This window comes from Alosa alosa, chromosome 7 (genome assembly GCF_017589495.1).
Source record: "Alosa alosa isolate M-15738 ecotype Scorff River chromosome 7, AALO_Geno_1.1, whole genome shotgun sequence".
Lineage (NCBI taxonomy): Eukaryota > Metazoa > Chordata > Actinopteri > Clupeiformes > Clupeidae > Alosa > Alosa alosa.
The window spans coordinates 34,512,198-34,653,728 of NC_063195.1; the positions used below are offsets into that span (position 1 = coordinate 34,512,198).

The window sequence follows — 141,531 nt, forward strand, 5'->3', positions numbered from 1 at the left end:
ATCAAAGATATCTGTGGCCAAAACCTTCTCTGGATTTGTCTGAATCGATGTAACTGTCTGTAAGTATGCTAGCAATAGACATGGTAAGTACTTTACTTTGCTGGGGAAGTTCTGTTTGCCCAAATGTTTTGTTGACAAAATATATTTTTTTATAGCCAAGGATTGAAGTCATTGGTTGTGCCATTGCTTTGAAAATAATATTGATTATTGTAACTCTTTAGGTTGGCCCTATCTTATGTTATGTAAGAAATGTGGCTTCTAGATGATCTTTGCTGTAGGTTGACCATGGGGTCCTTTTTTGTCTCCAAATGCTTGAATAATGAGCATATCATAAATGCTATTTTTTTACAAAAGTAAAACATGTTTTGCAATGTGTTTTTTTCTTGCCACATAAAGGCTATGTCATCACTGAAGGCTCGTGGTCCTCGACAGCATTCGAAAGAAGACAAAATATACCAAGTTGATAAAAACAATCAAAACTTTTTTTTCACATATACTATTGCTAGCAAACCAGTTTGATCATTTTGATTGCATGAAATTATGTCCATGATCACAATCTTGCTGCTGATGAAGTTGATATTATAGGCTAGGGCAGGTTTGGAGACTGTCCATTATTGTTGCCCACCCTACATAGTCAAATGTTATTACATTTACTGAGAATGTCAGGCTCCTGCCTGGAAGAATCATAAGAGCTGGCCTGGACCTCCTGTGTGCCACCCTGGTGGCCATTTTGTTTGTTGTCCTGTGTTTATGTTGTTCTGTGTTTATGTTGTCCTGTGTTTGTTTGTTTGCTTTTTGCTGTTCTCCATGTGCTCTGTGTTTACCTGTCTGCCGTCATGTGACTGTCTCCACCCCTTTCCCTTTCCTTCCTTTGTCTCTTGTCTGTTCGTCTCTCTTGTCTCATCACAAGTATTGTCAGTTTATAGTTTATAGAGTCAATAAATTGTCTTTGTCCATACTTCTGTCTGAAAGAGTCTTGCGCTTGGGTCCTGCCCTGCCTACCCTGACAGAGAATGCCTACACTGCCCCTCCTACTTCAAGTCAGTCCCCCCACTGGGCATACACACACAGCACACACATACCCTTTCTCTTTCACACACATATCAAAGTGAAACAGATGAAGGAGAATAGTGCTGAGGTGAAAATAGCCTGATGTCACTTCCTGGCCCGCTCTGTCCCTCCCGTCACCTCTGATAAGGCCAGTCTCACCTCAGGAGCAGATACAGGAAATGGAATGTAAACAAAATCACAGGTCATCAGCAGCACTCAGCAGTCTGCAGGAGCCCCCCGCTGACCCAGTTCAGCACTGACCGAAGGAGGTTAACAAGAAACACATCCAGTCAGTGGGCATTCTGCTGACATTAAATTGCCTCCGTAGCTTTCTTTCGCCCATCTGTCCCCTGTTAAAGCACAGAGCGATGTCTGGGGCATTGGACCAGAGGAAAATTAGGGGGCGTTTGTTGCGGCCTTAAGCTATCAATTCTGGGACAAAACATTGACTAAAAAAGTGTGCCAGACATTATCGTCCAATTTTAATTCATTTTGAAATGTATCTTTTTCCTAAAGGGCCATAAAATAAGGACTTGATCAGATTTAAGCCTTCAAAGAGGTGGTCATGGTCCGTCTCTTAACATTAACCATTCAGAGTTTACTACCATTCAGAAGACCACTTTTTTATGAACATAAACAATGACAGCTATGCAGCCGAGGTCTGGTAGGCACACTTCACGTCGATTCAATATTGACTTGTCCAAACCAGCAGCCCTAGTCACTAGTGCCCAGACAAACAAACCATCCCTCCTGCTCTCATAATGAGAACTCTGGTTGACTTTGATTTTGTTTACTGTCCTTGCAAGATGGCGTGAACAGCCATGCCAACACTGTTATTTTCCAGTCATTCTCGGCAGTCCAAGGTTTGATTGGCTGTTTCCAAATACTTCACAGATGACCGGCTCTTACAAGTTATTCATATGTGTGGATACAAATTGTCTGCCAACAAGGAGGCTGGGGAGAAAGAATAATGTGTGCTTGGTCAGGAAAAGGGCATTTCTGCTGTCTGGATTTAGGCCAGCTTCCAGTTTAACTGAAATAGAGAGAGAGAATAAATGAGTGAGAGAGAGAGAGAAAGAAACAAGAGAGAGCAAAAGAGAGAGAAACAAGCTATAAAAGAGGCATTTATAGAACATTAATAAAATACAAACTCAGCACAGATAACAATAATAAGGTTTAGATTTGGTCTGACAGACCTGAGCTCAATGCATGGCTCTGCCTATGGAGGGAGTCGGTGGACGTCCAGTCGTCCACCCAGGAGCAGTGCTGCTGACATGTGTGAGAGCAGCACTGGCACACTTTAGAGTGACAAATGAACCTCCTCCCAGTGGGCTAGCAAAGCGTCCGCGGCAGCCAGGAAGGCAGGCCTACTGCGGGGAGTCAGATTTGTGAATGGAGGCTTCTGGTGAAGTCAGCAGCGGTTTAATTAATGTGCAGTAGTGCACACACACACACACACAGTCTCTCTCTCACACACAAACACACACACACACAGTCTCTCTTACACACACACACACACACACACACACACACACACACTGTCAAAGCTTGATAAAGTCCGTACGGCACCTCTTCTCCGTGAGCTGACTCTCACTCAGGAGAAATGACAGCAGGGCTACCAGCCGTGTGCGCCACACAAGCCATTAACAATTAATGGCAGGGATGCATTAAACGGGACCAATCCCAGATGTGCTGATGGTGAGTTTTTTGCACTCGATTTCTATGCTGCTCACGCATTCAGGCCTCCTTCAGCCTTGTTTCCTCTCTGCTCCGTAACCTAGACAACGACGCCTCATTGCTCAGACCGTGATGTAATGATTTCCATTCCCATAGCAAGGTCTGAAGACAAACGGAGCACTGTATATTTCAGCACACCCTGCTGTATGTGCAGCAATATGGTGATGTTTGCATTACAACTGTGCTGATTGGTTGCTGCCTGAAAAAAAAAATCAAACTTTGTGAGCATGACTGGCTGATCCGAATAAAGTCATTGATAGAAGCTAAAAGCTAGTGCTACTGCTAACAGCCATAACCTAGGCATTTTCATTCAGAAAGATTGTGTTCTATGTTGCTAACTCTTGGCTGTGAGTTATCAGGACGTTAAAGCATAGCATCTAGTGCTGTCAAAAATCCTTGTCGGCTGCTGAGTTATACCCTCATATTGAGAACTAAAAAGTCTGGAAAGTTGTGGACACTGCTTGGGCAATGTAGCAAGCTGGCACTGACACTCACATAATAAGAGTTCACGGCATGGGCATCTCAAGCTTTATTGTTTATGTATCATATAACAAATGAGGTGAATTCAGCTCAAGTGAAGTTAACTGGGACGTCTGGGCACCCTACTATAAATAGAAGCAATAGCAAAGTCGTTTGCCATAGATAGAAGTTCGCTTTCTGTAAATGTCGATAACTAGCTAACGCTTGTGCTAACTGTTAGCGCTAGCTCTAGATGTGCACATAGCACAGACCTCTCAAGTCTCACGCATTGAGCGTGAGACACACGCATTTCAATGACTTCACACGATCACACGCCACACATTGCATTTCTCACTCCGAGAAATTATTAACTTGCCCGCACAGACATTTCTAAGGGCTATATTTTACAAACGTGTCACAACGTTGCTGTCTGTGCACTGTTCAGTTACTAACCTATGGGCCAATCAGAAAATAGGATTTCTCAACCAATCAGGAAATAGTTTTGTTTTGATGTGGGTCCGCAACGTGGAGACTGCTGGTCCGCGGAGTCGTGGAGTGAAGTTAGGCGCGGTGCTTCGTCTGATAATTTGCTGCGCAGTTGATCAAGAAACCGCGGACCGACAAAAAAAGATAACAAACGTTTCTGCTATCGATGTCATTAAACATGGAGCCATAGAATAAAGTGGTAGTATGAGCGTTCATTCAATGCAGGCGTCTGCACGAGAGAAACTGAAACTAATCGATAACGTTGGTATCAAAGCTCCGCTTCAACCTGTTGAATGCTATTTAATTGTTTAACGACACTTAATAGAACAATGTTGATTTTTGGAACTTCCATAGAAACAGAGCAGAGACCGTATAGCACTGAGCATTGTATAGTCAAATTTGAATATAACGTGGTCAAAAGCTATTGTAGCCTTCTTTCTATATCTGTTAAAGATCAACAGATCAGTGATTTACGCCTATCTGCTCGCCAAAAAAGCTGGTATTGTGTTTCCTGAATCCTTACAATCATGCATTCAAATTAAACTTCATTAAAAAACATGTATTTTTTTTCTCCATTTCCTACCAATGTATGATGGTTGCATGAGGGAAACATCCCAAAACAATAGCACCCATATAATTGTTGCTGTTTTGAGAAGTATTTCTTATGCTAGCATCATGTAACCATGCAAAAGCAATGAAACTAATTATATCTTACATTAGTAAAGCAGTCCTCTGATGTGCATGTCACAAAACATTTAAGTGAAAGTGCATGTATAACAATATGGGCATAATAATGATTGTGATAATGATAATGACAATTTGATTTGGAGGGAGTGGGGGGGTTACGTGCGTGTAGATCGCCCTATGACCCCAAAGTCTGCCATGACTGGGCCTCAGGTCAAAGAAGTTTGAGAAAGGCTGGTCTACATAACCTGCATCAGATTGAGGTTTGCAGTGATGCCTGAAGGCACGGGTTGAGGACCCAGTCAGTTACGCCACAATATGCACATTTGTTTAAATTCATACCCACGTAATCACCATGACCAAAATTGTACTTTTTTTTTTTTTTTTACTTTGAATCTTGAAAAAAAAAAATATTGACCTACCTACCGACCCATTTTTTTTATTTTTTTGGCTGTTACTGCAAACAAGAATATTTTTAAGGATGGCCTCATGACTGAAAATGGCTGACATTGAACCATAGTGCTTTAAATGGGAGCCCCCAGTATCAGTCATCAAGGCATCAAAATCTGCCACTCATAAACACACACACACACACATGGATAGAACCACCACTGTTCAAGAGACCATTTTGGGGCTAAATGTGCTTTTTCTCATTTGGTTGTTTTCTGTTTGTTTAGAGCAGAATGAGCCACTGCTGTTCAAAGGGTCCATTTGGGTGAAATTATTATTATAATTTATGTTATTATTATTTATTATTATTTACTATAGGGTTCTAGAATAAATAAAATAGTGTGTTTGAAATAATGGAATTTGTGCTCTCTCATGAAGCTGGGTCGATGGGACATGGGGAGGGTGGGTCTGTTGATGATCGGGGGGAGGGGGCGTGGCGCCACGAGTAGTTCAAGCAGACTACTCTGCTTACTACTTCGATCAGGGGGAGGGGGCGTGGCAATGTACCAATGCCACGCCACGCCCCCAGAAACAAAGTCTCACTCCTTGCAAACTTCAAAACTTGAGAGCCCTGCAGCAAACAGACCCATCAAATGACAGAACGCTTTCACTGATATCTTCCCAAAAGTATGAATTTAGAATGAAATCCTTGTTGTTGTATGTTTCGTGAGTTATGATACAAGTCTGAGCTATGTCCTTAGTCCAGTGTGGTTCACAGATAGCAAGCCAGTACAGTCTGACTCAGAGCTGGATCACTTCGTGTTATTTCAGGCAGCAATCAGTGGTTAGGTCCCGCCTTGATGGGTGACTGACGTATTTATTTATTTCATGGCACATTGCATGACCGTGCATATGGAATGTAAATGTAAATGTCAATGTATATATGTTTTTTACATTTAATCTTTTATTTATTTATTTCACATTGTATTTATTTATTAAACTTTTTATTTATTTATTTAATCTTTTATTTATTTATTTATTTCAACTTTTATTTATTTATTTCATATTTCATTTATTGATTTCATATTTAATTTATTTATTTAATTTTGTCACAAAAAACATTCCATACATTGAGGGTAAAATGATGAATATATAAATAAATCAACAACCAAATCAGAACAGATCAAATGCAAAATGATTTGATATCAGACCATTATATAGGTTGGAATCACATGATGCCATTACTGGCATTTCAGCATAATATATTTGCCGAAACTAATAATTAAACAGAGCTGACACAGGATGCTAAGCAACAAAACGGACGTGACTTTTGGTTTCATACCAGCAATGGGCCTCTGCCAGGCTCAGGCTCCTCTCAGCCAAAAGTGAGCAAATCTCCATGAGGTCTGCTCCTCAGGGCAGTCAAACAAATCACCCCCCGTTCTGCAACACAGAGCCAGCCTTGCGTACATGAATGCTGAATCACTCCCAAAATTAGCCACAATTGCATGGACGAGGGGAAAGTGACATGAACGAAGCCAAAAATGAAGCCGCAGCCATTATCTATACCTTATAAAGCCTGCAGCGCTTCAGTGTATGGAGATTCTGCACAGAGTACAGGGTTGGTATCAGCACCGGGTGAGCTCCTGCAAAGATGTTCTTTCACCTTCTTCAACAGTCATCTTACCCTGGCAGCGCAAAGGCTCTTTTGTAATACATGAGTAAAAGTCTCTAAAATTCTGAGTCACGGAATTCTAGCAATCAGATTGACAATCTTGTGTTCCGCTTAAAAACGCCACTTGTATGTGTTTACTTCCAAAGAAGGCCAGATGTCAAGTGAAGAGCCCACTGATTGCTATCACCTGACAAGTTTACCTGAGGAAGACCTGCGTCAACAGACCTGTTTCAAAGCTGTGACATACCAAGCTTCATTACCTAAGAATGTATGAACCATGGTCTAGTGTACCCAAACAAACTAAAAATAAACCCCATGATTCAAACAGCATAGTATACAGGCAGAATAGACTATAGTGACTACTACTACTATAACATTCTTAGTTTACCATCATCAACCATAGTGACTTGCATAACACAACACTCTTAGTTTACCATCATCAACCATAGTGACTTGCATAACACAACACTCTTAGTTTACCATTATCAACCATAGTGACTACATGCATAACACAATACTCTTAGTTTACCATCATCAACCATAGTGACTACTTGCATAACACAATACTCTTAGTTTACCATCATCAACCATAGTGACTTGAATAACACAATACTCTTAGCTTACCATCAGTGACTACTTGAATAACACAATACTCTTAGCTGTTGTGGTGTGTCTCTCCAACCCCCCTCATTCCTACCGTGTGTGCTAGCTAGTTAACAGTCATTCAGTGACCACCTGAGTCTCATTAATGCAGGGCTCGAGTAGAAGTATGTGATGAAGAGCTGGAAGAAGAGGAAAATCCCCAGCTGGCGTAAACAGTGGAGCTGCACACGCTGCACACTCAGGAGTCTCACACAGCATGCAGAGCAAAGAGTAGAGCAAGACTGAGGCAGCGGAGCAGCAAGCGCAGGTGAGGAACTGGGGACTCTGGAACAACTATAAGGGCTTGCCAATGAATACATTCCATCATGTTAAAGCTACAGAACTCGGCCCATTCCAGTACATCATTTCTAACTGTGCACCGTTGTGCAAAGACTGGGAATGAGAGCAGCACTTTCAATTCTAAAGCTTTTTTCTAAGTTGTAAAACAGACAGAAAAACACTAGTGTCTGAATATTCCCTTATTCACCTGGTTTTAGTTTCTAACTATGAATAACACTGACCCCACAAATCCAACTGCAGGAGTGAAAGAAGTAAGAGGTGTCATTGACCTCCAAAAGTGTGAATGTCCAGTGTTCAATCACATCATATTCCTGGCTTTAGATGACTGACCATGCATTGGACTCTATAGGTGATTCTATGGCAATAAAAAAACAGAAGGGACATGTTTTTTGGTTACACTTGTCATGAACGTGTCATAAACAAGTCATAAATGTTTATGACATAATGCTTCTGTAATTAAGTGTCATTCGGTTTTTGTCATAACAAGTTAGGGTTAGGTTTAGGGTTAGGGTTAGGGTTAAAGGTTAGGATTAGGGTTAGGGTTAATGTGTCATGTGTTCATGACAGTGTCATGTCACTCATGTCATACTGCCAAGTAAAGTGTTACCCTTTTTTTTTTATCTTTCTGATAGTGTGAAGTTAGCATGACACACTTGATTGTGAAAGGTCCGGTCTGTGAATCCCATTTAAGGGTGATAGCAACCTATTCTCAAGGCAGGAGCAATGATCCTGTATTTGTCATTAGCATTCAGACTTCGGTTATGTTCAATCTCTAAATGCAATAACTCATTGGTCATTATTCAGTCAGTGGTTAGCTGACCTCGGCCGTACCTCCGAGAGATCTTCATTATGTATTTAGTGTTTTGGAAGCCCACTGGGGCCAGTGGCATATCTGGCAAAGGTTAGATCCTGGTGATTTTATGACACACACAAATCACCTATCATTAGTGGTTATGCTGAAAAATGCTGGTTGAGTGATGGTATAAAAAAGAAAATCATATTTCTTTGATACATATCAAGGGCTAAAGTAAAGCCTTTCCTATTTGCTCTTAATGGGATGAATCTGAGCAGGGATGTTGTGGCTTAGTGGCTAGTTGGAGAACATTTCTGATGGAACCAGAAGAGATCAGGACTGGCATACCCTTCCTAACTCTGCCCTCTTAACACTAGCAAGACCCCACTAGACTTCATCTCCACACCTTTTAGCACCAACGTCAAACGAGTCACTGAGCCAGAGAAGCACTTTTACTGCCCAGAAGGTGCCCTGTGGTTCGGGACGGGCATCAGTAAGTTAGGCCTAAACATGGCACCGAATCCCTATCAGACATCTGTTTCGTTCCCCTGACTCACAACAAATTCTTCCCTCTCCTGGAGTCTTGGCATAACAAATTGCTTACGATTCGAGGTAGGTGGCCGTGCCTGCCACATTCATTAAGTACTGAGCAAATCTATGTGGAATAAACAGAAGATACGATTGTTAGTGATAGTGAGGTAGGTATAAACAATAGGTGCTGAATAAAACAGTGCACTTTCCACCATGGACCAGTGGTGCCTTACGTAATGGTGACGTTCAATGCCACTTGAACACCTCAATAGCTGAAGAGGGTGTTGGAGAATTGGATAGCTTATACCAGGAGGACAGCACTGGACATAGCGTTCTTTATGTATTCGGTGACCTTTGGATCAGAGGGCAGGTATTGCATAATGACCATAAGGTCAAACAGGGGTGATATTTTGACATCAACAAAGGAGAGGACCGCAAAATAGTGTGGCCCTCAGTGAGTGTGTGTGCAAAACACAGTCAGCGTGTGGGAAGGACACAAAGTCTAGAATTGACAAACCAAAAATGGATATTGTATGGAGGAGGAGGAGCCTGGTGCACACCAGACCAATTTTCATCTCAGCTGACGTTGTTCAATTCCGATTTCCAAGGACCATAACCAGTAGTGAAATTAAACTTAATTGGGTACATTTAACTCTTTCCAAATCCTTTTGAAAGGACAGCAAACACATCTTTTCTGTAAACAAAGGTTTTAAATGCATATGTTCAAAGTACACACAAGTACACATCACACACTGACGCCATCATTGATATTCAACAGCATTGCTAACTGTACTCCTCTGTCATCAAAGCCCGCCCCATGCCGGATAATCCATCGTCATTGGTTGTCGTTATTTTTTGGTGATTTGGAAATGGGCTTGAGTAGGAAGATGTGCTTACAGATTGGTCTGAATTGGGCCTGAATAGGAGGATGTGCTCAGGATTGGTCTGAATTGGGCCTGAATAGGAGGATGTGCTCAGTCAGGATTGGTCTGAATTGGGCTTGAGTAGGAAGATGTGCTCACAGATTGGTCTGAATTGGGCCTGAATAGGAGGATGTGCTCAGTCAGGATTGGTCTGAATTGGGCCTGAATAGGAGGATGTGCTCAGTCAGGATTGGTCTGAATTGGGCCTGAATAGGAAGATATGCTCACAGATTGGTCTGAATTGGGCTTGAATAGGAAGATGTGCTCACAGATTGGTCTGGGTTCCCCCAGGCTAGACAAGGAGTGGAACATCTGTGTGAATTTCACATCATAAGAAGAAGTTTCATCCTTATAGCTCCCACTGGCGTCGTCTGGGAGGCGGTCCCTGCAACACACTGATCTTCTCCCGCTCGGTGACATCTATGGCGGACGGGTGGGACAGGCCTCTCCAGCTGTATCCTGTACTCATTCGCACTGTGTCTCCACGCCAACACTCAAGGGATTGGATTTGTTTACCGTCAGCCATTCCTGTGAAAGAGTGTAATGGAAACCATTTCAACACTCGGTTCTGTGCGTGCAACAGACAAACGAAAAGAAAAAAAACATATTTCTGGATTTGCGCAATACCAAAATTGTTTCAGGAGACCTTTTGAATAGAAAGCATAAAAAGGGTTAAATATGCTAGAGTGAAGCCTAAAGTGCAACCTAGTCATTTGTTTTATCTGAGCCTGCAAAAAAAATCTCTGAATAGGCCCTTATGGTTTATCAAAAGAAACAAGGCTTTGATGGTTATCAGTTTCAAGACTGTGGGATCTGAATGAAGTCAAATTACTGCGAGTGAAAATTAGATTTCACTTGAGTCCCCAACCCCAGCCAACGGTGCTTTTAATGTAATCCACAGAGCTGCTTAGTCAGTCACTCTTAATTGAATGAAAACAGTATCTCATTCAGAGCCAGGGACTAAAGAGAGAGCGAGAGTTTGACAGCCACAGATCTGATTTTTCCATTAGTACAACTCTGGTCTCCCCTTGTTGTGGGTGTTTGAGTGAGAGGCTAGAGGGAAAGGAAGGTGTTATAGGTGCAAGCTTTATTGGCTGTATGGGCGGAGAAAGTTCTGGAAACATTGTCCGTCTGACCCCTGAGTCAAAGATCTGCTTTAATGGAAGTCTGCCGGCGTGGGTCTGATGGTGCGGCGCTCAGCTAGCTACAGTATGGATCACACAGCTGGGGAGCTTGAGCAGATGCAGGATAATGTCTTGGCAGACGGAGGTGCCAAAGCCAGCGGTCTCCGGCCCCTTTGAAGTGAGCTCTCTTCTGGTGTGGCTTTGAACTCACTCTGAGGCACTGCTCCCCAAGTCCAAGAAAGTGAAATATCTTTGCGTGGAGCCCAAAATCACCCACCCACCTGTCTCTGAGAAAAAAGTCAAGGGTGTAAAATGATCACATTGAGATATGTTGTCTAATTTAATCTGCTTTGTTTAAAAGTAGAGTACCGGTAGCCTATATGCATGCACCACAATAGTAGTAGTAGTTTAGTTCAAATAATATAATAATAGTTGACTGCAGATGTCTTTATAAAAAGAAGTAATTTCACAAAGTGGATTTCATTTAAAAAACAGCACATCTCATGTTCAGATCAGGACTGCAGTTACCATAAGTCCATCTGTAAATGAATCAGACTTCCAGAGTAGTACATGTGGAACAAATGGATAGACCACTCCATATATTAATAATTAATCTACCACACATCTGGAAATTGTAACCTAATAGATCATTGTCAGTGTTCCATGTTATTAGCCCATAGTGGCTAGATTCCTTGCTCGTTCTTTTCCCTGGCAATGGCTCAAGTTGTGGACGAGACCCAAATCATATTGCCCTATGAATGCTGCTGGAGGACTGGACGTCCAGCAGACGTGAATATGAGTCTAGTGAGACAGGAGAGGGAAGACGGAGGACTGGACATCCAACAGACGATATCTATCTATATGAGTCTAGTGAGGCAGGAGAGGGACGATGGGGTTCCAAAGGGCAGATACACAACAGAACAGAGAGTTCGCTTTTTGACCAGTTCACCTGCTATTCCTTTATTCCCCTCTCCCTCTGGTCCTGTACGCATGAGGAGATCATCTTGGCAAAATGTTTGTTTATATGTCCTCTCAAGAAGGCGGCAACAAATAAACCTGTCCTAATCGTCTGCTGAGAGCCACTGGCGGCCATCCACACTCTCCCGCAGTAAATAGAGCTGGCCGCACTAGTGCAGCTCAGGCGATGAGTGCTGTGGGCAGATAACAGAGGCTTCAGACTCAGCCTCGGCAGGTCCGTCCTCACTTGCCTCAGCGCGAGCATAATGCTGAGAGGGACAATGGAGAGGAGACAGGTGAGACTTCTTCGGTCAGGACACTAATGCTGACCGGGGTCTATTTAAATCGTTGGAAATCATTAGGCCCTATTTCCTAAATTAAACACATAGCCTACAATTTGTAGTATACTTGGCCTAGAAACCTGATTTACATTTACATTTGGCTGCTTCAGTATTTCAGGAGTGAACAATCTTTATGAGATAATACGTTGTTGGGTTAACAGTCTATCTTAAAATGGCCACAAATGCTCTGTTTTTGACGGACATTAGAAAGAAAGTCGGAAAAGCGGAGTTAATAAGTTGACAGGAATGTGTGGGGGGAACGAGTGCAAGTATCTGTGCATGAGTCAGAGGTGATGTGAGCGCCAGAACTCCAGTAGGTCCCTTTCCTTACAAAAAAAGGGATAGGAGAGAAGGAGGAAAGAGAGAGAGAGAGAGAGAGAGAGGCGGAGTGAGTGGGAGGTAGAGGCTCGGCAGAATGTTTGCAAAGTGTAAACAACATAAACAATCCCAATAAAAATCCATAAATGCCTTGGCCCTGAGTGATAATGTCACAGTTGGTTATATTTTTAGCTCTCTGTTTGGAGCTGGCCAAAGGGTCTGCCTTGTATCTCACGCAGCTGAAGTATCAAAAGGTGCATATATTTGTGTGTGTGTGACACAGTTTACAGTCACTAAACACAAGAGTTATTTTTGTCATCATGCTTTCTCCCCCCCTCTAGCTTCCTCAAAGAGATATCATAGCCCATCTCTGCTGTTGAGTGATTAGAGGAAACCACTCTTACACACGAGGCTCCTGCCTGTCCCTGGTTTCAGTGTCTCCCTCCCATCTGGATCCCACCAGGCCCTTCCTGGAATATGGATATATGTAAACTTCTCAGCTGACTCACAATCATCTGTTTAATGCAAAAAAAATGGCTACCTCTGGTTTGCTTCAGGACCTTACTGACCCAACATAATGTTTTAAACCTTCTTTTGATCGTGCATCATTACTTACCTCTATTGGCAGTTCTACATTGTCCAAAGAAACTATGGACCTTGTCATGAATGTGACGCAAGCTGAGGCCATGGTTTGCAATCTGGTCTCGTTCAGTATAGACCACAACCCTGGTTTATTAATAACTATAAGGGACCATAACCCTGGTTTATTAATAAATAATTGTGATGTGAGTCAGACATGGGCAAATGAAGACATCCATCATGTTCAACAGACACTAGAGAGCGGCGCTCACTGAAGCCACTCTCACAGCAACACTCAATGAAGACCCGGGCTGCTGGAGCGCCTTAGCCGTCCTGCTGCCTCACCTCAGGTCAATGCAAAGTGCCTGAGGTGGGTCGCATTTTTAAATGACCTGGACCACTTAATGTCGGACCTGTGCTGGTCATCAAATTAACCTGGTTCAAAAATAGCCCACTGGTCAGTCAGCGCGGTATGGTGTTGGGAGCGGAGCACCCAAACAGGAACGGATCAGATTTTTAATATCATGCCCAGGAGCCTTTTATTATCATTAGGCAGCACCGATTTTCTTTTTTTTTATTATTATTTAATGTTGTTAGGAATTCTAATGGCGATTTAGAAAAAAATAAAGCAGATACATTTCAGTCAAGCACTTTTGCAGACATTAGTCAATTTCCCCTCACCGGGCTGCCACAATCCATCTTTTCGCTGCGCGTGGTGAATATAAGCTCAGTCAGGATGGGACGGGACGGGACAGCCCCTAATAATGACAGGAGCCGGTGGGGGGATGCAGATACTCCGAGAGAGAGGATGTGCATGCGCTTGTCTCTGTGTCCAGCTCCTGTACTGGCCTGAGGGAGTCTGGCAGCATTCACAATCAGATGGATGAGAATATAGGAAATCTACCTAGTTTAACAGTTTTTCGCAATGGCTGAAACTCATTTCTTGAAAGCAACAACTCACATCGCCCCAATATAGTTTGAACTGCTCACATTGTGTTTTATCAACAGTCTAAATTAAAAACACTTCAGATCAATCATTACTACATCAAAAAATGGGAAAACATGGTGCTCAGGGTATGTATTTCATTTGAGATAAAAGCATTTCTTGGAAGCATATATTGGAAGAATATTCAAAACGATTTAGACATTGCATACTGTAAAGCACTGCATGCATGACTGTCATTCCACAACAAGATTATCACAATTGCTCACATTTCATGTGAAATTCTTGCTATTGCTCTTCCTTTTTCTCCTGCTCTTCCTTCTCTTACACACACTCCTCCTCCTCTCAGATTTGTTTCCATCCATCATCACCCAACTCTCCCTGTGCTGCCTATTCTTACGTCACCTGGTAGAACCAAGGGGTTAGTTAGGCAATGGAAGCAAAAAAGGGGAGATTCTCCTCTCCTGTCTCCTGCACTTCATCACACAACCAAAGCTTTTATCCAAAATAGTTACATTTATTTACAAAACAGGAAACATAAACATAATCCTCAGGAGGGGGGAAAACACTGTACACTCTGAACAGGCTTATATTGGTGTCATGCCATCATTTGCAAGTGTGAACAGTTTTGAGTTATTGTGTATATACACAATGATTTATGTGCTGATTGTGTTTAACTTCTGCTACCTGTGGCAACTGTTACGTGTCAATAGTCCCTCACAGTGCAAAGTGTGTTTTAATGAGTAAGATTGTGTTAAGAGTTTTGCTAAAAAAGAGAGTAAATGAGATCTGCAAACGGATCCTACCCAGATGGAAATTGTTAATACTTTTGCCAAGAGTGATGAACTTAAGAAATTGGTTCAGACCACTGAACATTTGTTCAGAAAGAATGGGATTTACTCTTTTAGCAAATCAGAACTGTCAAATATTTTATACATAATTTAACTTGAAAATGCATGCATACTCAGGGAAAATATTGTAATCAGCAACCATGATGGCACACACTGAAAGATACATCTCACAAAAAACAAATAATCCTGGTTTTAATATGTATGATAGATCATAGTGGATTACTTTGAAAAGAAAATTAGGCCTCTCTATAAGCTTACCATGTTTTTTGGAAAAAGAAAACAGAATTATTTCTGGGATAGATTTATTGAACATGGCAAGTGCAAGCAATGCTCTAACAAAAGAGCATGTTCTACAGTTTAGCAACTTCACATGTCTGCTTGCTTGTTCTGGCAGGGCCAGAGGGCCAGCAGGATGGTACTTTTACATCATTAACATAGTGCTTCAATATGGCCTCATAACATGATGAGGACATTTCTGTACATGTTCAGAGTAATAGCAGAGTAAACGTTGTATTGAAGGTGTAATGGGTGACTGTAAGTTGTATTGAAGGTGTAATGGGTGACTGTATTTGCCTGCATGTGAAAACAATTGCAGTTTAGACATGGATAGTCTTTTATAGCAACATCAAAAGGACATAAAATAGAAATATATCACTTTATCACTGGCATGTAGGGATGTAACAATAAGTTAGTTGGTATTCTTTGCATGACTGATTTTTTTTTAGTATATTTATATTATTTTGAGTATATTTTTGGGGGCGTTTTCTTTGGCTTCATTCGGATAATATAAGACAAGAAGCAAGTGGAAGAGAGAGATGGGAGTGGGATTGGGAAATACATGTGTGTCAGAGTCAGCCCTGGGTGCCCAAGGGCATTTGGACGCATAGGCCTACATGTCATGATGCTGAGCTTGCACCACAAATCCCACTATAGATTTGACAACATTTAGTCATTTGTAAATCATTGTGTTTAAAACTTTTGAAGCTTAAGCAGATCATATTCCTTTGACAGCTGTCTGAACCTTTATGTTCTGTATATGACTACACTTTCCTCACAGCCACACTCGGCCAGAGAAGCTAATGTGCATGAGCATTAGCCTGGGGACAAGTCTGTGTTGGATCAATATTTGCTTACGGAACATCCACTGCAAGGGCCTGTAAGTGGATTAGACAATAGGGGACATTAGGCGGAATTGAATGTCAGAAGTTTTTCTCCTCCTGAGTCTGTGCTTTTGATTAGCTAATGACCTTGCCATCACCTCAAGTGTTCTCTCCCACTCTCTTTTGTAATCCTATCCTCCTATCTCTCTCTCTCTCACACACACAGACACAGACAAAGACACAGACACACACACACACACACACACACACACACACACACACACACACACACACACACACACACTCATTCTCAATAACTCTACGGGTGGCTGCTAAAACAAACACTCGACAGGCGCTTTATTCTGATCAGAGTCGATGAGGCCAATCTCAGTCTGTTTACCGCATCATTAACAACTTCAATTTCTCCTCAGTGCCATTTCAACATGCTCAGACAGCTGCCGAAAGAACATCTGCCACAGCATGTGGGGAACGAATGGTCAAATTGCATAACGTTTTACTACTCCTGCGAAGGACATCAGCTGTAGCAATATTAATACGTCCGTGTGTGACACTTATTCAGACTGTCAGAAGCTATCAGCGCACAATCGACCCTGTGCACAAGAGACGTTTTTCAGAGGGCACAGTCTTTCATCTGCTGAGGCTTATTCGGCCAAATGGTCCGCAGGCGGACACAAAGACGGGATTAGATTTCAATGCAGCTGCACATATAACTGTAGCATCCAATTACTGGACAAAGGTTGCAGAATATATGAGATGGGGCTCTAGAATTAATGACCTGGCATCTCTCATGTTGGGCTCTGGAATTCATTAGATTTTCACCATCAAAATGCAGGTTTGAATTCATAGTCAAAGCGTATTTTAATCGTTAATCCGCAGACAGACCACATTGTTTGGCATCATGGATTCTGTTCACTAGCCAGTTGGTTCATGAACATTTATTTATTTACAGGCTGTATACAAAAATGCATATTTAAACAAGTAAAAACCCCATCACATAATTTACAAATGTATATTTTCTTATTTAAAAATTGTGCGAATAAAAACTGTTCTTAATGTTCTTCTTCATAGGTCTGAACTGTAATTATAGCAAAAAAACAACACAGCCATCTGAAACATAGAGGTGCTTTAAAAATGAGAAACTTTCACCAACCACAAACATAATTAAACCCTCCTGTCCCTTAGGACCTCTAACCCTGTCACTCAGTAGGCTATACACTGCTATGTTTTTAAATCATGAGTCATTCTAGTCTACTCCAACAAAAACCTCTTATTATCATCTAGGTGTGTCTTTCACCAAAGACGTAAAGCAGTCAAAGACTATATGCCTCCATTTAAACATGCCAACATGTCACGGTGATTGAATCCAGATTAAAGTGCCACAAGGTGTTCCCTCTGCAGCGCAAGTTATCCGACCCCAGATGATGACAAGATGATTACACAGCCTCTGGTGACGGAGTGCGCCGCGTTGTGTGAAGGGACAGGAAGTGATCACCTTTGCGTTTGATTAACCCCCTCGAGGACAACGCTCTCCAGCGCTCTCGTGTCCTGGCATCCAGCGGTCCGCTCCGAGGCCCCTCGCATGCCATCCACCGATGCCGGACTCCACCGGGCCACACGCGCTCAGCCGGCTGGCTCACCGTCTGCTTCCTGACTCAGTGACATGGACCATATGCTGAGTCAAACAGGATTAACAAGAGAGAGAGAGGAAGGGAGAGAGAGGGGGGGGAGGAGAGAAAGAGAGAGAGGGGGGGGGAAGAGGGGAATAGAGAGAGAAAGAGAGAGATAAAGAGAGAGGGGGGGGAATAGAGAGAGAGAGAGAGAGAGAGAGAGGGAGCAAATGAAGCACATTAAACACAGGACTGTGGAAAACATCTCTCTGAAGGAGGCTTTGTGACATGCTTGGAACACTGTTGGTATTTTGAGCCTGTCTAGCATGAATTTGTGAGAGGCGCATGTTTGGATAAGCCTCACACCCAGACACTCGATAGCAGAACAGAAAAAAAACCCATGAGTAATACAGAGAACTATCTCCCTCTGTGATTCTGGAACACCATGGATGCACTCATCAATCAACCGAGAAAGACTCAATTTCAAACAAACTCAAGCGCAGAGCACAATCACACTGAGACTAGATGAGGACGAGGCTGTGAGCAGCACTGAACTGGAGCTTCAGAAGCTGAACGTAGGCTACTGCCATACGGATCCATTTACAAAACATGTTAATGCTGCTATCAATAAAAACAAATATGAGAGGCATGTGATATGATTCCCTAGTTACTGCGCTAAGTATATTTCTACCCTTTTGACCCGTGCACTAGGGGTATATCTTTGACAGTATCTAGAGGTCATAAAGAAAGTTGGTGCTCATGTTACCTGCCACATAGGCACTTAAGCGCGACACCAGCAGGACCTTCCGGATCATCTGACGGTGCGCACTAAAAGTGACCGTCGATCTCTCTGCGGGCCAGGCAGGCAGGCAGGCAGCGCTGCCGAGGGTACTTCACCGACCCCCTGCAGGCACAGCAAGCCTGGAGAAGCCTGCCCTGGCCCCCGCCCAGACCCCGATCTGAGTGGGGTGAGTTCACTCTGCATCTGGTACAATTACACTGTCACAAGTTACGAAAGTATCGCCAAAATCTTCCCCAGTCTGTCAATAATTCATCCTGATGTGTTTATGGGCGACTTACATAACTTGGGGGAAAAAATAAAAACTTTAATCCAAAAAATTGATAAAAGACAATTGACAATGGGCCGTCAAGCGGGGGAAAAACGCTCAGTGGGATGGTAGGAAAAATACTGACCCCTCGTCTGCCAGAAGTCCACATCCTGGAGGAATCGCTCCTCTAACTGTGCTGATTGCAAGGCCACAAGACGTGTGAGAAAAGTCTCCCCGCTGCCAAGTTTGGGAATACATAAATCTCCTACTGCAGATTAAAGGCTAAAGGCAGAAATATGGCGGCGGATGGGCCCAGTGGGGAGAGGGGTAATGGATCCTTCGAAAGTGATCTCGCCCGCCCGCCTGCCTCCTCCTCTGACCGCAGCGGACCGCTCAGGCTCACAGAAGGTCCAACATTTTTCTCCACCGTCCTGAAGTCTACAACAATAAGAACATGGCTCCTCAACACCCTCAGCATCAGCCTCGAGGGCCACACTACTAGAACGCTGCTGACGGAATGCCAAATGCCCTCAGAGGTGTTAGGTCACGTATCATGAGACTCCAACAGGTCATGTAAACTTCTTAGCAACAAAAGTATTCATGTTGAAGCTTATGACAGCCAAGATGAATAACACGCAGCATCCGGGATTTATCAAGAAAGGCAATGCTCTTAAGACAAATGGGGACTACATATTTTCACAACTGTTCCTATTAAATCTCATGACGTTCCTTCACCGTCACTCATAAATCAACATGCTACTGATTAGGCCTACTGGAAGAAACTTCACATCCCTGGCAGAAAGGTGAGATTAATTGCTGTTTTCCCCCGTATCTCACGGCACAATCTTCTCAGTTACAGTTACCTGCCAGATAGAGTAATTCTTCCGATGTGCTTTACCATAAATACACCAGTTCCTGTAAATGTTTGTCAGATTAACACATATTGCCCAGTGGATTGTACTTGCAGCTCAGAGAGAGGGAGGCAGTGGACCGGACCGGACCGGACCCTCCATTTATTTTTAAATCCCTGCTGTCCCATTAACTGCGACCTGAAGTCTGAGGTGCCACACAGTAAATCAGCCCAAAGCAGTCTGGGCCGGCCGCTGGACTGCAGCACTCTCCCACCCACATGCTCAGAGCAAACACATTCACTAAGCACATGCCTCCCACACACACACAACAAAGTGCTTTACAAATGATTTATTGGAGTCACAATAAGGACTTACAATAAGACCATACACTTTTTCGAATAACCTTAAAAAACAACTAAAGAACTTCTGACCACAAACTACTTTGATAGGTTGTCAGTCCTCTGAATGGCTAGATGGGGGGAATATTTCTGGTCTTATTAACTACAGATGAAGTAAATATGTAGTATGAAGTAAATTAAAAATCTAATCTAAACACATTTCAAAGCATTCAGATTAGTCAGGACATTTTCTGTTCCGACAATAAAAACTGAGTTTGAATAAAGCAGTTCAACCAAATGATTACTTCACAACCATAAACTGATCTATTGAGTCAAAGAGCCATCAGGAGTAACGACATTGACAAATGTCCCGTAAATCACACCTTAATATCGTTCTTTACTGCTGAACTGACCCGTCCATTCAGGTCAGTTCCAGGAGTGCATTATGATCGGCCAACAAAACTAATCCCTTGGCTGCAACGAGAAAATTGTTGCGTTCTCGAAATCACAGAGGGCCGTTTTATTCCAGGAATATGTGAGGAGCGCAAGAGGCCCTGGCTATCGGCACGGGAGCCGTGGAAGTCTCTGAGAAACGCTCCACACCGGAGGGAGAGACGGCACAGCACTGCACGGCAAGCCTACAGCACCCTCTCTATAGCCTACTTTTGGGATTATATGCCACTATCCAGATCTACAACAAATTAGGACTTGGCTGTGGATTATGTCTATTTAGGAAAGATGTATCTGTACACTTTATGTTGATAGACAATACTTTATTATTATTGCTGACCATTTGGAGTAGGCCTAGTAAAAAGTAGGCCTGCTTTTTCAATATTCGGATGATATAGGCTATGTTGTTTATCAACATATTTGTGAAACAACACTAGGAAAGACTCAGAAATATGGCTATGTGTGGAATTCAAGCCTTCACTGGTATTTGACAGTGAGGTGAACTTAAGAATTAGCCACCATTTAATTGCAGTTAATTAAGGCAATTAAAATCAGTTATTTCCCAGCAATTAAATCACTGGAAGCTGAAGGAGGGCTTTTTCTTTTTCCGTTAGGCAATTTTCTCTTCGTTATAAATTTTCTCTCTTATCCAAAACAGTTTACCCTGATCATCTGAAGGCAGGACATGCCTATAGCCTACATCACACTGAACAGGCATGTTTAAAGGATTCCGCTGCTTAATTAAAAGCAAAGCTCTCCACTAATGAAACCGGTAGTGTGTGTTTGTAGTGTGTGTGTGTGTATGTGTGTTTGGAGGGGTACTGTGTATTTACGAGCAAGGCAAGATTGATGGCTGCAGAGTGAGTGCTGGGAAGTACACTCAGCCTTGGCCTCTGTGGATGAGCAGTGCAGTCAGTCTGTAAGCCTCTCCGCCTCGGTGACCGCTGGCTCTCTCTCAGCACCATGTCTCTCTCAAACCCCTCTTAGACTGACCAGTCCATCAGCACTAGGGATTTCAATAAAAATGTGAAATGTGTTACTTGATGCGCAAACAGCGAGACATAACATTTTCCCTTTCAATTTTTTTTAAAGGGCGTGCCTTTTAAAATCTCCCGAAACAAAGGGTCTTAGCACGTTAATTTCACAAAGCTGTTGGCGACGGATTCAAGCCATGTTATGAGAAGTCTGCATTTTATTTTGTCTTGAGTACTGGACGTGGGCCTTCTAGCAGACTATGATGGAATTACATTTATGATCATTTGGGAAAAATCCAGATTTCAATCTTGCAGCCCAAATGGCAACAACATGGGCAAACCACTAATTACACAGACAATGCTAGGCTAAAATGATGTTTCACTGAATAGAACTCTGCAGGCTTTTCGCTTCGACATGGCCAGTGTGTGTGGGAATGACAATAATAATACATGTAGATTCAGAGCAGCAACAATGGCGTCTCACAGGACTACTCTCAATGGAAGATAGATGCTCTTTCAAAACCGCACTGTGCAACATGACTCAGAAATGCTGAAGCTTTTGGGACTTGACTAATACTTCGTCATGAGCTGTAGAAAACACCGCAGTGGTCCAGCGGTCTGCGTTTGTGCAACTTTTCTCCCTCCATGTGGGCGCTCTACTGTACTGCTACAAAACCAGCGAAACATGTGTGGACAACTTTAGAGCACCGCACACCCAAACTCAGACACACACACACTGGACACCATTTACAGAGGTTCAAACAAACCTCTTACATTTAATGAAGGGTGATTTTACAGTTTCCAGTAGTGCTTTTGGGACTAAGTCTCTGTTGGCAAAATCATTCACTGATCAACGTTCAACTAGATTCTATAATCAATAATCCAGTGCAAAAATCACAGGGACGCTTCCCGTTTATTAAAAGGGGAGAGAATAAAGAAGCCTGCTCTGCAAATGTTGATGTGAGATGGCAGAGTTCGACAGACCCACACAAACACACACCTGAGAGAGTGGTAGTAGTAGGAAGGTCCTGATCAGAGCTCTCCTTATTGTAAAACGGTCACTGTGAAGTCTCAGAGGTCACTTATGTTTACCTCCTACTCTCAGAACTGCTGGTGCTTTGCCTGACTTTGATATGTACTCAACCCAAGGCACACTGTAGGATACAGCAATGGCTGGCAGTTTAGCACAAGAGAGTCGCCCTAACTCTTGATACTGCTGCTCAAAGACCTGGAAATATCATTACAGAACTCGTCAATGAAACTTAAGCCCTAAGCATAATGTGGCAGCCATGTGCTGGGGTATCAGAGGTAGGTGTTCTTATAAGCAGTGCAGTGTGTTCCAAACACTACCGGCTTCACTCAACAGCTGCCGCAGTGCATGCTGGGCCGTCAGACCGGCTGCGGCGTGAGGTGGATGGGGGGTGCAGGCGTGGCCGGGGGGAGGGGGCTGGTGGGGGCCGTGGCGGAGCCGTCCTTTTTGAGGTTGAGGATGTGCTCCTGGAGGTGGCGCACCCAGTCCTCCTGCACCGACAGCGGCCCGCGGAACTCCTTGTCACAGAACCTGCAGGAACCACAAACATAGACCGGTCACCCGTGGAGGACGACGTCACAAGGCCAACGCCAAATAGCCCAACTGCGTACATGCTGATTAATGTGCAGTAGGCATTGTGAACACCTGCATGCAAGCTCTCCCCCGACTAATCCCTCATGAGGGGAACGTGAGGAAATATTCACTAATATGCAGCACGAGTAGCGCTACTTTAATTGCATTTTCAAACATGAGTACATGAGTCCAACTTTAATGAGCACACAATAGGACAGCAACAAGCGAATCGGAGCATGACTTGTAAACGTCATTAAAAGGCAAACAGGACGCCTGAGAGAGGAGGCTGTTGAGTGGGCTGAGGAGCCAGGCCTACCTGCACTTGAGAGAGTACACCTTCCCGACCTGTCTGACCAGGGGAGTGTCCGGTGGTCTCGGCACCAGTGAGGGGACGTTTCCGGAACGCGAGGGTTTGGGATGCTTGTTCTCTCGGACTCTGTTGTCTGCATGGGACTGATGCTTTGGAGGGCGTCTGCATGTGGTGTGTTGTTCTGTGTGGAGTTACAAGCAGTGGCATGTCAATATTAACATGTAGGCCTTACTGGACAAACATGAACAAGCAAACACTACAGAACGTCCAATCTACTCTTCCATGTTGATACACATCATTACAAAAAATAATTGTGTGTTATCATTACTGCGGCTACTCAGAATAACCCAGAAGTAAATACTAAAGCAGCTACCATGACAACGCTACCCAAACCAACAGCATCATGTCCCTTATGCTCCATGTCGTGTCTCTGGGATGTTCACATATGTCTAGATCAGGGGTCGGCAACCTTTTTTGCCTGGAGAGCCACTTTTAACAAATTAAAAAAAATTTAGTCTCAGAAGAGCCACATAAAGACAGTTACAAGAAAAAGTGTGGATATTTGACATCATGGACGGATTATGAACTTTCGGGCCCCTGGGCCCAGATGTATTAAGGGCCCCCCACTAATTTTCGGGTATGTGGGGAGGGGGGGTTTGGGGGTCCTCCCCCAGAACATTTTTAAGTTGTTTGGTGTGATTTTGTGTATTCTGGTGCATTTTGGGGATGGCCAATACTAAATTCAATCAGATTCATAGCCTACATCCTGATTTGTTGATATTGAGGCAATGATTCCATGCAAAAGCTTGGGCTTCAGGGTCCCCTGATCCCTTGGGCCTGGGCCCAGTAGGCCCGTGCAGTAATCCATCCCTGTTTAACGTACAGTTACTTTCATTCTACAGAGGATTTTTTAATACATTTTCTACTAGTTTTAAAAGTAATGTGCGAGTAACTTGAAATGTAAAGTGGAATGACAGAAGTATAGGCCTTAGGTTTCCCATGTAGGCTAAATACCACCCCCTATTTCCCCAGTGTCCTTTGGGATGCAAAGTAACATCATAGTTCACAACACAACACTCAAATTTCATTGACATGTCATTGGCGAAATTCAACATTAGGCCTACCAGATTAGATTTGGTGATGGCCTCGGAGTCTTGCTGGCTCATATTCTGTGAGGTGAAGTTTCATGCAAGAATTGAGGCTGTCATCATTTAAGGGCAACTCCACGCAAAACTGTCATATATCCAGAACGCCAACTAAATACCATGGCATTGTGTTGACATTATGGATGACAGTTTTGCGCGGAATAGCCACATCTGTGGGGACATCTTGGACAACTTTAGAGGACCGCACACCCAAACACAGACACACAAACACTGGACACCATTTACAGAGGTTCAAACAAACCTTTCAAATTTAATGAAGGGTGATTTTACAGTTTCCAGTAGTGCTTTTGGGACTAAGACACAGAAGTTCCAAACTGCTAAAACAAATGAGCTGTAGATGACCATGACCAAACTCCAGCAAGTAAAAACATTTATATCAGTGTATATCGGAAACTCATACATTTCAACACTTAGATAAAGAATTTATAAAACCTTTTCAAATGCAAATTACAAAACAATCAATCACGAAGTGTAGAAACTGTGAAGAGAGGCCACATTAAAACGGAGACACCTGAGCTCATAATGACCTGGTCAAAGTCTCTGTTGGCAAAATCATTCACTGATCAACGTTCAACTAGATTCTATAATCAATAATCCAGTGCAAAAATCACAGGGACGCTTCCCGTTTATTAAAAGGGGAGAGAATAAAGAAGCCTGCTCTGCAAATGTTGATGTGAGATGGCAGAGTTCGACAGGCCCACACAAACACACACCTGAGAGAGTGGTAGTAGTAGGAAGGTCCTGATCAGAGCTCTCCTTATTGTAAAACGGTCACTGTGAAGTCTCAGAGGTCACTTATGTTTACCTCCTACTCTCAGAACTGCTGGTGCTTTGCCTGACTTTGATATGTACTCAACCCAAGGCACACTGTAGGATACAGCAATGGCTGGCAGTTTAGCACAAGAGAGTCGCCCTAACTCTTGATACTGCTGCTCAAAGACCTGGAAATATCATTACAGAACTCATCAATGAAACTTAAGCCCTAAGCATAATGTGGCAGCCATGTGCTGGGGTATCAGAGGTAGGTGTTCTTATAAGCAGTGCAGTGTGTTTCAAACACTACTGGCTTCCATCACGTCACAAAAAGGAGTTTGTGTGAATAAAATCATCCAATGTTTTTCAAGTGGATCAGTGTTCTTTTTGCATATGAGCGCAGCCAGGCTTCCCACGGCTGCCGCAGTGCATGCTGGGCCGTCAGACCGGCTGCGGCGTGAGGTGGATGGGGGGTGCAGGCGTGGCCGGGGGGAGGGGGCTGGTGGGGGCCGTGGCGGAGCCGTCCTTTTTGAGGTTGAGGATGTGCTCCTGGAGGTGGCGCACCCAGTCCTCCTGCACCGACAGCGGCCCACGGAACTCCTTGTCACAGAACCTGCAGGAACCACAAACATAGACCGGTCACCCGTGGAGGACGACGTCACAAGGCCAACGCCAAATAGCCAAACTGCGTACATGCTGATTAATGTGCAGTAGGCATTGTGAACACCTCCATGCAAGCTCTCCCCCGACTAATCCCTCGTGAGGGGAACGTGAGGAAATATTCACTAATATGCAGCACGAGTAGCTTTAATTGCATTTTCAAACATGAATACATGAGTCCAACTTTAATGAGCACACAATAGGACAGCAACAAGCGAATCGGAGCATGACTCGTAAACATCATTAAAAGGCAAACAGGACGCCTGAGAGAGGAGGCTGTTGAGTGGGCTGAGGAGCCAGGCCTACCTGCACTTGAGAGAGTACACCTTCCCGACCTGTCTGACCAGGGGAGTGTCCGGTGGTCTCGGCACCAGTGAGGGGACGTTTCCGGAACGCGAGGGTTTGGGAGGCTTGTTCTCTCGGACTCTGTTGTCTGCATGGGACTGATGCTTTGGAGGGCGTCTGCATGTGGTGTGTTGTTCTGTGTGGAGTTACAAGCAGTGGCATGTCAATAGTAACATGTAGGCCTTACTGGACAAACATGAACAAGCAAACACTACAGAACATCCAATCTACTCTTCCATGTCGATACACATCATTACAAACTAGACTGCATTTCCGGCGGGAACTGCGAAAGTGTGCTTGCCCTGGTCCGGTCAGCAACGTGAGCAGACAGTGGCATACGCTATGCTGAACCTGGCTTGATCCAGGCATTGTAACAGTGCCTTTCAATGTTGGAGCAGTGACAATATCTCAAAAGCTCTAGGAGAGGGCTATTCAACTATTGGCTTGCGGGTTGAATGCGATTTGTTGGATTTTACCTTTGGCCTGCCTTCGAATTTAGCTTCTATGACTGAGATCAAATCAATAAAATAAAATGACAGCAGTGATCGAAATGACAGCAGTGAAATGATGCGTATTGCGCCTCTCAAACTGGGCTATCAGGTAACCTACAGTACAACAGAAATTATGAAATATGACCAAGGCATTAAAAAGCTGCTTGTTTGTCAGGATACTTTTTCACTGATTTATTTTAAAAAAAATATGAGCTATGAGTGTGAATGTTATATATTCCATCCCACAAATTATGTTTTACTGGTTTATTTCACAAATAATCTATATAGATTTGCTCTATAAAGACCTTATGTCTGTTTGGGATTGTTTTGTGAGCCTGGGGTTGTTTTGAGAGCCTATTGATGTAGCCTCTCTCAGAATAAAGGAATACTTCATATTACTCTAAACCACCGTCTGTAAATCAACTGTATACTACTGTCTACATTGCACTATATTTCTTGACCTGTCTCTGTATGTTTCATAACCTTTCTATACTTTGCCTCACATTGCAACACAGCTCAGATCTTTGGTTGCTATGAAGGCCAGTCGTTCTAAATGGATGGTTGCTATGGCCAAAGGCCAGTTCTATCTCTGCCGTTGTCAAGCGGGCATATCGTAGAATTCTGATTAACCTTATCTTAAAACATCTCTATTTTACTTAGCCCACTTCCATACAGTGGGTCCCATTAAGAAGTGGCCACTTCATTCACGCTTACCGTGATACACACAGCAGCATTAAATTAATCTGTCACCATAGGCCTATGCCTACGTTTGCAAAGAAAACATTTTAATTTGATTCACATGAAACGTTACATTTCATGTACATGTTGACAATGAGTAGGCTAGTTTTGGTTGTTGGTGGTGTTATTGCATCCCTTAGTTATGCCTACAATGCAAGTTCCCTCGCGATTGGAAGCTCCTGTAGACAATAGTAGGCGCATTTCAAAACATCGCGTTAGGAGTCCTTGCCACTTCTTTTAAGCTGTCACAGGCGTGGAGGTGCTACTTTTTAGGGCTAAAGTGCTTCCGTGAATTACTGTTGGTAAAAAAAAAAAGCAGTCCTAAAGTTACACGTGGAGGATTTACGAGTGCAAGTATCTCATATCAAATGACCATGGCATTACACTAAACAACATAAATCCCAATTAGCAACATAGCACTACATCTCCTCCTCCCTATAGCTAGCCACACAAGAAATTAGTGATACTAAATCTCTGCTTAGCAAGCTTCTCCGCTTAGCATTCTAATAACAGAAGGGGCACATTTATGTTGACCACTACAACATGACTCATTATGTCTGTAGCGTTAACTGTATAAAACACTTACTTTCATAAAGGACGATACCATCCAGCACATGGAAACCGATATTTTAGGTTCTTGGCCACAAACTCAAAGCGTGTCTCTCTGAAGCCCTGTTCTAGAATCTTTGCTCTGAAGGCTGTGTTGCTAAGGCAACATCAAATTAACGAAATGATAGTCTTTCAGTATTAAATGTATGCGTGTGATTCGAATGGATGTGTGTGGTTTGCAATTAGAATAAACAAGAAATAACATTTCCAATAATTTCCCATAATAAATTACATAATATTTGCACCTTCCGTGCTTGTGAATCTCACAACCGTATTTCAAGTAGGCTACACTAGTGAAATGTAATACAACGTTGCCACCTAGCGTTCAGATAGTTCTAGGCTATTTAACATTAGCATTGACATTGCTTGTTTATTCTTTCGTCAACTCCATGCTTTTAGGAAAACAATCTTTTTATCATAGTACCCTCTTCAATGAGCGATTACCAGCTCGCTTTTTGTAACAGAGATAGCTGTTTATTATCCCTAGGTTTACAGAAACACCTATTCATTATTACGTAGCCTATGGAGTGCTGCCGACCACTGTTCATTACGGCCCAGAATGCCTTGCATGTCTTTACAACAAAACAACACAGTAAAACCTAAATGCCCGTGAAACATATGCATTTGCATACTTGTAACATTTTTAATAATACTCTCCCATCATGATATGTAACAATAATGAAAATTTTAATTTGAATACCGTCAATGTGAAAACAACTCTATTATGTAAGCTATATATAGCTACTGTTCTCCTTGCTAGTTCAGTTCGTAAGTTCATTCTATCCCATAGCAGAGCAAGGATTTCATGATTGGGCAAGGTTGCCTGGAGACATTGTGTCTGCTCTGAGACATTGTGCATACATGGAAGGCATTATGATAGATGGTGAAAAGGTGAATGGTGAGAGTCACCAAATACTTGTGGGTGGCTAGCCAGATGATGGAAACTTTTGAATGCTTCTTTTTTTTTTTTTTTTTTTTTTTTTTGCCTATGCACCCTCACACTGGAGTCCCCAGTTCATATACAAAATTTGGTATCGATATGTGACAGTGTTCCTGAGATATGGGCGACTTCCTGTTTGAGCCATGGCCCGATTTCGTTTGGCTGTGACGGGACAAACGCCGAAAAATCAAAAATCCTTCCGCTAACATTTGTGAGGCTTGGTCCAAGGATAATGTCACGTCAAGTTTCGTGGCGTTCGGACCAAATTGTGACCTGTGAAAATTTAGTTTTAGCTTTCTGTTCAATCCAATATGGCGGACGAGCGCACGCCCACCTGGCGTCATCTTGACCAACTTACACGGTACTGACCGGACGTTTTAAAGTTGGAACGGTGTCTCTGTCTCAAAGGGCCTACAAGCTGGGGGCTGACAAAAATTAGGGAGGCGGGAAAAATAATAATAATAAAACTTAAGAAGAACAATAAGTGTGCTGCTTTGCAAGCACACTTAAAAATAATTGCGTGTTATCATTACTGCGGCTACTCAGAATAACCCAGAATTAAATACTAAAGCAGCTACCATGACAACGCTACCCAAACCAACAGCATCATGTCCCTTATATGTGTGGTGAAAACCTGTGCACCATGGCACTGACGCCTGTGGATAGGGTGCCATGCAGCAGCAGGGGTATTTATGGGGGAGTTGTGTGGTGGATGTGTATGCTGGACCCGGTCAGCCCTGCTCTACTATCTGCCCCCACCTCTTGGCTGACGCACGTTGACCTCACCTCTGGGCTGACGCACGTTGAGCTCGCTGTGGGCCCCTGCAGACCCCTGGTTGCCGTGGCTCTTGTCCCCTTTGCTTCCTGAGGCGCGGGATGAGCCCTGGGACGAGCGCAGTAAAGAGGACGCCCTGTGGCCGCCGCCATGAGCCGCCTCCGAGTCGCTGGAGGGGCAGGGAGAGGACGAGCTCCGCTGGACGAGAGGGACCAGAGCACATCGTCAGCACGGAGCAGGTGGGACGCCAAAACTGACCTTCCCCATTTATTACTTCATAAGCTACTTTATCGCCCAATGTTAGTCTGACTGCAGGACACAGAATCCATCAAGAATATCATCAGCTTCTGGTAACGTCTTGAAGGCACACTTAGGAATACCTTTCAGGTTGTCCACAAGGTGGTCACCTGTCACCACACTCACCTCAGCCGCCTACCTGCTCACTAGCACAGGGGCTTCACTGGAGGATGGGGGGTGCTGGCCACAGGCCTTACCTTTCTAATGTTGGTGATGAGGCCACAGACCTTACCTTCCTAATGTTGGGCAGATCTCCCATCATGTAGCGCTTGTGCAGTTCGGCCACCTTGCCCGGCTCCTTCTGCATCCAGGCGCTGAGTGTCTCGATGGGCGAGCCGTTGAGGCGCCAGTCCACACCCTGCTGTCGGAGGTGGGCACGTGCATGGCTCGCCAGGGCCTTGCGGTTCTCAAAGTCAAAGCCACAAAGCTCGCACGTGGCATCAAACGCTGAATGGGTTTGGGGGGGTGCAGAGAGATGGAGAGACAGAGCGCATGATGACACAGGTGAAGGAGTCAGTCAGGCAGGTCAGGTCAGGTCAGCACTACAGCACTTTGAAATACACATGGATTCAACACATGCATTCAGAACATACAGACTGAAATCAGGACATGGATTCAACACATGCATTCAGAACATACAGACTGAAATCAGGACATGGATTCAACACATGCATTCAGAACATACAGACTGAAATCAGGACATGGCTTCAACACATGCATTCAGAACATACAGACTGAAAATCAGGACATGGATTCAACACATGCATTCAGAACATACAGACTGAAATCAGGACATGGATACAGCACATGCATTCACACTGAAGTCAGGACAACAGTCCTGAAGTAACAACTCAAAAGGCTTTCACACATAACATCCTGGCTGACACTGAGTGTGTATGTGTGACAGTGTGGTCCAAGCGCTAACGCGCTGCTCAGCCCACCTTCTGACGACGACGCCTTTGGCCCTTTGGGGGCAGGCTCCCCTGGGGGGGGCAGGGTGAAGGCCACAGGGGAGGCGCTCTGCCGTTTGCCGGGGCTGGGGCTGGGGCCGGGGCTGGGCTCCCGCTTGACCTCGGTGGCGCGCACGGCGCCCTCGCGCTGCATCAGCTCGTGCAGGGCATCGATGGGCGAGGCCTGGGCGGGCCAGCGGACGCCCAGCTGGCGCAGGTGAGCGCGGGCGTGGCAGGACAGGGCCTTGCGGCTGTCAAACGTGTCGTTGCAGTAGTCGCACTCCACTGGCTGGTTGACGTCCAGCTCGGGTTTGGGAGCTGTGCAGAGAAGGCAGCAACGCAACAGTGTCAACACAGCTCACGACTGCAGAAGTAGATTATTAACCAAACATCAACTTAACGTCTAAAGAACTAGGGAACGTCTGAAGAAATCCTCATATCTAGTTTTCTAACTCGTTGAGATTTACCTTTTTCATGAGATTTATTCTTCATGAAAAACAAATAAATAAGACTGAACCAAAAATAACAAACGTTACCCCTCATTGGCGACTGGGTGTTGGCAGAGCTGAGGTCACTCCTGAACGGGGACTGGGGCGTGCCGCTTCTGGACGGCCCAGGTGTGGCCACCACCTCACTCACGTCCACCTCCGTCGGCTCATCCTTGGCCTTGTTGACAAAGCGGGAGCCCTTGCGGGCCTTGGGCAGTTTCAGCGGCGCCGAGGCCGAGGGCTTGAGTGGGCTGGGGACCCGGAGTGGACTTGGGGGCGGTGGCGGTATCTTGAGTGGACTGCGCGCCGACGGCAGGGCCTGCGAGGGCGAGCTGGAGGGCAGCTTGAGGATGCTGGTGACGCCGCGTTGGGCCATCACCTCCCGCAGCGTTGCCATGGGCGAGCCCTGGACGCTCCACTCCGTGATGCCCAGCTGGCGCAGGTGGGAGCGCGCGTGGCTGGACAAGCTCTGGCTGCGCATGAACAGCTCGCCGCAGAACTCGCACACGATGTCCCGCGCCGACTCGCCATCTGCACCACACACAGTGGACACACGCCACAAAGCATGACGGTCAAAATCTCACACTACCACTGACAATTACAAAACAACAACAATAGTGACCACACAAATCACTGGTGCTAATTTCTGCCTCAGGAGAATATTATGAGATAACTAATGGTGTGGTGGGACATACTGCAGGTCATTTTCAGCTAAACTGTAAGTGTACAGTATAGTCTTTTTTATTAATTAAATAATTACTTTTAGTGCCTAAAAAGTAAACTCACCACTTTTTGCAGACTCGTCATCCTTTTGCAGAGACTCTGGTAAGGGCAGCCCTTCTGCGGAGGAGGAGGAGGATTTGAAACGCTTGGCCGATGGCGAGGATGAGGACGCTTTGGGAGACGGAGAGGGTGGGGCGGGGCGTTTGGCAGAGATGGCCAGTGTCGACTCCTCCTGCTTCACACTGCTGGCCTGCATGGTGGCACTGCCAGGCTTGAGCCCCTTGCTGATCATGAACTGGTGGAGGGTGTCGATGGGGGCGCCTTTGGCTTCCGCCGTGTCGATGCCAAACGTGCGCAGATGAGCGCGGGCGTGGCTAGAAAGGCCTTTGCGCGTCTCAAACCAGGCGCCGCACAGCTCACAGACGTGCACGTCATCCCGGCCCGCTGGGTCAACGGTCACTGCAGGAACACAACGCTCAGCGGTCAGTTAGCATCCCCAACGGCACTCGCTATCATCACACACAAAATAAATCTGTTTGCTCATTCCTCACAACATGCCTCTTAAAATGCATGACACAAAATGAACTCAAGTGATGTCCACTGGGTTCCATTTTTTAAAACGGATTGTGGTCATTGTGCTCGAAGTGACGTACTGAGGTTGAGGGGGGCATCTGAGGCTTGTGGGGCCCACTGGGGCTTGGCCGAGGCAGTGACCAAGGGGCTCTTCTCCGCACTCGGCCCCGCGTCCTTCACGTGCAGCGTAGAGAGGGGGAAGGAGGCGGTGGACGCAGAGGAGCCAAACCTCCTCAGAGTGGCGCTCTGGGGCACCGGGGGCGAGGAGAGGCGGCTGGCGATGGCGGCGGCAGAGCTCTTGCGGGCCGTGGACGCCTGAGAGAAGATGCTGTACTTCTTCCTGACCAGGTTGGAGATCTTGATCTTGAGCGCCGGCCCCTGCACCTGGCCCTCCCTCTTGACCAACGGCAGCCCCTTGTGCCTCTTTAAGGGGTTGGGTTGCGGAGCTGGCTTGGGCAGTTGGCCGTCCCTCTCCTCGATCAGGCGGTAGAGCAGCTCGATGGGCGCTCCGCTGCTGTCCGACACGGACACGCCCAGCTGCCGCAGGTGGCAGCGTGCGTGACTGGACAGGCCTCGGCGCGTCTCAAAGCAGGTGCCACATAACTCGCACTTGTGCTCCTCAGACACTAGGACAGCAACGGATTGTTATGAGCTGAGAGCCCAGGACAGCTGTACTAGCACAGAGAATGTAAATGCTATTCAGCTAGGAATATTGGATAATGATCTTAAACTTCATATTATGGATATTTGTACTACGCAAGAATAGAGAAGGTAGTCATACAGCATACTCATACAGTATATAGCATCCTACATAGCCAACATTTACAAATGAAAAGTTATCCTCACATCCTGAGTCACTTGAAGGTGTTGTGGGCGTTTCCATGGACTTTCTTTGTACACTCAAGTACTTAATGGTTGGGTCTCTTCTCTCTATAGTGAAGAAAACACGAACAGCGCACAGACAAGAATTTAGATAACAGCATAATCCTTACACAGTTACAATTCTGGGATCAACAGATGCTTGATGACTTAGGGCAGATCATGCTAATGAGATCAACTTCTCTGACAGGGGTACAACAATTCATGACAGTGGTTTTACAAATGTAAAAAAACACTACTAACTTCTGTCTACTAACTTCTAGTTGCATGGTTAACATTATGCATAACTGTCGCCCATTACTGAGTATCAAGTCAATGTACAGATTCGACGGTGGACCGGAGATGTAAAGTAATTTGAAAGCAATTCAGCAGGGGCCACGACAAACGATAACGTTATCATCTAGACGGACATTTACTTTTCTTAGCTGTTACAACGCTAGTTTTTGGTTTCTCCGATGAATTCCCAGCTGGAATGTTATCCTCTGGATTCTTCATGACTCCCATGTTAATCTCTGGATAAGGATGAGCATCCGTGGGTCTTTTGTCGGCGAAATGTACAGAACATACATAGATATTTTGAGACACTTGCTTCAACTGCAGAGCCTTCAGCCACATTTGTCTATCCACAGCACCAACTGGCAGTTTATGAAAGTCATACAAAGGAGGACAAGAACATTCTGCATTTAGGGTTGGCCAATGTTCATAACACACTCTACCTAACCAAGTCCTCAGTGCTTGGCCATTGTTCTGGCAGCCTCGAACCGCACACATAATTATACTTTCTAAAGCCATATCTAACGTTAATGCAATCTAATGGACGTGTATAAAAGTAATGATCTAGATTACCAAAACTATAGCGAATCATAAAGCGTAAGGGCTAATAGTCACAACGATCCCGTCGAGTGTGCATGCAATAACAACGTGATCGGTTTCTCTGCTTCAAGCGCCAAACCTAGAGGAAGTTTACCCTCTTTGAAACGGAAGTTTTGAAGTTTGGGTCGAGACTTGCGCCGTGCGTGCTGATTTGAGCAGAGGCAGAGCCCGTCTGGTCTGGTCATTAAAAACTTCGTGTCTGTGAAGATGATACTTGACTTAAAGACAACTTGCTAATTGACTGTTTTATTTAACATGATTCGTGTTGACAAGGGAATCTATCGTGTTGTTGGAAAGCACATTTTCAGAAAAGTAATGCCATTTTTGTAGCAATGTTAACGTTACACGTTACAGCAGGTGACAGCAGTTTAGCTTCTAGCATTCTAGCCAAACAAAGGTACACAGCGAATGAGATGCTTGCTAGCAGTGCTGGTTGTAACATCGCCTGGATACCATAAAGGTATCAAGGACAGAAGTCGATAGAAAGTTGTTGATAGTTAACAGGCATTTCAACACTGCGATTCGATATCCCAAAAGTTAAGCACGTTAAACTAGACTAGGACCAGCGTCAGCAGTGCTTGACGACAGGCTAGCCTAGATATGCTAACGTTACGTTTACGTTAGTCTTTTAGTGTCAAATAATCTGATACTACATGACTTGAAATTAACCTTTTACAAACCATCGTATAGTCGGACATGTAATAAAGTACATGTCATTCGTACAGTTTGAATATAGATAAGACATTACCTGCTTTGTGTCAAGGACCTGAATTTAAGTCTGATGCCACGGCTTTATTGTGTGTAGTGAGAGCCGTTCTCATTCATTGAGAAGCGGGGAAACAGCCATACTTGGATTGAAGGCATAATCGATTGGCAGTCAATACTAGTCGAGTTCAGAGTGCTTCATGCTCGCATCTTTTCCAATGCCTGAGCCGCGCTGTCAGTGTCTGATTAAGGTTGATAAATTAATTAATGAATCGGTGCAATTGAACTACAAAAAGGGGCATATTTTGTGCCTAAACGGAATACTCTCATTTCTTAACCCTTAAAGGTGTAGGTTTTTGAACATTCTAAGTTCCGCAACAATTGAAGGTTCTAAAATTCTATGTTGAATTCAATGAACCCAGATATTCTTTAGAATGTTAATTTCCCAACATTCCCGTCACACCGGTGTGACGGTACTCCTTTAAGGGTTAATAGCTTAACAGTGGAGCTGTAGGCCTATCAGGTAGGCCAACAACCAGAGCAACATCCATGTAATGGTTCCTACATTACCTTACAAATTCTCCAACATTTCTAAAGATGTACAAGTTTTTAGAAATGTTATGTTAAAAATATCCATGCAGATTTAGACTTAGTGTATTCAGGCACTTCTCGAACTCCACCTAAAAAATTTCGACATGTTTTTATGAGGTGTTTATTGTGATAGCCTAACTGTTCTCTTCATTAAGGCTGGCTGCATGCTGTTAATCACAAATATAATTTACAGTCAAAACTATGATATAGCCTACAGTTGGGCATAGGTAAACTGCTTGTTTGTAAGAATCTGGAAGCGGTGTAAAAAAAAAATCTTGTGTGGATTGACTCTTGTCTGATTGGCTATTGGAATTTGCCAATGTGATTGGTTGTTGATTTCCGGAATTTTGATCGGCTGGTAAAAGAAAAGATCCTTGATTACTGCTCCACTTTAACCCTCTCTGGTAGAATCCTGAAATCTGATTGGCAGTGGATTCCCAATATGAACCAATAATTGCAGAATTTCAATAGCCCCTCAGATTGCAGATTTCCGAAAGACAATCAGATTACAAGATTAAATTAGCTACTCTGAATGCAATAATTTAACAGATAATAAGATTACAGGATTCCATAAACCAGTCAAATTTCAGGATTCCAACAGACAATCAGATTGGAGCAGTTCAACCGGCAATAGACAGGGGCATGTTCAATCTCAAATTATTTTGCACCGGTTTGCTACTTTGTCCGGGTTGAACAATATGTTTGGTCAGAATGGTGTGCATCTATCACGCTGTGCATAGGTACATAACCGGCTGTGTTAAATAGTGCAGTGCCCATGCAGTGTATCAACCTAAAGTCACTTATAGATGTAAGATAGGAATGATCACTTGAAAAAGAAAATGAAATATATTTACATTGATTTTATCAAAGGGACATCATCACCATTTATGTTGAATCAAGCCTTTTGCTGTTTTGTCAGGGCTGAACGCAACCCTAAGCTGAGTTCAAGATTGACAAAACATTGCAAAGCGTATAAACACTCAGTTGTTCTCCAAGCACTCTGAGAAGGCCATTGTTCCATTCATGTCTTTAATCTGTAAATTACTTTGGGTGGACATGCTGTGCTGATGGACTTTTTAATGCTGATTAGCACCTCTGATACACCACTCAAACAAGAGAAAACTACCTCAAAACCTATAGTTGCATATCGTCGCACATTGTTACGATCTGCGACCAAATTCAATCAGCAAACCGGAGCAAACCTTTCTGATTTTGAACGTGCCCAGATTACAGGTTTCTGATAGCCAATCAGGTGGTAGGGGTGCTGTCGGACCTTAAACCCTTTATTTGTACAGATCTGATTTGAGCAAATTTCGTACTTCTGAAGACAGAGAGCTATTGGTGCACAAAAGGTTAGGTCTAACCCACCATAAAGGCCTATATGATTACATTTAATTCTGGAGATAGTGAGTTGACAAGCAGCTTGTGCATGTCAATATATAGGTTAATATTGAGGAGATTCAATTTTTTAATGGCCTAGAAGTTGTGTCTGTTGTGCAATTTCAATTCAATTGAACACAGTTCCATATTACTGTATGGATGTGTGTGTCTCTGATGCTTCTCATGATACTAACACTCATGTATGATTTTAGTCATTTTATTAGTCATAAAAAATAGAAAGGAAAAATCTTGAATCTTACATTTAATGTATGTTTTTGTTACACATACATGTTATTGTTTCTTTTATGCCTTTTGAATACATTATAATGGAAGTGAACTGTTATAGTCAGAGTAAAACCAACCCAAGGCTATAGCTTGGCAGTGGCCTAAATCAGTTGCTGTTCATTTGAGGCTGATCCTCGATTCCAGAATATGACATGTTCTTCACGTTAAACTGATGCATATCCTGCATCAGGCCGGCAAACTGTTCTTCCTGTTAATGCCAGAATTACAAATCATGTTTAATCAGACGGATGAGGCAGAAGGGGATTATATGTAAAGCATCTTGTGTTGACATAGGGAACTTCTCTTACCAAAACGTTCATCCGTTCTGCTGCTGCTATGGCAATGCTGAGTTTTCTCTCGTCCTCCTCCCTCTCCTCCTCTATAACCCCAAGTCTGCATGCAAGGAGAAGTCAAATGTTTATAAGGACCTCTTCAAGGAAACCAAAAGGTACATTTCTTTAGTTAATATCCTTTCATTGATTCTGCCTTCGCTTACCTGAAGGTGGCACTAGCAAGCTGTTCCTCACGCATAGCAAGCAGGTTTCGCAGTTCATGGACCTCAGCTTGCAGCACTGCATTTTGGTCCTGACTCTGGACAATGAAGTCCTCCAGACGTTTGGCCATCTCCAGCTCGCGCTCTGTCACCTGCTCCACTCCTAGCCGCAGGTCTGACAACTCCTGCGAGTGCTGGCCATAAGAGCAGCGACGTTAGGAAAGTTGCATTACAACATTGTTACAACATTGTTTGTCTCATTTGTGTAAGACACACAGAAAAAAATGAGAAGTGTTGGCTTTTGCAAGCACAGTGATGCAACACAAGAAACAATCTTGGTCATTTGCACGTAAGAAGAGATAATGGCAAGTTAACCACGGTCAGGTCAGTGTGCAAAGAGAAGAGGAAGTCACCTTGTCCAACAGGCTGGTTTGCTCGTGCTCCAGTGGAATCTGATATGTCCCTTCATTGTTAATAATCCATGGCACAGGGGCAGGCAGGGTCTTTGGTCCTTTCGGCTGAAATACAGGGAAATCATTAAATGATCTCACTTGACATTGACAGCATCTCTCATTACTTATTATTTAATACTCATTCCAGACTGATCTAGATGAAGACATTGCCAAAGAAACATAAGTGACTGCTGACACTGACTCTGGTCAGTGCCTTTAGCCTGTAGGTTTGGGAAGGAATTGTTGTCTGTAAGTAGCAGTCCATTTGAATGTCAATCTACTGAAAACACCCTCCATTACAAAAAGGTGACAGAATTGCACAGTGGAGTTTCCGTCACTGTCTCTAGTAAAAGAGCTAAGAGTAGTTGTTTTTTTCGACTCACTGTCTCGTGGTCAATTTTCAATGGAGGATCCTGTGCGATCCCGGTACGATCAAGGCTCTCAGTGCTAGTCTGTTTCTTGGGCTGTTTGTGCATCGGTCTGCTTGGGACACTTCTGGTCCTGGACACTTGTCTCCTTGGTTTCTCCATCCTTGGCGTTTGTTTGGCTTCAGGTAATTGCTGCATAGAATTATGATGGGGGCTGTATTTACTGAGGTCCTTGGGAGGCACATAGATGGGCTTTGAATTTCCAGAGCTGTAAAATAAAGTATAGAGAAAATCAGGACAGCAGCAATAACAACAACTCTTTTCAGTTTAGCCACATTAGTTACAGGACTTTTGCTTGATACATTATACAAATTTTTTGTTGTCCAGTATGCAGTGAAGTAGAACGCCGTCTCACCTATTTACAGTGATCCGAGGGGCATCAGGACCCAGGTGGTCTGTGATCTGGTTCAGGATTGTAGGGAGGGGTTCCAGGTTGTCTATGGTGTCCTAAGCAGTACAAAGTCAGTAACATATTGTTGTGTTAGATCTGTTTTTTGTTTTTTATTTGTATCAAGTATGATCATAGCATTTAGTGAAATGAAAAATGTGTGCATTAAAAATCGGTCAGAAGGGAAGCACTCGGACATCTGTTTTGAGTAGAGCCACCTTACCTGTTTCATGGAGCCAATGATGTCTACCAACAAACTGTGTAGAACAGCCAGCCGTAGTGGCAGATCCACATAACCATCAAAGCGTGCCATGTCAAGCTCACTGTCTGGGTTGGAGACCATTTGCAAAAACTCCTTCATACGCTCCCAGTGTTGTTCCAAGAAGTCATTCATGAAGAGCATGTACTCTTCTTTCTCACCAAACCTGCACAAAAAAATCAGAAATTCACATAAGTATATTTAATTGAAAGCTGGATGTATGCGTCAAACTAGATGAATGACAGGCAGCTGAAATGAAAATGTAAGAATCAAACATATATACTGGGTGAAGTTGGCCAGGTTCTGGATGACTTTGGCTGTGAGCGTGAGCGCGCGCAGAGTGGAGGATTCTGGGTAGGGCTGAATCAGGCCGAAGAGCGAGGGGCTGAGGATCGCCGGGCAGAGGAAGCGCAGGAAGAGCGACGCTGAGATGAGGCGCTGGCCGATCTCCGGCCGCCCCTGCCCTGTACACTCCTCCACCCAGTTGGAGAAGATCTCATTGAGCTCCACCGGGAAGGAGCTGTCAGATTCAGAGAGAAATGGGACATAATCAGAAGGCTCGTCATGGTGCAGGATTAAATACACGTCCACTCTGTACTGGTAGCTGTCACTCCAGTAAGGGTCTCCAGTACCGGTCATTACAGGACTCTGACCTGTGCATCTCCGTTATTCTCTGCACCACCTTCTCGCAGCTATTTCTCAGATGCCTCTGGTTATTGGCCAGATCAGATTGGGGGCATTTCCTGGGGTCCACCTCACAGCTCTCCGCAGACTCATACAGCTGACTAATGAAGTCTCCTGTGTGAAGAGAAGAGCCGCTCATTAAGCTGTGTCAGCTAGGTGGATTCACCCACCCGAGATCAGAAAATGGAAGACTTACTTAGTGTGTCAATGAGGTACTTCTGGCCCACAAGCTTCATGTATTCATCGATGGCCTTGGTCGCAAGGGTGTTCTCTCGGAAAATTAGAGCCTCCTTCTCACCTAAGCGCTGGACTTCTGCACCTCCGAGGTCAATCAGGAAATCCTAGAAAAGTGCCCTTTTAAGTCTGGCTTGCCTGCTGTTTTTATTCTTTTTACACAATCATATCTTTTTCGCTGACTTAAACTTACCTTAGCTTTGCCAATGCTCTGAAGGACATGCACCAACGCACCAGCCAACTCTTCCTTGTCCCTCACATTCAACAGAGGCTCGAGGTTGCCGCACATTTCCACATAGTTCAATGTGAGATACTCTGCAAATTCCTTATATCTCTCAATGGGCAGAACTCGCAGGTTCTGGAAGCGGGCCTTAATCCGTAGGGAGGCTTGGGGTCCCAGTTGGTCCTTTCCATTGCCAGAACCAGGTGGTTTGAAGGGAATTATAGGGTACCATTTCTCTTGAAAGGCACGTCCCTGTATGTCAGCGAGAGGCAGAGTCACATTGCCCAGAGGATATAAGTAGGATTCATCCTTGGAATGTCGCTTTTTCTTGGGATCCCCATCACGGAAGAGGTGCAGAGTGATATTTGTGACAGGAGGAAGGTTGTCAAGTTCAAAGAGTTCACCCCAGAAGATCTGACCCCCTGGCCCAAGTCCTGCGGCACCCGTGCCCCCATCGCTGTTCTGTCCAGCCTGCTGAGTGGGTTTGCCAACGTCACGGCTTGTGGTTTTTGCAAATAAGGTGCCGTCCAAATGCAGCTCACAATAGTAGCGGCGTTTTGGGGGCAGGGCCTTGCCCTCTGTGACCCACAAGCTGAGAGAGTGTTCCGTACGCTCACAGTTGTCCTTAAATACAATCATTATGTTTGTTAGATTACACATATGTATCGTTACTTTTTTATGGCTATTGGCTGTTTTTGAGGACATAATACCTTATTTGGTTGGACAGTGCGTCGCAGGTTCTCAATCCACCTGTCTCTTTCTGCAGCTGAAGTGCACCCAAAGCAGTGGTTGTTCTCTGAGTTGATGACCTAAATGAGCACATTGGTTTTTGAAAACTCCTTCACTATACTTTCAAATGAAGATATAGAAATGGTCGATTCTATATAAACACAATGTTCTACTCAGAGTTAAACAATAGCAGGGAAGGTATTTGACTGAATACTGATTTTTAAAATGCAGTTTAACAGTAAAAGCATTGTACAAATGCAGATAAGGTAAGGCATGTGAGGGCATAAAATGATCAAATATGTACAAGGAGAAGCTTGAGGCCACTGCTCTGGAGCCAGTCTGGAGGATACCTCAAAGCAATACTTCTCCCCCAAAATGGAGCTGTGGACTGGTCTGATGATGGTGCTCAGATCAGTGCTGAGATCCAGATTCTCTGCAGCAGTGACTGGAACAGACAGAGACTCTCTGGAGCCAAAGGTGCCCTGGGATCTGTGAAGGTGTATTGTTATTGTTATTATTATTTACATAATAGTAATACCATATATACCATAATAATTACCAGACTCAGTGTGGTTATAAATATTTTGGCACTGTACCTGCCAGCTGTGTCCAGTTTTGTGTTGCTCTTATGTAGATTATGCTGGAAGCGACGCTTGATCATTGCCTGCAGGCCAGGGAAGATGGGATAGGCAGGAGCACAAAACACAGCAGAATGTCAGAAATGTGGTGGAGAGATATGGATATGGCATGCATGCCCCCAGGAAATGAAGGCTCATTATGCTCATAAAAGCAGAGAGCGCCTTATCTCTGAGTGGAGAGCTTGTGCTCAGGCGCACGCTAACCTGGACTCCTCGGTCCTGGCCTTTCTTCTGACCACCTGCAGGGGCCACATGGTCTGGGGTGCATTCTACAGGACAGAATGAAACAGTAACACACAGAGCATGACTAAATGGAGAAGGAGAGATCTGACCGCTATAAAGCCTGACTCTGTATTTTAAAATCAGCGAGGGAAGACGGCTCATTTCCCCTGCACATTTCCGTTACAGGGTGTATTAACTGAAAACGTCAAATCCTTGTGACCTTAGTTTCTTTACAACACATGCAGAATGAGGCACCGTTGAGGTACTGTTGAGATCAAATTCTTTTGCAAAATAATGTTGTTAATCTCAGGAACATTTAATTCCTGTTTGTCTGAGATCTCTTTTGAGACGTCCAAACCACAGGAGCTGAAAAAGCATCATACAGGATGTGGGTTCTGCCTGGTGGGTGCAACGTCAGCCTACTGCAGACTCCACAAGTGCGCAAATACTACTGCTTAAGTCCAGGTATCACTCATGAAACATTATATCAGCTTAGTTTCACTGCCAACTGAAGTTTCAGACTTCCACAGCTCCCACACGGTCCCTCTCATCTCTGTCTTTAAGTATGAGTGCTGGAGGCTTGGCCTCATACACTTTTCATTTGGACTTTGTCTCCTACATTTGTAACTCAAAATTATAATACAATCCATGACACTTACACACGGTCATCCTTCACAGCTAGCTTTTAATGAACCCCCTTAGTTCATGCCATGCTCATTTATAAGCAAACATAGAGATATAGGATCGCCAGAAAGGATTACGCATACTTACCTAATGCTCCTCCACAAACAATCCAGCGTCTGAACCCCATAATTGAAAATTTGTTTTAAAATGTTTAAAAGATTCACTTCATATCCACAGTTACTTCTAGCTGTGTCTGCAGGCCAGCCATCAAACTCAACTAGCATTCTGCCCTAGATGCACCCCTCTGAACACCCGGGTGAGATACAATCTCCCTCAAATAGAGGAAATGATTTGACAGACAACTTAATCACATCAACCATTTCCTCAACAACCACCCAGAAATTGATGCTTTCAAGTTTGGTCAGCGGCTTATAATCTTTTGGTTTGAGTTCAGTTTATTCTCAGGATGTTTTACCTAACATCTCAGAGGTCAAATGTCTAATAGATCCTTTTCATTATTCTGAAATGTTTTGGAAAAATATTCTTTAATACAATGATTACATTTTCTCTCATCTTCATATCCTTCTTACATGCAAACAACTGTTGAGATTCATTTAAAACATTGTGGTATCGCATATATTCTGTAATATATTTTCTTTTTACAATTGATTACCGCCAGGAAGATATACTATATGGCTCATAGCTGGAATAAATTTGGAACTAATATTGGACCAAATCATCTTACGGTATATTATAAAGTCATCCCTCAACATGTACAGTGTAGCAGCTGTTCTCTAAAGGCTCTGTGGCTACTCACCCAGGTTAGTGCTGCTCTCTGCCAGGTTCTGGAGGCTGAGGCTGGACACATAGCTGCTGACACGGTTGCGTGTTCGTAACATTGGCTGGAGGACCGAGGAAAAAATATCATCACTAATAATATAGTATATAAAATATTAAGTTAAAGTTAAAAAGTGTGTGTGTGTGTTTGTGTGTGTGTGTGTGTGTGTGTGTGTGTGTGTGTGTGTGTACCTCATCTTCTCTAATAACAATTTGTCCATCTCTCAGTTCACAGCTGTTGATGTCCCACACAGGGACGTCCTGCGGAGGCACCCAGGACAGTCTGGCCAAGTCCTCAGCTACAGGCTCTGGATCAGTCACATCTGAAGAGAAAAGAAACCCTTAATGACAGGTAGCGTACATCTCCTGACATGCTCTCAGCTACAGGCTCTGGATCAGTCACATCTGAAGAGAAAAGAAACCCTTAATGACAGGTAGGGTACATCTCCTGACATGCTCTTTTTCATCTGTTTTGTTGCTATTTTGTGCTGATGTACAAATTGTAACATTTAATTTTGTTTTCAAATTTTTGGTGATCATTTTGAAAACATCATGGGATGCATGACAAGACATATGCAAGGTGTATATTGTATATAGGGTTTGACAGCACACTTTGTAGTCACAGAAATGTGCCTGTAATATGATTGCATTTATATTAATCTTTGGATTCAGTTCTCTTTCCTTTGTCTCCCAGTTTTTAATCTTTTACTAAACATGCACATTGCGAAAAAAAAAAAAAACAATTGCAATACATACAAATGTGGCTACACATTCAATTATACTAATTGTCAATTATTTCAGTGAAATAGAAGGCGCCTGCTTGGTAACTCCAGTGAAATGGTTTTTGGTGGCTGTTCTGTTGATGCTGTTTTTGTTTGTGATTTTGTTTATGATGGTAAATAGGCTGTAGATTGGCCACTGGGGGAAATCCCTTATACCTATGGGGTTCAGCAGGCCCCTTGCCACAGGTACAAGCACCATGCAGTGCATCTGCATTCAGAAATAGGGGTTTGATTTTATATAGTGGCAAGGGACCTGATGAAATGCATGAATAGTGCAAGGAATGTAACATCCCTCCTGTGTATATGTGAAATTACTGCTAATATATGTGAGGCATAGTGGGATTCTAAAATGTGTCTTTAAAATAACTTTTGTCAGTGACCAGTGGCAATGACTCAACAATTTGGTGAGATTTTACATTTGTAGTAAAAAAAAAGGCTGCATTCACAGTATATTCCCATTCATATTTAAATATAATGTATGCATGCGAGTGAAATTAAATGCTAATTCGTTAATACACTTGAAATGCTAATGTTGTATTTCTTGTTGCTATTTTTACATGTCTTCAGTCTGAGTGTCTGCATGCATCATCGTCCACTTTTTCGTTTGACTGGGTAAGTAAGAATTGACGCATGTTCACTTATGTTTATTTTCAATCTTTTTCATTAAAGCCTAGATAACATTATCTACAGCAGAGCCACTCCTGTTTCCAGAAAACTGACTGCGCAGTTGTTTTGATGCTATCTCAACAGTCCTCGCCTTCTTCTCCTCTGTCGATTTCCTCACACGCGTATCCTGTCTTACTTCTCCCTTCATGTGTACCACTTTGTAACTGCTACAGAGAGTTCTGTGCACATTCTGGTTTAATATAATGCTATTTGTGTGTGGTTTTAGCAATTACTTTGGCTGTGTATTTGAAGTTGTTTTTGGCTGTGTATTTAAAGATCTCGACTTGAATGTGTGAATGTCCTGAATCTCAGTATTAATACTCTATATGAACATGTTATCTCTTGATATGTTGTCATTATTCTACTAAAGAGTTTCAAACCCTAAAGGTGTATGAGTGCAAAGTCTATCAACAACCAAAGATCTTGTGCATGAACAATTGTGTTGCCTGTGGCAGCACTGAACGGACTTTGCAATGTTACCTGTGGTGTTAAATTAGCAAATAGTTACACTTAAGACTTTGCAATTTGTACATCATTCAAATCAGGGCCCTTTGTCTGCAGTTCAAACTGTGATCTCATGTAGCTTCATCCACAAGATGGCGCTCTTACATACCTACTGTACAGACTGGGCTCGTTTGGCAACATAACACTCACTTTCTCTGTAATGTAATTTGATATAGCTTATCTTTTTGCCCTTGCAGTTTGTTAGAGCTGACCATTTAGATGAGGTAAAGCCTCAAGAACCAGTTTGAAAGCCAAGTGTCTTTAGTTTCTTACCGTGCTCAATGATTGGTGTGCTGTTACGGCTTTGCAGTCGAGGCCTCTTGATCTTCCGTGAGACATTTTGCAGGTATTTCATGAACTTGCCTTTCTGCGCTGATTCCTGACTGAGTGAGCCCGATGCCGCCGGAGCTGTGCTACTAGAGGCCGAGGCTGAGGCCGAGGCCGCGGCCGCCGAGGTAGATGGCGACAGAACGGAGAACAGTGACCCCGGGGGCTCGGACATGGCCCTCCGGAACGGGTTCTTCCTCAGGGCGCCTTGCTTCTCCTGCTTGGGCTTCCCCCCCCCCCACGGCTGCTGGCGGCAACTTTGTCCCCGGGGTCCTCGCTGTGGGCTTTGCGCCAGTTCTGCATCTTGCTCCACTTGGTGCTCTTCTCCGGGCGCTCCATGCTGCCCTGGCCTCCTCCTCCACCTGCAGCTTTCGAGGTGTCGGGGGGCGGCTTGGCTCCCGTGTGCCACACGTACGCGTTGAGGAGGTTGACATCCTCCTGCGGCTCGGCAGGCTGTTCCAGCGGGGCGTCCTTCTCACCGCTCCCCTCCTCTTCCTCTTTTTTAAGCTGCACTGTGGCGTGTTCGGGTTCAGATTCCTCATTCATGCCCATGCTATGTGCTCACCTGCCTCCACTGCTGCACACAAGGTCTTATCACGCTACCTGAAGGGCAAAAAGCAAGTCAACAACTCGGCGTGCTCGGCAGTGGGTAGCGAGGGAGGTAGTACTGTTCTCTCTGTTGATGGGCTTTTTTTCTCACCTCTTCCTGTTCTAGACATATGCGTGACACCTTCTCTAATGCCTCCTTCCTCTGTCACGTTTGCCTTACACACCCATTGCAGTGTGTTATATGTTTGGTTTCAATGTCCCTATAGGTTTCCCAGGTCTACTTTTAACCTTAAAACCACTTCTAGTGTTTCTCTCTATCAAAGCGAAATCCTCTCTTCCCCTCAACCAGAGAAAGTGTTCCTCCTTTTTGATGACTGTATGACCCAATCAAGAAGTGACCTTGTTTGATCTCTTTAGTATACAGAACAGCAAATAGAAATGAAGAAATAAATAAAAAGAACTCACTTAATAAGTTAACTTAATGAGTTAATGAGTTAATAAAGTTAACTCACAGAAGTGCAGAGACCTCTCAAACCCCCCCTCAGACCCTGTGGTTTGCTTGTCATCCTTACCACAGGACATGTACAGTGAGTAGACGTGAGCCAGTCAGAGTATTCAAATCGACAAGCTCAGAAGAAGAGCTGAAAGAGCATCATTCAAAATCAAGTGTTGATTTTGTGGTGTCCTTATCCATTGGGTTTATTCTGAAGTTTTAGAAGGTGGAATACACACACACACATACAGCTCTGAAAAGTAATTGAAAGTCAATGTTCCATGTGATGATCACAGTAAGATAACAGAACTGAAGTGATATTACTTGGCCTATCTTTACATGTCTTTTCTGATGTTTTTGAACAGATCTTGTTTTTCTGTATTTGGTACTTCTGAGGACCTAAATGTGTTGTGTGTAGCGATGTTCAGTGGCTGTTAGTTTCAGTTTCCTGTCAGTGTAACGATGCTTCCTTTCTCATCGCGTTCCACAAACCTACCACTTCCTGTGCGGATGATTCTACATACCATTTGCTGTTTACTAAAACTCCCTCAGGGGATGCCTACAGTTTCATGTACATGCAGCCTACATGAAACTGTACATCATGTGCATTTCAGACATGTAGGCTACTTAATGAACAAGCATTCACAGATTACCATGCTTTATTGCCACGGGGGATGATTGATATGCACCGGAATCAAAACATGTTTTTTTGGTCTTTATTTTCCATGTACCATACCCATGATGTCATACCCACATCACACTATTAGTATTATCAAACAGGTTGTTTTTAGAATTGATGTCCCTGCAATGTTCTCTGATCCTCTTCAGCTGTGTGTTGCTTTGGGAGATTCTGTGTCCTATAAAACAGAGTAAACAGCATCAGCGTGCAGCGACAAGACAAGACAAGACAACGGAAAACCAGGTTACGAAACTGAACCATCAGCCATGCATGACCAACTTACCCCGTAATGCTCCCAGGTGCGGATTTCAGAGTAAAGAGCATCCCCTGGGCAAGTGGTGTCCACCACCTGCCTGTGACCCTGGACTGTGTAGTTGGCCTGTATGAAGCGTCCGGTAACGCCACACGTGGCCAGACGGTGGCGGACTAGACTCAAGCTGTGCCGGCTTGGCAGAGAGGCCGAGTAGTTGCCGATGAATGCGACGCCGTAGCCGAAGGCATTGTGGTTTCTGGTGTGGGAGCCCTGCTTGCCCCAGCCCCGACCCTCATACATGTGCCCATCAGATCCCATCACGAAGCTGCAGAAACACACAGCATTACTCCTCCCCTACAACAGCCAAGACCACTTTTGGAGATCTTGACATCAACGAAACACTAATGATGTGATGGCATTTTCTACTGGATGTAGCCATAATTATTTATGCCATTTAGCCATGATCTATTTTGCAGCCATAATTATTAAGTTAGTAATGAATTGCTGGACTTTGTGTAGTATTAGAAGCAGAATGGGTTTGTTGACAGGGGCATCTCAGAATACTGAGAGAGGAGAGAGTAAAGAAGCGGGCACTGACCTGTACCCAATATCTTGCCAGCCTCTCTCCACCTGGTGATAGCGCTGCATGGCTCGCATGTCCCGGGAGCACTGCTGGAAGCTCAGGCAAGGCCTGCTGGGAGTTTCCGTGTGGTGAATATAGAGGAAGTGTAGGGGGGGTGAGAGTCTCGCAGGAATCCCCTTGGATGCTTTAGCCCCCCACATACAACGAGGGATCATCGGTGGGCAATCTGAGAAAAAAGCAAACACAGACATACTCCTCAGACTTCACTAGTCCACACTAACAATGCAAGTCCAATGCTTTTCGTTTTCACCAATACACAACTCCATGGCAGTTAGCAAAACATTTTGCATCTTTGGTTTTATACTGCATGCTACTATGTAATATACACCTGTATGGACACAGTAAATGTTACATTATTAAACAAATCTGTAATTCAGTAGCTGAATCGGTTTTCTAGTTAGAGAGGCCTGTTGATTTAGTGTTGAAGTTCAGGTGGACCAATTTCCTACTGTCTTTGGTTTAGTCAAAGTCTGTATGAGGAATGTTGGCTGATAAATATAATGTAATTTCTTCTGAGGTATGCATTCAGAGGTTTTTTTTTAGCTGAATCATTGTGCAAACAGAATTCATGATCCAGAGTTGATATAACTAACTACACAAACAGTACGTTTAAGAAATGTGATTTGTTGAACTATGTCTGTAAAAATAGAATAGAGGAACCTATGCTTTTTCAGTCATGTATTGCATTATATGCAAGTAAACATGGACGTGAGTTATGGGAGTGCACCAAACCCTACCCAGGTAACGCAGCACAAAATCCTGCACCCCCTCTTTCACAGCTTTCTTCATCTCTGCTGAGGGCTCTCGGTCTGCCAGGAACTCCAACACCATCCCCTCCAGGACGGAAGATGGCACCAGCTTCCTGTAGTTCTCCCTGCGCATGGGACTGATGAGTGGAGCTCCATCCAGGCCAGCCTCTCCCAGCTGGAAGTGGTAGTAGGCCTTCAGCAGCTCACTCAGTTTAGGGACGGCTTTAGTGTCGTCAGAGAGGAGCGCCCCCAGAATGGAGCCGTCCATGCCCCCATTGATCAGAGCGTCTGTGGCGAGAGAGGGGGGACTCAAGAGTGTGAACACCATGGGCGCAGTAACGTTATCCCAGCACCCATCGGGGCCCAAGCGGTCGGAGGAGGAATTAAATGCATGTAGGAAAGACAGGCCCAGGGACCTGGCCAGTGTGAGGGAGTGCAAGCCTTGGGGATGGCGGCCTTCGGACCGGCCTTTTAGACCAGCCTCTATGCCCTGCAGGAGGGGCTCCAAGGCCACGGTTGTGCCATCCGGGGTGAGAACTACACCCCTCTCTTCACGGGCATCTGTCACAAAATTGTGGATGGCCTTGTCAAAGAATCCCAGAAATTCTAAACTCCATGCCTCGATGTTCCTGCTGTTGTTTGTTGTCAAAATTGTGGTGTCACTGTCACCGTGAGTTGCCCCTAGGAATCTCTGTGTGAAAGTGTTGTCATGGCCGACAGCCCTGCGTAGGCTCCTTACTATGGACAGAGGGCTTACGTCCAGCCCAGAGTTCTCAATCTTCTGGATAGCCTGGATGAAATGGTCAGTATCCCTCTGGTACACCTCTATAGAAAGAACAAAGATTATTACACAGTAGGTGTATACACAACAAGACATGTGAACTGATTTTTTGGCCAAATAGTAAACAATTTACAATTATTTGGGCACAATATAATTAACACACAAATCTCTAGTGTAGATTTTACTTAGTTGTATTCCATGTTTGATATTATTATCATTAAAATAATGTTGGTGATGATCTAAATCTGGAAAAATACCTGCACTCTGAATGTTGAAGCATGTCCAAGCCAGTGCAATGAGCCATACTGTCGGGATTTTCATGATGACAGGAGAGTGTGCGTTCCTGTGTCACCCTGAGATCTCCCCAGCAAGGTCACAAAAATAGGAGCAGCGATTAGCTCTCCAATGAGGTCAGAGAGGGCTGTGTGTATTAGCTTAAAGCCAGAACTGATATGGCCGCCTGTTCATTGCCCTTTCCACTGCCGCATGCTTCCCTTTGCCATCGAGAAGTCGGAAAATACGGAAGATAATGTTCGGTGTAGTCAGCACCCCCATTATAAAGGTTACTTTATTCTGTCTGATAGGTTGGCTTACCTACATTGCGCAATTTGTTTGTCTGAGGTAGCATGTGATGCATACATGATCTGTATGTGCTGAAATAAGCAAACGTACTGTAGTGGATCAACCATTGCCTATGCATAATTACTTTATTATAAATGTAATTAGCATTTGATATATGAGCATGTGTGTTAGACTTTTTTGTGAGAATATTTTCAGGAATTAGATGTTATCTGTGAAAACCTTGCATATATTGATCACTATGTGGAGTTAAAAGTTGTGAGGGACATAGTACATTAATCAGTGACAGTTTGTTTGAAGGAAATGACCAATCTGGTAGTCTGTTTACTGAGAATGGTTCATGATTACTAGAATTGGTTGACTCAAAGTTCCCCTGCACCAATTAGAATGGACAGGGAACAAAAACCTCATTCATGTAAAAACACGTATCACTTCAGCAAATAGATTTGTTGTCACTCAGACCCGGCTCCAGCTCTTGGTAATGGAAGGGTGGGGGGAGATTTTTTTTTGGGGGGGTAATTATCAGAGGTGGAAAACTTCAGTAAAGTCTATTGCTTCTTCCTGTGCCCTTAACACAGGTGATATCAATAGTGGATTTGGGTTGAGTGAGCCGTGGAGCCGGGCATGTTGTCACTACTGTTTGCTTTTAAGCCCATGCAAAGGGTATGTAGATATTTCTGAAGTGTACTTCCTTTCTAATTCCCAGTGTCACAATATTGTTCATGCTCAAACAAAAAACAAAAAAGGTTCACAAAAAATATTTATTTAATCTGCAAGTGCAGGTGATTAATTCAGACCTGCAAGTTTGTAGGCGTTGCTTCTCTGACAAAAAAGGTTCACAAAAAATATGTATTTAATCTGCAAGTGCAGGTGATTAATTCAGATCTGCATGTTTGTAGGGTTTGCTTCTCTGACTGAGGCCACAATGGCAGTGAGGGCTAGAGAGAACTGACTTCTTATCATTGTGAAGATTATTTTAAAATCTCATTGGTCACTGAAAAGGTCTCCATGTTCTGTCCTCAACAAGCGAGAGAGAAACATTCTCCAGTTCTTCAAATGATTTGACTATTTTGTATCCCAGCTGATGTAAAGTGGTTTCACACAAGGTTTGGACGTATTGAACCATGTCAAAAGACATCTTAAACCTCCAGCTCTCTGAATTAGTGGCAGAATGTCTTTTGGTGCCATACGCATCCATGGGTGACCAATCCCCTTTTCCTTCTGTGTTCGTCTCAATCCAGTCCATAATGTTCTCATCAAAAGACAATCCCAGGGTTTTGAAAATCTCCTGGATCTTCTGAAGAGTGTTGGTGGCTAGATCCTCATACCTCACCAGCATGTACCTTCCCCTCAGCCAGTCAGGTTGTCTCAGGGCCGTGGCCACAGATCTGCGGTAGTCCTCACACACGGCCTTCTGTGTGAGGTTGAGACCCTCCGGTTTCTGGTGCTTCATCTTCCACAGTCTCATCAGAGGGTAGTTCTGGGGGAAGGTCATCATTCTGGAAGCCAGTACTCCCCGCGGGTCCCTGACCAGCTGGATGACCTTCAGGTTGAGTCGAGGGTCCTCCAGCAGGTCTCTGACATCACTGACCTCTGGCACTCGCACTGTCTTGATGACAACGTGCCCTCTCTGCTGGCAGGACTGTGAGGCCAGGGTGAGATTGAGGGAGCCACACTTCTGGACACACTGGCTCTCAGTCACATTCACCAGCTGAGGGCTGAAGACGTGGCACACCGGAGGAGAGCAGAGGGCTTTGCTGGCACCCCGGCGCTTCAGCTGGTCTGTGATGTGCTTCTCTGGCTGTGGCCTGATGTAATCCTCCAAGAGGTGCAGGTCACAGCGGAACAAGCCCCTTAGAAGATCCCTACTGGCCCCGAGTATCATCCTTCGGTTGGCATGTGTAGAGTTCAGCGCAGTCTGAATGTGGTTCAGAGGTTCATACAAATAGAAGACATCGGAGTGATGGTTGAAGAGCTGCCCCAGAAATGATGAGCCAGAACGTGTGGCAGCCAAGATGAGAACGTGGGTCTTCCCAGATAAGTTCAAAGTATGAGGGTTCTCTTCTGGCCAGTGACGATTCAAGATGGTCTGTTGTTGGCAGTGTTTTGCAGGGTGTAGAAAGGGACATATGTCATGTGTCATAGTTCTGAATGATCTGATTACAGCATACTGGATGACTATAATAGAGACCACCGCCATCAGAATGACAACTTTCCAAGAGCACCGCATTGTGACTGGACACCTTGAACCTAACAAAGGTACAGAAATTGGGATGTGAAATGAAAAGCATATGCAACAAGACCACAGTACAGTTCAAAATATGTAAAGCTGCAGTTGGCAAGTCTGACAGATTGAGGGGACTTAGCCAACATTTTGAATGTTTACAACTCTCATGCCCCTCCCCCACTACCACCATGCACCTCTCATCGTTCGTGCTCGTCAGTGCGCATCAGACTGCACCAGACTGTGATTGACAGTCAGATCTCACACAGCCCTGACTGGACCAGAAGAACCGGGAGCTGTGGATTTTTGCAAAACAAATAACAGGCTCTAGGTGGAGAAAGAAGTGCATTTTTTTTTAAACTGGCTGATTTATGTTGTTCTATCGGAGCATATGGTTTCAGTGAAAATGATCAAAAACATCTTGCTAACTGCAGCTTTAATATTCAAATACCAAATATGCCAGATGTACGCCATCAACACTCTTTGGGCCCTATCATGACATTCTAAAGCACTCGTCAAAAGTTTATTCAAATTTAGTAGGATGTCTAGTTCACATTGAGAGGGGTTTCGTTATCAAACGTGGAGCGCATGGCGCAACAAGGTGTTCCTAGGTTTTTTCAGTCAGTCATATGGGTGTGTTTGGGGCGTAACATCATTTAAACCAATGAGAATGACATCTGTCATTCCCTTTAATGGCGCAAAGCGCGATATGTCAAATAAATGCATTGGTATTTTGCCATTCAACGGCGCATTTGAAGGAGGCTGCTTGCGAGACCATATGGAATAGTCATTCCTAAACCATGCTTTACTAAAACCTAGCATAGCCTTCAGGCATTTGCACTCGTCTATTATTTGAACTCATTGGCAAAGTGAAACTAACTTCACCAAGGTGTCAGTCAATGACAAGACAGTTATATGCAGTTACTTTCACAATTGACTGACAATGGGTTACCATCGAAAACATAGGCTGGAAAAAGCAACACTTACCCTAATATTGCTCAAATGAGTGAATAAAACAATATTTATCCTGCAGAGGAGTTGCTTATATCTCTTGACAGTGCGTCTTCAGCTGTGCTCCATATGTGTCTCTTGCCTCTCCCCTAATCACTTTTAACCGTCATTACCAATTTGCAAATGATGGTGAATAACTAGCCTACTCATCATGAGATGTACAGTATTTCGTAATATCTTTATTCTAATTATGTTTCCCATTGTAATCGTGCAATTTGTAATGTTTTGCATGGATGTGCGCTGGTGTGCGTTCATGAATGATAGAAGGTGCACCTGCCAATATGACTGTTGACAATGCGCTCTTAAAATAACATATAAACAACTTGCCATAGACTTCTGACCAGGTGTACAATAGCGATTTTTAGACAATGCGCCAGGCCCCTCCCTAGGTTGTTAATTACCACACCCCTGGGTGCATTGTTTAAAAAATTAACGTGCAAAATACCACTTTGCGCGGTGGAAAACAAGTTTTATGCCGTGCGCCAGAGTGCAAAATACAGCCCTTTATTAGAGAATGAAACACAACAAGTTATAACATGAGCAGCCAATCAACAGAGTCTGTACTGAAACAAGCATATTTCTATCCAAAATATGACAAATACAGTTAAATTATACCAATACTATCCACTATGTGGTGTCTGGTACCAGAAAGCCAAGCATAACACCAAATTAAGGTTTGTTATCTTTTAATGTGCAGTTGTGCACTTACCAAAAGTCAACAATGCTCTGATCTAGCATTTTCTGTACATGTACTTTCTAAGTTTTATTCACAAACAATGAAAGCTGGATTCAGTACGATCTTGAAGTGTTGTATCTGATGAAACAGATCAGGTTTAAAGCTAATGTACTTTCATTGTATTACAAAAACACTACGGCAAGTTATAGACCCTGTGCGCCCCTAAGGCATTTATGGTAGCACAGAAAACAACATTGAGTTAATGGTAACTCAGAGATAAACAAAAATTGTTTCAAATGTAAAGTTGACATTTTGTAGAACACTACGCTAAATACTTTTACACTACAAAGTATCTGCGTTGACTCTGAACACTTGAACTGGAAACCCTGTAAGAACAGATTGAAAGGGTTTACATTGAATATGTTCTGTAGGAAGGTATTTTTCTCGAGACATTACTGAGATGTCCAAAAATTCCTTTTTTTGAAGAGAATGACAGACAAATTCCTCAGCTCTTCTGAAGAATTAACAAATGTGTAGCCCAGTTCATGCAAAGTTGTTTGACACAAGGTTTGCAAATACTGAACCATGTCATAAGAAAGTTTCAGCCTCCAGCTGTCTGAGTTGGTGGCTGAGTCCCTGTTTGTACTCAAGACATCCATTGGTGACCAGCTGCCTCTTCCATGTGTATTTTCTTTAATCCAGTCAACCACACTCTTGTCCAAATTCAGGCCTAAAAATGTGAAAACCTCCTTTATCTTTTGTCTTGGCTCTTTTGCTAGATCCTCATACCTCACCAGCATGTACCTTCCCCTCAGCCAGTCAGGTTGTCTCAGGGCCGTGGCCACAGATCTGCGGTAGTCCTCACACACGGGCTCCTGTGTGAGGTTGAGACCCTCCGGTTTCTGGTGCTTCATCTTCCACAGTCTCATCAGAGGGTAGTTCTGGGGGAAGGTCATCATTCTGGAGGCCAGTACTCCCCGCGGGTCCCTGACCAGCTGGATGACCTTTAGGTTGAGTCGAGGGTCCTCCAGCAGGTCTCTGACATCACTGACCTCTGGCACTCGCACTGTCTTGATGACCATGTGCCCTCTCTGCTGGCAGGACTGTGAGGCCAGGGTGAGATTGAGGGAGCCACACTTCTGGACACACTGGCTCTCAGTCACATTCACCAGCTGAGGGCTGAAGACGTGGCACACCGGAGGAGAACAGAGGGCTTTGCTGGCACCCCGGCGCTTCAGCTGGTCTGTGATGTGCTTCTCTGGCTGTGGCCTGATGTAATCCTCCAAGAGGTGCAGGTCACAGTGGAACAAGCCCCTTAGAAGATCCCTACTGGCCCCGAGTATCATCCTTCGGTTGGCATGTGTAGAGTTCAGCGCAGTCTGAATGTGGTTCAGAGGTTCATACAAATAGAAGACATCGGAGTGATGGTTGAAGAGCTGCCCCAGAAATGATGAGCCAGAACGTGTGGCAGCCAAGATGAGAATGTGACTTTTGGAAGGAGATGTGTTTCTTAAAGAGTCTTTTTTATATGTTAGACAGGCAGGGTCCATTTGCTGGAGTTGGAAGCGATTTTGATTATGTAGAACTGAACAGATATTCAGAGTTATGGATGGAAAAGATCTAATCGCAACATACTGGATAACAACATACACTAAAGCCAAAAGCAGAAGAAATTTCCTGGAACATTTCATGATAGTATGACTGTGTCGCCCTTTTCTGCAGTCTGTAGGGACAGCAGGATAATCAATATCACTTTGACAGAAAAGAGGGAAAAAAGGCAGTTATTTCTTTAAACAGTGCCTTACCTTTCAGGTGATGAATACACGACTGCCTTTTTAAAACAAGTCACACTTGAGGCCCTGGCCACCTCCCTTTTTATTCTAGATAAGCTGATAGGGTGGAATCACTGTGCCAAAGCACATAAACTAATAGCCTGTGACTGCAGTATGCACAAAAATATCATAATAACAGTTTGAAAATGGATGAAAAGAAGGTGTGTGAAAAGTGTTTTCTGTAAAACTGGACGTTTAAGAGTTAATTTAGCTTTGGTTTGCCCAGGTTTGCATTAATCTTCAAAACACTTAAATTCTTTGGTTAGAGATTGTTGTTCATTCATTGTACTTGTCACATAGCTTCCATTAATATAAAATAAGTGCTTTCAGTGGGTACAAACTTTAGCCCTTTGTGATTGGTGCAACTGTAGTTTAGCGTCTTATGATTGGTTTAATAGGGAGGAACCCTATACGTCATGGTGCCTCAGCCAATAGCGATGCAAAGTCCACTGTTGGTTTAGATTTGAGTAGCCTGTGTGATGCCTCTGAATGGATTGAAAGAAGGGAGTTAGGACATTCGTAACAACCACCATTATAATTATTTTCAACACATACGTTATTGTATGTGACAGTTGTTCATATCGAGGTACGCACTTTATTCACTTCTTTCCATCATACTACTGAACGGCAAGATTTGAATACAAGCTAACTACTTTTTTAGGTCACCTGGGTGAGCTAGTCACTGACTAAGTCAGCTAGCATGCATAAAATGTTTTTAGCTTTCTTGGGTAGCTAGTTAGCTAGCAAAATTCGAAGCTATCGTTACACTTTGTAACGTTCACAATATTGGGGCAAACTTCAGTTTACAGATATAGACGTTGCATTGTGAAATTGCATTGATTGGCTAACTATCAAGTTATATTAAATGAACGCTGTTGTGTTACACCATGCAACTGCTTGCTAGGTATTAGTTAGCTTTCGACTGTTAACTTGCTAGCCACAGTTGTATGCTATTTCGGTTTATCAATGAAAAACAATGTTAGATATAACTTAATGTTATAACTGTTCATATTGCTTTCAACTGAATACACTCACTTGTATGTGTAACATATCATACTTCTAAAAAACCGGTCACTTTGCTGTTGACCTAGGACTATGGGTGAACCTCCAGCACCAACGTTTGGGTCATTGGAAGAGGAAGTCAGTTATTGGAAAGAGGTGGCTGTTAAACATCAACAAAGGTATCGAATAACTCTCAAAACTTATTTGATCTCCCATCAATGTAATAAGATATTGTATTGCTTTACGTATCGATCGTTGGATCATGTTGCACTAACATTTAAGTCGAAGCGAAATGCGTTGTTTATGTATGATACTCTCTCTCTGCGGCTAGTGCTCTAAACGCACACGACGAGCTACAGGAATTTCAGCAAATGAGCCGAGATTATGAGACAGAACTTGAGACTGAGTTGAAACAATGTGAAGCGAGGAACAAGGAGCTACAATCCAACAATGAACGTCTGCGTTCGGAACTCGATAACATCAAGGTAGGCCATTGCAGTGATAGAGGTTGTGAAATTTCGCAACAGGTCAAGTGACGCATGCTTGTTTCATTGTAGTTCGAAATGTTGTGCATGACTAAACATGTCCTTCTCATTCCCCTAATTATGTTCAGGAAAAATTTGAGGCACAACACACTGATGCATTTCGGCAAATGTCGAGGCTAGAGGATGAGCTTGCAGAGACTACTGCAGTAAGGGACCACCTACAGAAATACATCAGAGAACTGGAACAGTCCAACGACGACTTGGAGCGGGCTAAAAGGTATGTCACTGATTACTGGAAATTAACTGGTAAGTCCCGTCAACTATGTTGCAAGAATGCAAGTGTGGTGTCTACTGTGCTGTGTGACCTACTTTGCTTTCCCCTCCCTTATAGGGCCACAATTATGTCTTTGGAAGATTTTGAGCTGCGGATGAACCAGGTTATTGAGAGGAATGCTTTCCTAGAAAGTGAGCTAGATGAAAAGGAGAATCTTCTAGAATCAGTTCAGAGGCTGAAAGATGAGGCCAGAGGTGAGCGAGCATTTCAGTTCTGCTTGCATATTCTACAGTGGTCATGTTTGGAGTGAAACCTACCCACATTGTTGTGTTTGAGTTCATCAGAAGTCTTGTTTATTTCACATGTCCTCTGCCAGATCTTAAACAAGAGCTGGCTGTGACGCAGAAGCAGGATCATCGCCCTCCATTAAGAATTTCCAGGGACATGGACAAGCCAGAAGCGCCATCACAACTTCCTGGTCGTACCTCTGTCCCAGCCACCCCTGCAAACCCAATTGGATCATTCTGCACGCCATCAACAACACATTACAGAGGTAAAGCCAGGGTTATAGAGCCTGCTAAGGACCGTATACATGCATGACATTGAAAATAGTAGTAAGCAATCATCATCAACTGTTTTTTATTTAGAGAGAAATTGACAGTAGTAGGAAGCAATGAGATCAGATTAAGCTAAATCTTTATTGTTTTTATGGTGATCGTTAGAAAGTGATTTAGTTGTTTCTTGGAGTCTTCACGACAGCCTCTCTGTTTGATGAATTCACACGCTGGTCTCTCTGTTTGATGAGTGATGAGTGCACACACTGGTCTCTCTTCAGGTATCTCCATGACTGGCACTCCTCTCACCACTTCTGCTAGGATCTCGGCGCTCAACATTGTTGGGGAGCTGCTTAGGAAAGTGGGGGTAAGTCATACTGATGTGCCTCTAGTGAGCATCACTATAGTTGAGTTTAAACTGGCATCATTTAAAGGAGAATTCCGGTGTGATGTTGACCTAAAGTGTATTGAAACATGATACCGAGTGTGAACGTATGTCTCATAGCCCAATGCATGGATTCCAGTTGCTGCTACTGGAAGAAACTGGAATCCATGCATTTCCACTGAATTATTTTTGGAATCTGATCCCTTATCATACCTGTTCATTCTTACTCGTTGCTCGACTTATCGTGACTAAATTCAAGATGGCTGCAAACGCTAAACTTCGTGAAGATGCTGTCTGTATAAATCGTCTTGTAAGTAAACTACCAGTGCTTTTTCAAAGTTCTCAATGTCTCGTTTTAAATGTCAGGGCCCTCGGAAGTCTACCAATGAAGTGTGGAGATGCATTGAGCCTCGTAAATGGGTGTAAAACAGTGATTTATTTGCATGGCTAGCCCGATGCGAAGCACCACTATTGAAAAAAGCTGTTGGTAGCATCGGCTAACTAGCCAGATTTTTGAAGTGCAGGGGACAAGCCGAGATGGGCTATGAGACATACGTTCACACTCGGTATCATGTTTCAATACACTTTAGGTCAATATCACACCGGAATTCTCCTTTAATAAAACGCCTATGTTTAAAGCTGTAATAGCATTTCGGTTCAGATTAAAAGTGTGTTTTGTGTTCAGTTTAGCCCGTCTTAATACTGTTTGTCTTTTTGGTCTTTTTTTTTTTTTTTGTAATAGAACCTAGAATCCAAGCTTGCCTCGTGTCGAGATTTTGTTTTTGACACACCAGCTGTTAGGCCAGCCCTTTCTGCAGGGACTGCATCTGCAGCCGCCCCCTCAGACACCTCGGAGATCCACTCCACTGGCCACACCGTGCCTCAGTTTGAGAAAAGGTGAGTAAGTGCTTTGTTATCTATCACAGCAACCTGTTTTGCATCATATTATATTATTATGTAGAGAAGTTATACACCGAAGAGTTTCAAATTGATATATTTTCACGTTTCACATATAATCACATTTATGTACACTGTTCAAAAGAAATTAGGGAACACTTACGGTTTTTCACAATTTTTGAAACCCTCCACCCTTTTCTCCTTTCTCAAACGTTCTGTGAATGTTGTTTGAGAAAGAAAAGAAGGGTGGAGGGTTTAAAAAAAAAAAAAGTGTTTTAACAATCGTGAAAAACTGTAAATGTGCTCCCTTAATTTTTTTGAGCAGTGTATAATCACATTAATGTATTTTATTCAGTCATTTTCCCACACAGATTGCCTATGATTTGCGTTTGCTTGAGTGGTAATATATCCCTCTGGTCTGAAACTCCTCCTCTAGTTTGGTGAAGCGGTTGGAATTCGGACCTGCATCTTCCCACTCAGCTCCATCACCACTGCAGTCTCCACAAGGTGGGGTCAAGATGCTGCTGTAGGACACCAACAAACTACCTCCGTTCCCTACCCATAATCCCAATGGGGATTTTTATCGTGTCTGTGTCCTGTTTGTGTCCTGTGTACCTCATGCATCACTTCAGTTGGTGTGTTTGAAATGGCTTCCCGTCTGTCCTCTTCTGCGTGTGGTCACTGAAGAGCACAGCGATGTGCTAGCTGCCCCCTGCTCCTTGCTTTTGCATGCCCAGCTAGTTTGGAACCAGGGAGGATGAGATAGATACGGAGTGTAATGGAATCAGAACCCACAAGAAAAGAACTCTTGACTGTTGACATACAATTTCCTGCTGAGAACAGCTTAGCATCTTTGTAGTTTTTATTTCCTAATCATCCGCATGGAGAAAGCATATCCCTGTGACCTTACACATCATCTAACCTCATCTGCCCCCTGTGGGCCTCCTGGGCGGGCAGCCCTGGGTCTTCTAACTGGGCCAGGGGCCTGTCTGGGGCTTAGCGTTAGCCTTTAGCCACTGCTGCCTTCTAACGAGATCTGCGTCTGTAGAGCGCTTCCTTGGAGACATACCACAGCCATTCTTCTTCAGCTGACTGCAGTTACGTTGCCTCGATTGCTGAAGCTCACGCATTTGTGTGTCAATAGCTGCAGGCTACTGCATCTGCACTGTGGTGAAGTGGCTTTAGTTGTGATACTTAAAAAAAAATGAAATAAAAATATGTATTAGCTGCCCTAAGATCTGCTGCAGGGACAAGTTGAGATGTTTGGCTTTATCTTAGTTTGTTGACGTTCTTGTTTGTAATTAAGATTCAATTTATTGAAAGGTAAATCAATCCTGGCTGTTAAATTTGTTCTACCACACCAGCGTGGTCAAGTGAGTGGTGAGTGTGTAGATCAGACCTCTGTTCAGACGTTGAATTTGGTGTGACTCACGTATAGAGCAATAACATGTGATGGTAATATTCCTTCACTCTATTTACTATGTAAACATTCAGTTTCACATCAAGGTCATAAATGGATATACTCTATGCAGTACAGTATCTGTTTTTGCTTCAGAAAGGCTATAAAGGAACATGCCTTGGCAATCTAAACTGTTATTTGAAGCTTGATGGTTTCAGTGCTAAAATTAAAATAGAACTTTTAAATATGGTAAACATATACTTATTCTGTCTAGTCATAAATAAATAGTATATAGGTAGATATATCCATATATGAAGTTTAATGACTGATCAGCTAGGTGTAGTTTATAGGTCAATATGCCATTAACTTTCCTAATATGAGGTACGCAAAAATAACTGCACTGAACAGTACTATGGAAATCTGTCCAGTGTTGTAACAAGTACAGGCTGTGGGGTCAGAAAATGCTATTTTTAATATGGAATATACATATGTTGGTTTGAGTACTCATGGGTACCGTTCAGCTTTAAAGTCAAATGATCATAGCTTACACTTCAAGAGATATTGTTTTTGTTATCAGCATGTCAGAACCAAACAACTGGCAAGCCTATGTGTTTGTCTAAACAGAGACTTTCCATTTTCATCAGATTTGCATTGTTCTTTTAAGTACATTGTTTATTGAACTTACCGTAGATTGATACTATTTTTTTTATAAATGTTTAGTGGATGTTCTGCTTTCTGAAGTGACATCACATTCATTCATTTTGAAACCAACAACTATACTTTCCATAACTTAATTTATCCCATAACTGTTTTTTTTTTTATAAATGATTTGTACATGTTAAAGTTTGGTTATGGTATTTAAGTAGTTGTTTGTTGAGTTTGGCCATTGTGCTGTAATGTTACAGTGCGTTGTCATGGCAAAAAGCACAAGTTATGACCGAAAGATCACAGCTATTCCAGTTACTCTACAGGGCACTGCGTCTGTATACCCAGAAACGGGACGTGTGGTCACAGATCCATAGTTTTAAGTCTAAGACCTTATATTTTTGTCTCCAACAAACTACTTATCTTTGGAATAATTTGTAAAACGTTTCACTGTGAGATATGAGAGGTAGACAAGCAATATTTGCAAGACTTTGCAGGGGACCCTAGTTTTACAAAACGTATTTGTATGTGGCTTTCTTTGACACTGTTACACTGTCAGGAAAAGTTACAATAAACTGAATATCAAAGCTTGTGTTTCAGTGTCTAATGTCTGATTAAGTTGTTTAAGTGTCTGTCAGTCAGTATATACAGATATGCATGCATTATAATGAAGTAACACTTTGCTGTGCTGATATGGCTCTATAAATACCTTCCATTGCCTGGTTTTATGCTTCACTCATTCCCACTGTAGATTGCGGCTGACGAAGGAGGCTTTGTATAGAATATGCCCCCTCACCCCTACACTCCTCATCTGAATGAGTTTTAGGTACCAATTTTATAATCATGTTTTTTATTGATACATTATAGGGGTGAGGGTCTGCAGTACCTAGACTGCTCTTGTGCTGGGTGTGTAATTAGTACAATCACCATCTGAAACAGGCCCCACAGAAACAAAACAAAAATAACAACTAACACGGAAAGGCTTTTGTCAAACTTTATTTTAAGTGCAAGTGGTTTCACAAATTCATAATTTTAGTGACATTTATGCCAATTTATGTAAAATACAATAACTGATGTAGTTTTAGTGAAGTGGTACAGCTCGGAGGATATATTTAGATTATATTAAATTAGTTACTAGAAGAGACCAGTTGTTTGTATAGAATATGCGTGATACAGGGTGGAATATGATTGCACATCACTTTGTTACCTTGGAGTGAAAGAGGGTAATGACTCAAATGTCTGATTTGAAACCTAAGCCTGACCAACCAAGTTGTTGGTTGCTGTTGTTATTTTCTGGCATTAATTGACTAATTGCACGAAAGGCTCTCGGTGAGCTAATTTATTTCCAGTGGAGTCAGGTGTTTGAACCTGCTGCTATTCTGAATGTAATTAGTGTCTACACGGACTCGGTTAGGTGTTGTACCTAGTGAATCAGCACGTTACGATAAAAAAGGACGTAAAGACACTAATTACATTCAGAATAGCGGGAGGTTCAAACACACCTGGCTCCACAGGAATCAAACAAGCTCACCAAGAGCCTTTCGTGCAACTAGTCCATTGTTTAGACAAGGTTACAGAAGTGATGCACTAAAGTGCAGAGAAAATGTTTCTTGGGGATGCTGATATTGCCTCTGTCTATTTTAATTTAGGAGATGGGAAATGTCACTGTCAACACAAATATCATTCATCATTATCTGAAGTTCATCCTTTGAGGAACACATTCCTTATTGACATATGTGTTCATTACTAAGATCTTTAAAAGCTACTGAAGCATTCCAAATTTGAAAAAAAAGTATCCCCGCAAGTGAAAAGCAATAAGACGTACCTGAGAAAGTGTAAATCACTAAAATACACAATTATCCAATTTTCTAAAATAGTTCAGTGCAGTTTAATGAAAAGTACAGTGGGGAAAAATAGTTATGTAATAATAAAATTTGTTTTGTTTTATACTCTTTGGAGACTGCCAACATTCGGGCCTTGTGGGCCACCAATGTCATGCTCATGCAGGAACAAATATATAAATTAACATTTAGCCATGTCCACATGTTGCAGAAGGTCTATGGACTACAGGGCAGCATGAGGTGAAAGGAAGCCTTAATGCAGTGCTTTGGCATGGCCAGCAAGCTAAAGGTAATTTCAGTGTGTGTGTGTGCTAAGAATGGATGGGGCAGGTCTATGAAACAGCAGAGGAGAGGGGGGCGATGGGGTGGACGCTGGGCAGCTCTACTCTCCCTTCGTTCCGTTGTAATCGCCTCCCACGTCGCCAGCGTCCTCACCTGCATCACTGCTGTCCATCATTGTTCTCCGGCCGCCCCCACCAGTGCGCCGGGGCGTGCTGCTGAAGGACGGCTCGTTGCCCCGTCTAAAACGCCACAGAGCCAGTTATTAGATTAGCTAAGGAACAGACAGCATGGCAGAGATGGGTACAAGCACTTGCATTATGGGCAGCTGATGGTGACCTGAAATCCACTGTAATGCCAGAGAGAAAAAAATAACTGTCACAACATCAACCCAGGCACGGCTCCAAACAGGTGTCAACTGTGCGTTCATGCACATCCTCTTCAGTCCACTTTTCAATTCAGCCAACATTTCAGCTTTTTAGTTAGTCATACAGAAAGATTTATCAAATGATTAAACCAAGTGTGAGTATGGTTCTGTTCACTTCACTGTCATCTATGTTTAAAAATACAAACTGAGATGCAATGTAGAAGTGGCACTTTATGTATGATATCTACGATATAAACCGAGAGTTTAAAGAGTATAAACAGAGAAAACTTGTAACAAACATTAATGGAAAATATTTAATGATGAATGTATATAAAAAAAAATATATGATTTGCTCCATTAGTTATCCTGACAACAGGTCACTTCATTACGACTAAGTGCTGTGTTTTGTTTCTGTAGACTTGTGTGGTGTGATGAGATGAAACAGGAATGCAGCAGCAGCAGCAGCAGCAGTAACACTTCAAAGCTTTGAGTCAAACAAAGTCCTTCAGAGCTCTGACCAGCATCCTGGCCAGCACCATTATAGGTCTTACAAAATTACTTTTCTAATCTGTGAAAAAAAACAATCACACTCATTTTTCACACCTGAACAGTTCCGACTGTACAGATTGTAAATTGGCATGCCAAATGATCCCACTAATCATATTCTACAACTGCTGTAAGTGATTTTTGAAATCCCAAATTTGCTTGCTTGCTTTAAATTCTGAGATACTTGAAGAGTAGGTTACAAAAAACTAAGAACTCAGTTCTTAGCTCAGTAATCTGGGACTGAATTTTCAACATGGGCTGGCAGTATTAACCAATCAGGAAGCTTCCTACTTGCTTAGTAGTCTACTTAGCATATGTACCGAAGAAAATCAGTAGGAATCACTTACATATTTAAAGCAAATTTGTTTTGTGAGATACAAAATGTTTGTGCTTTAGACCCACGAATGACAACTTGGTTGGTTAGGGACTTTTATCAAACTGATCAAATAAAACAATAACTTATCAAATTATGTTCATAGACTGTTCATCTGTAGGGTTTTGCTTGACTAATCAGTGAAGGCCAGAAAAACAACAGGTGAACACAGTACATAACTTTTCAGAAAGGCAGATTTAGAAGATCATGTTGTAAATATAGCCAGTGTAACTCATTTGAGTCATAACTAAACAAACAAATGAGTTAAGTTTAGATCTCTAAACCAGCCTTGAAATAGAGAGAAATATGGTCAAATTGTTGGAGCTGATCTTCTCAAACATTGTGCTACCTTTAAGTTTACAGTCTTTGCTGTGAGACTTTTGAAGAACAGATAGCAGATGTTTAATAACATTAACCATATTTCACTCAGAAAATGAGAAGATCAACGCAAGAGGTGCTCTGTGACCAGAAAAGGTATCACATTGTGATGAAGTCCTAGAGGTGCAGCGGTACCTGCATAGTCACTGCGCAGGTTCAGGATTGCCTCTGCAACAGACACAGACACACTTTGACTGCTTGTATTCCAAGACAGACGTACGTCTCGAATTCCAAAAGATGCTGAACTCGTCTGTCTATTTATTCAGAGCCATTTCTTGTTTGGCCTTAATGCCACTGGGTGATGGACTTGGATAAATTGTTAAAAACTAGGGCTCGGATCTGAACCCTGTCTATACGGTCTTCTTCTCCTGGAATGTGAAGGCTTGAGGCTGAGAACTGAGGCAGCATGATCCAGCTCATGGATGAAAATGACAGAATGAGAGACAAAAGACACTGACAACAAACAATGCGACAACACAGACAAGACAAAAATAATTCTGACCATTTTATTCTTTCCTCTGGTGGTCGTGTTGGAATGTCTCTTGAATTGAGTTCATCAAAGTATTTCTGATGAGACACTTTTAACTTTTCAGTACCATGTAACGGCGGCCCACGGAGCTCCGGCCTCATTCTCCTACCTGAGTTTACTCTTGAGAGAGTTGACCTCGCGCGTCATGTTGTCATTGGCCTCAATGGCCTCCTCCAGCTCTCTCTGCAGTTTTCTGCGGGTAGCAGTGATGCGCTGGGACTCCTCCTCTGACTCCTCGAGCTGCCTCTTCAGCTGCTTCATCCGCACGTTGGTTTTGTCCGCCTGAGAGGAGACAACGCAAACACCGAGAGCAGAGACTTCAGGGGAGAAGTGGTACCAAGCCTTTGAGTTATTTATTAGTGCTACAATAGCAAGCTTTCTTGCCAATCTAAGTTTAAACCTACAGACACAAATGACCTCTCATTTGGCGTAATCCATCAGTAGCTTTGAATAGGTATAAACGAGAAAAAAGTGGTACGAGAAAAACGAGAAGGCAAACTAAAAAATGAAGAGCTCACCTGGTCTTTGTACTGCTCTGCTTGCTTCCGCTCATCCTCCACCTGAATGATCAGGTCCTTTAGCTTCTTGTCCTTCTGACGCACGGCCTTGGCAGTAGTCTGCTTATCTCTATAGAGGGTCACACACAATCAGTGCCACAGCGCTTTCAGTTAACACAAGACATGCCACCACTATGTACCTCCTCCACCTCCTCCACCTCTGGTGGTCATGGTGAGATGTTCCCCAGTGCATGCGTTAGTGCAGTGTGTGGTGTCCAGCACTCACCTGCTCTCCTGCTCCAGCTGCTCCTCCAGCTGAGCCACTTTGGACTCCAGGGCGGAGATGGAGGACTTGAACTTGGACTTGACTTGGTTCTCCATCTCCTGTAATTTGGCTTTAAGTTCTTTGTTCTGCCTCTCCATTTGCTGCCGTGCACTCTCATTCTTTTGGGACGTGGAGCGCTCTGACTGAAGCTCATTGGTCAGTTGGTCAACCTGAAGTGATTGAATGAGACAATGCAAACAAAATTAATATCACGTGACTTGTACAACCTCTTCTGCATCTGTGGTTCTGGCAGCATATTATTATGTACTATTCCCTTTACGTTCAGTTACTTCAGTGGCATATCATCCCAGTGTTAACTCTACATAAATGTTTATGACCTTGATACCTTCATGGCACTTTCAATTCAGTTCTGTTGTCTCCAGTGTTACCTGTTGCGTGCTCTTCCTCAGTCGATCATTGACAATCTCCGTGTTGCTTTGCTCCTCCTCCAGTTCCTCCTCCAGCTGAGAAATCTTTGCTTCCAACCTCCGCTTGTCATCTGCAAGGGCTGACCTGGAAATGTTCCAAAAATTGTGTTACAATTAGGTAAAAGTGAAGAGGGCTGTGATGCATGCGTCTTTTAGCATAATACTATCAGACGTACTTTCCAGAGGTGTTGCTGGTAAGCTCATCAGCAAGCTCATCTCTCTCAGCCTCTGCTTGTTTCTTTCCTCTCTCTGCGGCAGCCAAGTCCTACAAAGAAGCGTAATCACCACTTTTAGACTTCCAAAATTCTAGATAGCTCCTGATAGCTTGTTGAGTGAAAGAAAGGTAGGTACCTCCTGCAGCTGCATCAGTTCTGCCTCCAGACTCTTTGCCTTCCTCTCGCTTTCCTTGGCGGTGGAGAGAACATCCTCCCTGGCAGAGCGAGCATCATCCAGTTCCCTCTGGTAGTCCTTCATCTGGGCCTGTGAGAGAAGCTCAAGTTAGCCTTGCCATAGTCAGAAAACACTCCTCCATGACATAAGATGCTCTGGAATACGTCTCACCTGGATCTTGCGGAGCTGCTTGATGGCCTCATCTCTGCCCTTATTGGAGGTCTCGATCTGGTCCTCCAGATCCTTCACGTCTCCCTCCATCTTCTTCTTGGCGGCGGCCATGCTGGCTCTCTGCTTGCGCTCGTCGTCCAGCTCTGTCTCAAGCTCACGCACCTGCCAAGAGCAGACGGCTCCTTTAAATTCTCTGCGGCTTTTAGAGAACAAGGAAACGTGGAGCATATCAAAGAAAATGTCAGTCAGATTTTTCTGACGGCCATGTACGTACCTGCTTCACAAGTTGTCTCTTCTTGTCCTCTCCCATCTCGTCTCTGCCCTGCAGGTCCCTCTCAAACTGGGCTTTCATGGCCTGCATGTTGACCTCCAGGCGCAGCTTAGCATCCTCTGCTGCTTGCAGCTCGTCCTCCAGCTCCTCCAGCTGAGTCTTCATCTCGTCCACCTGGGCCTCCAGGCCACGCTTGGACTTCTCCAGCTCGTGGACCTACAACACAAGGACAATGGGCTATCATCACAGGAGGATCTGCAGCAACAATAATGGAACCATTATCCTTTATTTAACAAAACAGATGGCAGGCTCCTCATCACATTCATGAATCCTTTATTTAACAAAACAGATGGCAGGCTCCTCATCACATTCATGAATCCTTTATTTAACAAAACAGATGGCAGGCTCCTCATCACATTCATGAACAAAGTATCTGAGATGGGATGAACTTACGCTCTTGCCAACGTCATCCTTTGAGCTGACCAGGTCCTCCATCTCAGCCTTCAGGCCTTTGTTGACCCTCTCCAGCTCCTCGCGTGAGTCCTGAGCCTCCTCCAGTGCCCGGGCCAGAGACAGCGCCTTGGTCTCCTTCTCACGGGCCTCCTGCTCAGCCCGATCTCGCTCATCAGCGTACTTACTAGAGATGCTCTTCTCCTCTGCCAACATCTGAGCAAATACTTGAGGTTAGCTTAGTTCTAAGTTCTCAGTTAAGTTCTAAGTGCTTGTTACAAGTTAAGCATGTGTAATGCACACTGAAATAGTTTTGACAGTGATTGATGACAGGCATTTGATGACAGCTGATTGATTATAACAGGCATTTGATGACAGTGATTGATTATGACAGGCATCTGATAACTGATTATTATTGATTGTAAGACATTTGAAATGAACTGACCTGGTCAAACTTCTTCTGTTTCTTCTCCAGGTTCGAGACGACGGTCCTCTGGTTGTCAAGATCCATCAGGACGTCCTCCAGCTCCTGCTGCAGCCTGTTCTTGGTCTTCTCCATCTTGTCATGAGCTGCTGCCTTCTCCTCAAACTGTGTGTTGGAAGCCTCAAGATCGCGCTGCAGTCGCTTCTTGTTCTCTTCAAGCGCCTCTACGTTTCCAGACATATCCTCAAGCTTCTTCTTGAAGTCTGACAGCTGTGGATTTCACATATCAATCATTTCAAATTAGTCTCTAGATTAGATTAGATTAGATTTTCATCTAATTGGGGCAGCCGTGGCCTACTGGTTAGCACATTGGACCTGTAACCGGAGGGTTGCCGGTTCGAATCCCGACCAGTAGGCACGGCTGAAGTGCCCTTGAGCAAGGTACCTAACCCCTCACTGCTCCCCGAGCGCCGCTGTTGATGCAGGCAGCTCACTGTGCCGGGATTAGTGTGTGCTTCACCTCACTGTGTGTACACTGTGTGCTGTGTGTGTTTCACTAATTCACGGATTGGGATAAATGCAGAGACCAAATTTCCCTCACGGGATCAAAAGAGTATATATACTTATACTTAATCCCTCCCAGTCTCACAAAATAGCTGGTGAGATGTTTGACTGTGACCATGATGAGACGGACGGTTGGCCCACCTGGATGTTTAATGTGGTGACATGTCTCTCCACGGCCCTCTTGGCCTCTGCCTCCTCGTCCAGCTGCTCTTGAAGACCGTTGCGGTCGTCCTCCATCTGCCGCAGCTTGGTGGAGAACTGCAGCTTCAGTCTGGTCTCCTCGGCCAGCAGCTCCTGAAGGCACACAGTTAGGTTTAGGGTTTGCAGTCCATTACAGTGTGTGAAAATGATCACTGAAGAGGAGGAGGACTGATAACTCACCTGTGTGTCGTGGACCTGAGTGGTCAGACTGGCCACATCTTTGCTCAGCTTGATGTTCTTACCCTCTGCTTCATTGAGAAGGTTGGTCACACCCTCCAATTCCACCTACAACGACAAGGTAGAAAATCTGTCAATTTGCATGGCATATGCTGTTCTATGAGGCAAACTCTTTTAAGCAGTTATGTCATGGTTGTCCCAAACATTTAGAATGTGAACACCACTGAATTAAATCACAGCACTCACATAACTGTAGTTGTTTTTGAACCATATAGCTAAAACCCAAAACTTCATGACTGTGGTCAGGCCTGCTTCCAAGGAAGCTCGCCAGATTACTAACACTTTGTGATGAAAAAGAGGCAAAATGTATACAGCTGTGTTGATAGCAGTGCTTTTGGGGGCTCAGTTACGAACTAGTTTATCTTTGTTGCCTGACATGATCAAAGTGTTACACCCATGTAATATATATCAATCATCGTAACTTGTGTCAGCTGTTTAAGTATTGCACTCACAGTTATTTTGGAGACTCTGTCGTTCAGCTCTGTCCTCTGCCTCTCCCCCTCGTTGTATTTGGACTGGAGGTCACCCAGCTGGCCTTCCAGCTTCTTCTTCTTGTTCTCCACGTCCTGCTTGGCTGTGTTGATCGAGCGGATCTCGATGTGCAGCTCCGACGTCTCCTTCTCCAGGGCCTGCTTGGCCTTATCCAGGTTGGACTTCACCTGTAAGCAGCAGGGGAACACGTTCTAGTTTCCGGCAGTTGACGGCACTTGACTGCTGCAGTATTACTCCTTTGCATAGGAAGTCCTATTCCTAGTATTTCTTCTAATCGATGGATGGCTGTCCTGTTTCTCCTGCAGCCTGTATGCATTGCATTTCTCACCTCTTGGTCTCCAGTCTCTTGCCAACTAAAATCTATCATGAAAACTCAACAACTATGCCATTCACCATTACACGTGAACCGTTATTGAGCACCACACTAACAATCTCTTCCTCCCAACAATAAAGCTGACAAGTTGTTCAGCATCCACCTACCCTCTTGGACTGCTCCAGCTGCTCGTTGAGCTCCTCCACGACCTGGGTGTGTTTCTGCCTCATCTCGTGCACCTGGGCTTCGTGGTTACGGCTCTCGTCCTCCATCGCCCGCTTCAGCATGGTCACCTCCTGCTCTCGCTTGGCCCTAGAGATGCCCCACAGGACAGCATGTCAAACTCCACACCTCTACTCCACACCTCTACTCCACTGCTCTACTCCACTGCTCTACTCCACTGCTCTACTCCACACCTCTACTCCACACCTCTACTCCACACCTCTACTCCACACCTCTACTCCACACCTCTACTCCACTGCTTCGCATCAAATGTTTTTTGAATCAAATGTAAAAACTCAATTAGCTTTCAAGATAATATTAAAAACTTCTTTCGTGCTGTCTGACACACATAATGACATAGACAGCAGCTAGATGGCCATCTAGTCTATGGATTGAAGAATAATGACCTGCAGTGTGGATATTTTCCTCAGTAACCAAAGCACTTCACTTTTTGGTTTTGACTATCAGTATGATTTTTATTTTTCGGCATTGATTATTGCTTTTGATTGAATATGCACGTTGATCGAAGAGTGATCACTAAACATCTATAGAGATGGAAGGTCTGAGGTGGAATAACATCTTGGTACAGTTGAAAAGGCTTGAATCGGATTTTTGAAGAAAAAAAAAAAAAAAAAGGTTTAAAAATGTTTAAAGGCTAGCGCACCTGAGCTCCTGCTGGGTGGCCGTGGTGTCCAGTGTGTCCTCCAGCTCGGACTTGAGGGCCTCCAGCTCCTCTCCCAGGTCGCGTTTCATCTTCTCTGCTTTGTTGCGGGCAGAACGCTCTGATTCCAGGTCCTCCTGCAGGTCTGAGATGTGTCCCTCCAGCTCACGGATCTTCTTTAGGGCGTTGTTCTTCTGAGCCAACTCGTCTTCCAGCCTAGAATACACATCAAGCAGGACTTGGTGGAACTGAAGTAAACGAGACCATTTGGGCCCATTACAGCCAATTATGTCTTTGAATGGTGCACCCTTTGAAGCTAAATTTGAAAGCTGCTGGACAGTGTTACCTGGCCAAAGCATTCTGGAGCTCTTCTTCCTTCTTTGCAAGCTGTGATTTCAGATCAGCGATTTGTGCCAGCAGGTCGGCTATCTGCTCCTGCAGGTCATTTGACTCAGCTTCCAGCTTCCTCTTGGCCTTGTCCAGCTCCTGTCTGCCCTTCTCCTCCTTCTTCAGTCGGACTACACATCAGGAACACGTTCACACGTTACTTGTCCAGTCGGACTACACATCAGGAACACGTTCACACGTTACTTGTCCAGTAATGCTGTTCTTTCTCACATTGTGTCATGTTCCAATGTCTTTTCAGGGGTGTGAATCACAACTCTATCACTTACAAAATCTTTGCTCTGCTTTCTTGCTTTCATATTTTATTTGAGCGAAAGCTGCCATAACTGTGTCATTTGGATGTTTTAATGACAATATGGATACTAACCCTCAAGTTCAGAGATCATAGATTCATGCTTGTTCTTCAGTTTGGTGAGATTCTTGGACTTCTCTTCTTCCTCTGCCAAGTTGGAGCTCATGTCTGCTACCCTCTCCTCCAGCAGTTTCCTTTCCTGTAAAACAGAAACATTTAAAGGTTACATTTATGCTATGTTTTTTATCACTGAGTGTAGTGACTATGTGTTTAGTTAATTAATATTGCTACATGGTATAGTAGTTACCTTCTGTAGCTTCATGTTCTGGTCATCCATAACAATGAGGTCATCCTCCAGTTTCTTGATCTTGCCCTCACAGGTGACTTTTTCCAGTTGCAGTTTCTGGCGAGCATCCTCCTCTTCCTCAAGGTGTTCTTCCAGATCCTGGGAAAGAGAGAGAGAGAAAGGGGAGGGACATCAGAACCTTAAATTAAATACAAAGATGTGGAATGGCCTACTGTAGTCCTGAATATTTGAGCACTTATTTTGCTTTTGAGGTCATCACTGATACATAGGTTTGTTACGGAACAGCCTACTCAACACACATTGTATGAAAGTGTCTAAATCATGTGATATGGTGAATGATTAGCAGCTGGACCTGCATCTGCGCCTGCATCTTCTTCTTCTCCTCCTGCAGGAGGATGGAGCGGTCCTCCTCCTCCTCCAAACGGGCCTCCATCTCATGCAGGATCTCCTCCAGCTCCTGCTTCTTGCTGGCCAGACGCACCCTCATCTCCTCGGCCTCAGCGTACAGCTCGGTCTCAGCCTGCAGCTGCTCCTGGAGCTGGTTCCTCTCCTCCACAATCTGGAGAGGGAGGTGACAACAGTGTGTTTAAGGGTGGGGACACAACCGCAGGTTCAAACTATGCAGCAGCCCTAGAGGTGGACCCAGCAGGTAAGTTTGGTTACTAGGAAACATCTACTTCAATGCCAAACCATTGAAACTAATGGAATTATGTTTTTGAAAAAATAGGTAGAGTTAATATGCAAGAGGAAGCTTTGAAATATGATGTTAGTGGGCTAGACTGCCAACCAGTGGACAATATAAAAAGTGTCAGACGTTGAGGTGACAGTTGAGTGGGTGTACCTGAGTGTGCTTTAAGGTGGGTGTACCTGAGTGTGCTTTAAGGTGATGTCCTTCAGCTCGGTCTCGAATCTCTGTGCTGACTCTTGCACTCTCTTCAGCTCGTCGTCCTTCAAGCTCATCTCTTCCTCCTGTCTGGTCACCTGGAGCAGAGGCTTGACCTGAAGACACAGATGGGGGACTAGTTAACACCACTGGCCCACTCATTACAGTGATTACATACAAGGAGGGCATATTCATATATCAGGGAATTTGACACTGAATTAATTATGTGAAGCTAGATTCTAAATCAAACACAGTTTTGTGGGAGGTTTTAACTTTGGAAAACCTGGATCTTATTCACTCACCTTGGTGAAGAGTCTCCACCACTGCCAGTTCCTGAGTTTGAGGTAGGCGGCACAGTTCCTCTGGATGACCTTCATAGCTGTCAGCTGCTGCTGCAACTTGGCGAATGCCCTGCAGTGCAGTTGACAATTTTAGTTTTTCTTTAGGTAATGGTAGATGTAGAGCACAACACCAGCAACACAATATAGATTCAGTTCTTTGTGATGTATTACAAGATGAATCTGTGATAAATATTCATACTTTCTGGCCAGGAATCCTCTAGCATGGGCTTGGAAGGCAATGACGATGACCGTGATCTTCATGTCTCTCTCCTCCTCCAGCTGGGCCAGGACTCCTGTCCTGAAGAAGATCTTACTCTGACCAATCCGGAACAGGTTTGCGTCCAGATCAAGGTGCTTCATCTGTTGGAGGACAGAAATGGGTTAGCCAATGTTCACAGCAGAGAGTGTGACCTTTCTGTATCTTCTGATACTGTGTAAAACATAGTTAGATAGTGGGTGGATCATAATGGGCAATTCCATGCAAAACTGTCACATCCATAACGCCAACACAATGCCATGGTATTTAGTTGGCGTTATGGACGTGACAGTTTTGCGTGGAATTGCCCTAATAATGATTGGATGAGAATTGCCTTGTTTTTTAGACTCACCATGACGCAGCAAGCTTGTTTGCCATCCATAAAGCCTTTAGAGATATGACCGGCAGCTAATATTTCATATCTATGGGAAGCAGCATTAATAAATCAATATCACAACAAATAAAAATAAAACAAATAAAAAACGATTAAAATATTCCTCCTCAAACTAATCTTTCTAAAATTGAAACATTGACATTTTACCGCTGCCGGAACTCCTGGAAGACAATTCTGTTGGGGAATCCTTGCCGACAAATACGGATACCCTCCAGCACACCGTTACACCTCAGCTGCTCAAGCACCAGATTAGCATCCAGCTTCCCTGCCTGTGGGAATGGACTCCATAGAATCAGTCATGAGTGATATTTAAAAAGTTTTGTTTATTAGAGGTTTGTCCATAAATAAGCGAAAGTGAGACGTCATTAAAAAGGACAAGAGCAAAACTTCACCCTCTTCTCGTGGTTGGGGATGATACAGCGGACAAAGTTTGGCTGGGTGTTGTGAAGAGTGGTCATCAGTTTGGCCAGTGACTCCTTATAGAGCTGGCCCACTGTGCGGAACATTCCCTTCTTGGTCTTGGAGGAACTGGGTCCACTGTCCGACATCTTGGCTAAGGTGTCCAGACCCACAACACGGTCGGCTGTGAGAGCACAAATTGTATTTGATTAGACCATTGGTTAGCAGACATTCCAATAAACTTCTTTAGAGGTCTTCACTGAAAACAAATCAAAATGGACATTTTGTCGAGCTGAGCCATAATTGATTTCTGTCATTATAATTGAGAAAGTCATGCTTCTCACCGTCTCTCCACAATTCAGCCATGAATGCATTTGAGGAGTTACTGAGTAAAGCAGTCACGTTGTCATTCAGAGGGTCCATGTTCTTCGTCAGCCATGCTGTGGCATTGTAGTCCACCTAAACAGCGATGATGTGGAAGATCAATGTCATTCCAGGGCTTTCATGGCATCTAGAGGCAGTTCATCAGGCAAGGACAGGTGGCATACAAGCACAAGAGTGTAGCGTACCTTTCCAGCATAGTGAAGCACAGAGAACTCTGTCTTGTCTTTCAGCTGTTTGGGTTTGGAGAATTTGGTGTGGTTGCCTTGTGTGTTAACAAGCTTCTCAACAAAGGAGACGTCCGTGGCTTTGGGGAACCAGCACTCCTCATCCAGCAGAGCCAGGATGCCTGGAGGGTTGTTCTGTTGAGGGCACAGAAAGAATTGAGAATTACCAAGCAAACATCATTTAGTCATAACTATATATCCAAAACAATTTGTATATACACTTATACACTTATATACACAAGCATTAGCACACTAACCGGTCTTTCAATTAGTTCAATGCAGGGTTGCAGATCCAGGCCGAAATCGATGAAGTTCCACTCGATGCCCTCCCTCTGGTACTCTTCCTGCTCCAGGATGAACATGGTGTGGTTGAACAGCTGCTGCAGCCTTTCGTTGGTGTAGTTGATGCAGAGCTGCTCGAAAGAGTTATCCTGTGAAGGGGAGGGTTACATTAGCTTGCGAACATGGTCATGCAACACACCTCATGAAGTGTGTTAAATTCTAACCGTGTGAGAAATTCACAAACCTCAAAGATCTCAAACCCAGCAATATCCAAGATTCCCAAGAAAGAAGCACCCTGGCGTTTGGTTTTGTCCAGAGCCTTGTTCACGCGGGCGAGAATCCAACGGAACAGACGCTCATACATGGCCTTGGCCAGGGCCTCCACTGCAAAATCAGCCTGCTCTTTGGTTTGGGCTTTCTGCACCACCTCCCGGCCCACTTTGATGCGCGGTGTCAGCATAGCCTTTGTGAAGTCAATGACATTGATACCCTGAAGATGGCACACTTTCTGGGCAGCTGAGGACGAACAAAGAAGTACAACAGTGACCTATGGAACTAGGTTTGGCGTTAGACAAACACTCATTTAGGTCGCCTTAAAACTCTGTGTGCGTGCAAGTGCTGTGGTCCTATTAGCCTCACCTGTGTTGTCTGGCATGGTGGCCTGCTCTTGGTTCCTCTCCTTCTTAAACTCAATGTTCCCCAGCTGCAGCACAGTGGAGACCACCTTTTGGACATCTAAGGGGCAGAGAATAGAAGTGAAAGACGAGTAGCTTGAGGACAGGATTGAACAGCCCGCCTGAAATCCCAAAGTAATATTTACACCAGTGGCTTCCAACGGCTATTTTTTCTCTGAGAGCTTTACCTATCCTCTCCTCGTCTGTGAAGCCCATGATGTCCATGGCCTCCAGGGTCTCTTCATACATGTCTTCATCCGTGGCGCCTGGCACCTGGACGTGGCCCTCAAGCAGGAAGCGGTATTTGTTCCAGGGCTCCAGCAACAGGTCCTCTGGAAAACATCAACATGGATCCAGAGCCATTTGCTACATGAGGTATCATACAATGGTCTGCTGACCTGTGACTTGTGTTATTTCATCAATAATAACTACATGGCATGTTGTCAATAATATCATGCTGGCTCTACTTTGAATCAATAATCCATACATGCCATGGCAGAAATGTTAATATCATCACCACAATGCCCAATACCTCGTAACTTGTCCTTGGCTCCGGCCACCATGTAGTAGAAGATGTGGAAGGCTCTCTCTGTTCTAGCCTGTCGGATACAGCGAGACTTCTCCAGAAGGTCTGAAGTAGTTTGTCTGTCAAGGATATTCCTGAAACTTGTCTTAGGAACTGTAAATGCAATCATGAACTTGTCTTAAAGTTAATGGTGAGTGCTTGAGATAAAACCCAAAGCATGTCACAACTATCTGTTATTTAACACTGAGGTGTAAAAGCTGGTTTTGACTTGGTAAGAATCTTTGATTCAACATTAATCTTGTATTGGAGTGCAACCCATAGGTCTTCACCACTCATGTCTTATATTAGTGTGCCAACAGCCTTTTAGTGTTTGCTTCATCTCAAGTGTAACCTTTGTGACTTTTCATAGGACAGTGAGAACAGTGGAGCAGTGAGGTGTTCAGCTCTGGGGTTTGAACAGTGTCAGCGTCGAGAGAGCTCCACAGCACAGCCGCTCTTATACACTTAGGATACAGGTTTCAATGTTGGCTCCAACAATGTAGCCTGTCACATCAAAGTTAATGCGGATAAATTTGCCCTGTGGATGTAAAGAGATAGTATGAGGCAGTGAATAACATGTATAGTAGTATGCACAGTATATATATATATATATATATCATACCTGTCAACATTTAGCTTCCCAAAAACGGGAGATTTTTTTCGGGGTCAGTGTTTATACCAGATCTGTGTTTGCATATGTAATACGTTTCATACACGTGTTTCAACACTGCATTTCGGTCGTTGCTTTTACCTTACCATTAGGCTACCTTACGCATGCCAGTTATGTATCCACCAGCTGCCTGCCTGCAGCCTACTTCCAAAACTCCAAAGCTGCTTGCTGTCAGATTTGGTTCCGAGGGCACAAGTTCAGTGTATCAACACTCAATAACAGTTTATCTGATGTGTTAATCAATTAAATTCCCAACAATTTCACAACAGCTAGCTCTGGAGTAGGCCATTCAACTAGCCCGCTTGCTTACGACGAGACCCGCTTCCTTATTTGGGTTTTGGGTTGCCAGGTTTTAGCCTTGAAATGGTTAAATTTCAAACGGTTGAAATTGAAACTAAGTGATCGTGTATGTGTAGGGTGTATTTCATACACAATCTGGCAACCTGAATGGATCAATGATTTTAAAATGAAGTTTGATGGCCATGCAAATTACGGGAGTTTTCCGGGAAAAATAACAAAACGGGAGGGTGCTGGGAGATGACCTTGAAATATGGGAGAAACCCGGGAAAAACGGGAGTGTTGACAGGTATGATATATATATATATATACACACTGTATATACTTTACTTACAGTAGTTATGTTCAACAGTCTTTGGGATCATGACTTACAAATCTGGAGGAGTTGTCATTTTTGATGGTCTTGGCGTTACCAAAGGCCTCCAGGATGGGGTTGGCCTGCAGCAGCTGCTTCTCCAGCTCTCCCTACAGTGTCAACAGCACACGGGTCAGTTGGATTTGAGACACATGTGCATGATGGGGTGGTCAGAGAGAAGAGAGACAAATCATGCAGATACAGCGTAAGTGTTCTACCAGTCACATGCTTCTCAAACTACCTGCCCCCAACCAATGACCCAAGGGCCAAATGAAACAAAAAAAACGAACCCACGCTAGCAACTCCCTTCACAGAGCTCAAGGCAGACAAAGTTCACAGTTCTCATTGCACTCCAGTATGCACCTTGCCAGCTGACACGCTCACAACTACTTAGTGTCAACTCTGGAGCTCATGAGCATGATTGTGGAAATGAGGACAGCACACTGCCAAGGTCCAGCAGCACATCTACACTGGCCCCTGGCCTCCGACAGGTGGAACAGGATAAACTGAAGGCCAGTAATATAGTAGGACACAATGCCCATTTCGGTGGCTCAGTGTGTCTGATCAAAGATGGGCTGTTGGCTTGTTCACACATGTCAAAAGATTAACCTTATCTATTTAATTCTATTTTTCTACAAAAGTACTTTTCATACAAGTCACCAACAATATAGCATAAAACCAACAGAGGTGGAGCAGGCAGGGTATTGACAGTTATTTAGGATTATATGGGCAGAAAGCAATATTTTGTTGCTAATGGGGGCTTTGAGTATTGTTACAATTCAGCCAACAGCCTATCAGTCTGGTGACTGTCAAAGTTCTTGTCTGTATAACTTCACCAAACTACACAATCCTTTTAGAGCATTGTCGGACCATATTTCAAATTCTTTTTGACTAAAGAAGTAGTCCAGATGATGGAGAACCTGCGGATCTTCAACCCAAACAGAACAGGCGGATCTAAACTGCACGGCATTGCTGCCAAAACCTTATTAGAGTGTTTTGCGTTGTGAGTCAGAACGTTGAAAGATTAAAAGTTAACAAACAGCTCAGTGTTTTTGCAGGCCCTTAGAGTGAGCCAAACATTATCTAAATGATGTTCAATTAAAATGTTGTTTGGCTAAACTATATGATAACACAAAGTAAACAACTGTGTTAACAACACAAGCGCTTCCTAGAAACTGGAAGAAAAGCATCAATAGATGTCAAAAGTGCATTTCTTTAATGTTTAAGGAAGAAGAGGAAGAGACATGTACCAGAACCTTCTAATCACAGGAGTGGACCGTCCTGCTGCCTCACACACTGGTAGGAAAGAGAAAGAGAAGAAAAGAAGAGAAGAGAAGAGAAGAGAAGAGAAGGAAGCACAGAGAGACAGCACAGTAATAAAGGAAGACATACAAGCTCTTGGAAAGGACTGTTGAAATGATGGAGGAAAACAGGAGATTAGAGAGGATAAGATTTGCTTGGCTAGAGTAGAGATCAGAGGGCAGCCTCTGTCAGAGAGTCTAAGAAATAAACGGCAGCAGATTTTATCAAACCCCTGCAGGAAATGTATATATAGAGGCACTTGATCATGATACAGGCGCCTTAATAACACCACAGGGTGGACCGTACCACTGAACTCACCAGAGGGGAACAAGGAACACTAAACACAAAGCTGTTTCCTACTGTGACATGACAGGTTTCAGAAGAGCACCCTGGACATCCTTGTCATGGTTGAAAACATTATTACAGAAGGTGCTTAAAAATCCACACTGTGCATCAAGGTGTACCAGTACTAAAAACTACAGGAATTCAACAGATCAATCTGTAACACCATCTGTGAAGCCCAAGGGTATTAAATACTTATTAACAATACTAATAATGTATTGTAACACCTTCACTATGCATTGGCTCATGTCTACATGGCATATTTGAGTGACTTCCAAAGTTTGTGTACTTTTCACTAATGACGAAAGCCCTACGAAATGATCAAATACATTTGTCAGGGTGTGTGCATTTGACAGTATTGGCTGCACTAAAAATACTGATACAATATTGGACATGGTTTGTGTGTCTATAGTGAACTATTTCACATATGTACTTGGTCCAGTAGCATTGATTAGCACACCTGTCAGTCACAAAGTGTCCATCTAGGTTTTCCCTACTGATGGCTGTCCAATGCACTGCTATCTGCTACTGTCCATGGGTCAGTTGTGAGAAATGCAAGATATGTTTGCAAAATGCTCCATAGTTCTATGTGCAGTAAACCTTACATGAAAATACCTGAGTTACTAGTACTCAAATCAATTATTAGTTTGAACTTAAATTGATTGAATAAATAATAATTAAAAAAAAAATCAAATATTAAATATAAAACTCAAATATTTTGAGTTAGTCTGACGGTTCGTTTTTACAGTGTATGGCAACATGGAATGCATGGTGAATGTATTACAATGCATTATACAAAACAGCACACATTTGGGCTTAACAGAGGGCGTTACTGATTGAGCTCTGGATGATGGTTATAGGTGGATGAAGGAAGGCATGAGGTCTGTGGAAGGACATCAGGTGGACTGATGAGCAGGAAAGGAGGATGGCATGCTCACACTGTGCTCAGGGACTGGTGACTTTACCATTTCAATGCCAGATGGTCACTCTGGCAGTGAAAGAGTTAAAGAGATCCCAGGTGGGGGAGAACTTTCATGATGCCCCCATAGATACCCATAGGGCAGTGGGTAAACACTGTATACCGGGTTTAGATACTGTTCATGACGTCTCAGTCACTGATCAACTGCATCATATTTAAGCTAGCTCAGAGTGAATCCTCATGAGTGTTGAGGCCCCTGTTTACTAGACCACAGTTCAGTCTTTTCTCTCCTTATTTTTAATGTCAGTGACCAACTCCAGCATGCAGTAGTTCTTGACTCAAAAGTTGCACACACACACACGCAGAGAAACTCCAAGCAATCCCCTATACTCACAAAAGACAACCCCGATCCTGATTCTGTTTTCTAGTTGGAGGAAATTGTGATGTACAAGGTTATCACAGTCAGGGTCCTGCAAGCTAGTTGATGCTACTGTCAGGATATGGACATAAACTGGGAATGATATGTTGAAAGGCAACGATTTAAAGCTTAAACATTTACAGCATAGAGTTACCCAGTTCTGCCGAACGACAAATCCTTTATAATCCTATTACTTCTGACACTTAGTTCAGGTCAGTTACACACTAAAAGCTACTTTTGCTTTCCTATAAATGTGCATGGCTCTAATCCCTAGTTTGAAATAAAGCTTCTAATTCATGCATCTTGTAATTCATACAATACTGAATGTCCTAAAAATGCTATTGCATGTGTAACTACAATATATACTGTATTTCCTAGAGATATCATATGTTACTGAGGGTTATCTAGAGTGTTATTAACCTTGTTTGACAGCTATAGTAAAAGCATCTAAAGGACACCGTTGTGTGGATACTTACAGCACTCGTGTCCTTTTTGCCTTTGTGGGAGGAGGCCACAACTGCCAAATACTGAATGACCTTTTTGGTATTCTCAGTCTTTCCTGCCCCAGACTCCCCTCTGCAAAACAAGCATCATGACATGGTTGGAAAACACTGCTGACAAGAGGTTATCAACACATCCAGTACTGTTAATCTAGCTTTCCCCAGGTCTATCTGCAACAGCTCTGTGTGATGGGTTGAGTTCTTTATAGAGATGGCATATATAGTGTCTGTCTGACATTTTTGCAGAAGTATACCACAAAAATCCAATGTGATGTTGTGATTAAATATTACACTTTAAAGTAGCTTCACTGTCAACATTAAAAAGTCAGATGGACCGTTAGATATCAATGTCAACACTCTATCATGAAGGTCCTATGTGTGGCACCCGATGACAACCACAAATGATATTTGAATGTAAAAATACACATAGAGCAGTGACTGATGAATGTGACTGTGTAAAATTGTATTTCAGTATGCTCTCTCTGGAACCAGAGTTCTTCCTCATCATTGTAAGAGCAAACTGTGAGTGCAAAAACTGCTGTGTTGTATTATTAGACTTTGATCTGCGATATGGGAGAGACGAGTGATCCCAGCCTCCAGCTGCCTCCAACATCTCCTTATAAGGCAAAATGTGTGTGGGATTCACAGGGCGTTGCAAGGGGGGCTTGCTTGGCCGGCGGTGGACATCATCATTCTCTTTTATTGGGGCCTGTGATCACCACCTTTTACCTTATGTGTTCTTCACACTTTAGTATAGTAATCCAAAAAAATGCTTCCTGTGTTGAAAAAACACTGGTTCAAACTACAATGAGTTGCCAGCTTTTTCAACATCAGAAGCATTCACTTGTCTCTCAGCATGTAATGTAGAGGGGAAATGACCCTTGTTCTCGTGCGTGCACATGTCATGTCATTGTAAAAGCAGAGCCTTTTCTCCATGCCAGAATTCTGTCACCAATAGCAGTCCAGCGTTACTGCTGAGGGCCAAGCTGTTTTAGATAGAGTCCAGTTTACTGGATGGCATCAGAGGTATACCCTGGCCTGCAACAGCTAACATTAGCTATTCATGGAGCCAAATGACATAATGTACAAATCACCCTCCTAACATGCCATGAAAGGAGATGAAAGCCATGAGGACTGACCAAAGCACTCAGTACGATTTCGGTTCAAATCAAATGACGGCCGTGACCTGCCCTTGGCACAGGCTCTGCCTCTCCTCGTGAAGGTCACCACTCGCATAAGGGAAGGAGACACTCATTCCCACATCACCCTTAAGGCAAACTGACCACCTCAAGCCTACTGGCCTACTGACCACCTCAAGCCTACTGGCCTGGCATCGAGTGGACAGCAGCGATGTGTTGCTCATTCTTCATATCCTTGTTTTCCTCTGATCTCTATGCTTTTATTTATAAGATTATTTGGTAATTCACTTCGATGTCACTGAGTTATTTTTGGTGCCATTCTATGTCACACTATGTCAGTGTGAAAAATGAATTGTTACTTTTAAAGGTTAAGTGACTTCAGAACCGATGGAACCGTACAAAACACTCAAACAAATTATGGTATGTATGTTGTGATAATTCCTTTGCTTCTGCCTTAGCAAATGGCCAGGTATGACATTGCTGGATTTACAGTGTTTATGTTCTCCGATGACAAATAACACACATATAGGAAGTAGTGTGAGGCATGAAAGTATCAACATTTGATTTCTCGAGTTCTGGCCCAAACAGATACTTGGCCCCATTAACTGCGATAAACGATCTCGAGGAATTTCTGCCTTGCTCAGTCCATGTTTACTTTAGCATTATATAAGCACTCACAAAGGACAGTACAGGTGTAGTGTTACCCTCTGGGAGACCCCTAGTTGTTTGCAGTGCTGTAGTGACGCAAGTGATGCCAGATCACCGTCTGTTCTCATGGTTCTATAGGTGCTCAATGATTTTGTACTGTATACTTATGTCTCTTGGAGAAAACGCCCTAGTAGAGGTGTACCTAATGCACAGTTTACTTTTCTAACATGTCAAATAAATGAAGAAGCACAAACGGTCTCTATCACTTGGGGTATGATTGCTCCACCAAACAAACAGGAAAAAATATAGCAATCTCTCTAAACAAGCCCATAGGAAATGCCAGGGACCATTCCGGAAGTGCTCAGATGTGATCAGAAAATTCTGGCGAATCCAGACATCAGCCTGCTCAAAACAATCATAAACGGCCGTCATTTCCTCTGCTGCCCTCTGAAAGCTGCACAGGAAATGTGCTTTAAACCTCCTACAGAGACGCAGAGCCCATGCTGTTACAGACTCTATTTTAAAACAATGTGCTGGTGGCTTGGTGGATGACAGATCATTGATTACGTCATAAAAGTGACTTTGACAAACGTGCTGTAACAAGTGCTTCAGTGCCAGTGGCACACAGGCCACAGTCAAATGGAGTTTTATGGAGCACATTCAACATGGCTGCTTAACCCACCAGGGGAAGGAGGGAGGACGCCCCAGAAATGGACAGTATTCACAAAGATTGTTTCAGACAAACAAACAGGCACAAACGAGCCCAAACACAAACTAATCTGGCTTCAGCATCGGTCCAGAGGGCACACTTCCTGTGAGTAGGATGATTCTAAAGAGAGCTGACCCCAAGGGCTCTGCTGAACCGTTCCCACTGCAAGCCAGCAACTCAAATACCATCTGCAGTCTCACTGGTCAATCACAGGCTGTCTTTTTCCTGTTGTGCTAACGCCATTTCCCATGTTCACATTACTGTACATTACTGTACTTCTGAGTGCTATTTAAATACATCTCTTTGTTTTTAAGCACTGTTTCCTCCTCTCAAAAATAATAAGAATCGACTTGCAAAGATACATTTATAGTTCATCAAAAACGTTGGATATAACACCTACAGGTTAATGATGATGTTGTAACAGTTTCCCCTCTAAATTATAAATGCGTTTGCAGTGTGACTTACGTGCAGAGAATAGACTGGTCTTCACGATCTGTGTGGAAATGAGAAAGAAGTACAGATTAGTGGCCATTACTGTCACAGCGTTTCCCAAACAAAACCACATGGAGTACAGTATGAGGTTCCTCTAGGGGTTGAAAAAGGCGATGTGATTACAAATGAGGTTCATAAAACCACAACAAACCTCTGCAATGAGATAAGTGTCTCAAAACATGTGGAAATCCCTCAGAGATGCACACGGCTCCATTTAAGGATATTTTTTGAAACAGTATCCTCAGTGTGAAAAGCCAAAGGGGATCTGTAGGTGTTCAATCTTGAGGAAACCATTTGGCCACCATTAGATCAATTATCAGGAGGGTTTTGGATGTTTGCCTCAATCTAAACATGACCCCTTCCTAAATCCCCCGGAATTTCCATTCATCTGATGTTACAATAAGACCCTCACACATGTGGTGACGGCTCTGTTTTAGACTGACGCTGAGGCTGAATGAGGTGGATTTAGCCAGTGAGAGTGCAGCACCTATTCAAACGGCTCTCTAGTGAACCAGTCTCTCAGTAAACAGCTGGGGAGCCGCTGCTCATTTTGGCCTCTGTCTCACTCTGGGCTTGGGTCCACACACAACATGCTGCTTGTTCCTTTACTTCTTCCTAATTAAGGCACAAGCCTGGGCAACCAGGACTCGGACCATATTCATAACAGAACCAAACACAGAGATGGGACGCAGCCCTGCAGACAGAAGACTGAAGAGGGCTGAGATTAGACTCTGCCGCCGAGCAGGCTGTCTATACAGTCGCTCCGCGATCACTCTAAAGGCTGGTGACAAAACCGTGAATCTAGTAGCAAAAAACGAATGCAACATCTAGTTGTCACTTGAAAAATCCAAAGAAACATTATACAAGGACATTTAAATCCCAGTGTGCTGTTCAACCTGCGAGGGAGATAGACAGTGTGGCTACGGCTATGTCCAAGAGGAGGAGGTGGGGATGAAGACAACATCCTCCCATGTGACCCCTCCTCATCTCACATTATGACATGGGCAACGCCCAGTCAAGCATGAGGATCTCACTGGACTTCAAAGCATTATCATCCCTAAGCCCTGGTGAAGGAATGTAGCTCTTCCCAGAGGGAGGGCCACGTCTCGCTTCGCCACCGTGAGTGCTCATCTGAGATCATTTGACTGACTGACGGGTGTCTGTCTGTCTCTGGCTGATTGCTCTCTTCAGTTCTCTACAGCAACACTTCAGCTAGTTCTCCAAACGATGTGTCAGCTTTACTGTTTCCTGTGATTGTGAGTGTGTTAAACCAAACCACTGTGTTGGACATACTGTATGTTAAGAACTAGATCCTCTTTACCAATGCAGCTTATTGTGACTGTTTTCTTGTGTAATAATAATATCACTACAGTTATCAGTAAATGAAAGAACTATTCCAAAACAAAAACTGTTTAAATTAAAGTTGCAATTGACACACTTTCATTATTGCTGAATTGTTTTTAAAGGCAATTTTAGTCACGTCTTTTGATGCCCCAAAAAACTTGTTAAGTTTTATGCCTCTGCCTATTGTTTTGACATCCATGTAACTATAAACATGGCAGGTTGCAACTTGAGGAACCTAAAATGGATGAAGTCATTTTCTTCAGCTGGCTCTGACAAATACTGAAGCCTTTCCCATGTGAAGGAAAACACTCTATTGACAGTGAAATTGTTGAAATTGTAATAGATGTTATATTCATTTCAATACTTACACTGCCAGAAATGTGGCTCTACAACAAAACGGTGACCAACCGTAACCCATTATAAGCAACTGAACCAGGCAACCAAATCAGGCAATTAATTACCTTCCCAAATAATATTATGATAGGTCCTTGCTAAAATCTCTGTTTCAGTGAGATTCTGTACAGTTCCATAAACCTAGTGCTTCAATGGCTCATGTGCTTGCTATGTAACCATCATCAGGTCAAAAAGTTAGACTGTTAAAGTCTCAAAGTCACATTCCCACAATCTTCTGTCTGCAGTTGTTGTGAAAAAGCCCAATCTATGTTGGATTGAAGCCCTTCATGTAAACATTATGAGCGATGATTTACAGTTATAGCCAAATCACAGGCAGTCATGTGTGGATGGTTGAACGCTTACATGCTTGTGGCCCCTTTTTTCATTTAGATTCCTTCAGGAGATCCGGAAACTTCTAATGTCCCCCAGGGTCAAGTGGGCATGACTCTGAGAGCAACACTTAAAAGCCTGTGGGAACTTGCCTCCTTCCCCTTTGAGAACCCAGCCATGTTTTCAAAAGGCAAAACCACAAGGCACTCACATATCAGCTGGCCATCACTTTGCACTTTTTAAAGCAGCGTATTAAAACAGGGAGAGGGAGACTGGCCTCTGGGGGACAGTGGTGGTGGTGGGGGGGGGTGTAGTAGTTCCTCAGGACATATTCATTAAAAGGACCATGAAGCCTTCCATGAGTTCTTACAAAGAGCATATTTTTGAAGGTCATAAAGTCATCGGTGGAGGTCGTGTGGAATGGTGCAACAGTGCGTGCCACTTAAGAGCCATGAAAGGCCTCAGCCTCAAATGAGCTGCAAGGGTGACAAGAGGCTGCTCACAAGTTTAACAGCTGGCAGAGTGATATATCTCACATTTAGCCCTGCCAGCCGCCCACACCGCTGTGCACATTTACACATATAAATGTAAACAAACACAAACCACCCCCAACCCTCAAACTCTGCACGGGTCGTATGGGCCTTCAACAAGGCACAAATCACTTTTAAAGAGGCCTTCCTGCCTTAAAAAAAGCTCTCAAGAAGGCAGCACTTGCTGCATATTAGGCATATTTAATGGTTTGGGAATTCAGGGAGGACAAGCGGCTGCAGCTGCAGCTCTTAAGCGGATAGATGACGTGAACAAATTGTGATTAGTCTTCATGGAAATGACCACGATTCCAAATAGGGAAAGGTTGTTCTATTACAGCTGCATTCATATTCACAATCCAAAGAGCCAGTAAGCATAGCCCTTACTCTGCATCATGTTCCTGTAGGCATTATCGGTGATGGAGTAGATGTGTGGGGGAACCTCGTGGCGTTTCTTTCCTTTGTACATCTCAATGATTTTGTCTGAGTAGATGGGCAGCATTTTGTAGGGATTCACCACCACACAGAAGAGGCCGGAGTAGGTCTGGAAAAAAAGAGACAGGTGTCAGTCACATCACGCTGCCCTGTGCATGCAGCTCATGGACTTCACCTACAAAGCAAAGCATTGTACGGGGTCATAACTATACACACAATACCACATACATCTCCATATCTCTCCTACCCCAATCTTAGTGAACAGGACTGTGTGTGGGGAACTGATGCACATCACTAGGCATGTTATCATTTGTCTTGTTTCTGTTTTCCCCTGCAGTGAGGGACTGTGCCAGGCAGAGCGCACACACTCACGTAGATGAGGCCAGAGAAGTAACGCTCCCTCAGGTTGTGCAGCACGGAGGCCTCGTTCAGGTGAGTGAGCTCGGCCATGTCCTCCACCTTGCTGAACTTGGGCGGGTTCATCCTCTGGATGTCGTCCTTGTTGACGGTCAACTTCTTGGCATTGTCGGCCAGCTCCACCAGCACGTCGTCGCCATGCTCCTCCTTGATGCTGGCCGCCTCAAAGCCATTCTTCTCGGAGGGCACCCACACCAGCTTCTTGGCTGCCCAATCGGCCTGAGCCACAGGACTGTTGATGAAGTCTTTGTCCAGGAAGAGGAACTTTTCGTCCTCTGTCATTTGCTTCTTAGCCATGATGGACGTTGGGAGGGTAGGACTGTCAAAAGCAACAGATCATTTTAATTAAATTAAGAGTTAATGACAGTAAATTATGTAACTGCTCAATGGATAAATAATTTTGTTGAGTCTGTGGGTCTAGCTGTTGATGCACACAGTGAAGATTCCTTTCCCACTGAACCGTACAGGACTGAGGTATTCTTTGTATGCATCTGAAACATAAAGTGACTAAATCTTAATAATGCGAGAGCACGCTAAATTATCATCGTCTTTTTACTGTAACCCTATATGGCTCATGTGGTGCTATTAAAATAACCTGAATAAATGATTTAGCTACGTCAGGGTAATATACATTATTGATGTATTTCCAGACTAGACACTTTACGCTGACAAATTCACTGAAAGCGTCTATGACCCTGATGATGTAAGCAGTCATTATTTTCCACTGGATAAATGTTTAAGGGGCAAGATAACATAAAGTTCCCATTCTGAAAACCACAAGTCCCAATATGCTACCGGAGCTTTACATAGTGTAAATTCCATTCCATTTCCATTTAGTGGATTTAGCAGCTCAATGTCTAACTAAATGAAGCCATTACTCTTTACCAAGGACACAACTATGCTACCCAAGCACAGTTTCTTTACAGTATGTGTGCATGCATGTGTATGAAACACAGACAGACACACTGCACAAAAATCCCAGGGATCATAATCCCTCTGCAACAGGGAATTCATGAAGGGAATTCTCGAGTAAAGATGAAATGATGTCATGACAACATATGTGAGCATTTACATTCACAGTTTAGTGAACGCATAGAATACATAATGGCTTGATAATTGCTATGGCAACAAAGTTTTTTTTTTCTTCAACTCTTCTGCTTTTCCTTTGCAGCACAGGACTAGTCCCATGCAGCATTTACCATATAAGGGCACCTTGCCTGCAGTGGACTTGTTTCTACAGACCTAAACAGCAAGGCAAGTCGGCTCCCAAACAAAGGCCTTATAGGGAATAGTATGTCTGCAGCTACACTCGCAGTTTACTCCAAAACGATAACATAGAGTGAGGATATGGGTGGGGGGGTTGCTAGAGGGGTCCCCGATCCCTCCATCATCTGGTGTTAGTATTTAGTATTAGTATTTCAACAATCCTATGTGTTCACATGCTTGATGTGAAGAATGGGATGAGTTCTATTTTAACGCAGCGTGACCTCAAGACAGCCTGTGACAAGGCTGTATTTTCATACTGAGTGGAACAAAAATCAGAAATTACTTGCATTGCACTGCCTAAAGTAGAAGAACATGCCAACAATGTTAAATCATATCTGTGAAATAGAAGTTGTGGTAGTCTAAAGTAATTTCGATTAAAAAAATGCTCCATTCAGTACTAGTCAATGTCAGCACTGATCAGCTAGTGTGAATGACTTAAATAGACAATACTCTCAGCTGGACTTGCCAATCCAGTGGACGGGGGTATAAATAAACATCTATTTCTCATGGGAAGCTTCTGATCCTTTCTAGCAAAGCATAACTCCACATTCTGAGCCTGGATCCCTCAGGGCCAGTTCATATGAGTAAATATTAGGCATCACTTTGGAAAAATATATGAAGAAGGAGAGAAACTGATGTCTGTTGTGGGCAGAAAAACAAAGAAGAGAGAGGAGATATACAACAGTGTGTGACTCCACAGACAGTGAAGCCTTAAGTGGACATGGATGTACAACCACAGAAAGTGCTACTGACAGGTAGACACCAGTAGACACCTTTTGGCAAAACTACAATTCATGACAGCTGAGATGAAGGATCTTGTTAAACAATTTTCCAGCATTCCCAGAAGTGCATTTACAGGTACAAGCTCAGATGCTCTCTCTCTCTCTCTCCCTCTCTCCCTCCCTCTCTCCCTCTCTCTCTCTCAGGCTTTTGAGATGGGTACTATAAAGGGCTTTGTTCTCTCTCACTGCTCGCTGAAGACAGATGTTTCGTCTGGCTCTGACAGAGTGACAGTTTGTTGACAAGTGCTGGACTCTAGGGGACATTACTGTGAAGAATGCCAAAAGAGTCCCAGAAGTCAACACTTTTATCTGCATTGTCATTAGAGTCAAAAGAACGGACTCATGCCTTGCTTAGATGATGTGCCTTGGCATCAGTAAAGGATTTGTTAGTGAGGAATTGATTTCATTATCAGATAACAGTCACATTCAGCCCATAATTGGACAAAGGAATAAATAAAATTAAAACAAAGCTCACAACTCAATGTGATTTGAGCACTAATCATTTTGGTTGCAAACTGTTTGATAAAATTTTTGTTGATAGAGACAGCACTTGTACAACTGTCTTCCTGGAGCAGAGTTTCAAAGTTGATGGTTCACATGGAGTTAAGTGGCAACAACTCATTGCTCGAGATGATGAGGACTGGAGACTTTAATTAAACACTGGAGCTTCCTGTGTTCTGTGCTTCTGCTTGTTGACCCAGGCGGGTGGATGTAAACAAACTCCAAGAGGATGCGATCTCCTGCCCATTGTATCTCATCCCCTTCTAAAATGAATCCCGTTTTCATTCATTGCAAAGATGCTTTAACCTTTCACTCAAGCTGAAACTCGACCCGAGAAGTTAGAAGAACTAGTAAACAGCCACAATGCAGTTCATTTCAGGTTGATATGAGATTTTTCATTACAGAAATAAACTGTCGAGTGAATAAAATGAACAGGGGGTTATGGTCTGTAAAATGGGCCTGTTGCCCAGAGCATCATGTGACCTCCCAATTTGGAAGAATGGAGCAGTGACCCCTGGGCCTGTGAAATCCACCACAAAACCCCGACTACCCCCCACCCCCAAGTCTCCTGTCACAAAAACAAAAATCTCTCATGCGCTTTTAAGTGGTACTTAATTGCTGTAGTGCCAGGATGAGAAAGGCTGATGCTATAGCTAATTACTTTACAGGTAGTGGCTGAGTAACATTAGGCTCAATAAAATAGAATGTTACGCACATATTTTTAGAATAATTATGTTTGTTCTCTGTGCGTATTTTCACCTGAAATGGTGCAGTAATGGTGCGAGCCAGTCTGACTCCTGTTTTTTTGTTTGATAGCATCGGGCCGTGGGGCAGATGACTTTAGAATTGTGTTAAATCATTAGTGGAGACAAAGCACACAGCTTAGTGCTGCCTAAAGATAGGGGCTGCAAACTACTTAACAATCCACCAGCACATGATTACACACCACCTCCAAACATATGACTGGCTTGATCAAGTCTGCTTCTTTAGGAAAACATGTTTCAAACCATGTTTCTGTCAATTGACAATATGCCAAATTTAAAGAAGCATACATCTTCCCCCAGGAAATATCTCATGTCATCTTCATATGTGATAGGGTGGCTTCATCCTCTTATTGTAATCACTTGGACTGCATACATAAACGTGCACACACACACACACACACACACACACACACACACATACAGTTTAAATATCTGCCACAAAAAGTTCTCTTACAAGTTGCACGACTTGAGAGATAAGCAACAATCCCCTTTCTCCTACTGTCTATTCAAATTTCAAATGGTTACCACAAAAGTTCAACTGAAAAGCATTGGACAACCGTATAACAGGAAGACGACTGGTTAGTGTAAGATTTGTTTCTCACGTTGCATACCGCAGTTTCCTTCACTGTACGTGAGATGTAGCACTGTACATGTAAACTTGAGTCTCACACCACTGTATCTCTGGCGGCATATCAGAGCCTGAAGTAGGCCTAGTTCAGCCAAATTAATTTTATATATGAATGCCTTTTGTAGCTAGCCTACTTTGAAGACGCAGTGATACAGTTAAATGCTCTCCAGAACGCTGTTTGCCATGCACTTTCACTGGAGGAAAATAATATAATAATATCATATTTCTGCTAAAATAATGTAATACCCATCAATTTCTTATAGTTCATAGGATGCTACATCACACATGCGGTCGAAACTAGTGCACATTGTTCCAAAAAAGACACATGCCAAATGCATCAGTGGGTCTAATAGGGCTGTGATTTCAATGAGTAATGGGTAACGTTAGAACATTAATTGGAGACGTTCAGCAGTTAAATTATGATGTCCAACATAGCACAATAATCTAAGGAAATTTAATATAAAACTGAATTCACAACCCAATAATCAATTTTGCATAGCGCATAACGTCAACCCATACAAGTACCGGTACTGAAAGTTTAAAAAGCACCTGTTGACAACGCTCTTAATTCCATAAGCGATAGAAACCAAGCAGAAACAACAATTGCACTTACATGAATTGCAGCTGATTCAATGGGGGGTTGGATTTGGAAAGTTAGGGTTTGGAGAGTCCTGTGTCGACGAGGTACTCCAAAGACGAACCGTCCAAATTAGCCAAATATCACCTCAGAAGGACATTTAAAGTACGCAGCAGAATTAGAGGGAGGGGCTGCTAGCACAGTACCTCCTCCTTATGGTTTTCTAGCGCACTGGATCTTGACGGCGTGTCAAACATCAGCTTCAAAAGTTCTCCACAGACTCCTAAGCTGCTTCGATCGAAGTTCTCATGACAGGTTTAGCACCTCTCTCTCTCCCTCACTCTCACTCTCACACACACACACACATACACTGCAGTGAAGAGGACATGGTCTAGACAGACAAAAGAACTATGAGGACATCTTTTCAAAAACGTTATTATCAGGATGAAAACTTTATCATGTGTCATGATGTATAAATACAATTACAGGAAGCAATGAGACAGCAAACAGAACGCCCAATAAAGCAGGTTTGTTTTCTATACTACTTTATTATTACATTATTAAGGTAGTCGAACCCCCACTGAGACACGGTGAAGCTCCAGACATGAAGCTCCTGACACAGCCAGAAGAGTCACTGTGTCACTGTGACTTTTATGGGTGCCCTAACTATTATCTCCTAGAACTTCAGATGAAAAGGGCATAACGTTGCTTGTCAGTGAGTAGGGATCCCAGCTGTTAAAGAGAGAGATCGGCTATCAGGGGAGATGAGTGGGTGTGATGGAGACTCCCTAGATTACATATGTTTTAGGAAGGCAAATCCCACAAGCCTTGTTGTGTCCCCTATCTTTACGCAAATCACATTCCTCCACATCCACCCCCCTTAAAGCACATTCCCACAACTCTCCGTTTCTCTTTAGTTGAGCTTCCTATATAAGGACAACCTCCTATTTTGTCCAATAAATCACGCTGGCAATGGTCGATGTTTCCAGGGAACAAGGAGAGACTGGTATGCTCACAAACTCTATGACAGTGGCTGAGGTGGAGACGTCCAAGAGCACAAAAAGGGGGCTGGAAAGAGAACCCCGTCTCTGGCTCTGGTCAGTATCAAGAGCAGCGTGCCGATGGGTGTGGAGACAGGATGGGGAGAGACCGGGAACCTAGAGAGGGACAGGGGGACAGAGAGAGGGGGGGGGAGGGAGGAGAGAGGGAGAGGGAGGGAGAGAGAGAGGAAGAGAGTAAGAAAGAGAGATAGCCAGGAATAAGAGAGGAAGATGTGCAGTCCCTGCATGGGCTGTGTTGTGCCATATAAGGCCAGTGGGGTCTGCCAGGAATCTCAGTAGCATTCTGCATTGGAAGGGCTAACCCAAGCGCTCAAGACCAAGTGACTTTATATGGTGCACCAGCAATAGCATTGTTGAAACAAACAGGCTACTGTCGTGGAAAAACTAGTCCACTTTCGAATCCACTAGCAATTTATCACTTGACTATTACTAATTAGCAGTCTGGGACAAGGCGTCCGAAGGAGACAGAACAGACAGGAGATCTCTGAAGACTGCTGAATCTTTATTCACCGTATTGCAGTGATAATCCAGTCTAAACAATGTTCAGACCAGGTGTCAAGCAATAGGGTGAGGTGAGATGTCATCAGATGGTGGCCCCCGATGAGATCTGAAATCAAAATGGCTGCGGCCTATCTTTTATACTCCTTAACCTTGAAGTTGGGCCTTCTCGCCTCCCTCAAAAGACACCTGTTGGCCTATCAGCATCCACCAAGGTTACGGATATTGGTGGGACCCCTTAAAAAATTATATGCAAAACTGTCTGATTCTGTTTTTTTCCAGTTTCCATTACCTCATCCTCTCGCTCTTGACCGTCTAGGCACAGTGTGCACTCATTCACCCCACTCTTTGACACCTGGCCTGGTCTGCTTAAGATGTGTACAGGCCTTGAAGTCTCATAATAATTGGAGTAATATCAAAGTTTATAAAAAACCATACATGCATCCTTTAAGTCATAGAAATCCACCACACTACCACTAACATAAGGGTAGCTTTTCATTATTTACTCAAACCCCCTTAAATGCTCGCTGCTATAAAATCACAAGCGCCATTGTTACAGATGGTGTGTTCCAACATTCACATGCAAACATTCAGCTGGTCGGACAAAATTTACATGGAACAATGACAAAGGCCTTATGCAAGACATTAATGTAAAATAAATAACTTCTGAACCATCCAACCCAAACCTGCAATCATCTGAACCATCTGTGTAACATGGCAAGGTGAGTGTGAGGGGTGGCATCATAGGATCCACTGTATAAGCAAAGTGGACAGAAATATTTATTCTGAGTGAAATAGGTGTATATAAACTTCACATGATTATCTGAAAGAACATAATCTTCATGTACAAATGGGTTGTTCCGTAGCTAGGCCTTTTAACATCATTTAACGATCAATCACTTATATTCTTATTTAGAATCACACCTTGCCTCAAACATAACTACTGACCTCAAACATAACTATTGACCGAGTTCTTTTTTTGGCCATGAACCTTGCCTTGGCACTCTGAGCCTTAGTGGAAAAAGGCTGGAGAGGGCTGGAGCACAGGAATGCAGAGGCGCAGGTCATCAGCTCGTCTCCGTCGGGCGGCCGCGTCAGCACAGGTTGGAGCTGTTCCATTCCCAATGCGGAAAAGAGAACAGAGCCCTCCATCACGATTACACTCACGTTTTCTCTCCACAAGGATAAAGGATCACCTGAACCAATCACACACTGGACTCAGATACATCACATACTGAGTAGGACACAAGAGTGGAAGTGGTAGTCTAACTAAATGTTTTGATTTGATTATTTAATGAGTATAAATGATGCTGTAGTTACATGGAGCTGCTTACCCTGCACCTTGTCTAAATGTGCTCCAAAGACAGAGACCCATGCTAGTTCTGCCTGCCTGTTTAGTCCTGAACAAAAACACAGCACTAGCTGTTATCTAGATTACCATATGAGGTGCTGAAAATGACAGTTAGGAAGTTTAATGACAGCATTCATTTATTAAAATAACATACAGGAATGGGAAGGTTTGATATGTAAATTATGTGCTCTGTGACATCACAGAAGAATCAGGGTTTCATGACAATATTATTGTGTTGAATGTAAATGAGGGCAGGGTCCCTGACCTCTCCTCTAAACATCATTAATGCATTTCTCACTGATTGCACAAATTGCTTCCTGATGCTAAGCATTTCTTGCATTATTATGGCACTCACTGTAATCAGTGACTTGAGTTATAGGCAGGTCTGTGCTCTGCATGTTTTTTGTTGTTGTGCTTTGCATTGCTGATAGCAAAGTGCAGAAGGGAAATGGTCACTTGACTAGCTGGGAAGGTCTCACACTAAAACAAAAGTGGAATGTGTAGCGTTACCTGTGCATGCAGACACTGCACCAGGGTTTTGATGTAAATGCAACCTTTGCACATAAAAACACGTCTGTGAGAGGCCGAGTGACCATGAAGTCAGTTTGTTCAAGCGTCTGGTATTTAACCAAGCATATTTCCAAATGAAACGAGAATCTAATTGTGTCAAGTTGTGTTGTTGTTGTGCAACACACACACTGTTGTCTGAATTTTGTTTCCTATCTCTGTGTCCCTAGATGGAAACACTGTCAAACGACATGTTTATGGATAGATTTGACCTCACTGGAATGTCATGGTGCGGTAATTTAGGCTCTTGACAAACACCACTCATATTTGAAACTATCGCTGGTTAATAAGTGTTACCGTACTTAACCGACTGTAACCCTGATATGACTGCTTTATGTACACACACTAGGGTTGCAAAATTCCGGGAATTTTCTAAGTTGGAAACTTTCCATGGGAATTAACGGGAATATATGGGAATTAACGGGAATAAACGGGAATTAATGGGAATAAACTGGGAATTTTTAATATGGCAAGTTAGTCTATAACAGGGAACTTAAATGTAGTGGACAAAACCCTATCTTGCAGTCTAATATTAGTTAAAACAACCTGATTTAATGCAATTTCAGTCGAATTTCTACCCTGCACATATGTCAATCACATGCACACAGCAATCGGCATAGGCTGCTAGACATAAAGGAAACCTATGGTGCGTTTATATGCATGGGGAAAAATGTTCCAACCAATCAGATTTTGTTGTTAAGTGGTGTGGTGTGGTGTGGTGTGGTGTGGTGTGGTGTGGTGTGGTGTATCTTGGGCAGTTCAGTGTTGCTAGTTTAGCACTCTAGTAAACCATAGGCAGAGAATGGGATTCCCGCTAGCATGCTAGCTAGCTTTGTATGTTAGGCTAAGCAAAAATACGAACATACAAATCATATTGCTTATTACGAAACAAAATGTTAATGTTTGTATATGAAACAGTTTGTATGAATTACCCAAAATTCCCAGTTATTTCCCGTAAATTCCCATAATTTCCTTTAATTCCATGATGGTTTCCAATTTGGAATATTTCCAAAATTCCCCAGCTTAACTTCCCATGGTAAGTTTCCAGAAATGTTCCGCCCCTTTGCAACCCTAACACACACACACATTTCCACATATAAAATATCATCATAAGCTAGGGTTCGAAAATCTGATATATGCACACACCAGGATTTTAGATTATTTGCACCATTCCAGTTTTAATAAAACTCTCGAGCAAAGCTTTGATAGGACTGCTGCTTGAAGTCTGTAACCTTGTGGCATGATTGAGACAACTGGTTTATTACATCTAATGTTCCCATCAGTCTCTGGGAGATAAGAATGCTGAACTTCCATTTATGGAGCACAAGGAAATGGAGAACATTTAGTATGGGGCACACAAAGATGTGTGACCTGTGCTAATTTGGGCCAAGAATATGTTAGCAACTCAATATGGCTTCTTCTTAGCAGAGGTGGAGGTGGGGTGGGGACTTCACACTGCTCACATTACCCTTTTAAAAAACTCTCTAGAACAAAGCACATTGGGAGACACGTTTTCGTCTCAATCTTGTGCATATCAACCTCTCCACTATTATGATTCAAACAAACATCATCAAATGCATTAGTTACAGAACACCGGTGGTCTACTACTGTATGGTAGTCTTTGGTGAGAAGGGTGTCCTTATACAGACACAGACTCGGCGCTGTCTCCCAGTATTTGGCAGGTGAGTTATGGCTGCTATTCATTCACAAGGGTGGGGGGGATACTGTGCAACACGGCACATGCACGTCAGTGGGAATACTATCAGTCGAGGGTGCAACTAGCGATTATCTTGATAGTCAATTAATCTGACAATTGTTTTCTCGAATAATTGAGCATTTGTTTAATCGATAAAATGCCAGAAAATGGTGACAAAATGTTAATGAGTGTTTCCCAAAGCTCTCAGTAATATATAATATGTTCTCAAATGCCTTGTTTAGTCCACATGCCATATATATTTGGTTTACCGTCATAGAGGGTTAAGTAAAGCAGAAAACTTAAGGAGGTAAAATCAGAATTCAGGGGTAGTTTCTTTAAATGACATAAGAAGTGTACATCAGAAGGTGCATCTTAATAAATGAACTCCTCATTCAAAGATCATGTGTACCTCTGAGAGTGTTTGTTGAGAGATTGCAATTGCACTGTAATCAGTAATACTGCTGCCACCATGTGGCGACTTGTAAATCTCACTTTGTTTTACCCAATACTTCCTGGATGTATTTGGATTTTAGATACCTTATTTAACAAAGACCAATAGAAAGAGGTGATTATCTGACATTTACTGAAGAAAGTGCAATTCATCTATTCCAAGACAGGATCAGCAGGCCAAATCTTACATGTGAGTAAAGATCTATGGTAACAAATGGAATGTTTACAGTGTAGAAAAAACAGGTTAAACATTCATGGAACATTTATCAGTAAAGCACAGTGCTGCTATTTAGACCTATGCCTGCTTTTAAGATCCACTTTCTTCTCTTACCAACTCTTGAATATATTTAGGATCAGTTTTTATACACACATCCACGGATGAAAAAGACGGTAAAAAAAGGATTGGTTATATCTGAAAGGATCCAGCGTATTAACGCTGCATCATTATAGAGGGCACTTTTCTCCACAGTAATCAGTGAATGAATTAATGTGTGGGCCATTTCCTCTACAAACTCCAATCCAAAATTAAATATTCTGGTAACAGAAGAAACTTTTTGCAGACAGCTCATTACTTATAATTATCCCCCAAAATATTACTGGGACAGAGACTGTTATCTATTTTGAGTGATCCTAACTGTTTACATTTTTTATTCATAATAGTAGGCACTGAAAACATGAAATATACACAAGTGTGTCACCTGTTATATACAGAATAATTTCAGCACATGGCTCAAACTCGGAATATTCTGAGAGAAAAGCACCATCCTGGTAAGTATTCTTACCCCAGCTGTAGTGGCTAGTGCCAGTGCAAACATACATTTTAACATGGTTGGTGTCAAGAGTCAACCCTAATAGGTTGTGGTCTTACCATAATACACAGGCCTGAGATTTCAGTCAACAACTGGCCTCAATACATGTACAATTCAGCAGTCTTTGGTGTTTGGCTTTTGTGAGGTCAAGGGGGCAGCGTTTCTGAGAAACAGTTTGTCCTTAGTCTCTCCACTTTGAAGGAAATGTGACAGCAAGCCATAGAGAAGCGGCCTATGGGAAAACAAATGTGGGACTTCATGAGTAGAGCTAGGCCTTAGGAGGAAGAGTTTGGGCCTATAAGAAATTTGTGTCAACATAGACGCATGGAGGTCAAGGTATGGATATATCCTACTTACAATGTCCTTGCACTTGGGTCCTCTACAACGTTCAGTTCATTTGCCACAAACTGCCTATCTAAAGGAACTTCAGGCTGACCGGATTCTGTAAATTCATAAAGGCTGTATTAATATTTAACAACTAATTTGCCACTACAAATTAATTTCAGCTTACGTCGTCACGCAGTAGGCCTACTCGGTTCTGAGACTCTTTTGTTGTTGCATGCCATGCACAGATAAATTGTCTGGCAAAAAAAGTTTAGTTACCTGCCGTCAGTACTGAAGCTGTGTAGTGATACTTGTTGAATTCCAAATACTCGCGGATGAGCTCATTGATAAGAAGATTTTCATGTGACAGTGGAGGCCGTGGTTCACTCTGGTCGTCCAAAGCACTGAACACCTCTGCTCGAATCCTCGCTTTCAGCTGTCCCAATACTCCACGAGCTTCAAGAGTTTCCCTGAGCGCTTGAAACAATTTGACGTCTAATGTTAACTAGGGCTGTCACTTTACGTTCGAAAATCAATTGCACAATCGATTGGACCAACCAACACAAGTTTCGAAAACTAAAATAGGGAATCGATTTTAACCAAATATGTACACTATTAATTTTAAACGAATTAAACAAATGAAAAAGATAGATGTAACAAAACTCAGGAACAAGCAGAAAAATAACAAAGAATTCCGAAGTGCAGTAAGCATTGCGAAAGCTAAAAAGAAAATTCCCACCAATTTTACGCACCGGAAACAGCTTTTTCAATCGGCTGCTGTGCTGCTGGTTTTTGCCAAAAAATTGAGGACAACGCGATCAACCTGTGCGACATGAGAGATACGAGTGATAGGCCCTAATAACTTGAGGAGTTCGATATGGAAGCACTTCGGGGTTTGGGTATATCAGACTATGGAGAAGGACAAAGCGGTATGCAAACTGTGCAGTCGTGAGTTCTACGTAGGCGAAATTTGTTTGACATTTCTAATTGTAAACGCAGCCACGTTGAAGCCTGCAGTAATGTTTTTCACTGATGTTATGGCAGTCCACTCTGCTTATTGTTTTTCGAGAATGTTGCATTCCTGTTTGTCATTGTGCACGAAACTTCACGCCATTGTGCGTCTTCAAGCGCCCCCTTTACGTTCGTCCTAATGCCTGTTAGTTGTTCGTGGATTGTCCTATATTTGGTGTTGAAAATTAAAACGTCTTTAGACATGAAAAATCGATTTTACAATCGATTCAATGAACAATTATGTCTCAAGAATCGAACAGGATTTTTTCACAAAAGTGACAGCCCTAATGTTAACGCATGTTTGGTAGATATGAGCTAGCCCAAAGCTAAAATTAACCTTTCAGTTTCATCTCCGTTGCCAGGTAACGTTAACATCTTCAGCAACATAGCATGGATTTTCCAGTTAACGTTAACTTCAGGAGGAGAAACCACTGATCCCAAAACAACATGTCGCTTTTGATAGCAAAGATACTTGATCCACTGTTTTTAGAAACCAGTGATTACTCCTGGAGTTACCTTGACAAGCCAGTAACGTCAACCTCGCTTCATAAAGAGTTGCAACTCTCAGCTCCTTCCTAACTAGCAAGCTAGCTTTGACCATAGAAACTACGTTAGCGTAGTAGCTCTTGTAACTTAACGTTAAATACTTAAGTGACACACGAAATACTTGTTACTAGGTTATACTCACCGCATTTTAACTCTGTAATTGAAGCCATTATAACAGTTGTTTTTTTGTTATTAAACTCTGAAAGAGTAGAGAGGATTAGCAAAGAAGCTGCTCCCTTTGCTGTAGCTGTAGCAGCTAGTCTCCTCCACACTTCAACTTCCAGACACAACACAAGTGTGGGTCAGGTCACCTAGCCACCTAGTGGATGACTCTGGGCCCAATCGCATTGTTTATTATAGGCCATCAAATTGTCGTCAAAGGCCGTCAAATTGGCGAGTTCAGTCCTTCAAAATATCCTGTCTGTTGCTCTACTAACTTAGTCTAATCTGTAGTTCCACAAATAGATTATCATTGATTAGCCTGTTCTGGAGCAAGGTCTATCTCCCAGTAAACTAATCAAAATAAATGATCAAAAGCCAGACACTAGGCAATTATATTATGCATATCAGATTAAGCCCATTATATATAAAAAAACACCTTAATTCACAAAATATTTCCAAAATGTTTATTTGTTCCCCAGATTATTAAAAATATAAACATGAGGAAATGTACAGATTAAATATATTCCAAAAAGTATAAATAAAATACAACCCAGAGCTTTATGGTATATAAAAGGCATTTCCGTTTGAACTATATTACAAAATATTGTGTAGTCTTTAACAATAAGACTGACAATCAATCTCCCATTCCATAGTCTGTGTTGTAGGCCTACAACTAGTTACTGAACAATATAGAACTTTAGACAACAAACAAGTTACAAATAAAGAAATACTGCAAATAGTTTGAAGTTTACAATATATGTAATACTTCTGTTTCTCATCAAGTCTGTTTGAATGACTGTGGTATATCTGCAACAGCCTCTCACTCTTGTTAAAACATGCTTTTTTCTGTTCTTTTTAAAAAAAAAATAAAGTCTGATTGTAAATTCAGGAGATTAGTTTGCCAACCTTTCCACCCCAGTCAAACATTTTATGTGTTTACTTTTCTGAAAATAATAAAGATACACACACAACATACTTGAAGAACACCACAACATACTTGGCATCTCTACACGCCTTTCCCATAAAATACTAAATGGTTGGTTGGAGAGTCAGGCTCAAAAGTCTTTTCTAGGTCAGTGAGGCAGTATGTCAGTAAACATATTTGTCCCAGTTTCTCTTATCACAAGATCTTGTGAATCTACAGAAACAGAGTTGTCAGGCAGGCTTCTATACTCCAATCTATGGAATGTATGGTCTTCATGAAATGCTTCATCGCTCTATAAGTAAGGCTTATGTAAAACAAATTTTACTTTTTATTATTATTCACATTCATCAATACTTTGAATTCTTTTGGAGTCGTCGCAGCTCAGCTGTATCTCTCTGAAGTATAAACAACTATTTACAAGTTTGTGAAAATCCTGCATGAGAACTATTGCGATGCTTACAGTACCTGTCTTCATCTTATCCTTCCCCACCTTTCTATGTGAGCATTAGTGAGACCCACCACAGAAATGGAGGACTAAAAAAAGCTGCAGCTTCACATGCTAAATTAAGTGTGCATCAGTGTGCTCTTGAGCACCCTCTTCAACCTGAGTAAAAGGTTCAATTTAAACTTGGCACGACCACAGCCTGCAAAGTCAATTCTTTGGTCTGGCACTAGTCTTTGTTGAGGCAAAAAGTCTGTCATCTGAACAGGGCCTTCCAATTTCTCTGGGGCCGGAGAGGACAAGTTATGCAAGCCCGGCTTCTCTGCACATTCTGAAGAAGTGGCCTCGTTTTGAGATGAGGTTTGCTGGGGAGTCCATCTCTTTGATGTTTCCCTTGTCCATGACAATGATTCTGGAAAAAGACAGGGAAAAACATTGTACCATAGGTTCAGCAAGAGTCAAGCTGAAATTTTCAAATATGCATTGTTCCACATGTTCCACAGACAGCTATTAGTCAGATTTATTTTAATTTTATGTAATGCTTCATCATTTGTGGAACACCAACTCTACCTACACTTTTCAAAACAGATCCTGTATTGATCAAAGGTTTTTGACAGTCCCTTACTTTGTGTAGTCCATGATGGTGTTGAGACGGTGGGCGATGGTCAACACCGTGCAGTCCTCAAACTGGCTGCGGATAGTGGACTGGATCAGGGTGTCCGTCTCAAGATCGACCGCTGCTGTGGCCTCGTCCAGGACGAGAACTTTGGTTTTGCGCAGAAGAGCCCGTGCCAAGCACACCAGCTGCCGCTGTCCAAGACTGTGTGATAGAACAAACAGCAGACAACTCCTTAACATTCTGATGAAATACTTAGCATGACATTCACCAAACCATAGCTGAAATAAAATCTTTTTTTTTTTTTCACTTGTTATTTACTTTCGAGTTCCATTTAAGCAATATAGCACGAGTGAGAGTGGGGTTGGTCATGGATATTCCCACGGGTGTTGTTCGGACGTAGCCACGAGGCCGAGTGGCGCAGGCAACAACAGCCGTGGGAATATCCATGACCAATCCCACGATCACGAGTGCTATATTGCTTTTATACAACAATTCTACCACAAACGAAATAATCTGAAAACACCCCATTATTGTTTAAAAATGTTAATTTCGACATCGTTCTTACGCATCAAAAAATAGTTCCCTTTTCAAGAGACAGCGTCTTGGTTGCTAGGTAACCAACATTCCAGACCCCTCGTTACGGGTCTTTGTGGTTTACATGTCTTCTTGAAAGAAATGTGGAAATCACATTCATATCTAGGTTTGCTGCATGCTTGTTACAAGGACACTGGGCCATGTCATGTAAGGGACATGGTACTGCAAAAAAACGGAAACATAGTCTACATTGCAGAACCACTCAACTTTATTAATGTATAGTGAATAAATGTTACACTACTGTGCACTGCCTGCGGACGATGCTAGCACGTTAGCAGCGGTTAGCTAATTATGCTAACGTTAGTTATCTACAAGTCTCCTCCAAGTGACAATCATATTATACACAATGCTGGCAATGCTGAGAACAATTAGCATCCTCGTTTATCTTACTTACATTGAGTTGACTGTGTGGCGTAATCCACAGATGTGGTTTGCTAAGGAGTAACCCATTGCTTGAAAAAGTGGAGAGCTGGGTGTCAAATCTTCGCATTGTATCGCGGAGTGATTTATTATTAGCTGTGCTGAGTCTGAGTTGAAATGTCCAGGGATATTCCAACTCATGGAACGTCACTCGGCCAATCAGAAACAAATAAATAGTTCCATAGAAGCCAATTGTTGTATAATCTACAATAATATGGCAGGCAGTTGCTATTAATCGATTCCAGAAGAATCAGCGGTAGGTGCAGCATGTTGTCTTACCTGAGGTTCTCGCCTCCCTCGGAACACTCATAGTTGAGCTTGTCTGGCAGTCCAGACACAAAATTCTTGAGGTGAGCCAGTTCGAGGGCACTCCACACCTCCTCATCAGAATAGGCATCAAAAGGGTCCAGGTTCATTCGGAGGGAGCCGGAGAACAGCACAGGATCCTGAAGAGGGAGGAATTACACATGGTCATTACAGATGTGCTGATGATGACTGAAGTTCATTTGTTTGAAACAATCACTGATGAAATGATGCTACTGCCAGTGTTTTCCTGAAAAGCTTTCTTTGCATTATGCACTGCAGCAGTGATTTGGCAAGAATATATGATAACTGTCCCAATAACTGACTTGGTAACTGAAGGTATTTGTGAGTAGGTCTTCTCATCTCCAACTTTATTAAGCATATAATTCACTGCTGACATTGCTGGATACCTACAGAATCAGGTGAGGCTCAGGATCATTGCTCAGGGGCAAAAGAGCTGTCTCGACAATAAATTCCAATAATTACCGAGTATAACAACAACAATACCTGTGGGATGATGGTGATACGGGATCTCAGGTCATGAAGGCCGATCTCTGCGATGTTGACCCCATCGATGAAGATCTTTCCTTTGGCTGCCTCCAGAATCCGGAAGATTCCCAGCGCCAAAGAGGACTTCCCCGCTCCTGTCCGTCCAACAATTCCAATCTAAAATAGAAGAGGAAGTAGGAGGAATTGAACTTGAGTTGGAATTGAGGCGCTGAAGTTACAGTTTAAAATTCACTGCCTTTTGATATGTTATTATGAAACCGCAGCTGCGCGGTTCTACTGACCTTCTCCCTCTTCTGGATGTCCACCGAAATGCCCTTCAGCGCCCACTCCAGGCCTTTGCGGTACTGGAGGCCGTACTCATGGAATTCTATCGTCCCGCTCTCTGGCCAGGCCAGGGGTAAGGAGCTGCCCTCAACCGTCCAAGGTGCCTGAAATTTGATAAATATTTTTCATGGTGTTATGACAGTGGTGTTACAAAAATAAGGCTTTAGCATGTTATGTATAGCAGTGATATTTTTTACATATTGATGGAAGAAGGTTTATGGCTGCTAAATGAATGAAGACCACATCTGACCAGGGGTCATTAAAGGTACGCTCACCTCTTTTGCTGTGTCGGCATATTCCTTCACTCTCTCCACTGACACAATGTTGTTTTCCACATCTGTCCAAGACCGTACAATCCAGCTGAGTATAGCTGTCACCTGTAACACATGGATCAGCATCAAGTTTGAAATGTCAGTTATACTTTGTGGCTTGGTTTTGGTTTTGCAAGTTTTTATGCAACCATGTTGTGTAACAAAAGATTCATAAAGATTTTGTCTTTCCACAGCATTTGTTTAGAACAGGGGTGACCACAAATTGAGAAACCAAGAATAATAGGAATCAGAGGCAAGAGAGGGCAGCTCTCTGAACTGAGGTTAGACAGTAAATTCCTCTGAGAACGGGAAAAGGAACAAGGTTTCTATTGTTGACTGTGTTTCACTACTCTCTTTTGGTTTTACTGTGTGTTCACCAAAGTATGCTTACCTGAAGGGAATGTGATACAGCCAGACCGACAATACCAGGGCTTAGGGTGTCCTTTCCCATCACAGACAGAATTGCGGCTGCTAAGACAACCCCATTGCCAAGGAACTCAAGGTTCACTGCAAGCCACCTGTGGAAGAAACACAAATCAGTCACGACACTTTAATCATTCTGCTCACAAAATGTACTAAAATAGCCCGTTTACTTAAGGAGGAGGGCAATACCACCATCTCATAAAAAGCTGATGGTAATAACAAAGAAATGGTCTTAGCAGTGTCAGATGAAGGCTTTGGATTTTGGTGACTTGGTGATTGCTCTGGGATCATTTGTGTTTTCTAACCTGGTGGCCACGAAGCGAGGAAAGTAGGCTGTCTGATTGAGGTCCACCCTGTGGTTGGCCTGCTGGATGAAGCGGGACTGCTCGCCAAAGGCACGGATGACGCTCGCACCCTGGACCGTCTCGTTGAAGTGGGTGTAGATGGGCGAGCGACTGACTGCCTCCAGTCGACGCAGCTGGCAGGATGTGGCCACGTAGAAACTCTTTTGCCGCAAAAGAAGACAAAAAGAAAACCCACCAGTTTTAGTCAAACCCAAAGAGCCACAAAAGGTTTTCCAGCCATAGCCACCATGGTTTCACTCAACATCTGTGTCAGCAGAATTGGGAGAACCTGCCCCTACTTCAACACCAATATCAGTTTATCTGGCTAATCTTAGAAAGACTCATATATCTCAAAATGGAGGCCAGAACATACCTGCACAAAGGCGTACAGAATCGCCAAGGGCAAGATGATCACAGCAGCGAAGGGAGTCGCCAACAGCACAATGATGCAGACCTCCATCAGCTTGAAGAAGTAGTTCAGCATCATCTTCAGGCCCTCTGGAATCATGCAGTCGATGGCGTCGATCTCTTTAGCGAAGCGGTTCAGGAGGTTGCCGCTGGGTGTGGTTTCAAAGAAGGACATTGGGGAGTGGAGCACATTGTTCAGGAGGTCCATGTGCAGGTGGCGAGAAGCAATGATGCCCCCCACAGAGATCGCCACAGTGGTCCCAAAGATACCAATCCCTTAAAAAACAAATCACAAAACTGTCAGTGTTACAGGAAGAAGCTGATGGTAAACAGAATGTCAAAATATGTACAAAACGTATATTAATTCATTTCTAGAATATACCCAACAGTTAGGTTTGACATTTTTTGAAAAGTTGTACCCATCTTAACTCATTATTCATAAATGACATCTTCTAATCAACTGCCCTGATTAATCCACACATAAAAGTATCTTTCTTACCTTGAGCGAAGCCCAGGGCCCCGTAGACTGCCAGCTTCATGTCTGTGTTGACCTGCGTGCCGTTCACCACGGGCTCGTCGGCCCACATGCTCAGCCAGTAGCTGTAGGACAGAGAGGCGGCCTGCTGGAAGACGTACAGGAACACCACGGGCAGAATGAACGCCAGGCCAATGGTCCGGAAGTACTCCATGTACATCTCCAACTTCACCTGCAACCAGACACAGAACAGTGTGGTCAACACATGAACAGACACTGAAGTAGTCTTTAAGGTCACCATGTTGAGGCTTGAAAGCCTTTTGGCACATTTGGTGGTCTCTGGCAGAACCACCTCATGCCTGAGTAACAAGAGCATTGTGCTTGTTATAGCTTGCCTGATAAGCTCTCATGGTATAGCATGGGAATTGAACTTACCCTGCCGGTGCGGGCCTGGTCAGCCTCAGTTAGCTTCCCCAGGTCCTCTGGCATCGGCTCAGGGTCTGAATCTGCCATCTGCTCCATGTTCTGTATTATGACACTGTTCCTGTCACCGCTGAGGAGAAGAAGAGGTTTGAGGATCACCATGTTAGTCAAATGTTCTACCAGCCGGAGGAATACTCATGTTGAGATTTGTTTTATTTATAATTCCAGTGAACAGAAGTGGCCTGGTCGCTTGCGTCCATACCCGATGAGCTGCTCTTGTGAAAGATCTCTTGAAAATGGCATGAAGTCAGTCACACTCAAACGAGAGATGGACTTCCTTGATCCTAGAGCAAGAATTCATTTGATTATCCTCAGTGCCTTAAAATAATACGTTTAGTCTCCCGAGCACTCTGTAGAGAGAGCACATATCAGAGAACACAGAGGAACAAATGAATTACCCTTTTGCGTGGTGCTTTCTTTCCTTTCTGTGGTGGCAAAGTTACGGATGAAGTCGGCAAAGGCTCCTTTCCGACTCAGGAGCTCCTGATATGAGCCGCTCTCTGTAATCTCCCCGTCTACCAGGACTAAGATGAGGTCAGCTTGAGGCAGAAAGCCCATTCCGTGGGTCACCAGCACACGTGTCTGCAAAGAGAATCATCGATTAACATGGTACTTTAGTAGCGTGTACACCAGAGAGGTTTAACACTAGACACATACAGGTGTAAATGAGTGCGTAGTGTACCTTGTCTCTGAGCACGCCCTTAGGTCCGATGACCTTGTCAAATATGTGCTGGCCCACATGTGCATCCACAGCAGACAGGGGGTCATCTAGGAGGTAAATATCCGCTTTCCTGTAGACGGCACGTGCCAGACTCACTCGCTGCTTCTGCCCACCTGAAAGGTTCAGGCCCTAGAGAAGAAAAAGACAAACATCTGTTGGACCAGCTGTCCTGACAGTGAAAGGTGAAGTGCACGCAGCTGTGTGTGATCCTGAGGACCTCACCTTCTCCCCGATCTCAGTTGCGTCTCCAGCAGGCAGGATGTCCAGGTCAGGCAGCAGGGCGCAGGCCTCCAGCACCCGCTGGTACCAGCTCTTTCTCTTCTCCAGGCCAAACAGGATGTTGTCATGCAGGGTTGCGTTCTGGATCCAAGCTTGCTGAGGAACATATGCTACAGAGCCCTGAGAGCAACAAAGGATGAGGTCTTTAAAAATTTGAATCTCATATACCCTTTCATATACACAAGAAATGTGTTCTGAACAATGCATGAATGTATAATATCGTTATAAGGAGTTACATGTTGTTTATTTAAGGGCATTCTCAAGGTTTTAGGTCATGGTGTATAAAGGTTTTCTCACCTTAACAGAGACAGAACCACTTCTCCTTTCTGTGTCCCCAAGCATGGCAGACAAAAGTGAGGACTTCCCACTACCAACATGGCCCACTACTGCAACCAGAGAGCCACAGGGAACTCGAACATTAATCCTGCGAACAGAAGAAAAGGAAGGGATTCAAACAGAGAACGAGGCTGATATAGTTTATCCATATCTTTATACATTCATATGTTGCATAGATCATCCATATCTTTATACGTTCATATGTTGCATAGCTCATCCATATCTTTATACGTTCATATGTTGCATAGCTCATCCATATCTTTATACATTCATATGTTGCATAGCTCATCCATATCTTTATACATTCATATGCTGCATAGCTCCTCCATATCTTTATACATTCATATGTTGCATAGTTCATTCATATCTTTATACATTCATATGTTGCGTATAGTTCATCCACATCTTTATACATTCATATGTTGCATAGCTCATCCATATCTTTATACGTTCATATGTTGCGTATAGTTCTGCTTATGGCATCATCACTAGCATACCTTCTTAGACAAGGAGTGCTGTCTTTAGACCAAGAGAAAGTCCCATTGTCAATGATGACACCTTCTTCATCTGAAAATACAGGGAAAGAATTTTCACTCAGTCGCTATAAATCATAAATTAATGTACTTTGAACTATGTGTGAGTTTTAACCAATATATAAAACATAACAACTGTAAGTGGTTCTTTCACAGCATTGAGAGTTTCAGTTCAAAAATAACATTTAGTTGCTAAATTGTTTTTGCTCCGTAATGACATGACATCAAATTAGCTGCATTTTGGAAAATTACTATGATTCAATTTTATGAGGTGCTAGAGGACGTGTTGACAGATTCTGAGGTGTGTGTGTGTGTGTGTGTGTGTGTGTGTGTGTGTGTGTGTGTGTGTGTGTGTGTGTGTGTGTGTGTGTGTGTGTGTGTGTGTGTGTGTGTGTGTGTGAGTGAGAGTGAGTGAGTGTGGTTGTGGGGTGGGGGCTGAACATGTTTGTGTTCCACTTCAAGCACAAGCATTATATCTCATGAGACCTGTGCAGTGGCGTATGAGTGGCACTCTAATTGCTCTCAGTCTTAGTCACTGCACTCAGGATGTGAAAACATACCAGCATGTAACTGTGGAATTCAACAGATGTAAACAACACATTCTCTCTCTGTCTCATCTCCATTCATTTAATCGTTCTGTGTGAAACCAGACAAAGTGATTTTGTATGGCGAGTTGTTACTAGAGCTGTACTTAAGCTACCTCAGAAAGGTCGCTCACCTGATTTGAAAGGCTCCCGGACCACACTGTCTGACTGCAGTTCTTCTTGGCAAAGAAATTTTCCCAATCGCTTCAGTGACACGATGGCCTAAAACAGAAATACATTTATTAAATACATGATTCTCTATTTTAGTCAGACTTGCATACAATACAGTTGTACTTTTAACTAAAACCAAACTAAAAGAAGAAAAGGACAGAAGAATTTGTTATGAAAGGGAAAGTTATTCTTTCTTGAGTTTATGAATGGACTCCGTAGTGAGGATCTCCTTCACACAGTGTGAGCTAGGCGTGTTAGTGTGAGGTTTGGCCTTCATTCATGAATGTGCTTGCTTGGGTGTGGGGACCTTGTCCCTGCGGAGGGAAAGTCCAGTGCAGGGCATGTTGTCTGAGGGAGAGTGGTACCTGCATTGTGGTGCTCATGGCAAAGGGCAGCTGGCTCAGTGGTGTCTTGAGAATGTTGATCAGTGCCATGGACACAAAGACCTTCTGGGCATCCAGCACGTTCTTATCATCGATCATGACATACACTCCAAACATGGCAAATGCAATCTAAGCAGGGAGGGACAAAACAATAATTTAGGATTAGGGGATATACATTTCAATTTTAGTACAAGTAAGTACAAAATAAATGTACAAATTATTTATGCAAAATTATTTATCACTATGGTGTTGGACAATCATTTCTGGCAACTTCAAAATATGAATAAAGGTACAGATTCTCACTTCACCCGTTGCAGAAGAGCACCTGAGCAAGGAATTATCTGAAGTCCCCTGAGCGCCCTAAGCCCCCTTTGTCTTATGTACACAGGTAATTCCATTTCAGTCTCACAGTACGTACCAGGAAGGAGGAGGAGTTGAAGGAGGCTATGGAGATGGAGTAGAGCACCTGGGACTTCTTCAGGGCGTTCAGCTCCTTCTCCCTGTAGCCCAGCACCTGCTCCAGGAAGGCCTTCTCCCAGGCGTAGAACTTCAGGATCTTGATTCCATTGAGAATCTCATTCATTAACTTGATTCGTCCATCCATGTACTTCATTTGCATCTCCTACAGAGTTATCAAAACATGTTGAGATTTAGAGAGAGGAGATGGGCAGCCCACAGACATCCTTCAGGAATGTTCTGTGGAGCATTTCTCTTCTTCTTTTCTCCTGTAACGGCCTCTAGTAACTCAGAAGACAATGTGCTATTAACAGTAAAACAGGGACAAAATATTTGTACAGTATTAGTCAGAGTTTTAGCATCACAGACAGGCCAACAGCTATAAAACCGCGACCACAGATGAGATGTTCTCTAGTCGAGAAGTGCTTCAATCATGTCAGGTCAGGGACAAAACATGCCTCCTTTCCAAAAGAAATGAAAAATATTTAACTTTTACTGTCCCTTTTTTCTATTGTGGTTTTGTGTCATCTCAACAACATGAAGAACATTAAAGGGATGACCCAGCCTGTACTCAGCCCGCACGCCCACACCTCCCTGCCCTCTCATCTAAACCAGCTGTGGAACACTGACCAACGGTCAGGCGTCTAATGCTCTGTAGAATTTGGCAGGAGCCAAGGACAGTAACCCACTGAGCTTGAAAGCTTCTATGCCAATCATACTGTACCTGCAGTTTGCTCCTGTGTTTGGCAATGAATCCGTTGACGGGGAAGATTAGGATGACTGTAGCAATGCCAGCCAGAGCTGAAGGGCCCAGGTGCTGAGTAGACAGAATCATTAGTCGTTACATTATGTCACATAAATACATACATTTAGAGGGTATTATGACATTACGTAACATAAATACATACATTTAGAGGGTATTATAGGACACGCTAACAACTCAGTGGTCCATACCTGCCAGAGGAAGAAGAGGCAGAGAGTGATCTCGATGGGAGCCAACCAGACAGCATTGAAGTACACCACAAAGTCCATCAGCTTCTGGGTATCAGCAGACACCAGGTTCACAATCTCTCCCACTGTGCACGTGCGGCGAGACGCACTGCTTATGATCAGAGACTGAAAAGCAAACCAGTACACAGACAAGAAGTTACGGGATGCACACTAAGTAGCAAACAGCAGTTACAATCTGCAGTAATTTCAACTGAATATATTTTTGGAATTCAGTCCAGAAAGAACTGCAAAAACATGTGTTCACTACATTGGTTGACAGGGCTCTGAAGACACACCTTTCTGTAGACCAAGCCCATGACAGCAGTCTTCACTCGCATGCCCACAGTGAAGCAGGAGTACATGTACTGGTGGTTAAAGAGTGACTGCAGGCAAGACAGCATGAACATGAGACATGCATAGAGGTAGCCTTTCCACAGAGGGGCGTCCGTCTCATTTATGAAGCCCAACAGCAAACTATGAGGGCAGAGAGAGGGGGGGCAGAGTGACAGAGACAGAGAGAGAGAGATATGCTGGAGTTATGGTACACTGGTGAAGTCAACTTTGCCATTAAGACATTGTAACAGTTAACTGAAATGTTATGTGGAAATATGTGCTATTGAAGTCATTTAGAGTTTAGGGAACATGTTTTATTCATAATCCTAAGATTCTTGAGAAATGCTTAATGGCTTGGGCCATAAGTAGTTACCATAGTTCCATGACAAAACACCTCCTTAAATATGTGTCACCTAATAATTCACAGGTAATGGATTCCAGTACAGGGAGAAAGGCCTATGAATGGGAGCCTACTCCATCTGTCTCTACTTTAAGCTGCAGGACTCAGACATGGCTTCCTCCATGAAGCCATTTGACATGAGGCATTCAGCCACCCAGCCACCACAACTTTCACTGCATTGTCAACAGAGCTGTGTCCTGTAGCAGGTCAACAGTGGGATGCAGCATGGGCCACACACACCAGAGCTCCTGAGCTCCTGGTCCTCTTGGGGCTGAGCAGGACCCTGACACTGTTGGCCGGCTGCTTGCTGCGGCGAGCCAGTCTGACCACAGCCTCCACGGTCTGGCTGCCAACACACATACAGCCTGCAGCTGCAGGGCCTGATGGTTGTGTCTCAGTAGAGACTGGCCAGGACTGTCAAGCTTTTCTTAGACTTTCTTATGCAATAATCTAGTTCAATTAGTTGCTTCATTTTGACAGATACTGTATCTGTCAACATAACTTCCTGGTGCTACTAGGGTTTCAGTGAAGGACTCACTATTTTCTGTTTGGAAGTTCTGGACTGACTGTTTTCTTCAGACTTCATCTGGACAGATATTGCGGTCTCATATCATTTGTCATTTACAACAACAAATCATCTGAAGAGGCTAAAAAGACAAATAGTTTGTGATCTTGTAGGTGTTGTAGGCCTCTCACCTGAGCACCTGTGGAATGGAGAACATGAAGGCATCGTGGATGACCAGGCACAGAGTGCCCGTCAGGAAGTAGGGCCCGAAGTTGCGGGCGAGTGTGCGCAGCAGGCAGAAGCCTGAGCTCTGCTCCTTCTTCAGCTTGTGCAGGAGCTGGGCCTGTTCCGGCAGCCTGGAGCCCAGGGCTGCGCTGGCACTCACGCTCTTCTCCTGCCTAGCGACACAGGGACAGACAGACGTCAGCCTCACACACACTGCTCACGTACCTCACAATACACACTCTAATTCAAAACAGAAAACAAGACAATCCTGGGGGAAAATATTTTATATCATTCTGTGTACGCCACTGTGCCTGCAAATCTAACATGGTGGAGCTCTGTTCGGCCGTAAAGGATATTACTGCAACTCCATGGGCAGACCTCGGACATGTCAGTGCTTTACATGATCTCATGGAACTTAACAACAAAACTTCAAAGCTTAAGTGATTTAACATGCTAACAAATATCACAGGCATCTTGTGTTCAGCAACCTAAAGCTCAAATGGACCCATCTGACCTGTTTTCTGCCTTAAGGCTGTGGCCAGTGTCGTTTGACTGGGGATTTGATTACTTGCTGTTTAATGGTTAAGGCAGCAACAGCAACTAGACAGGCATTGCCTTTAAATACCAGTGTGCCAAAATGTCACAATTTTTATTACCAGTGAGCTTTAGCAAAGCAAGGACTGAAAAGCATATGCTGTTGGTGGGGTGGTGACATTTTTAACAACATTCTGCCATATAATATTTACACTGACCTATTTTCACAGCACAAACTCACAGTGCTTCCAACTCTGTCTCTGTATCTGTTGGTGACCATGCCAAAGTTAGTACTTTCTTTCTACATATGTGTGTGAATGTCTCTGGTAGCGATGGTGTCTTACTGTTGGAGCTTGCTGCATACTGAAGTCCACTCTTCCTGTAAGTTGGAGATGATCTTGTTGGAGGTGTCCTCCTCACGTAAAGACCACAGATCCTCTGCCTGCAGTGGAGTCCGATAACCCTTGACCACAAGCCTTGTGAGTGAATAAGCAAACACACATACAAACAGAAATAAGAACATTTTCCATTTCTGCTGGCTGCCATCAATGGATTCATCTTACACAGAGTTTACGGGGGAACAACTTTGAAAAAATCTCTTACCCACTGAACCACCAGAAGAGTCCCTTGGACAGAAAAGATGCATCGCCAACCGGACATGGGTTCTGTAAAAGGACAAATATTTTGGTTATGACACCGGAGGACTAGAATAAGCCCATGTTTGTCTAAATGAGGATGCTCATTGGGATGCTCTCTCTTAAGTGGACTATTACAGGCTTTGGATGTTATTTCAAAAGACTCCATGAACTGCCTGACCTCACAGCATTGAGCAAGTCCTCAACCTCTTTACAATACTCCTACTTCAAGTCCGCAGTCTTCCTGTGTATGTCTTACCACCCTTCAGTTCAAGACTGTAATGAAGTTCTCTAATAGATATTCTTTTGCATTTACATCAACTGACAGTTTGAATTGTGCCATACAGTATAGTTATATGATAAAGCACAACCTAAACATAGCTTTTAAAATCCCTCTCCCATGCTGGATCAGTGCGTGAGGTGGTGGGGTATAAAGTGTGCAGACACTCAGAGGCGCTCTGTCCATGAAGAACTCTGTGCTCATGAGTGGGCTCCGCATGACTTACTGATGACACGTCACCGCCTACTAGACCACAGCGTCCTAGCCCCCCCCAGCCCCCCCCGCCCCTCTCCCAGACTCGCCCCCACACCGGAGATCCCACCCCGCACTGGAATAACAGCCCAGGAAGTGACTGGGCCAAGAGTGGACCATGGGTGGGGCTCCCGTCTGTGGCTTCCACCCATTCCGACCTCATGGCAGTCGGCAAACACACACTGAGCAACATTTGGCTCGTTTTTTTTTTTCATAACGCTTGTTTTCCTGTTTTCCGCCGGATATGTTGCGTCACAAGGCAGTGTTACAGCGCTGATTCATGACTCCATTTGTGTAGGAAACTGACTCTGTAATGCATGTGTGAGGTTTACATTGATATACTGTGCGTGGGCTGATTCACATGGGAGACTGAGATAGATGTAGTGGTCAGAGAAGACACCAGTTATGGCCAAGAATATCATGAGTCATCTGAGAAGAAATGTTGCCCTTGGATAGAAAGGAAATATCTAGGCAAAGCCTGTACTGTAACTGTATTTTCCAGAAAGAATCTGTCTCATGTCTGGTTTTTAAAGGAGGTCTATTCATTAAGGTATAATAAACCTCCACATCAGTACATATGTGAGGTGCGTCAATTTCAACCACTGCATTTTTCTGCCTTCAAAACCTCTCTCTAGTTATCCCATATTAAAACAATGACAGACAGAGTAGAGCATTCTGTGTGCTTCTGCTGAGGTCAGAGCTGAGACCCAGAGTCCAGTCGAGTCCTCTCACCTTTTCATGGGACTCTTTACCACGAGGCCTCTGGTCAGAAAAACAGCTGAGGACCAGCTGGGCCAACTGCAGGGCAAAGTAGGAGAAGAAGGCCAGGTACCGCACAAAGTCTGGTGACAAGCCCTGCAATACATATCATTCACAAATTAAAGTGGACGACAACGTACAAAGCATGTAATGATACTGTAACCGTATACATGTAATAACAAATATGGTGCATAGAATGTGGTAGTGACTCCAGTTACATAAAATTATTTCGATACACTATACATTGATGTTTTGATGAATGATGATGAAATGATTTGTGAGAAGATGCCAGAAGGGGAACAAGGCCATTAATTAGGGGAGGAGGAGAGATGACATAGAGGTTTGGTGGCATACCAACAGGAAAAATCTCATGTGTACACCACAGCAAGATACCACACTGTGGGATTTCCCATCATCAGATGAGACCATGTTCCCAATCGCTAGCCACACATCTCCCAAAAGATCTCCCATTGCCATGGCATCGCACACATGAAACCACTTTCACATGCAACCACTTACTCTCTCATACAACCACTTACTCTGCCTTAAGTAAATATTATCTCTGTTATGTATGTTTATGTTCATGCATTTAGCTGACATTTTGGTCCAAAGGGACTTACGGATACCTCTGTATTTTCTGTGTTATATATAATGACCTTTTTGTTTGTTACAAATACAATTATGTAAATTATAAATAAATGATGTGTAGGCACCACAATGACTGGCTGCCAACGCCTACAGCACTCCGCTCTGTTCCGAGGTCCTTTAAGGGCTTCCCCATTTCCTACATGGCCATCATCACCCACTGGGGACTGGTGCACGCTGGGTAGGACTCTGATCCCGCATTAATGGAACCATAAAGCTTATTTTGAACAGTTAAGACAAATCATGGTGAAAACCAAAGTCTTTAATGGCCCTCTTTAAATAAATGTATTACGCATGAGAAGAATAGTAAAAAGCTTCCCAGTCACGCTATAGGCCATATCTGGAAATCGTAAGGTTGTGGTTGTGGGGCTGAGTCCTTTTGCTGGTTGGACAGGAGCCTGTGACCAATATTAGCCAATCCTCGCCCAGCATATGCTGCTTATATGTTAGTTTGCGCATATAGCAGAATGTTGGCATTCAGGGCTATGTTTACCCCAGGCAGACTCTATGAACTGCTGCCCATCATGCCACAGCCAGACATCTGTAAAATCGTAGTAAACATCCTATCCACAATGCATTCCCATGCCAAGGACTGGAAGTGCATGCTCACCACAGAACAAAAGAGGGTCAGTTGGTTTTGAGTGGGTGAAAAAAATAGGTCATTGCAAAGCTGGCTCAGAGTTATAGCTCTGCAGATATAACTCCTGAAAAGTCAGCTTTTCACAGGCGAAGGTGAAAAAATGCTAAAAATGAGAGCTGAATATTTGGGGAAATAGGTCAACAAGAAACCTCTCCTTGTGTGTTGCAATAACTTTTTACAAATTTCCTGCTGCTCGATATTTTCTTCATACTACATCTGGACACAGCTATAACATTCTTTTGCGTTTGTGAGAACAATTCAGTCTATATCAAGACATACAATTTTACATGACTTCATGTGAATTACTTTTCCATATTTTCACAAAGCATGCAAAATGTGTTTTGGTATGACCTACCCATGAGAATGTAGTGTGTGCAATGTCATCATTTGGCATGAGGCATCACATATCAGACCATGATAATGCTTTAATAACTTGTAATCTCTATCAGAGTACTTGTATTATGGTATGTATATACTTGTTATGTGACAACAAAGAAACACTCTTGCAAAGGTGGTACTAAGAGACCCAAAGTTGAAGTGATAGTCTCAGCGTTGTGAGTTTTGGGCGTGTGGTGTGAGATGCGTGCCCCAGATCGGGGGGTCTGTGTCAGTGTCATTTCTCTCACCTCCTCCATGGCCAGCTGGATCTTGGCCCGCAGGGGCACCAGCGAGCACACCACGGCCAGCAGCCAGAAGAGGAAGAGGAAGATGGAGGAGCGGCAGCCTCTCATGCGCTCCCACTGGACGATGCAGACAGCTAGCACCTGGACGTGGACAAAGCTGAGGTCAGACGCACATTCCATACATATAGGCCTCACTGTCCACACCGCTTTTATATCAATACTTAGCAGATGCCGCTATCCAAAAAGACTTGGATTGCTGTGTACGAAAAATCTGCTCATCAGCATGTACACTACAATGCTACATGCTACACCATGAAGGAGCTATTCATCTCCTGCTGTTCAAAGAAAACTGTAAAAATATATACTTCCAGACCCATCCATGTTAAGGCATTTACTCAGCCCAGTCAATGTGTTCACATTCTTTGGCATTCCTTCAGCAATGGTAGTTCAGTGATGCTGATTTAATCAACAGCACAATATGAGTGAGATCTTGTTGCTCATAAAGGATCTCATGCATTTGGCTGTGCCAGTGTTTGCAGACAGATGTTAAATTGGGATTTCCCCATCTGCCATGGCATCTGCTGCTCTCGACTGCCGTCCCTCATAAAACACCAGATACAGCGCGTGCCCTTTTGCCAGTGCCACAGTCCCCCTAATTACCCAGTCTCCTCATCCTGTGAAGGAAAACAAGTTTGCAACTCGCGTCAGATCCAGACAGTTCCAGCCTGGGGGGGGGGGTCACCCCTGTCTGTCTCACATACACAGTTAAGTTGGATTCATATCCATTTCAGCTCTACTTTTAGTTGCATGAGACATCATTTGTCATGTCAGCTCACTGGCAGGGGAAAAACAGGGTTTGAGTAGGTTTAATGGGAGCATCCGAGCTGCTCAGAGATGAGACATCAAAACCACAACCACCTCCAGGATTTTGTGCAAAGGAAGTAGTGCAAGTGCAAGGGCCAGTCGAAATGGTATAAAACATCATTATGCATTTAAGCTGGATTGAACTCCGTGCCATTCGCACAGAAAGGCACAAGTGGAACATGTTGGTTTTCATATCGAACTTTGATCCGACTCCACTGCTCCAGCGCTTTCATAGAAAACGAAACATCTGGGAGGTGGGTGGAAGTTAAAGTATTACTTAAGCCCTAAAACCCATTTCCCACCTAGTAATTACAGGGGGGAAGCTGTGAGCCTTTTCGGAACTTGAGCCGTTACGTCAGTGCCCTCTGCGTGCTGCCTCGGCCTCACTCAGTACCTCCCTATGGAGGAAGGAAAGAGGCCATTCTAGAGGCTGATCGCGCACTTCTAATTCGAATATGGGGGCAGGGCCCGGCAGCTAGTCAACACTTTGGTTGAAGGACCTCTGCATGTTTGCTGTCGGTTAGTCGGACTTACATAAGGGACCAGTCTTACGCAAGGAAAACCAGCTGCGGTATCAGTGGGAGGTGTTGGACCACGGAAGGGAATATTTTCGTAATATCTGTGTTTGTTTACGTCTGCCAGTGCCCAGTTAACTAACCTCAACTCAAGCAGGTTATTTCCCTTTTGCCTATCCTGAGTCGGTTTTAGACACAGGTCTGATTTTGAGATAGAACAGGCCAGGGCCATCATTGGGGTACAATTACAGGCTTTGATTCAGATAGACTGTTATGACCTGTAAGTGTTGCTGATATTGACTTAAGCGTCTGAGGTTACCGCAGGGGGGATTCGGGGTCTGGTCAGGGAGAATGTGTCTATGCAGGCCGTCGGCTGGAGCTCGGGGACGAGGATGAATTGCGGGGCAGTTTATGGGGCTGTGGGCTGCTGCAGCAGACATACTAGCCTAGTTCCCACTCCCATCCTGGCCACTCCCCAAACATGCGCCACAGTGGCACAGTCAGTCAGTCCTCGTGGCTGTGTAAACATACAGTAGTGGCCGTCACACGGCGTTAAAACTACCATTATGCAATTCTCTAAGAAATTTTGTGTAGAGGAAAATTGACTCATGGACTGGATGGTTGTTTGATGGCAATGGTCCAAAAAGCGACATATGAGATGGGAAAGGCGGTTGTGAGCCTGGCTTTCTTATGTTACCCATTTCAGAGAGTGCTCCTGATGATGATAGGGTTATGTGACTATTACTGGGCTTTTCACACATAGGCCATGTGGCATCAGCTACTTTCACAAACATTTGGATAATGAACATGATAGTAGCCCATGTGCATTTGATAACAAGAAAACTTTCTTGTTCAGATTCTACTGATAACAGGAGTTTTGTTTTGTAAGTGAAATGTGGGGGAGAACATTACCACAGTCATGCTACGAATGATGGGGTTGAGCAGGAAGACCATGTGATGTTGGATCTCCTGGTTCTTCATCAGCAGAATGTAAAAGAACTCCACGAAACCAAACGATGCCAGAAAGAAGCCCAGTAGCTGCATGGAAACAAGAAACATACAGGAAGACGGAAGGAGATCAGTCCGTTAATTGGCAACCAGATCCTCATGAGTTTGTGTAGCTATCAATTACCTTACAGTAGTGCAGTAAAATAGTAAAGTAAAATTATCTACTAAACATGTTCTGTCATGTTATAGTTAGAATACCTTTGTGATTATGTCTTAACTGCAGTCCACTTCTTTTTTCAGGGTATTGTAGTCTTTACAATTGTAAACCCTTATCACTTGACAACCCTCTAAACCACAGACCTTTTCCCTGTGACTTTTCTGCTGAGCACTGATGCATGAAATAGGCCACTAAGCCTGCCATGTGCATTAGGTTTTTCACATTCTGTTGTACTGCTTTATAGAAGCTAGGCCAGTTAGACGTGCACACATGATGGTCTAGTATAACATTAATGAGTGCAGTTCTCTGTTCCTGCGGTCTGGCTCACCAGTTTTGCGCTGCAGAGGACCGAGACTGGAATACGCCCGCAGTCATGGCAGTACAGATGGAGGCAGTAGAAGGGGGCGCACACCCAAAGGTAGATACACGGGATCCAGACCAGCATTGTGTTCTGGAAGCACTGTGTCAGGTCAGGGTGAGGGGTGTACCATGTTGTGTTCCAGTCCTATGAAATATAAACATGAATATGAATAAACATAACTTATTTATTAGCCATGATTATGACAATTAGAAATCATTCTTGCACTAACATTTGCAGTGAGTGATGATGACGGATCTGGCATGGCCACCTCTGAGTAAGACATTTGGCTTAGGTTGCTAGCTCACTACTCTCAGCATCAAACCTGAAATGTCCTTGGGCTTGACCACACTGAATTTCACAGTTTACCTAACAGTCAGATTTGTTTTTATGAGTAAGGTTGTTGGGCACTTCTTAAACCTGAAAATGTGACCTCTGGACCACACATATTGGACAAACCTTGGAAACTGAAAATGAAACCGCAATTACTCAACAGCACAGGCGTCTAATAAGCTCTTCTTTTTTTCAATAAGCTAAGTCATAAGCCAGCACTTTTCTAACTGGTAGTACCCGTCCATAAACTTTCCAAGTGCTGACACATGCATGGATGTCAGATTGCATCAAGACTGAGGAAAAAAATAAACGCAGGCATTATCCCTATTACACAGGGACACTGGGCCGTCTGTCCGGCGCACTTCCTCGCTGTTTGTCGACTGTGCGATTGTGCGCGACGTAGCAGTCAGGATGAGGAGAGGGTGTAATTAGATGGTGGTAACGAGAGGAGGAAGCGTCTGACGGAGGGCAGACTAACCGCCAGACACCCGAGGGAAGGGGATAAACGACCACAAACAGTCTAGCACGACGCCTTGCGAGACAACAACAACACTTTGGCTATAGAAGTAAGCTACTAGCTGCGCGGTCAATTGCAGGTGTGAGATCCATACCAACTAGCTCAAATAGACTTTCAGTGTAGCCTATATTTAACAACTTGGACAGGCCTACTAAGCTACCGTACAGTTCTTGCACCATGGTGTGTTGTAGGATTTTGTTGTGTTGTAGGATACTTACATTTGGCTGAGGTGACCTTGTGGCTACAAAGGTACACAAGAGTGCGTAATTGGACCTGTTAAAACGATGGTTCGGAGTAATCTCACCCTAGGGTCCTTTGCACCATGACCCCGAGCCAAACACCCTCCCAGAACCTGTTTTCCCTTGGTCGAACCCTGGTCGAGTAGCGCTGTCAGAAACTAATGAGTTTCTGCAGGCGTAATGGAACCAACTTTTATCTCGTAAATTACCCCACTAATAATGCCCTGAATGGTACGAAACTTCTACAGTATGTTCTTTACTCATAAAACGAGGCATTGAAAAGTGTGTAGGTACACCAGGAGTTTATTTAAATAACACTTGCCTGATGGGTGATATCTGCGACCATACTGATGCTTTGACATTACTTTTGTGATTTGGGAAAAGCCCATAAAAGTCCTGGCCTGCCTGATGAAGACCCTGCTGGGTCGAAACGTTGTGTTATGTTTTTAACTCAATAAATTTAGCTCTTTTGGGAGATTGCAGTGTGCGGACAACTATTCTTCTTTTCTTTGATAGGCTCATTTATTTGTACATGTGCATCAGTAGATTTGGGGCACTAATATGTCTTACTGAATTAAGTTGGATGCTCATTGTATTCAAGATATTTGGATGTTTCAAAAAAATAGGTCAATGTTTACAGTGAGTCTAACAAAAACTGTAAGCTACTTTCCTGAAGTGTCATTACAGTGTACTTACAGGTGCAAGTATCACATGGTACAATATTATTTACTGAGGAATAATAAAGGTGAATTTCATGAGACATTTCTAGACATGATATTTAGAAATTCATGTATATAATTTCTATGAATACATTGGGTACTTCTTGGATACTGGTGAATTAAGAACATTTGTATTATTATATTAATATTATCTCCATATGTGTTATGAAAATCATCCTCCAAACCAGAATCATAGAGTGAAGCTATATGAAACTATTCACATCTTCCAGACAGTAAGATCATGTTCTTGCTGGAGAAGGTGTACTCACCCAAAGGGGGTCCAGGCCACTGAGACTGCAGAGGGCATCCATTCACACTGCTGGTCCTTCAGCTGGGGCTGGATGCTGTGGCAAATCCTGGTCCTCAAGTTCTCTTCTGTTCCTCCGTGAGTCACCGTCTCCTTCACTCAGTCTCTCACTCAGTCAGTGAGTGTGTGTTCTGTGTAGAGCTCCTCCTTGGTCCTTCTCCTCCGTACCTTCTTCACTGAGCTCTGCTGCTCTGTCTAAGCCCCTGTCTGGCCTGGGCTGCTGTTTATGAATGCTCCTCGGCTTGCCAGCTTGTTAGGTGGGTGGAAATACTTTTTTCTCTCTCTCTCTCTTTCCCTCTCTCTCTCCCTCCCTCTTTTCTCACTCACTCACATACGTGGGGCTGGATCTTTATCAAAAGCCCCACCGAAGCTCCTCCTGAATAGCCTGACAGACAGGGCCCCACCCCAGCCGAGTCCTCAGCCCTTCTACACATCTCCTCCCCAGACCACAGGCTGGTGTGCCAAGCGTTGCTCAGGGCGAGCAGCTTCTCACTGTGTTTATGCACTGATAGAGATTTCACTTGTCCACATCAGTCATGGTTAAACTTCAGACCTCAATAACAAGCCTTAGAAACACCTGTATGCAGTTTATTTGACCATGTGTGTGTGTAGGACGCTGTCGCAGCCCTGCGGCTCAGCTGAGATTACGGCCGAAAAGGGTCTTGGGGAGCCGTAACCTCTGACCAAGCGCTAATTTACGGAGGGAAAGTTCAGTGGCTGCGCTCGCTGTGTGCTGCTCTGCGTAACAGCTCTCTCTCTCCCTCTCTCTTTCACACACACACACACACTCTTGTTCTTTCTCTCTCTCTCTCTCTCTCTCTCTCTCACACACACACACACACACAGCCTAAGCTTCTGCGGGGCTCCAGATGTCAACGTTTTGGAGGAGACAAGTGTAATTGAGGGTGATGCGGCTGTCTGAATGGCCTTGAGAAAATCAGCGGATACCTCCTTTGTGTCTCGCCGGGTTGTTGGAGTCTACACAGGGAATGTGTCTGCGCATGTGTGATTTGTGTGGTGTCTGTCTGCGTGTCTGCTTTTGCGCAGAGAAGGAGAGGGTGTGTGAGAAGTTTTGACACACTTAAATGTTTGAGATATTTGAGTATGAAAATTGTGCATGACGAGTGTGTCCATGAAGTGTGTGGAGAGATGTGTGTGTGTGTGTGTGTGTGTGTGTGTGTTTATGTATGTGTGTGTGTGTGTGTGTGTGTGTGTGTGTGTGTGTGTGTGTGTGTGTGTGTGTGTGTGTGTGTGTGTGTGTGTGTGCATGTGTGCATGTGTGTGTGCACGTGTGTATGTGTGTGTGTGCTTTGTGGGTAGCCCAGCACATGTGTGAGGGGTATGAGTGGAAGTGATGTAGTATTTTACAGGTGACAAAAGCAGCCAGCCAAGTTAAATCATCCTTGCCTCCACAAACACAGTTGTACACCTAAATAAAAGAATAAAAATAACGTAATGTATGACTTTCGCTATGAGGTAAAACTCCACCAGACAAACACATGCCAGTTATCCTGGGTCAGAGGCCTGGGAAGACAGGCACGCTGGCGGAAAGTATTACAGCAGCCCAAGCCAAAGAGCCACAGCTAAGACATGGAAAGAACACTGCAGAGACTACCCACGTTACCCCTGTTCAACCAAGTGAGGCCAAGAGGCAAATATTATTTCTCTGTAACTTAGTGAGAAACATGTCTGCTTCAGTTTTTTTTTTTTTTAGTTAAACCACAGTATGCAACTCATTCTCTGTCATGCCCAATGTTATTTCTGTGACACCTACAGTATGAGACCTGAGCGTGGTGGGCTGACTTAAGATCTCATGATACTGTGTTTGTGGAGGATCAGCACTGCATAGTGCTGTCTTGGTGGATACGCCGTGACCCTTTGATCTGACTTCCAGGATATAGGAAGCAGCGCCCCTGATGTTCGTCAGTTGTGACCCAGAAGGGTCCTCTGTAAGAGGAGAGATAAGATAGACCCACCCAGGCTTGGAACGATAATGATGCGGTTTAGGTGGTATCTAATGTAGAACATGCTTAGCGGAGACTCTGTGACTCATGTTTACATGTTGGAATGGATCATCCAGATGTGTTCCTGATGTTTGAGGTCAAACGTGTTTATGATTTGCCAGTCTTTTTATGGCACAGGGAAATGCACTGCTTTGCATCTACATTATGATTGTGCATGAGGTTAGCTTGCTGGTTATGAATTGTGATGATGTTGGTGCACCTGCCAAACCACTGTTTAGTAGAGTATTGTTATGCTGGACTATTACTGCTGCAGCAGCATATAACTGGAGCGAATTAGCATAATGCTTTCATGACCATTTCAAGGCCAGGTCAACGGGATTTTTTTGCATCAACATTTAATTGTTTTTTATGTTTTGGGCCTGACAGACAAAATATTTTTTTTACAAAAATAATTACCTATATCTGTAGGGTTTGCATTTCACACAGACATAACAAACAAAAATTTCAACCAGAAAATTATAGTAAATTATACTTTCAACAACTCTGAGTCACAGATACAGAAGTGGATGCAAAACCATGTCGGCTGCACCTTTAATAAGAGTCTTCTCTTGTACCCTCTAATGGAAATATAGATCATTTGGAAAAGCACTGGACTTAAAATTAACCCTTGAAGAATACTTATGACTGAATATGTTGTCATGGGAAAAAATGAAAGGTTTTAGAGAGGTCAATATGCAATATCTTTTCAAATGCAATGAAATAATTAGTTAAATAATGAAGAAAAGTTTGTTGGCATTGAGGTTCATTCTCCTACCTCACATAGACACAGAGCCTGAGGTGTCGGTGAACTAGAATAGGTATGGACTGGTGCATTTCAAAATGCTAACTTTCTTCGGTCTTGGACACAATGTCCCAGTGTGCTATACTGTACATCTATATAGGGACTAGTGTTCCTGTTACGTTTTGCAATCAGTAGCCCATGGGAAACATACCATTATCCTGACAGCAATGCTAAACAGTAAGGAAAATAGATACATTTGCTGTGGTCAACCCTTAATCCAGAGGTTTTCAGTTAGACAGTATCCAAACAACAATATCACAACAAACAGTATTATGTCTCTTGTCAGGGGTGGAGAAGAGACCTTGCTTTCAGAAAGGGAAATGGTCCGAAAAAGTCCGTACCCTTGGTCACGGTGGAGGGATGCCACACACCGAGACCTGGCAATAACAAGGTCACCACAGCTGGGGGCCTCAACCTGGTACGGCGGCCTGTCGTTTATATTTAAATCTGGCAATCGCCCAGAATTGATACTTGTGAGACCAAACAACAGCGCTCAAACCATATGTGTTTACAGACACACTTACCCAAGAAACTTAAATCGTTGTGGCTAGTCTGTTTGTCCTCGCTAATCAACATATGGTAGAAAAATGCCCCTGGTAATTAGCAGCAAGTAGCAAACAATATCAGGGCCGATGCTGCAATGTTCAGGACACCACATTGCATATGTGCACGGTGTACATGGTATTTTAGATTACCTAGGCTTCTGCAAATGATCTGTTGCCGGGGATCTAGCAGAAAGAAATGGCATCAGGCGGCGTGGAAAAGCCCCAAGAATTTTGTGTAGATTTGGGGAAATGAAGAGGAGTACCTCTCCAAAACCACCCTCCACTCTCCAAAATAAACGGCACTGTCTGTAGCTCTCTAGACTTGGCCCGGCATTGAAAAGGCTCACAGTGAGAGGTTTGGCAGTGAAGCTTTGATGCTTTCTGGGTCTGATGCAGGTCACCGTGTGGGGTGCATAATTACACTCTGCCTTGAGAAAAACAGAATGCCGCTCATTCAGTATAAACCCTGGAGGTGTTTGTGCCATCTGAGTGGGAGCGATGCAGAGGAGGGACACACTGTGGCGGTCTGTTGCTACTGTGGAGGGCCACCTGTAGCTACACTGAGGCTCTGGCATTGAGACTGGCCAGGCTGTTGCCAGCCAGAGGGAGGAGGAGGAGGAGAGGAGGATGGGGAGGGGGGGAGAGAGAGATGCTGCTGGATCGTGTGGTTAACCATCCCAGGGCACCTACACTTCCCCTGGCCACTCACAGAAGGGAAAACAGTCTAGTCAAAATAATGGTGTCATTTTCAGGCCCCTACGCTCCAGCACGGGACAAATATAGAAACAGCCGCAGAAGGAGGGGTGCCAAGGCTCTTAAGAAAAAGGGGGTTAGAAAAAGAACAGAACATATCTCCCTCTTTTTTTGTGGTAAATGAGTTGCGGCGTCTGTCCAAGGGACAGTAAAACAAATTCAGATGTGTCAGCCTACGCCGGCAATTATGAGTTGTGCTCGTCTTCCACCATGTCCCCCCTCCCTGACCCCCCTGCTCCACCCAAACCCTGTCCCTGCCCCATCTGTCTTTGCCCTATCTACTATCCACTTCTCCAGGGTCCAGAGGAGAGGTGTGAGAGGATGTGTGTCAGGAACTCAGACAAGAAGTCAGACGTGAAGGATGTCTGATCCACGGTCATGACAAGTCTCGCAGCCTGCTGCTAGACCCACACACCTGAGCTATTTGCCACCAGGCTGCGCTGGCACCTTACCTTTGCAGACGGCACGCTGTGGCGCAAAATCAATAGTGCTGCAGCCTGATTACATCACAGACAGCAGGCCTCTTTTACTCTGTGTACAGTAGCACATAGCAGCTGCTTGATGAGACGCAATAAGAAATGACATTGATATTGGTTATGTAAGGCCACTATAATAAGATTTCATTTACTATTATATTTGGATTTTTCAAAATGAGCACAGAAGTGAAGGAGAGTTTGTTTCAGTGGCCGGTTATCACCGGCAAAATATTATTAGCCCGGTTAATCTCTAACAGCTCACCCTTAAGGGGTTGAAGGATCTTCATCAAACTTTGCACAGTTAATCACTATGGTGGCTGGATGGATTAGGGAGTTCCTTGAGGTTGTGCAAGGTCAAAGGGCAAGGTCACATGGAATTCTACACGTTATACTGTATGTTGCAAGTGTCTTGGGTGATGTTACTCAAACTTTGCACAGTTACTTACTACAAGGCCTTGATGGACTGATTAGGTACTCTGTGTTGTGTAGTCAAATGTCAAGGTCACATTGGAGTCATATGTTATACAGTGTTTACACAATAAGTGACTTGATGGACCTTCATCAAACCTTCCATAGTTCGTCACAGACTAGATGGACTGATTGGCTACTCAAGGTTGTGTGATAAAAGGTCAAGGTCGCAAGTGGTCAGAAGCAAATGTGAGTATCAGAGAGTAATATGTGGTAGGACTTTTACTTTCTGAAACTGTCGTTTCTGTCGACCAAACCACATTTCCTCCAACACAGCCTCCAGTGCTCAAATACATTGGATTTTATATTTCAGAGCATGAAATGGAAAAGGCTAGACTTGGAATGTTGAATCTGAAATGTGGAATTTAATGAATAGTAAACACAAGAATTAAGTAATGTAACATTTTTTTTTATTCGCTCCCCAAAACAAAGTTTTACATTAAAATACATTAGTTACCAAAATAGACCCTGGTAGGAAATACAAACTTGGGCATCTTGTCTTAACATCATGTCCTGACATTTGGCCATTCAAATCCAAATAAAATAACACATTAAACCATTTCAAACAATGGAAATGGCTATTAAATACGTCACAGGAGTCTTTGTCATGCCATGAGCGCTCCTGCAGGGAAGTGGGAGAAAATAGCAAACATTTGACATGTTATTTCCTGTCATGCCATAATAGTATTTTTTTGTGTGCAGCACTTCATGACATATTTTTGAGTGCCTAACACCAAGGCCATGTGGGACTGAAAACAGGGAAACCATGGCTCCCACTTAATTTTCCCTAAGGCTATCTTTAGGCACTGCCCTTCCAACGTGTCACAGACCACACTGTCAGCCTTGTGATGAGAAACCCAGCATGCAGCGGGAGAAGTGATGAGAGGGCAAGCGTGTTGTGATAAGAACCAAGCTAAACCCATCGGGGGTAATCATGGCAGACTATCACAGTGCTTGTGGAAGTGCTGAGGGGAGATTTCTGTCTGGTTTACCCCTGCTGAGGTGTGTTCTCTCCCCGGAAATTGTGACGTAGCAGCCTTCAGGATACATTTAACGTCTGAACCGGTTGTCTAATTACAGCATGGTAAAACTGCAGCGGCATTTAATGTTCCACACGAGCCTCCCACTTTGTCATTAAGAGTGGCAATGCCATCACATGGCAATGTGATTTATTCTTCCGGCGACTTCCCAGCGCTGTGACATCTCTTAGCACGTGGTGCAGTGCACTCTGTCTCCTTAGAAACTGGAAGGTGTTTGACAATGTTTGGGTATAAGTCAACAGGAACAGATACATATTTGGATTTGTTGTTTCCTGTGATGGGGTGGCCCCCACCCCCACCATCACACAGTGATGAAATAGAACAATAGAGTGATCCCCACAGAAAAGTGAGGCTTCCATTAAATACTGTGTGACGACATTAGCTGACAACACTCTTCACTTAAGGCGTACATGGTCACTTTCTGAATTGATTGTGATGTACAAGAAAAACAAATATTTTAGCAAAAATATAGTACAATAAAATCATGTAGATGCTTCTGAAAAAAAGCTGAATGTGCTTTGTGTGTGTGTTTGTGTGAACGCACGCGTGTGTTTAGAAATGCATACAACCTCGAGGTACCATCACACCACTTTTGTGTGTTTTCCAAGGAGCTCTATTTCAATGTGTTACATTTGAACTCTTCTCTTCTCTGTTCGATTTCTACCTTTTCCTCTGCTTCACACATTCTAACTGAAATAAAACGTTCTCAATACAGACTGGAATGTTCAAGTAAAGTAAGCTCAAATCTTAAGCTCTGTTGTAGTTGTGTACATGTTTTTCAGAGAGAGACTCCGCTATAGTCAAAGAAATAACTACCTCAGTATACCTGGAAGATAATCAATGTGCTTGGCAGAAGGGAAGCTGTTTGTTAAAAAGCAACTGAATTAACTTACAGAAGTTGCTTTGCGTACTGGTGCACATGAGAGAGACAAGCAAAGCTGAGGCAGCAGTTTGCATAAACATTGTTCAATTACATTTAACAGTACTTAATAGGATGCTGTGGCTTTTTTTACAAACTAGAACCAGGCGTCCTCCATCCAAAATAGCTGTTTGTGGAAATCCACGGGGCCGAGCGGCAGACTGTTTGCCCGTGGAGCCTGGTGCCTGTTCCCTAATCTAATGCAGCACACGTCCCACGCACTGGAGCCCCCTGACGTACATGGACTCATTTATGACCTAAATGGTGGTGAGTGGACATACACTACACAAACAGAGCTTATTTTTATGCCTCTGTAGGGGCTATAAATAGTTCAGAGGAATGAGGGTTAAGTCGACTCCAGAGACATTTATTAGCACCACTCCACCGCCACAAACTTGGCAGGAGTTGCTTGTTGAGTGTTAAACTCTTTTAGTTGTTGTTCTGTCATTTCTGGTGTCTTAGTCAGACCGGCATGCTAATGCATGTACTGCTAATGATCCAGATCCATGATGTTTCAGTGTATGTCTCTGAGAAACAAGTGTTAGTAGATCCTTAAGCTAGCTTAAGATCCAATAAGGCTTTTATGGCAGTGTTAGTGAACAGGCATTAACAGATTGAAGATTCTGACAGGTTGAAGACCTTGAGAGGAGAGATCTCGGATCATTGAAGTTAATCATGAGTATGCACATGTGATTCTGTTGAATAGACATACCCAGAAATTTTGCACTAAGTCAGCCTTTTCAGAACTCAAGCAGACACGAATGTGCGCAGATGTGTTGACAAGTTTTTTTTTTCATGTTTGCAATAAAAAAAGATGTGTTAACAAGAGTTAATAGGTGAAAGGTTAACAGCCTTCTGTGCACTAGCTTCCTCTATAATCCAATAATAGAGTAATTTAATCAACTATTACGAGAAAAACATTCCAGTGATTTCTGTCTTTCATACTGTGTGTATACTTGTATTGTATTTCTATTTGTATGTTTGTATAAGTATGTTTTGTATTGTAATTGTATATTATATACTGTGCATCTGACCACCCTCCTCTTTGCCAAACAGTTGTCACAGCACCCCAGAAATGACAAGTATTTGATATATTGTACTTTCTGTAAGTTGTTGTTGTTGGGAGAGAACTCAGTTTATTCCGAGTGGTTGGCTGTGACTGGTCTCTCTCACTTCCTAGATGCGTTGTGTTTGTGTCAGACAGGCCAGATGTTTTCCATATGACCGCTGAAAGAGTTGCCCAAGGAAAACAGCAAAAAGCTGCATGTAAACACAAAAATTATACCCATCAAGTGGCGCAGGGGCCTAAAGAGAGTTGAGTTGAGTGTTTTTGTTTTCATAATGTGTTTTTATATAGCGCCTGTGAGAGGGCTGTCCTGCCCATCTCCCCCTGATGACCACACCACTCATGAGTCTGCATCATGGACAGTTTGGTTGATTTCTCCCTGATTTCAGATTACTTGCACTGATTTCAGATTAATCACACCCTTTGCTGGTTTGTTATCCTCATAACAATGCTTTTAAAATAACAATGATGCCGTTGTTCTAGAGATTAGAGTAAAGGTTTAAGTGAGTTGACTAGTATTACTGTCCATTTTATTTCTGTCAATGTCTGGTGTATTATAAACACAATAATTACAGACATAAAACAAACAGGAATATTAAGTAATATTTTTAGTGATTGTTTTACCTTTTGATTGCAAAAAATGCAAACAGCTCTTTTAAATGACATGTCTGGACACTGACAGTATGCTGTATTGACACTAATGGCAACTAATACATTCCTGAGGCTCAAATAAAACACACATTCTGATGTTGTGTTTATAAAATGCTGTGTGCAGCTATGGCAACTCATTAGTGCATGTGCCAAAGCCATGCACGGCATGCGCAGGACACCTGTCTGTGTTCATTGAGGCTTGGAATGACGATTGGTCGGTAAGCCTTTGGTTGCCCTCTGTTAAGCAGCCTCAGACATGGCTTCCGGAGAAGGGCAGGAGGGGAATTATGTGGCTAAAGGCTCTGGCATCAGGGCCACGCCCTGCGGGCCACTGGCTGGCTAGGTAAATGATAGCTTTGATAAAAACTTGTTTCCCTGTCGCTCTCTGGAAGAGCCACACTGCGCAGCTGCACTGGCCATTGCTCTGTTGTCTTCCTGCTCATTGATGAGATGTTAATCCATCGAAAGATCAGCATTTTACCTCAAACAATAGCAAAGCAATAGTTTTGTTTGGGATTTGAATGTGCCACGAATTCCAGCAGCACCACAGAAGCTGTGGCCATAATCTCTCACGCTCATTAGTCCATGCTGGACCATAACTTGGAAGGGAAATAAAAAATAACAAACCCTACTCTATCTTGGTAAGTTACAGTAGAGTGATGTAAGGACCTTGTTTTGGCTTCTGGAATATCCAGTGTAAATCCAGATTATCTCTTGAACATATGATCTGATGACCATGATTCATTGTTCCTGATTGTTTGTATGTCTTGCTATAGAGTTGTACTTTGTTTACTTGTTGTTAGGATCCCCAAGGAGAGCAGCACCAAAGAAAAACATGTTAATGACTGTTTTCCTCTCCTATAGTAATGAGTGTCATTCTGTAACTTGGCACATTGAGAAATCAGATCGGCTGCTACTGAGACATTTGTCTCGACATGAAAATCATTAGCGGTGCCTTTGGAGAGCCACAGACCAATGCACATGCACAGAGGGAGGCTCTCTGGATCCCCCTTTTACCTCCTGCACAAACGAACCTTTAGAGGCGTGTAATCAGACAGGCCAGGGCCGATTAGCCTCTCACATCAGACAGCCTTTCTCTGAATCCTCAGCGCCTTCCACAGCAGACTGTTTTGAGCAGTTTAACAAGGTCTGCGAATCGAGAGAAAGAGAGAGAGAGAGAGCTTATTCGAGTGTAAACACTTCTGTAGTGCCAGTAAAGGCACTTTTTGCCCTGGTCTTATATAGTCGGCTATAAAAAGGGTTGGGTGGCTTTGGGAGACTTTACAAATTTAAATCAGAAATTGAATTGTTTTCTGTCTTTTTTTACAAGGCAACTTGTCTTTTCCAAAGGGATACCACTAAAGCAATTAAAAAATGGAAAGTGTTTGGATGGTTTTGGATACTGTACCAATGTTGCATAACCCGATTGCGACCTACTTTTTCTTTTTTTCTCATTCTCTGTGATTTTGCCAGGACTGTTGCAACAATATGACTTCTCTGAAAGGGTCTTTCTATGGACAAGCAACCTGTTCTCCAAATTAGTTTCACACAACTGCACACAAACACACATAATTAGTCACACGCATGCATAGTCCATCAGTGGCCATCTTTTATGTCTAAGTTTGCTGCATCTTGTGGTGTAAATGATTTGTACTATTGCAATGGTGATTTGTCATAAATACCATATAACAAAAGGCAGTGATTAACACCTATCAATAACAAGGTTTAGGTGCAATCTTTAACCAGATCATCTACTTGCTAAATGCTAAATAAATATAGTATCACGTTTGAAAGTTATTTAAGCTAAGAAACAATAAATAATATATGTGTAACAATGCCTACCAAAAATTTGATACATTTTACATTACAAAATTATATTTTGTATTATATTACAAAATAGGTCTTTTTGGATAACAAGCAGCTAAAGTATCAAGCTCAAATGTATTGACTAGGCTTGAAACTATACATTTAAATAGTTACAAGTAAATTCCTTTTAATTGATTTTGTGAAGCCAAGAAATGGGCATATTCTTTGTGCCCTTATTGTGAATGCTACACTCTGTCAAACCACAGAAGCACCAATGTCATTGTAGAAAAATGTGTATGGTCTATTAGCCTCAATGTGGAGAAAGTGAATGTCTGACGAGACACCTCAGTTGGCCTTTTCATGGTTTACATGTACAGTATTTTACACAGTTTGAAGACCTAAACACTGGGTCCCTTGGTGTGGTACTTCAAGGCAAGACCTGTCATGTCTCCTCTCCTTGGGCAGACATATTGACTCACATTAGCCGCAGGCTCTTTGCCTGAGCCCCACCACAGCTATGCGCCGTCTGACCAGAGCCCTGCAGCGCAGCAGTGTGTATTGTCTCACTTCAACACCGCGGCCCGCTTCACTCACTCCCCACCTCAGCCAGTAAAACGGAGGAAAAACAAACCAAACTCCAGCTCGCGCTCAGTCATTCTCTGTCTGTCTGCCTCTCTCTCTCTCTCTCTCTCTCTCTCTTGTTCTCTCTGAGCCTGTAAGAGTAAAAGAATGAAACAAAATAAGTTGTCGTGTGGGATACGTTTTGTTCATGCTATGCTTGCGGAGCGCTGCATTAAGAGAAACTTCTGGAAACCTATCATCAGTCGACATGTTTCTATTCAGGTTATTGTCTGTTGATTAAGTGCCAACATGGTGCAGAGATAATCTCTGTGGTTTCCAATATCAACCAGATCATTGTGAACATTTCACGAAAAAAATTGGCCCAAATTGTAGAGCATCCATATGCTTTTTGACCCACATTGAACCTATTGAACCTAACTGCAGATTTCAGATAAAAAGATTTCAAATGTTGCCACAAGGGATTAAACCTTTGGGTGCGGCCTGCTTGGAAGGTGAAAGTTTAACCCTTTTGTTTTGATCTTGGCATGTCACACCAACGCCTATAGACTGATGTCACAGGCCACTTCAAACTCACCTGCGTGTGAGACTCCTCCTCTCGTGTGGACTCAGATGCTTTCACAAGCACAGCCGCACGCACGCAGGCACGCCACGGGGCTTGGTGTGTCTGAGAGAGCTGTCTGAGACTGCAGCTCTACACCCAGGTGAGCTCTACACCCTGCTCTACTACACCCATGTGAGCCTCACACACCTGAACCCCTCGGCCATGTGACTCCACTCATCCATCATCCCCTTCCTCCCGGCCACAGCCCCCCCCCCTGTTTGCTCACTGCCATGGCAGATCCATAGTGCTCAGCCCCTGCTGGACTGTGAGGTCTGAGCAGATTTCTTTCACAGGTGTGAAATATGTCTGGTATTTCTTACTCCAGTCCACATTAAAACCAGACGTCACATGAGCCAGGTGACTGGCCCACAAGGCAAACCACAAATCTGGCTTCTTGCATTGTCTTTGTCTTTAGACCTACTTTACGTAGCATACTCCTGTTTTGTTGTGACCAGGTTATCTCAAGTTTGCTGCAGTGAAGTCTAATAAGGCACATGTAAAATAGTAATTCTATAGGTGCAATTTTCCACCAAATTGCAGACAGTTCCCAGCAGACCTTAATTTCTTTCAAAAAATCTGTCAAACTCTTAACAAATGTACATTTGTAGTGGCTAGGTACATTTTATATTGTTGTCAGTGTCTAGTCTTTTATCCTTCTATTTATTTTCTTATTTTGTCTTCATTATAACTCGTTACAGATAGCTTGATTTGAGAGACACATTCTGGGGTGGTCATGCAAGCTTGCTTTGTCCTATAACGCCATCTGTGGTTGTTCCAAGGAATAGTAGTCTACTCTGTGATTATGCAATAGGCTACAACTTTTTTCACAAGTTAGGCTTTTAAATATTTTGAATAACTTTTTGGTAGGCTTAAAGTTTATGGGAATTGTCTTGTGGTGTGTATATAATTCTGTTATCTATTCAGGCATAACTAGGTATCAGTGGCTTCTTTGATATATCCAGTCTGGTCTTAAATCTATCCGGTCTGGTCTTTAATCTCCAAACATAACAAGAGTTCCCACAGGTTATATCAAATAATAGATATGTTCTGCATTAAAATAGATCAATTTAGAACAATGGTTTGACAACAGGCCTGACATTCTCTTGATAAATCAATTAGGCGATTTAACCAAGATGGCAAACTATATTTCTTTTCTAAATTTCTTCAACAATATATTTTTTCTCTGAAGGAATTGTTTTTGATGCTATCCCCACAGGTAGCCTTCTTTCTAAAAAAAAAAAAAAGTATTGTGATATGTGACGTCATTCAAGTGCGCCTCATGTTTGTACGCTACATGTCCTGTCCGCATCATCTGCCAAATGTCAATGACTCCTGCAACATTCATTTCCAGTCGATTTTGAAGGTTGTTTAGTGTATGTCTTTAATTTTATTAAAAATGCGTGGGTTCACCTCAGCGATCATTTTGTTCCGCCAGTTTAACCAAGGAATAAATCGTTCCAAACTAACAGGTAACGTAAATGTCATTGGGAAGCAAATTAGCGCCAGTTAATGCTAGTCAAATGAATACACAGATTAGTAACGTTAATACAATATATTACATGCTAATTCGGCTGACACTATTTTCAATGAGAGGTAGACTGACTCATGGTCGTTGTGTCTTTGTATCAAGCAGAGTGTTTACCACGATATTCCCGAGGCTATGCTGTAATTCCTCCTCCTCGGAACAGCGAGGAGAAAGCGTTGCTAGCTGCAATGTTGCGAGTTGACCACGCAGGTGAATATGGTGCAAATCGCATATATGCTGGGCAGATGGCAGTATTAGGAAGGACTCAATCCGGGCCGCTTATTCAGGTATTGCTGAGTGTTGTTTTAACCATGCTTTTGTTCAGTAGGTATCGCCGTTGTAATTTGGCCCCTATAAAATCCCTGATCTTCCCCAAACTTCATCACTTTGGTTTACAACTTACTGTAGGCCCTACTTCATTTCATCTGTTGTACTTCACCTTTTACTGTTGTTCAGTATTTCCCTAGATCGATGAAGATTTGCCATGTGTTCACCATGATTCAAAATTAATAAAAAAAAAAATGGATTACATTTTCAGCACATGTGGGATCAAGAGAAAAAACATCTACAAAAATTTAATGAAATCTTGGGTGAGAACCGGGTGCGGCCTACAGCACTACTCCCTATCTGGAATGTTGCTGGCTTCATGCTTGGTAATTGACTGGATAATACCAAAAGTACAGTGAACATAAAGTGTTTTAACTGGAGTATTAAGACATCTATTTAAAAATAATATATCAACTACAGTTGAACTCAAAATTATTCATACCCTTGGCCAATATCAATTTGATGTTGATTTTATCTTGACCACTATTTGTCAATTCTGATTGTAAATGATACTGCCACACCTTTTTACATATTTTTTATTTACATTTTTATGAAAAATAGCATGTCCAATTATTAATACGCTTTTTAAATAATCAATGGAAACTTCTTTATTTGCTATCACAGCTCTCCAAATGGTTCTTATAATAGCTACCAAGGCTCTCTATCTCAACAATGTCCCAACCTTTTAAACAACAATCCAGGTTTTGAGGCAGGAACGGTTCTTTGCCATCACTCTGGCCTCCCTCCAGCTTTTTTTTTTGACAGATTCAAGTCTGGATTCTGGCTGAGTCTCTCAAAAATGTTGATAATGTTTCTTGTTCACCATTTCCCCCCCACTTTGGCTGGATATTTCAGATCATTGATTGTTTAAAGGTCTGATGCTGCCTATGAGGTCATGGTTCCCTGCTCAGTGCCTGAGGTTTTCCTTCAGAATCTTTTTTTCTCATGATGCCATTTACTTCAACCATATTGCCAGGCCCCATTGCAAACTAAAACATTTCTATAGCTATCTTCACTGTAGGTATGGTGTTTTGGTGGTTGAAATTCACATCATATCCCAAATTGGGCCACTTGTCAATCATGGATGCTGATCATGGATCACTCTTCTCTAAACATGCACAGCTCAGCCTAACCTTTACAAGAGCACACCTGGACAAAGAATTGAGCTTTCGCCGGATTTTTTTTTACCCAGGGACATGGCCTGAGATTGGCATGAAAAGAAGCATTGAACTCCAATGATGCCATGTCCCTTTCAAGTGTGGGTTGAGAATTATTTTGGGATGTCTTTCAACCAGGGCCTGGTGACTATCAAAGTAAATGGTAACACTAAAACAAGGGGCTACATTAATATTCTGGAGGACAAGATCAGGCAGTCTTCTGAGAGATCTGCCCCAATAGGTAACATTGGACCGTTCAACCACACAATAATCCCAAATAGACAGCCAAACAAGGGAAGAAATGGTTAAGTCCAGACCTGAGTCCCATCAAAGATCTATGGAGGAAGCACAAGGCCAAAGTGATGGCAAAGAACCATTCTATACTCAAAGACCTGGTAACTGTTGCAAGAACGTTGTGGTCAAATTACTGTGGAGGCATGCAAAAAAATGTGTTGGTTATTACAGAAACCATTTTGGTTGCCATGATGGCAAATAACGGCTTTTCCAGTGATTATTTAGGAAGGGTATGAATAATGTTGGACATGCCATTTTTCATAAAGAAAAAAGTTGAAAAACTTCTGTTTTGATTCCAGGTTTCCTACCACATTGTCTTAAAACCTTCTGCGTGTGGCAGTGTCATTTACAGCCAGAACAAACATATTGGTCAAGAGAAAATGAACATTAAATCGATATTTGCCAGGGTTGCGAATAATTTGGGGGTTTAACTGTATGTATTTGCTGAACACTTTACTCTGTTCAACACCAGGGGCTTCTACTGCGCTGCTGGGAAAGGCGGGGGCCATGGCCTGCACTGTGGCTGTGGAGGAGAGCATCTCCGAGCACTACAACAGCCAGATCAGGGCTCTCATGGAGCTAGACCCCGAGGGGTACAGAGGGCTTTTACAGGTAGGCAGGTGTGGCTGTCTCCCAACCCGATCTTAGAGTATGAAATACCCCTTGGGTACTGTAATAATCTACCCTTGGAGAACTGTATAATTTCGGATAATATTAATGATATTAGTAAAATAAAATAAAAACTTTTTTTATACATAGATAATTAAGGAGTTTCGTGATGAAGAAATGGAACATCATGACACTGGTCTGGACCAGGAGGCAGAATCTGTAAGTGTATTTGTGTGTGTGTGTGTGAGAGAGAGACACACACCAACATTAAAACCCTCTCCCATTAAAATAAAATGTTAAAAAACATTCAATATATGTCAACTTTGGAGGAAGTCATCATGTAATAAAAAGTAAGTAATCAAAGTTAACAATTGTTAAAAAAGGTGCGTTTTAGTAGCGCCTTGACCAAGGCTGTCTTTCTAGAAGGAAGAGCACTAAGTAGGTCATTCTACCACTGAGGCACCAGGAACCAAAAGGATCTGGACTGTGATCTGGAGGGACAACAGATGCTCATTAGAGGACCGAAGTGGCTGAGAGGGGGAATAGGGTTGAACATTAGGATGAATAGGATGGTGCTGATCCATTAGCTGTCCCATAGGAATGATTGATACAAATGCAATTCTAGCAGCTACAGGAAGGGGAACGGAACGTTACTGAAATAATTCAGTGTAAATGCATGGATTCCAGTTGCTGCTACTGGAAGAAACTGGAATCCATGCATTTCCACTGAATTATTTTTGGAATCTGATCCCTTATCATACCTGTTAATTCTTACTCGTTGCTCGAACTTATCGCGGACTAAATTCAAGATGGCTGCAAACGCTAAACTTCATGAAGATACTGTCTGTATAAATCGTCTTGTAAGTAAACTACCAGTGCTTTTTCAAAGTTTTCAATGTCTCGTTTTAAATGTCAGGGCCCTCGGAAGTCTACCAATGAAGTGTGGAGATACATTGAGCCTCGTAAATGGGTGTAAAACAGTGATTTATTTGCATGGCACCGGAATTCTCCTTTAAAGGGACACCAGGCAAGCCTGATGCTTTTTCTCTACGAAACTCCCCCCTCGCTCGGTCTGAAGCTCTTTTCCTTTTCTTTGCGTCTTCCGTCAACGGCTCTGCCATTATCCACACGTTTTCAACAATCTCTAGCGTTTCGTTAGCCTGCCTCTGTGCTGTAAACTGATCCTGCTTCGGGTCGGATTGGTAGGATACACCAAACTTGCAAGTGGGATATTCTTCCTACAGGCAGTAGAGGCGGCGAGAGAGCCTTCATTCGCCCCGTAATGAGTTATTTAACCATATACCGACTTACGAAGATGATTAATTAACACGAAAACGTTGCCTGGTGTCCCTTTAATGGAACATTGTTGAATCTTCCATTGAACTCCTCCTGAGCACTTTGTTGGATGTGGATTGTGTTGGAAATGATTTTTGTGTAGATGGTGCTTTGTTATATTTATATTAAGTATTTAACATCATAAGCATGTTACTGTGTCTTGAAAACCTTCACATTTACAACACATAAATCTTATCTTATAATCAGTGTGAATGCAGCATTCATTAGTCTTGTTCTAACAAGTAGGTACATGTCACCATTTGTTCATTTCTTTTTTCCAGTTACCCGGATACCAACTTTTGAAGACTGCAATACAAATTGGGTGTAAAGCAGCAATATATCTTTCGGAGCGCATCTAGGACCTTGGCATTTCACTGGTAAGTACTGATTCTTTATGTATTTCAGCCACTATTTTTTCAACAACAACTTGTATTTCTAAAGCTCTTTATCAAGGCACCCAAAGTAAAGGGGGACCTCACTAACCACCACTAATGGAGCTCTTAGCTGCTCAGCTTCAGTAATTCAGCAGAGACAGTAATCCATCTTTAGATAAGATCGATAATTTCAGTGGACGTAAAATAAGAACAATGTCCTAGTTTGAGAATGAAATTGGTGATAGAAGAGTATTGAACGACGCAGTTTAGCATTACTAGCAAAAAGAACCTGAATCAAGAGACTGAATGGACTGGAAGGCATTTGGCTATTTTGGGACATGAATTGATGTTCAAGATGCATGATCGCTGTGCTCTTTAGGCCAAATGCAGGGCAGACATTTTGAAAAGCTATCTCATACATATATAACATGTTCTGTGTTCTTCCGTTGGATCACTACTTTGTCCTCCTGTCACAATGGTACAATTCATTTAAACTTCACAGCAAACTTGAATTATGTAATCTTGTCAAGAGACTACTACATCATAGTGAAGTAAGTATAGCTAACCACAACTTTTGATAGGCCTAGTTCCGGTCTTCGCTTATGATTGGCTGAGCCACGGTTAATGTTGTACTGTAGAACACTGCAAACTTACACCTGCGTCTGCATTCCATTTGTGTTACTGTGCCAAACAAAAATCAGCTGCTGCGTCTGTGTTTTGCTTTGCTTTGCAGCCACTATTACTGAAGAACGACATTGTTTCTTGGCAATATTGCAATATCGATCAGACCCTCAGGGACAACTAATTTTTTTTT

The 141,531-nt window shown here is 43.3% G+C and overlaps 10 protein-coding genes across 16 annotated transcripts in view; 2 read left to right on the forward strand and 8 right to left on the reverse strand.

Moving 5' to 3' along the window:
- Positions 1–24,468: 24,468 nt before the first annotated feature.
- wiza (WIZ zinc finger a) lies at positions 24,469–35,247 on the reverse strand. Of its 3 annotated transcripts, XM_048249388.1 has the most exons (11): positions 35,095–35,247; positions 33,890–34,011; positions 33,441–33,524; positions 32,675–33,220; positions 32,085–32,480; positions 31,347–31,829; positions 30,802–31,128; positions 30,093–30,307; positions 29,575–29,761; positions 25,972–26,146; positions 24,469–25,618 (listed from the first exon to the last, which is right to left on the reverse strand). In XM_048249388.1, the coding sequence occupies exons 2-11, from the start codon at positions 33,975–33,977 to the stop codon at positions 25,447–25,449; spliced, it is 2,673 nt and encodes an 890-aa protein (XP_048105345.1). In that variant the 5' UTR covers positions 33,978–34,011; positions 35,095–35,247; the 3' UTR covers positions 24,469–25,446. The 3 variants fall into 3 exon arrangements, with proteins under 3 accessions (XP_048105345.1, XP_048105346.1, XP_048105344.1); XM_048249389.1 differs by lacking the exon at positions 33,890–34,011 and having other exon boundaries at positions 35,095–35,246; XM_048249387.1 differs by lacking the exon at positions 35,095–35,247 and having other exon boundaries at positions 33,890–34,780.
- Positions 35,248–37,225: 1,978 nt separating this feature from the next.
- Positions 37,226–46,440, reverse strand: rasal3 (RAS protein activator like 3). Of its 3 annotated transcripts, none has more exons than XM_048248284.1 (18): positions 45,744–46,440; positions 43,711–43,841; positions 43,499–43,583; positions 42,040–42,104; positions 41,794–41,861; positions 41,548–41,686; positions 41,179–41,277; positions 40,439–41,092; positions 40,208–40,352; positions 39,981–40,125; positions 39,611–39,847; positions 39,292–39,493; positions 39,036–39,127; positions 38,636–38,888; positions 38,214–38,318; positions 37,804–37,985; positions 37,616–37,700; positions 37,226–37,515 (listed from the first exon to the last, which is right to left on the reverse strand). In XM_048248284.1, exons 1-18 carry the CDS (start codon positions 45,970–45,972, stop codon positions 37,414–37,416), a joined length of 3,018 nt encoding a protein of 1,005 aa, XP_048104241.1. In that variant the 5' UTR covers positions 45,973–46,440; the 3' UTR covers positions 37,226–37,413. The 3 variants fall into 3 exon arrangements, with proteins under 3 accessions (XP_048104241.1, XP_048104239.1, XP_048104242.1); XM_048248282.1 differs by having other exon boundaries at positions 37,804–37,994; positions 45,744–46,439; XM_048248285.1 differs by lacking the exons at positions 43,499–43,583; positions 43,711–43,841; positions 45,744–46,440 and adding an exon at positions 42,829–43,071 and having other exon boundaries at positions 37,804–37,994.
- A 584-nt stretch (positions 46,441–47,024) lies between these two features.
- On the reverse strand, positions 47,025–50,469 carry pglyrp2 (peptidoglycan recognition protein 2). The gene is made up of 5 exons (XM_048248383.1): positions 50,202–50,469; positions 49,152–49,988; positions 48,370–48,580; positions 47,802–48,096; positions 47,025–47,696 (listed from the first exon to the last, which is right to left on the reverse strand). Exons 1-5 carry the CDS (start codon positions 50,263–50,265, stop codon positions 47,664–47,666), a joined length of 1,440 nt encoding a protein of 479 aa, XP_048104340.1. The 5' UTR covers positions 50,266–50,469; the 3' UTR covers positions 47,025–47,663.
- A 1,045-nt stretch (positions 50,470–51,514) lies between these two features.
- LOC125298218 (carbohydrate sulfotransferase 1-like) lies at positions 51,515–52,759 on the reverse strand. The gene has a single exon (XM_048248921.1). The coding sequence runs from the start codon at positions 52,751–52,753 to the stop codon at positions 51,515–51,517; it is 1,239 nt and encodes a 412-aa protein (XP_048104878.1). The 5' UTR covers positions 52,754–52,759.
- Positions 52,760–54,886: 2,127 nt separating this feature from the next.
- On the reverse strand, positions 54,887–56,125 carry LOC125298365 (carbohydrate sulfotransferase 1-like). Its single transcript, XM_048249068.1, has one exon. It carries the CDS (start codon positions 56,123–56,125, stop codon positions 54,887–54,889), a length of 1,239 nt encoding a protein of 412 aa, XP_048105025.1.
- A 604-nt stretch (positions 56,126–56,729) lies between these two features.
- LOC125298581 (nuclear distribution protein nudE homolog 1-like) lies at positions 56,730–62,494 on the forward strand. Its single transcript, XM_048249362.1, has 9 exons — positions 56,730–56,852; positions 57,358–57,447; positions 57,600–57,753; positions 57,882–58,030; positions 58,145–58,281; positions 58,404–58,580; positions 58,863–58,948; positions 59,709–59,863; positions 60,300–62,494. Exons 2-9 carry the CDS (start codon positions 57,362–57,364, stop codon positions 60,391–60,393), a joined length of 1,038 nt encoding a protein of 345 aa, XP_048105319.1. The 5' UTR covers positions 56,730–56,852; positions 57,358–57,361; the 3' UTR covers positions 60,394–62,494.
- Positions 62,495–62,887: 393 nt separating this feature from the next.
- Positions 62,888–93,170, reverse strand: myh11a (myosin, heavy chain 11a, smooth muscle). 3 transcript variants are annotated; one of them, XM_048247349.1, is made up of 42 exons: positions 93,064–93,170; positions 88,465–88,828; positions 88,045–88,201; positions 85,037–85,064; positions 82,052–82,151; positions 81,552–81,581; positions 78,612–78,704; positions 77,747–77,810; positions 77,240–77,338; positions 76,896–77,039; positions 76,673–76,768; positions 76,278–76,549; positions 76,009–76,182; positions 75,713–75,886; positions 75,488–75,602; positions 75,137–75,327; positions 74,892–75,013; positions 74,703–74,772; positions 74,294–74,454; positions 74,056–74,164; positions 73,738–73,869; positions 73,223–73,429; positions 72,871–73,008; positions 72,639–72,762; positions 72,213–72,384; positions 71,870–72,082; positions 71,151–71,295; positions 70,631–70,837; positions 70,122–70,226; positions 69,882–70,034; positions 69,198–69,446; positions 68,756–68,968; positions 68,306–68,518; positions 68,032–68,193; positions 67,822–67,950; positions 67,647–67,735; positions 67,432–67,555; positions 67,004–67,212; positions 66,739–66,847; positions 66,330–66,502; positions 65,827–65,859; positions 64,183–64,269 (listed from the first exon to the last, which is right to left on the reverse strand). In XM_048247349.1, the coding sequence occupies exons 2-41, from the start codon at positions 88,804–88,806 to the stop codon at positions 65,835–65,837; spliced, it is 5,832 nt and encodes a 1,943-aa protein (XP_048103306.1). In that variant the 5' UTR covers positions 88,807–88,828; positions 93,064–93,170; the 3' UTR covers positions 64,183–64,269; positions 65,827–65,834. The 3 variants fall into 3 exon arrangements, with proteins under 3 accessions (XP_048103304.1, XP_048103305.1, XP_048103306.1); XM_048247347.1 differs by lacking the exon at positions 65,827–65,859 and having other exon boundaries at positions 62,888–64,269; XM_048247348.1 differs by lacking the exons at positions 65,827–65,859; positions 81,552–81,581 and having other exon boundaries at positions 62,888–64,269.
- Positions 93,171–98,765: 5,595 nt separating this feature from the next.
- On the reverse strand, positions 98,766–101,647 carry cep20 (centrosomal protein 20). The gene is made up of 4 exons (XM_048249410.1): positions 101,483–101,647; positions 100,063–100,260; positions 99,817–99,901; positions 98,766–99,691 (listed from the first exon to the last, which is right to left on the reverse strand). The coding sequence occupies exons 1-4, from the start codon at positions 101,508–101,510 to the stop codon at positions 99,574–99,576; spliced, it is 429 nt and encodes a 142-aa protein (XP_048105367.1). The 5' UTR covers positions 101,511–101,647; the 3' UTR covers positions 98,766–99,573.
- A 323-nt stretch (positions 101,648–101,970) lies between these two features.
- Positions 101,971–123,388, reverse strand: abcc6a (ATP-binding cassette, sub-family C (CFTR/MRP), member 6a). Its single transcript, XM_048247853.1, has 31 exons — positions 123,347–123,388; positions 121,240–121,416; positions 120,659–120,784; positions 118,371–118,508; positions 116,433–116,555; positions 115,137–115,198; positions 114,878–115,009; positions 113,966–114,172; positions 112,833–113,010; positions 112,501–112,662; positions 112,271–112,363; positions 111,509–111,712; positions 111,073–111,219; positions 110,671–110,758; positions 109,917–109,986; positions 109,381–109,507; positions 109,027–109,203; positions 108,766–108,933; positions 108,482–108,665; positions 108,286–108,367; positions 108,036–108,153; positions 107,625–107,832; positions 107,091–107,401; positions 106,679–106,878; positions 106,342–106,468; positions 105,915–106,016; positions 105,597–105,743; positions 105,313–105,471; positions 104,782–104,948; positions 103,495–103,689; positions 101,971–103,281 (listed from the first exon to the last, which is right to left on the reverse strand). Exons 1-31 carry the CDS (start codon positions 123,386–123,388, stop codon positions 103,173–103,175), a joined length of 4,530 nt encoding a protein of 1,509 aa, XP_048103810.1. The 3' UTR covers positions 101,971–103,172.
- A 12,990-nt stretch (positions 123,389–136,378) lies between these two features.
- LOC125298666 (5-demethoxyubiquinone hydroxylase, mitochondrial-like) overlaps positions 136,379–141,531 on the forward strand; it is a 7,814-nt gene continuing 2,661 nt past the window's right edge. Inside the window, exons 1-6 of the mRNA XM_048249506.1 lie at positions 136,379–136,565; positions 136,730–136,908; positions 137,160–137,274; positions 138,872–139,011; positions 139,159–139,227; positions 140,625–140,720. Coding sequence (XP_048105463.1) covers positions 136,472–136,565; positions 136,730–136,908; positions 137,160–137,274; positions 138,872–139,011; positions 139,159–139,227; positions 140,625–140,702 — 675 coding nt within the window. The 5' untranslated portion in view covers positions 136,379–136,471 and the 3' untranslated portion in view covers positions 140,703–140,720. The remainder of the gene's footprint in view (positions 136,566–136,729; positions 136,909–137,159; positions 137,275–138,871; positions 139,012–139,158; positions 139,228–140,624; positions 140,721–141,531) is intronic.

Excerpts from the sequence above, each read along its gene's own strand:
- wiza (XM_048249387.1), bottom strand. The coding sequence starts at position 34,265 with ATGGCTTTAGAAAGTATAATTATGTGTGCGGTTCGAGGCTGCCAGAAC. Across the intron at positions 31,129-31,346 it reads CACCCAGTCGCCAATGAGGG|CTCCCAAACCCGAGCTGGAC; the intron begins GTAACGTTTGTT and ends TTCTCTGCACAG. Across the intron at positions 25,619-25,971 it reads GTGTACTCTCTCAAGTGCAG|GTTCTGTGACAAGGAGTTCC; the intron begins GTAGGCCTGGCT and ends TGGTTCCTGCAG.
- rasal3 (XM_048248282.1), bottom strand. The coding sequence starts at position 45,972 with ATGTCCGAGCCCCCGGGGTCACTGTTCTCCGTTCTGTCGCCATCTACC. Across the intron at positions 42,105-43,498 it reads AGAGAGCAGCACTAACCTGG|AATGCACCCCAGACCATGTG; the intron begins GTGAGTAGCCAC and ends TCTGTCCTGTAG. Across the intron at positions 40,126-40,207 it reads GTACCTCATTGACACACTAA|GAGACTTCATTAGTCAGCTG; the intron begins GTAAGTCTTCCA and ends CTCTTCACACAG.
- pglyrp2 (XM_048248383.1), bottom strand. The coding sequence starts at position 50,265 with ATGAAAATCCCGACAGTATGGCTCATTGCACTGGCTTGGACATGCTTC. Across the intron at positions 49,989-50,201 it reads CTTCAACATTCAGAGTGCAG|AGGTGTACCAGAGGGATACT; the intron begins GTATTTTTCCAG and ends TTCTTTCTATAG. Across the intron at positions 47,697-47,801 it reads GCACCTGGGAGCATTACGGG|GACACAGAATCTCCCAAAGC; the intron begins GTAAGTTGGTCA and ends TCTGTTTTATAG.
- LOC125298218 (XM_048248921.1), bottom strand. The coding sequence starts at position 52,753 with ATGCGGTGCTCTTGGAAAGTTGTCATTCTGATGGCGGTGGTCTCTATT.
- LOC125298365 (XM_048249068.1), bottom strand. The coding sequence starts at position 56,125 with ATGAAATGTTCCAGGAAATTTCTTCTGCTTTTGGCTTTAGTGTATGTT.
- LOC125298581 (XM_048249362.1), top strand. The coding sequence starts at position 57,362 with ATGGGTGAACCTCCAGCACCAACGTTTGGGTCATTGGAAGAGGAAGTC. Across the intron at positions 57,754-57,881 it reads CGGAACTCGATAACATCAAG|GAAAAATTTGAGGCACAACA; the intron begins GTAGGCCATTGC and ends AATTATGTTCAG. Across the intron at positions 58,282-58,403 it reads GCTGAAAGATGAGGCCAGAG|ATCTTAAACAAGAGCTGGCT; the intron begins GTGAGCGAGCAT and ends GTCCTCTGCCAG.
- myh11a (XM_048247347.1), bottom strand. The coding sequence starts at position 88,806 with ATGGCTAAGAAGCAAATGACAGAGGACGAAAAGTTCCTCTTCCTGGAC. Across the intron at positions 75,887-76,008 it reads TTGAACTAATTGAAAGACCG|AACAACCCTCCAGGCATCCT; the intron begins GTTAGTGTGCTA and ends TGCCCTCAACAG. Across the intron at positions 75,014-75,136 it reads TCCCCAACCACGAGAAGAGG|GCAGGGAAGCTGGATGCTAA; the intron begins GTGAAGTTTTGC and ends CCATTCCCACAG.
- cep20 (XM_048249410.1), bottom strand. The coding sequence starts at position 101,510 with ATGGCTTCAATTACAGAGTTAAAATGCG. Across the intron at positions 100,261-101,482 it reads AATTACAGAGTTAAAATGCG|CGCTCAGGGAAACTCTTGAA; the intron begins GTGAGTATAACC and ends AATTGTTTCAAG. Across the intron at positions 99,902-100,062 it reads AGCTTCAGTACTGACGGCAG|AATCCGGTCAGCCTGAAGTT; the intron begins GTAACTAAACTT and ends ATGAATTTACAG.
- abcc6a (XM_048247853.1), bottom strand. The coding sequence starts at position 123,388 with ATGGATGCCCTCTGCAGTCTCAGTGGCCTGGACCCCCTTTGG. Across the intron at positions 112,663-112,832 it reads TGGGCTTGGTCTACAGAAAG|TCTCTGATCATAAGCAGTGC; the intron begins GTGTGTCTTCAG and ends TTTGCTTTTCAG. Across the intron at positions 105,472-105,596 it reads ACATCCAGAAGAGGGAGAAG|ATTGGAATTGTTGGACGGAC; the intron begins GTCAGTAGAACC and ends CTTCTATTTTAG.